Source organism: Pseudorasbora parva, chromosome 14, assembly GCF_024679245.1.
Source record: "Pseudorasbora parva isolate DD20220531a chromosome 14, ASM2467924v1, whole genome shotgun sequence".
Lineage (NCBI taxonomy): Eukaryota > Metazoa > Chordata > Actinopteri > Cypriniformes > Gobionidae > Pseudorasbora > Pseudorasbora parva.
This window is the reverse complement of record NC_090185.1, coordinates 2,811,080-2,930,963: the sequence shown is the minus strand read 5'-3', so window position 1 is coordinate 2,930,963 and position 119,884 is coordinate 2,811,080. Positions and strand designations below refer to the sequence as shown.

General features: G+C 39.6%; 3 protein-coding genes and 4 long non-coding RNA genes across 8 annotated transcripts; 2 read left to right on the top strand and 5 right to left on the bottom strand.

Annotated features, from left to right (window-relative positions):
- Positions 1 to 7,737: 7,737 nt before the first annotated feature.
- LOC137039610 (uncharacterized) lies at positions 7,738 to 9,687 on the bottom strand. Its single transcript, XR_010897725.1, has 3 exons — positions 9,331 to 9,687; positions 9,131 to 9,238; positions 7,738 to 7,836 (listed from the first exon to the last, which is right to left on the bottom strand). It is a non-coding gene; the product is annotated as an uncharacterized lncRNA (long non-coding RNA).
- Positions 9,688 to 12,220: 2,533 nt separating this feature from the next.
- LOC137040817 (uncharacterized) lies at positions 12,221 to 15,216 on the bottom strand. The gene is made up of 4 exons (XR_010897985.1): positions 15,032 to 15,216; positions 14,488 to 14,594; positions 12,440 to 12,510; positions 12,221 to 12,357 (listed from the first exon to the last, which is right to left on the bottom strand). It is a non-coding gene; the product is annotated as an uncharacterized lncRNA (long non-coding RNA).
- A 3,023-nt stretch (positions 15,217 to 18,239) lies between these two features.
- LOC137040795 (SLAM family member 5-like) lies at positions 18,240 to 37,194 on the bottom strand. Its single transcript, XM_067416566.1, has 7 exons — positions 37,095 to 37,194; positions 33,214 to 33,362; positions 23,125 to 23,190; positions 20,142 to 20,421; positions 19,592 to 19,888; positions 19,362 to 19,499; positions 18,240 to 18,388 (listed from the first exon to the last, which is right to left on the bottom strand). Exons 1-7 carry the CDS (start codon positions 37,192 to 37,194, stop codon positions 18,240 to 18,242), a joined length of 1,179 nt encoding a protein of 392 aa, XP_067272667.1.
- A 15,370-nt stretch (positions 37,195 to 52,564) lies between these two features.
- Positions 52,565 to 65,127, top strand: LOC137039915 (uncharacterized). Of its 2 annotated transcripts, none has more exons than XM_067415223.1 (6): positions 52,565 to 52,617; positions 58,577 to 58,778; positions 58,911 to 59,890; positions 60,044 to 60,116; positions 61,854 to 62,019; positions 64,734 to 65,127. In XM_067415223.1, the coding sequence occupies exons 2-6, from the start codon at positions 58,580 to 58,582 to the stop codon at positions 64,852 to 64,854; spliced, it is 1,539 nt and encodes a 512-aa protein (XP_067271324.1). In that variant the 5' UTR covers positions 52,565 to 52,617; positions 58,577 to 58,579; the 3' UTR covers positions 64,855 to 65,127. The 2 variants fall into 2 exon arrangements, with proteins under 2 accessions (XP_067271324.1, XP_067271322.1); XM_067415221.1 differs by lacking the exon at positions 52,565 to 52,617 and adding an exon at positions 53,036 to 53,165.
- Positions 65,128 to 68,840: 3,713 nt separating this feature from the next.
- On the bottom strand, positions 68,841 to 72,902 carry LOC137039917 (uncharacterized). The gene is made up of 3 exons (XR_010897780.1): positions 72,766 to 72,902; positions 71,362 to 71,459; positions 68,841 to 69,620 (listed from the first exon to the last, which is right to left on the bottom strand). It is a non-coding gene; the product is annotated as an uncharacterized lncRNA (long non-coding RNA).
- Positions 72,903 to 80,336: 7,434 nt separating this feature from the next.
- On the bottom strand, positions 80,337 to 115,000 carry LOC137040698 (SLAM family member 5-like). Its single transcript, XM_067416469.1, has 10 exons — positions 114,543 to 115,000; positions 113,099 to 113,210; positions 107,655 to 107,875; positions 107,286 to 107,479; positions 83,424 to 83,526; positions 83,194 to 83,331; positions 81,803 to 81,864; positions 81,550 to 81,746; positions 80,584 to 80,738; positions 80,337 to 80,470 (listed from the first exon to the last, which is right to left on the bottom strand). Exons 1-10 carry the CDS (start codon positions 114,586 to 114,588, stop codon positions 80,337 to 80,339), a joined length of 1,362 nt encoding a protein of 453 aa, XP_067272570.1. The 5' UTR covers positions 114,589 to 115,000.
- On the top strand, positions 104,985 to 105,385 carry LOC137040815 (uncharacterized). The gene is made up of 2 exons (XR_010897984.1): positions 104,985 to 105,082; positions 105,254 to 105,385. It is a non-coding gene; the product is annotated as an uncharacterized lncRNA (long non-coding RNA).
- Positions 115,001 to 119,884: the final 4,884 nt, after the last annotated feature.

Below are 119,884 nucleotides of genomic sequence, written 5' to 3'. Positions count from 1 at the left end.
GTGCTATGCCCCTGTAGATACTGTCAAAATAGAGTTTATTACTGAATACATTTGGACATTTATTTATACAATTATGGGTGCGTCTCAATCAGCTAACTAGTTTGGTAGGAAAGGCACTGATCAGGGAATTAGTCTGAGTCTTAAAACTTTCCCCCCTTTTTTTAATCAAAAGAAGGTGGAGATAATCATCCTAGCACTCGCTGTGGTGCAGTGATCACTCATCAGATTCAGCCAGGCAGAGAAAAAGCTTTTACATATTCAATCTCAATCTCATTTATTTATAAAGCACTTTAAAAATAACAAAGTTAGCCAAAGTGCTGTACATTGGCAATACACAGAATAATTTACATAACACACATTAAAACTATTCAAGGTAACCATATCAAAAATTAAATTTAATAACCAGATGTTTAACGCAATAAAAGGGAAGTCACAATAAAAGTCATCTCAAACTGCGTTAAAGGCCAAAGAAAAATAAAGTGTTTTAAGAAGAGATTTAAAAACTAGAAGTGAGTCAGCCCGCTTGATATGAAGTGGCAACTCATTCCATAATTTGGGGCCAGCGACTGAAAAAGCACGGTCACCTCTTCGCTTTCTCTTTGTCTTAGGGACAATGAGCATGGATTGATTTGCCGATCTAAGGGAGCGGGACGGGGCATGAGGCTGAAGAAGGTCAGACAGATACCGTGGAGCGAGACCATTCAGGCTCTTAAAAACAAGCAGAGCAAAACAGGGAGAAACATCTTCAACGGTTTCAGTCCACAAATATGAAGAGAGTAACTCTTCAAAACTGGTTCAGTAATAAAATGACAGACGTGCTGATGTGAAGCTGCTCTGTAGTAAAGTGAAGTGAAACGCTAGAATAAGTTAAAATAACTGCCTATTGATTCAGTGTTAGTGCATGTGACCTTCTAGCTCATTTAAGCTCTTAATTCACACTCTGAACATGGTCAGTTTCTCACTTTGAGCTCCAGTACGCCTCGACTTCCTGTCACTGGTGTAATTTTCAACAGTATAACGGACACATACAGGGCTGGATTTACCCCATATTGTGACATGGCTAAAATACATTTTGGCCCCAAGACACCCAGAAGCTTACTTACTAAACTATGCTTGTCCAAAACCGCTACTTTTCAGGAAATAGAAAAAACACTGCATTTTATAAATAATTTAACACTGTGTTGTCCAAGTGGATATTGTGGCTTTATATATGTAGTCATATATTTGCATAAGCCGTTTTATTATTAATGTACCAAAATCAAGCTCAAATGGATGAACAAATCTGAGACGTGTGTGTTTTAACCGAGACAGTGAGTGGATCGCATGACGTTTTCATCAACTGTGTGATCTCGTGTTATAAAAGATGAAGTGTTAACCACATGCTAAGACAGTATTAGCTGTGACTCGATGACTAAAGCTAGAATAAGGGCACGGTTGCACTGTCTGGTTGCTTTCGTGCATCGGTCTGAGATCTTGTGCAGGTGAAAAGCGTTTGGTTAATGATGAATATTGACCTTCTGTGCGTACCGTAGTGGCTCCTGCTGGTAGCAGGGGTGTGTTCTACAGTTCGTCTAAAAACGGCTGAATTACATATTGAGCAAAAAAGAACAGAAGGAGACCCGGCCGGGTTGCGTTGTGTTTTCGTTCACACACATCTACCGGACTGGCAGCGGCCTCCAGTTCAATTCACATTTATTTGTATGGCGCTTTTCACAGTGCATATCGTTTCAAAGCAGCGTCGCAGGAAATGTAGTTGATCTAAGAGTATTTTATGATCTATAATGTCGAACGCAGCACTAAGATCAAGTAAATCTAGTACTAGAGACATAGCCTTGGTCAGCAGCTGAGAGCAAGTCATTTATAGTTTTAACGAGCGCAGTTTCTGTGCGGTGATGAGGTCTGAAGTTTTTCACAGGTAGAATTGAGCAGACACAACTTTATCTAGTATTTTAGACAGAAATGGAAGATTTGAAATGGGTCTGTAATTTGCTAATTCATTTGGATCTAGTTGTGGTTTCTCAGTGAGAGGTTTAATAACCGCCAGCTTGAACGGCGTGATATGGCAAATATCATCAGTACACAGTGAGCAAGTAACAAGGCACTGATCAGTGACATCACTTTGCGGTATGATATCTATATCGGTAGGATTAGTTCCATGCGATATAATTAAATCTAGTGTATGATTCAAACAATGAGTGGTCTAGTGGCATTTTGCTTGAGGAGTTTAATAAATCTGTGAATGCGACCCCTAACGCATCGTTTGTATTATCGACGTGAATGTTAAAATCACAGACAATCAATACTTTATCAACAGTGACCAAAAGGTCTGAGAAAAAAATCAGCAAACTCTTTTAGGAAATCAACACAGGGCCCTGGAGGTCTATACACGCTGGCCAAAGCAAGAGATAGGAGATTTTTTCTTCTATCTGAGAGTGAAACATTTAGCACAAGCACTTCAAATAAATTAACTCTGTGTCCTGTTCTCTGAGTAACTAAGATTATCTCTATAGATATTTGCAACAGCGTCGTCATAACCATTCAGACCATGCTTGTGCTGAATTGTGGGATTTGTTCACTAATGGTTTGGTTTTCTGGCTTAATCACAGTAATCTTTTCTATTCCTATGATAGATTTATTGTTTGACCTCACTGATCAGGAAATAGAAACAGTCTCTCTAGAATGCACTACACTCGCATTACTATCAACTAACTATGTGGGTGGAACAAAGACATTTGTGCTTTGACTCACTAGTCATACAGTGTGTAGCGTCTTAGGCCCCGTCCACACGAAGCCAGAGCTTTCCCAATCGGATCTTGCGTCCACACGAGTGTCACAGACACGCCAGGCTCCCACGGCACAGATACACCCATATGGAAAAGTCTTGCTAAAAACATATGTGATTCTTATATGTTCCAACAGAAAACTATAAGGATCATATATGCTGCAAAAACCACATATACAAATTGTACAATATTCATGTATTTTCAGTCATATATGTCCTACACTGTAAAAAAAAATATATGCTGGATTGTGTTAAATACAACCCCTGCAAATCAGTGAGATTTTACTTTAGTAAATTAATTAGCAAGTAAAACGAATAAAAATGGGTAACCCTAACACAAAGAAAATATTTCCTTATATATGTGAATGATAAATATATTAAATTATTTAACTGCATATTAAAAATATACAGGATAAATATATTACAATATTTAATAATACATGAGGAATTGCTGCTTTCAATTAGAAAATTATGTGACAATATATTTACTTATATATCATAATGTATGTCATTTTATTTGATGTGCATGTGATGATATACCCAAAAATATATTGAACAAAATTATATATATTACAAGTTAAAAGGAACTGTAGTCCGTTACTGAGAAAGTGCTATTATATTACAGTTACTTATGAAAATGTTAACAATTACAAAGGGTTTTATATATATATATATATATACACACACACACATACAGTTAACAATAACACAAGTCAAGCACACTGGCATGTTCCTACATATTTAGCAAAGAGCTGTAACTGCTGAAAAGTGCACCGACATTATTGTTAATAAAAGTAACAGTTTTACAGTTTTTTAAATTGAGCAAAACACATGAAATAACAATTAATTTTAACATTTAACCTCCTTTAAATCAGAAGTAAAGCATGATGGGAAGTAGAAATTTGTTGTAACTCATTCTGTAAAAGTGTTTATGTGTGTACATGCATTCACATTAATATGGGAAATTCAATATACAGTAAGGCTACACAATAAAGGATACAACTTAATGGATATTACATGTAATACTATTTATATCTTAATTTCTAAATATTGTATGTGTTAAAATATAGCCATATTTTATAAATATAGTCAATATGCATACATTGCAGTAGCTATATTAAAAAAGGCTTTAGTTTCCTTTATTCCTTTATATTTCGTTTAATATAGGCTATTTTGCATATAATTGCAGTATATTCCCATATATTTGTTTCGTAATGTTCTACCCATACAAACTATTTGTTAATAGCAATATTAGCAATATTTAAAAAATAATAATTAAACACACACTCTAGGCTTAGACGATGTAAAGTGTTAGCGTTAGGCTTAGACGATGAAGATTTCTGTAACAAAAATAGCCTTAGTTCTGTCATCGCAAACTGCGCATGCGTCAACGCGCCGCGGCCAGGAGGAAATCAATCGCGGGTTCTTGTTGTCTCCGTGATATGATTGCCTCCCAGCGGGACCGCGAAGTGTCGAGCTCCAGGTAAGAATTGTGTTTGTCATGTCGTTCTCAATGCAAATGTTAACTTATTTAATGACAAGATTTGCTAAAAGATTTGTAAATTGTTCGTTTCTGTTATCATGTCGGTACCACAGCCTTATTGTTAAGTAACGTAGGCTACAGGTAACATTAAGCCTAATTATGCTGCGCGCACGTGCAAAAATTAAATTACAAGTATTTAATGTGCAAAAACAAGTGAAAAATGCTTATATTTGTATTAAAGTAAACTGTATGATTGGTCTCCTCATTTGTTAGTCCCTTTGAATAAAAGCGTCTGCTAAATGATCAAATGTAAATAAAACACTATTCTAGTTGTTTAACTATGTCATTTGGTAACTAAGTTAAACCCTAAAGCTCATGGTTTGCATAGATAACGTTATAAAACGATTGTGTGACACAGTGAAAGCTGTGTGACACTGACAAAAAGCAAAAGTTAGAATAAATGTAATGTGATTTGTTTACCGGTATGTTCCTTTTGTGATCATTAATAGTCTATTTTGTGCCAATTCACTTTAAAAGAGTTAATGTTTTAGTGAACTTGAGTTTGCAAATGGCTCTAATGTAGTTAAAATATAGCTAAAATATAAACTTCTACCATTTGCATTCATGTAACTGCAACATATGAATCTAAATGATGTACAATATTACAATTTTGTAATAGAAAGTAAGTTACTGTATAAGAATATTGTTATACTGAAAAAAACATTATATTGAAACGTGTTTCTAATATTCATGTATGGGGTGGTCAAGAAGATTTTCTTTTTCTTCCACACAGAAAGATCTTCATGAAAACATTTGAAGACCACGCAAGAAGAACAGGTTCAGCCACAGACTGTTTCATCCCATGAGGACTGGTTCAGTTCTGAAGGGGAAGTGTTAAAGAAGTTTATGTAATGTGAGTTGTAAGACTTGAACTAATGTTAACAAATGAGACTTTATTGTAATGTATTAACTAACATGAACTAACAATGAGCAATACATTATTACAGTATTTATTAAACTTTGTCAATTTTTAACGTTTAGTTCACCCAAAAATGTATGTTGTTAAAATGACCCTCATGTCGTTCCAAACCCATAAGACGTTCATTTATTTTCAGAACACAACAAATAAAGCTTTAATATGTGTACTATAATTACTAAATGTATATGTATGTGTATGTAAAATTTTAAAGTAAGTTAATATAGTAAAGTTAATATGTAAAATAAGTTAATATAGTAATTGATATAGATATTGATATAGATATCCATATTTATAACCTTATTGACTAAAATTACCAGCTCATGGCAGACGACTTGCGACCAGAGAGTGACCTGAGTGATGCGATGTAGGAGTAGCGTTAGCTTCAACGTCTCTCTGGGCAACAAAATCAATCGCTTCTCTTATATCGAATCCTCTTTAAATTCAAATTCGTGACCAGTGTTTTGTTTTCCTCTATTCTCTGCATATCCGCATTCATCAATACATCATGCTTCAGGTCAGAGGTCACTCTTTTGGTGTAAGTAGACACGCACGGTTGACTGCCGGAAGATAGATATTTTAGTCTAAAGTCAAAAATATGGATATTTTTCTAATAAAAAATGCATAGCTTCTCTTCAGAAGGCCTTTATTAAAAGATTTTTTAAAATGTCCTGATAATTTACTCACCCCCATGTCATCCAAGATGTTCATGTCTTTCTTTCTTCAGTCGAAAAGAAATTCAGTTTTTTGAAGAAAATATTCCAGGATTTTTCATCATATAATGGTTTTTAGTTGCAACCAAAATACTGAAGGTCCAAATCAATGCAGTTCCGCCTCCGTGTTTACAAAGCACTTATGTGAAGACTAATACAAATGCCCTCTAGCCAATAAAAAATATATAAAACAACGATATTGGATGATTTTGAAGTTGAAAATTGAGTGTTTTTGCTAAAGGGCGTTTATTAGTCTTCACATGAGCGCTTTGTAAACACGAGGGCGGGACTTCTGCCTTCGTCTATGTGACCATTTCCACGTGATTACGTCATCCTTGGCACCTCGCAGAGCTGAGTAAGTTGAACAATTAAGGTTGAAGAGTATATTCATTTTTTTAAATGACTGATCGTTTGACTAGATAAGACCCTATTCCTCATCTGGGATCACGCAGAGGCTATGAAGCCCTTTGAAACGGCGTTGATTTGGACCTTAAACATTTTGGTTGCAATTGAAAAGCATTATATGATGAACAATCCTGGAATGTTTTCTTCAAGAAACTTAATTTCTTTTCCACTGAAGAAATAGACATGAACATCTTGGATGAGATGGGGGTGAGTAAATGATCAGTCAATTTTAATTTTGGGATGAACTAATCCGTTAATTATCTTTGATTGATGGCCATGACACTGTTTTTTGGGTTTTGTTTTTTTCCTGAGCAAAGTTCAGTTTGCTATCAAGTTGGAATTGTAAATTCCTCATGTGGAGTATAATTTGATTATTTTATTTTGTGTTGAAATAAAAGTGTTTCCATCACAAATGTGTGTATGTCATTGATTGAAATCATATATGGTTAGTATATGCAGAGATGTGTAATATTGACTGAAATCATGTATGATTATTATATGTAGTTTATATGTATATTATATAAACTTGAAGAGCTAACACACCATTTCCCTATTAAAAACATATGAAATCTGTATAAAAAGCCTATAAACAAATGACAAAATATAAATAAATCCTATATGACTTTAATATGACTAGCATATGATTCAGTATAAGAACTTTATATGATTTGTATATGAATATCATGTATTTTCTACTAATACCATATACCATTGCATACATTTTACATGTAAAACTCATATAAGATTTTTGCAGGATTCATACATGACCCAAAAGTTTTCTGTGTGCTTTTTAGTATGAAATGGGCCATAAACGGTCTGATTTTGTGTATGACATATATGGGACTTACATTAAACATATAAGAATTCTGACTGATTTAAGTAAGGAAAATATATGGTCGCTATATATGAACCATATAGGTTTTTTTCATATGGGTAAGAACAGAAAACACAAAGTGCTGTTAGAAACTTAACTTAACACCGTTATCTTTGTGTCTCTGCGTCTGTCATCGGGACTTCTACTTGCCAACTAACGGTAAGTTACTTCAGCGAGCATTTGATTCAATGAGCGAGGCCGTGGCGTGAATCACAGAACGTAAACGGTCTTGTGGAGGGAATATCTATATCTTACCCAGATACAGCAAATCTATTTTACGATTGGCTGTTCGGTATCTGTATATATTTTATTAGATTAACTGGTGCGTGGCAGGGCCGTCAGAACTCTACGGGGAACTCGCTTGACTCCTCTAGTAGCGCGCAACTTAGTGTGTGTTACCCTGGCGATTTCTCTGCGTGAGAAATACATGGTGTGGCGTGTGTGAGCGTGTTGAAATGCGTGTGTCTCACGCCCAAAGCGTGAGACTTGAGAGCTCTGCATTTACCTCTATTGAGAATGAGATGTCGTCGTCCGGACACCGCGCCCCACCCCCTTCCGCCATTTTGGGAGGATGGTCCGCCAGGTATTGGATTCGGACAGAGACTGGAGAAGAGATATTCTGATGATTACCATGTACATCATTTTCCAAACTCAATGGAACATGAAGTTTTAATCCACCCCAGCCGATCTGAGAAAGCAGCTGCTGGTAAACATACGCCATTATTTCACCACAGGGTGTCAGTCATCGTCTTACTAGTGCCACGATGCTGGAGTGTGTTGACATCTGATGAACACCATCCTTTATTTATTTGTATTAAACATTTTGAAAACTATTCTGTCATTTTTCATTGTCAATTCTATGTAATTTACATGTTAATGCCAAAACGCTTCATATTCAAAGTAACTTAGGCCTATAGCTAGTTGACTGTCATTTTCCTCTAAGGTCACATGTACGTACTGAGCATTTAGTCTACTTAAGACTGGACTAAAAGCACCAGCGCACAAGCGTTCCTTTTTATTAGTTAAATTCATTTAGAAATGTAAACTTGTCATCAGGTATAAAATATGGTCAGTATGAGAAAAACACTGTTAATGAGAGGACGAGCACTAGACTGTTGCAGGATAGTGGGGAGATATATTTATTTATTATTCAGAATGCACAAAAATATATAGAAACATTTCAGGAACGTGTAAGGTAGTAAGTTAAAGCGTCTAACGTTAGTTCCATTCTGCGGCAGGCTGCTCGTATCGATTGACGTTTTTGATATCATCCAGCTCCTCTAAATACCTCTGCCTGGCGCTGGTAGCAGTTTCTCCCTGTAGTTAACCATTTATTTTTATTTTCCATGCTAAAATTTCTCAGTTTAAACGACGTGATAATTCCTCGAGCCGTCTTTCCTGCTCCGATCTCTCTATCGCTCTTACAGTGTTGCCCCTGGCAACCGATAGCAAGATCCCAAAATGGTGGACGGGCCCAAACACCGCCCAATTTGTCACGTGACAGCAAGCTACCATGACGTATATCCTTATTCTCAATACAATGAAGTCACATTTCTCCGGAAATCAGAAATAAACAACTACATTTTGCAAATAAAAAGAATGTTAATGTAATCTTGTAACTTACATGTTAAAATGACTTAATTATGCTTTCTGCCGATGCATTTTATAGTTGTTTTAAGACAGAAAAATCTCACCACATCACTTTTAAACAGATTCATCAAAGTCTTTACAAAGGGACCTTATATATTATGATCACCCAGTGCTGAAGTTGCAGATATCTAACATTAGCTGGTGTCGGTATCATGATAACTGTTATCACTGTTAGCTAGCAAATGCATAGCAGCCTAGGAAAACACTGAACAGTGAGCTATTTATGCAAAAAGCAACTAAACCTTACCAGTAACTTCTGTGGGCAGTATCTTCATCTCTTCGTGTCTGCTTCGATTAAATGTAGATTTGAAAAGCTTGGTTCTGATGGTCAGATTGAATGTAGTGTTAACGTAAGCTGAAAACAAAAGAGAAGTGCTGTTACAATTACATTTTGTGTTAGAAATACAACGGGCACAAAAAGTAATGTTAAGTAAATACAAATCTTACCTGGAGTCAAAAAAATAATGAGAGCTGTACGTTACTCTCCGATGAAAGACAACTTGCCTGAAGAAAACTTTCAAAAAGCTTGTTGCAAAAAACAACAACAACTAAAAAACATCGCCACAGTAATCCATATGAATCACATGGTTTCCTCCAAGTCCTCTGAAGAGACACGATCGTGTTTAAATTTAGATTTGTTTTATCGCATTCAAGCAACACGCACAAACGCACAGCATATCTGATCATCTCTGAGGAGAGCTCATTATTATGAGAACCAATCAGAGTCGTTCAACGGCTCTGGAACCAATCAGGTTTAATCATGTGTGGTTTGAATTTAAACACAAGAAAAAACGGGTTTTTATTAAAGATTTATAATTTATGATCACTGTCAGGCCCGGACAGTGATCATAATTTTTTTATTTTATTTTAAATAATTCTTATTTTATATTATTGCTTTTACTAAAGTAATAATTTTCGAATTTGGCATTCAATAAAATTATTATTAATAATAAAAACAAATAAATCACGAATCTGTTAGTCTGGTCTTGACCGACTTGCCTCAGCCAAACGCGCGGGCAGCACCCGATGATGGAGAAAGCGGCAGGTCAAGCAGAGAGGGAAAGGGCAAAGAAAAAGAAAAAGAAGGCACTCAAAGAAGAAGCAGCAAAACGTTGCAAACTTACTGACCTGTTCAGGGCTTCAAGTGAAGGTCAGTTTTATCTGTAAATACAGTTCTTTTTTTCTGTGTTAAATTAGTATTGAACTGCTAGCGAACGTTAGCGGTAGCACCCCTACCTACTATCGCTAAAAGAGATGAATATTATTTAGTGTAAAGTTACATTAGTAATTTAGCAGACACATATTCACATTATGTAATATTGATAGGTACTGTGAACAGGGAGGAGCAATAGTCCAGACAACAAAAGGACAATGCTTTTCCCATCACTTCGGAAAGGCATTTACTTTGAATAAAAATGAAGAAATGTTCCAAAAGCAATGTGTTCGCATATTGCATAAGTTTCCAGTCAACTCGCTCCTTGTCCAATAAAAACAACCCACATAATCCGTCTTCTTCATGAGTAATCTTCCTTTAATCTTGATTTGTTAATAAATTAAGCAAATATAATAAATATTATCTTAAATCCTAAATATTACGGATGCAGTAAAGAAAAGGTGCGACTCCACTCTCTTTCGCATGATTTACAGTCGCAATTCTTAAAGGGCCAGTCTACAATTTTAACATGCAACATATTTTAATGTAAAATTAGAGAATAATTATCTAAAAAGTACACACAAATAAATAAAGTGTACAACCTAAACACAAACACTTAAAGACTGAAATGCACCACATAATGTGCAATATTTGTCAGTGAAAATAATTAGGGATAGGTGTCCCATTAAGGCTGCATTCATTTAATAATTTGAATAAATATAATCATTTACACGTATTATTAGTGAATCATGTTACTGTATAACAATACTGAGGTGCAAATATGTTTCTGTCAAAAAGTATAAATTGCATGTTATTACCCAGCTAACACAGTTACGTTGTGAAGACGTAACCGGACCGGACCATATTCGTCGTAGCGACGTACCAAATAACGTTCCAGTGACGTAACTTTGTGATTCCCATAATCGTCGTGGCGACGTTATAGTGGGACGTTGCTGGAACGTGACGAGCACGTCCCAACGACCAAACTGGCACGTTGTGAGAACGTAACCTTAAAGGACCATATTCATCGTAGCGACGTACCTAATAACGTTCCAGTGACGTAACTTTGTGATTCCCATAATCGTCGTGACGACGTTATACTGGTACGTTGCTATAACGTGATGATCACGTCTCAACGACCAAACTGGCATGTTGTGAGGACATAACCTCAATGGACCATATTAGTCGCAGCGACATACGAGGTAACGTTCCAGCGACGTAACTTTGTGATTCCTGTATTCGTCGTGGCGACGTGATTATGATATGTCGCTGGAACGTGGCAGATACGTCCTAACGACCAAAATACCACGTCCACCTTTATTTGAATATTCTCACCTTTAGTCCGGGAAATGAAGATGTGCTTGGTCCATAACCTTGAAATCCACATAGAACTGATACACTCAAACATTTAATTCTCTGCTGTAAAACCTTATTAATACATTTGTTTTGTTTTTAGTTAACATATTTAGGGATTATGTACTTGTTGATAATAAAAAACGATACAAACCCCTATTAAATTGTAATAGAAAATGGCTCAAAACCACACTGCATTAATTTAATAATCAGCATTTATTCAGTGTTACTTTGTACAAATATTAAGTCAACATTTGAACAGTGTAAAGTGTTAACAAATTATGAGTACAGAAATGTAACACGTCCATTCATTAATCAAACAAACAACATAAGCAATGTAACCAATTATTAAAATATTTTATTGTCTTATTAGGGATGGGAGTAGTTAAGGATTTTCTCACTTATACTTATCAATACTCATATTGGTACTACTCTCAATAATTTAGCACAAAAAAGACAAGGAAAAAAAGATTTATCAGTTTCTTTATTATTACTTTTATTTGCAGAAATGTCCTGCATGTCCTGTGAGGCACCTGCTACAAATGTCTGGTGGTGATGTGCTTTATTGCTTCACTATCTGTAGCTAAACCTGAACAATGTGACAATTACAAAAGATATATAGTCCTTGAGCTATAGTAAAAAAAAGAGATATGTAAAAAACACTACATAGAGTCCTACCATCTTTTCTGTATTATTGGGCCAAAATATACATCAACAGGTTTTTTTTTTTTGTTCAAGAAAATGAGCATGATGACTTTCTCAGGAAGAATCTGAGACCGCTCATTCCTGACTGTGTCCCAGCTGTGGAAAAAGCTTCAGACAGTGTTGATGAGGCCGAGGGAGATGGAGAGCTGTGAGAGAAGAGGAAGAGGGTCTTTCTTACCCCACCAGCGGAGGGCAGGGTCTTCTGAGGATAGGATAGGAGGATGGGCTCTATATATTCACTTTGGATCTTTGTAAACTGGAAGCTGAAAAAAAGCCATACTATTGTAGGTGTATTGCTTTTTGTTAAAAAGGTATAATAATAGTTTTTTTTTTTTTTTTACTTACGTGTTCTTCCTCCTCTTCATCCTCTTCCTTATCCCGAGCTGCACTGTCACATCTTCATCATTTTCTGGCAGCTGAAACAGAGGAGAACCTTATTAATGTTGCTAATCTGTGTTTTTATGCTTTTGAAAGAGTCTCTTTTACTCAACAGTCACCAAGGCTGCATTTATTTGATCAAAAATACAGTACAAACTGTAATATATATTTAAAGTGATAATTCACCCAAAAATGTCAATTCTGTCATTAATTCCTCACCTTATGTTGTTCCAAACCTGTAAGACCTTTGCTCATCTTCAGACACAAATGAAAATATTTTTGATGAAATCCAAAAGCTTTCTGACCCCTCCATAGACTGCAACACAAGGCCCAGAAAGGTAGTAAAAACTTTGTTAAAATAGTCCATGTGACTCCAGTGGTTCAACCTTAATGTTACGAAGCAACAAGAATACTTTTTGTGTGCAAAAATAACTTAATTCCACAATTTTGATCTAGCCTGTGCCAGTCTCCTTAACGTTGTAATTATTGATGTCTTTACATCCTTTCTGGGCCTTGAAAGTGTTAATTAAATTGCTGTCTGAAGATGAATGAAGGTCTTACAGGTTTGTAACAACATGAGGGAGAGGAGTTGATGACAGGATTTAAAGGTTTGGTAGAACTAACCCTTTAAATTGAAAACAGCTATTTTACATTGTAAAATTATTATTATTCTTATTATTATTATTTTAATATTCCTGTCATTAAAGCTGAATTTTCAACATCAATACACCAGTCTTCAGTGTTACATGATCCTTCAGAAATCATTCTCATATGATGATTTGCTGCTCACAAAAACATTTATGATTATTAGCAGTGTTGACAACAGTTGTGCTGTTTCATATTTTTGTGTAAACCATGGTGCATTTTTCAGGATTCTTTGATGAATAAAATCCTCATATTAGAATGATTTCTGAAGGATCATGTGACACTGAAGACTGGAGTAATGATGCTGAAAATTAAGCTTTGATCACAAGAATAAACTACATTTTATAATATATTCAAATAGAACCCAATTATTAAGAATTTTAATATTTCAAAATATTAGATTTTACAGATTTTTTTTAATCAAGCAAATGCAATCTTGGTGAGCATTAGAGACCTTTTTCAAAGAACTGTACCAAAACCAAACTTTTGAACATTATTGTATGTTTGAGGTTTTACATACTAGTCACATGGTGATAATGCCAGGGTTAGTTCATCCCAAAATGAAAAATATCCCATGATTTACTCACCCCCAAGCCATCCCTAAGTTCTTCAGGCGAACACAATCAGAGTTATATTTTAAAATGTCCAGGCTAATCCAAGCTTTATAATGGCAGTGAATGCTTCATTTTTGAAGTCCATAAAAGTGCATCTATCCGTCATATAATTGCGCCACACAGCTCCGGGGGTTAATAAAGGCCATCTGAAGCAAAGTGGCATGTTTGTGTGAGAAAAATATCCATATTTAAAACTTTATAGACTAAAATAACTAGCTTCCAGTGGTCAGCAATGCGCGAGTCGATTTGCGCTAAAAAGAATAACCCTTGACGCATGCGTATTGACGAACGCAGAAGTACAGAAATTAGAGCAAAACAAAACATAGCATGGGGGGGGGTCACCCTTTTTAGCGCAAGTCGACTCGCGTAGCCTACCGCTTATCACCAAGCAAACCAAGCAATATTCACTGCCATTATAAAGCTTGGAAGAGCCAGGACATTTCTTTATATAACTCTGATTGTGTTCGTCTGAAAGAATAATGTCATATAACTTACACATAGGATGGCTTGCAGGTGAGTAAATCCTCACCATTTAAGAGATGTTGTCCGACAGGAGATCTGCTCCAACTCTGCTAACTTTACAGTGCAGGCTGCAGGGCATCAGCATGAAAGCATCAACAATTTATCAGAGCCAAATATATACATTATACAACGCCAGGTTTATTAAAAGGAAAGAAGCTACAGCAAAGGTTAAATGCAGAAAAGAGAAAGAATGGGTTAAAATATTGTTAAAAATGGACAAGGTTAATCAATCACCTTTTTCAGTTCACCTGTGTTTTCTACTTCTCTTTCAGCAGCTTCCTTCAGAAATGTTGGAAACTTGGGAGCTTCACCTCTGTTGTAGAGGGGTTATTTTGTCCCTTCTGAAAATCACAGAACATTTTATTATATGTTAACACGTTTTTTTCGCGCTCCGTGTTAATATTAAGTTAATGTAAGTGGCTTCGTCGATTAACAACAAACATAACGTTAACGTTAGTTCAATTAATTAGCCACCTTCAATGACCCATTCAATTCCCAGAAGAAAAAAAAACTTTATAAAACTATCAAAACCTCTCATTTACACGTGATTCAAAGCCTAAACAAGAGATTAACTTTATAGAGTTAACGTTAGCCTCGTTAACTTAACTTACTGTTCGGAAAACGGTTGATGTAGTTACGGACTTTTTTCCAAAGACTCTACATTTCTATGAAGTAAATATTCAACAGAACAGAAGCGTGTCAATGACACATAAGAAATGTCAGGAAAATGTCAGTAACAGTTGTGTGTATTATTTGTGTAACTTTAAAGACAACTCACCTGAACGTATAGTGAAAACAACAACGAGAGGGAGTTTTGCGGCTTGTCAGTTGTGTTGCTGCACCGTTTCCATGGCAACTCCGCGCCGCTCCATTGACACATCATCAACACACCACGTCAAAGTCACGCAGCTCAAAAATAATAAAAATTAAGAATAATAAATAATGAATTTAGAACTCATTTTGATGTTCTATGACCCGCTCCTGGCACCGCACGTGATAGTGGGACAATTGTTTTGTTTTTTTAGATTTTTTATTGTTTTTGCCAATACGATTTGCAAACATGGATTCATTTAAAAATATTTGATGAATGTAAATGTCCCATATAAATCAAAATGGCATACATTTGATAATACTTGTAAATTAATAATGCAATTTGGAAAGTTATGAAGACCAGTGGGCCACATCGCTACAACGTTCTCCCTGGGATAAACACGCGACGTCTTTTGAGGACGTGCCCATGACGTTTCTGGAACGTTAGCCAAGATTCTAAAACAATAGAACTTTACCACGACGTCCTTACAACATTCTCTGTGGGATAAACTAGCGACGTCTTTTGAGGACGTTCCCACAACGTTTCTGAAACGTTAGCCAAAATTTTTAAAAATGGAACTTTACCACAACGTCCTCACAACGTTGTCATAAAGTAATGTCACGCTGACCAAATGACGACTTACTGACGACGTTGTCACAACGTACTGTGTTTGCTGGGTCGTCATGTAAGGACGCACACTTAAAAGTAATCGGTCAGGTCGTTTACATGGTGAAAAAAAATTAATAACGAGTATGGAAGAGATTCAAGCTGTGCTGCTTTTGCTGGTTATGTATAGGTTTACTAAAGAGGTAATTAACAACGACAGAAAAGAGCACTAATATGCAGATTCAGCAGCATATTCAGAAAGCTTGTAAAGCTAGATTTAAAATGACAATGTATATTATTATCAGCTATTACGGACATTGAACGTGAGATGGCTGAGACGACCGCGCGCCATCAGACAGAGAGCAAGACTGATATTTACTGAACGGACTGAACCTCGCAAGACTTTTAAAAATGCCGCTTGATCTAAACCAATCAGCATGTTCAGCGCCCAAGTCCCGCCCTCGAAAGTTCCTGAACTTTGAAAAAGTACTACCTCGCGAGCAGGGCCGTTTGGAGGGGGAAATATTTACCCGGAACTTAGACCCTGGTTCCTGCGGTCTAAACACACGAAGTACCACCCAAAGTTCCTAGTTCCTGGGTAAAGTTCCTGCGGTGGAAACGGGGCTCTTGATAAATGCCGCGGCTGAAAACGATCGTCATTAGAATAACACGCCCCTATATATTCAAGTCTCCGCCTCCTCCACGCCCTCATTTCACGGCATGGACAAACAGAAGACGGCAAAGAAGCGAAACTTCTCCGACGTGGAGATCGGGCGCGCTCAATCATCTCACTAGTTCACTAGTCAGGGCACTGATTAGGACATAAGTCAATGGGCTGACTCCCTGATCAGTGCCCTGACTAGTGGACTAGTGAGATGATTGAGACGCCCATCGAGACCATCACCAGGGAAGTGGAAAAAAAAAACCCCGAAATTGATTTATTTGGGAGTTTAAAGAGTGGGAATAAAGGCACCTACAAAAACTGGACCCGAATTACGAGTAGCTACTCTTAATAGTGTGGAGGTTGAGAAGCGCACTCCAGCAGTTTAAATAGCTGTTTGGATGATAAATTACCATCACAATGCATTATTTTACAGCACGTTTTGAAACAATTAGCATTTAATTTCGTATCACGGCACATGTATTGGGGTGTACGACAGTGATGATGATGTGATGTGGAGTACCATTCATTCACATTAATAATTACATGACAATTTGTAAGATTCTTCTTATTATTATTATGATTATTATTCTTAATGACGCTTGTTATTTAGAAGAAGAATGTCGTTTTTATTATTTTGTCAGTCTGAATTATTTTAGTCCCAGTCCGTGCGCAGCTGCCGGGCCAGGCGGGCCTGAAGCGTCAGGTAAAGCTCACAGGCTCGTGACTGGAGGAATACATACGCCTACAAATCATAACGCTTTGGTAAAGTCACACAAATTAAACATTGACGTTCATGTTGCACAAAAGTAAACACTGAATGTTGTTGTTGTGGTTTTTAACAGTGGGTCATATAGCATATCTTGTCAGTGCGTTTTGTGGTGTTAGGAATTGTTTTTCTGCGCATTTTCCCACTAACTCAAACGTGCGTACACCACCTCTTGAGCTGGCGTAGGATTTGAGCGAGCCGTACGCCAACGTCCATATTGATACATCTCAAAGTCACCGTTGGTTTGGGTGTACGCACTTTTGATAAATGAGGGCCATTGTGAAGGTGAATGCATATACAAAAAAGCTCTCCGTTTTTGGATTCAATAAAATATAATCCAAGCCCCTTTGATGACGTGCATGATTACGTTACTGTTGATCATCTGTCCATCATCGTCTAAAGCCCGCCCTGATGATTTCATTGGTCTGAACAGTTTCTGTTCGGGGATAATTACTCCTCTATGGAGCAAGGCCAGACCGAAATGCTCGACCTAAAGATTTTGTGGGCGGGGCTAGGTTCGGCTGGCATCCAGGCTAAAACTCCCCCATTGTAAGTATCAAAAAATTACTGTTCAACTTCTGGCTGCTGTTTCAGATTACCAAGGATTTAAATTCTAGTTGTTATGGACCTCACTGCCGAGAGACATTCATCCTCATAGCCAAGCAACAGTAGATGTCCAGGATTCAACGCAGGTTTACATGTTACCACTGTCCAGAAGACACTACTAAGTGTCTTAAATCTGTATATCACTCAAGCTGATGGTTCCATGGGGGTTAATGCAAAGCTGAAGCGTAAAGGAATAAGCGTCAGAAGCGTATCATCTGGGCTTAAGACAAAAATAACTGCGGAGTGGTCCAAAGTTATGTTCTCTGATTAAATAGTAAAATCATCATCCCAGAGTCTGGAGGAAGAGAGGAGAGGCACACAATCCACTTTGCTTGAGGTCCAGTGTAAAGTTTTCACAGTCAGTGATGGTTTGGGGTGCCATGGCATCTGCTGGTGTTGGTCCATTGTGTGTTCTGATGCAGATTTCATTTTCCAACAGGACTTGGCACCTGCACACAGTGCCAAAGCAACCAGTACCTGGTTTGAGGAACATGGTATCCCTGTTCTTAATTGGCCAGCAAACTCGCCTGACCTTAATAAATCTCTGGGGTTGTGAAGAGGAAGATGAGATATGCCAGACCCAACAATGCAGAAGAGCTGAAGGCCACTGTCAGAGCAGCCTGGGCTCTCATAACACCTGAGCCGAGCCACAGACTGACCGACTCCACGCCACGCCGCATCGCTGCAGTAATTCAGGCAAAAGGAGACACAACTGAGTATTGAGTGCTCATACTTTTCATGTTCATACTTTTCAGTTGGGCAAATTTCTAAAAATTCTTTCTTTGTATTGGTCTTCAGTAATATTCTTATTTTCCTTAGTTGTCAGTTATAATAATCAAAATTAAACATTTGAAATATATCAGTCTGTGTGTAACGAATGAATATAATATACAAGTTTCATTTTTTGAATGGAATTAGTGAAATAAATCAACTTTTTGATGATATTCTAATTATATGACCTGCAACTTTACTGAGCAAATAACTCCTGATAACACGCCAGTTCAGGGAGAGCCACTAGGAGGAGCTGTTGCTCCGCAGATGAGACACAGAGACAAATCACACTAGAGATTTAAAGACTTTATCAATCGCCTGATGGAGGAAATGGAGCACCGATATGTTGAGTTTATGGATTTCACTGTGATCTCAAAGTATATTATAATGAGTCCCAAATCAGTATTTTCTCAGGTTAAAGATGGTGTTTGTCTATTATTGTAGATAGAAATACAACTAGAAAATGAATGAGCTAGTAATAATGTAAACATTTACAAATAATATTTTAAAAATCTGACACTGAAAGAGAGCAGAAGATTATTTATATAGCACATTTCATACACAATGCCAATTCAAAGTGCTTTACATAAGAAAAAAGAATACCATGTGTAAGAATTAAAAATAAAAGGATAGTTAAGACAGTTGTAAAGAGAATTTTAAAAAATAGAAATAAAATGGTGATAATATTTTACAGGAGCTCAAATAATCATCAGTATTTATGATGACAAAAACACACTTGAAGAATCTTTAAAGTTCAGCGTTCTGCTTTAGATTCAAGCACTTCCTGAAAAAGATGAACATATGAAGCCATAAATTAATCAATCTAAAACAATATTAATATATGCAAAATCAGTTTGTGAGAGATGACATCATCAATCATGTACCTGATGTGTGACTATGAGCTTGATCTCGTTCAGCTCTTCTGGATCTGATGTCATAAACCACAATCATGACAGTAGCCACGCCCACCAGAGCAGCGAGGACCAATCGGATCACAGCTTCAGTGGGACCACAACAGTGGACTGAGGAATAAAAACATCAAACTGAGATCAGCTCAGTCAATAAACGCTAATATCAGCGCTGACATCAACTAATATCAGCGTTGCTGCCGTACCTGAACATGTGTGACAGAGTTGAGTGATGTCCAGATGTTGAGTCTGGTGGCTGATGGGATTGTTCAGCACACAGCTGTAGGTGTTTTTATCCTGATATTCCACCTCCAGAGGTAGAGAGAGACTGATGCTGAGATCAGACACACTGATGCTGGACAATAAACTGTTTCCTTTGTACCAGGAGAGAGTCACATGACTCACATTCACCGCTGATGAACACACCAATGAACAATATGATGATGATGATGATGAAGAACACTGAGAAGAGTTACTGCTGATGACAGGAACAGGCAGACGAGCTGGAAAACATCAGAGAATAAAGAGAAATGAGGATGAATGAAGATATTCAAGAAGACGAGGAAGAAACATCGAGAGGAACCAAGATGATCAAAAGTAGAACATTTAAAACTATTTAACAGAAAGTTCAATATAAACCTGCTGTTAATGTAAAACAGTAAGAGAATTAGTCATTTAAACGAATTATTCATGATAAGATACTTCTGTAGATCTCACTGTAATAAATAAAACATGTGAAACTGATATTTAACTCACCGTAGACAGAGAGACTATAAGATGCCCAGTAATTGTTGATCCGTAGTTGATAATCTCCAGCATGTTTGATTGTGATGTTTGTGATGGTCAGAGATCCAGTTTGATTGTCCAGCTTCAGTCTGTCTCTGAATCTCCCATCAAGAACATCATCATATACAGTGAAGCTGTCGGCCCGTTTGTTGATTACAGCGATTACAGGGCCTTTATCTCCAAACCTCCACTGAATCCGATGACCATCCTTCACTTCAGTGAGATCACACTCTAGAGTGACTGAATCTCCTCTGTTCACTCTCATCACACGATACCCTCCTGAAGAAATGTTTTAATTTTAACCAGTCATTTATTACAGAAGCGACTGAAGCCATAAAACACATTAATTATTGTTATTATTAATATGAAAAGCAGTGAACAGCCAATCACACGCTCTGACATCAGCAGAGAACAGCCAATCACACGCTCTGTCATCAGCAGAGAACAGCCAATCACACGCTCTGACATCAGCAGAGAACAGCCAATCACACGCTCTGTCATCAGCAGTGAACAGCCAATCACACGCTCTGACATCAGCAGTGAACAGCCAATCACACGCTCTGACATCAGCAGTGAACAGCCAATCACACGCTCTGACATCAGCAGAGAACAGCCAATCACACGCTCTGACATCAGCAGTGTACAGCCAATCACACGCTCTGACATCAGCAGTGAACAGCCAATCACACGCTCTGTCATCAGCAGTGAACAGCCAATCACATGCTCTGACATCAGCAGTGAACAGCCAATCACACGCTCTGACATCAGCAGTGTACAGCCAATCACACGCTGCGGTTCAGTGATGCTTGTTCAGTTGCTCTCCACCGACTGCGCTGACAAAAAGCATGATGGGAAACGACTCGCTGACGACACAGCTTAATGCTCATTGGTTTAAACAACCGTGATGTAAGGTTGTTTTTTTAAATATTTGATTTTAAAACTCTGATCTGATGTTTTAATGTGTATAAATTATGTGTGAATATTCCAAAACTCTCGGACAGTGCGATCTTTCTGAGGGTTATGTGAGTGTTGTCATATTAATAAAAATATATAAAAACGTGTGTAATTAAAGTAAAAATGCTTGATAAACAGGCCTTTCGAATGGAAATAAATAACAAAACCTTTGACACACACACACACCTGATCTCTCACACACACACACACACACACACATACACGTCTATATTACCAAGAGGGGACCTGAGCAATGTCTACCTATCCAACAGGGGACCTCCATAGACTCTAATGGAGCTGTGTGTGTGTGTGTGTGTGTGTGTGTGTGTGTGTGTGTGTGTGTGTGTGTGTGTGTGTGTGTGTGTGTGTGTGTGACCGATGTCTACCTATCCAACAGGGGACCTCCATAGACTCTAATGGAGCTGTGTGTGTGTGTGTGTGTGTGTGTGACCGATGTCTACCTATCCAACAGGGGACCTCCATAGACTCTAATGGAGCTGTGTGTGTGTGTGTGTGTGTGTGTGTGTGTGTGTGTGTGTGTGTGTGTGTGTGTGTGTGTGACCGCTGTCTACCTATCCAACAGGGGACCTCCATAGACTCTAATGGAGCTGTGTGTGTGTGTGTGTGTGTGACCGATGTCTACCTATCCAACAGGGGACCTCCATAGACTCTAATGGAGCTGTGTGTGTGTGTGTGTGTGTGTGTGTGTGACCGATGTCTACCTATCCAACAGGGGACCTCCATAGACTCTAATGGAGCTGTGTGTGTGTGTGTGTGTGTGACCGATGTCTACCTATCCAACAGGGGACCTCCATAGACTCTAATGGAGCTGTGTGTGTGTGTGTGTGTGTGTGTGTGTGTGTGTGTGTGTGTGTGTGTGTGTGTGTGTGTGTGTGTGTGTGTGTGTGTGACCGATGTCTACCTATCCAACAGGGGACCTCCATAGACTCTAATGGAGCTGTGTGTGTGTGTGTGTGTGTGTGTGTGTGTGTGTGTGTGTGTGTGTGTGACCGATGTCTACCTATCCAACAGGGGACCTCCATAGACTCTAATGGAGCTGTGTGTGTGTGTGTGTGTGACCGCTGTCTACCTATCCAACAGGGGACCTCCATAGACTCTAATGGAGCTGTGTGTGTGTGTGTGTGTGTGTGTGTGTGTGTGACCGATGTCTACCTATCCAACAGGGGACCTCCATAGACTCTAATGGAGCTGTGTGTGTGTGTGTGTGTGTGTGTGTGTGTGTGTGTGTGTGTGTGTGTGTGTGACTGATGTCTACCTATCCAAGAGGGGACCTCCATAGACTCTAATGGAGCTGTGTGTGTGTGTGTGTGTGTGTGTGTGTGTGTGTGTGTGTGTGTGTGTGTGTGTGTGACCAATGTCTACCTATCCAACAGGGGACCTCCACAGACTCTAATGGAGCTGTGTGTGTGTGTGTGTGTGTGTGTGTGTGTGTGTGTGTGTGTGTGTGTGTGTGTGTGTGTGTGTGTGTGACCAATGTCTACCTATCCAACAGGGGACCTCCACAGACTCTAATGGAGCTGTGTGTGTGTGTGTGTGTGTGACCGATTGTTACGGTCTGCGAGTGTATTAGATGTATTGTCTGCCTTTTCTCTCTATGGTTGTGCTATCTTGCTCTTAGGTCTCTGCTGATTGGAGGAAGCGACTGTCACTCTTCATCAAGGTGCCGTCTCTGCAGCCAATCAAGTGCCGCCCTGGTGGATAAATTCTCCCAGCGTGTCCTGATTAGGCAGTGTGTGTGTGTCAGGTGTTTGAGTTGGAGTTTGTTATTGTGAATCCTTCGTTATCTTGTGTTAAACTTCACACTTGAGTTGTCCTGTGAGATGTTGAGAGTTGAGAGTTAAGAGTAATTCAGTAGCCTACTTTCTGGGGAAATAGAGAACAGGTAAGCAGGTCGCGCGATGTACATCTTGCCCGCAGTTATCAAATGTTAAACACACCAGGTAAGGGGTGAGCGCCCTCTTTGTATTTATTTGTTCTTATTTAGTGTAGGTTTAGTTATGGCGTCGGATACGCTGAAGATTTCGGTTTTACTTTCTACATTTTTCTTTGGTTAGAAGGTTAGTGGGTTTTGGGGAATTTAGTTTAGGAACTCTTTTTGTTTATTCCTTTCTTTAATTTGGCGCCACCACGTTCCTTTTCCCCATTAGTTTATTTGTATCTCTTTTTTATATTTCCTTAAATGCATTGTAATATAGCGCACTCACATATGAATTAGTGGCTTCGGCTTTTGGAATTAATAAACCAATTGGTACCATCAATTTTTGTGTCTGGTCTCTTCTGCTGCCCGCTCCACTAAATATATTTTAATATTTAAATGTTACGTGCTAACCCTAGACCTTTAAAAGTTCGTAACATTTAATGGGGGCTCGTCCGGGATAATATTTCCCGTGATATTAAATATATTGCTGGAGTGGGAAGTAGATTGACCATTGACTTTTGGAATTCACTTGTAGGGCGTGACTGGTTGATTAGGTGGTAGTGTTTGGTTCGGTGTGGCCATGGCTGATTTTGATATAGAGAGTTTTGTTGAAGCACCGTCTGTTGCGCAGCTTAACAAGTGTAGAAAAGATGATTTGTTGTGTGTCGCTGCTCATTATAAAATTTCGGTTACGAAACAACAGCTTAAGAGAGATATAAAGAGCATTATATTGCAAAGGTTAGTGGAACTAGGTGTTTTGGCTTTGCCTGCTGGAGCAGAGGAAGATTCACTTGGCGCCGATACTCCTTTAAGTATGTCTGGTGATGAGGAGCAGGGTGAAACAGCTGAGGTGGAGGATTCTGAGACCAAAGCTGTTCTGCCGCCCTTTGAACCTTTTTCCCCGATCTTTGTTAGGTCTGGAGGTGATGCCCAGTTGAAAGTTCGTTTGGCGCGTGTCCAAATGGAAGCGCACGACCGCGCAGAGAATCGTCGGGCTGAGATGAATTTACGCCTTGAAGTTCGCAGGTTAGAAATTGATGCGGAAAAGCAGGTTAAACTGCGTGAATTTGAATTGAATGCAGCTAAAAATGCACCTGTCCCAGTAGTTTCATCAGTAGCAACTGCTAGTGCTCCGTCGGGGGCTGGGTCAGCAGTAAACACCTTTGATATAAGTAAGCACATCGCTCTCGTACCGCAATTTCGCGAAGCAGAAGTTGATTCATATTTTGGTGTGTTTGAGCGTATTGCGACTGCATTAAATTGGTCTAAGGAAGTATGGCCCTTACTTCTGCAGTGTAAATTAACTGGTAAGGCTCAGGAGGTGTGTGCAACTCTATCCTTAGAAGACAGTTTAAATTATGACATGATGAAAGCTGGAATCCTGCGTGCTTATGAGCTAGTGCCTGAAGCTTATAGGCAGCGGTTTAGAGGCCACAAAAAGAACTTTAGTCAGTCGTTCGTTGAATTCGCCAGAGAGAAAGGTGTTCTATTTGACAAGTGGTGCGTGTCTAATAAAGTCACTGATTTTAAGACACTACGAGAACTTATTCTTTTAGAAGAATTTAAGAACTGTATTCCCGAACGTATTGTTGTGTATTTAAATGAGCAAAAGGTGACTTCTTTGCCTCAAGCTTCTGTCTTTGCAGATGAATTCGCGCTGACACATAAGAACGTATTTACCACTGTTCGTTCTGATAAAATCATGTCTGTTCCTCTGCCTAACCAGTCACGACCGAAAACAAGTGTTCCGATTTCGAAGTCAAAGGAAGATCGAGAATGTTTTTATTGCCATAAGCCTGGTCATTTAATTGCCGACTGTGCTGTACTTAAACGAAAGCATCAGGGATCTGCGACCAAGAGCGTTGGTTTTGTAAAGGCTATTGATGACAATGTTGAGTGTGATAAACCAGATTCTAGTTATGAACCGTTCCTGATGGAAGGGTTTATTTCCATTTCAGGTAGGCCTACAGAACAGGTGAGAATTAAAATGCTCCGTGACACTGGTACTACGCAATCCTTTGTGGTTGCAGGTGTACTGCCGTTTACTGAGCAGACCTTTTGCGGCAGTAATGTGTTGGTACAGGGTATAGAGATGGGTCTCGTCACAGTTCCGTTACATCATGTGTATTTGCAATCTGAGTTATGTACTGGGTTTGTGAAAGTAGGTGTTCGTGAATGTTTGCCTGTGAAAGGGGTAGAATTTATTCTCGGTAATGATCTGGCTGGTGGGAAGGTTTTTCCCGTGTTGGAGGTTTTCGATAACCCTGTGGTAGATCAAGCCGATGAGTTATCCGAGAAGTACCCTGAAATCTTTCCGGTTTGCGCTGTTACCCGAGCTCAGGCTCGTAAGAAAGATGTGTTTGATTTGTCGTCGTCTTTTATTGCACCTATATTTGCCGATGATGTTTTGCCGCCGGTGGAAAAGAAGGCTGTTGAGTCCTCTCCTGTCCGTTCGCACTGTTTGAAGTTGCCTGTGACGCGTGAGAGAATTATTTCGTCACAGACTGCAGATTTGACTTTGCAGAAATGTTTCTCTGCGGCTGTTTCCTTGGAGGAAGCACAACAGAGAAAATCTGCTTACTTCGTTGAAAATGGCTTACTGATGCGTAAGTGGTGTCCTGACATTAAGGATGATTCGGAATGGAGTGTGGTGTACCAAATTGTCATTCCTTCGTGTTACCGTCAGCAAGTTTTGTCATTAGCTCATGATTATGATCTATCTGGACATTTAGGAATTAAGAAAACATATCATCGGATTCTGAGGCATTTCTTTTGGCCTCGCCTGAAAACTGATGTTGCTCATTTTTGCCGCACCTGTCACACTTGTCAGATTATGGGCAAACCGAACCAGGTAATTCCTTCTGCGCCTCTCGTCCCTATTCCAGTGGTAGGAGAACCGTTTGAGCATGTAATCATTGATTGCGTGGGTCCTTTGCCTAAAACTAGAAACGGTAATCAATTTCTTTTAACGATCATGTGTAGTGCTACGCGTTTCCCTGAGGCAATTCCGCTGAGGAAGATTACATCACCGGTGGTTACTAAAGCACTTGTGAGATTTTTTTCAACATTTGGTTTACCGAAAATTGTGCAAACTGATCAGGGCACTAATTTTCTCTCTAAACTCTTTTCACAAGTTCTAACTACCTTGAATATTTCCCACAGAATTGCGAGCGCTTACCATCCAGAGAGTCAAGGTGCGCTCGAACGTTTCCATCAAACGTTGAAAGCGATGCTTAGAAAGTACTGCATGGATACAGGTAAAGACTGGGACGAGGGTGTACCGTTGGTTTTATTTGCAGCTAGAGAGGCTGTGCAGGAAAGCCTTGGCTTTAGTCCCGCTGAGCTTGTGTTCGGACATACCGTCCGAGGTCCTTTAAAAATGCTCAAAGAAAATATTCTGTCCTTCGATTCCAGTTCTAAAATGAATGTATTGGATTATGTCAGTAGATTCCGTGAGCGCTTACATAAAGCTTGTTCTCTGGCGAGAGATTCATTGACTATTGCTCAGAAAAATATGAAATGTCAGTTTGATCGTAAAGCTGTACAGCGCTATTTTCAAGAAGGAGATCAGGTGTTGGTGTTACTCCCGGTCGTTGGTTCTGCTTTATCTGCACGTTTTTCGGGCCCTTACGAGGTGTCGAGGAAGTTGAGTGACACCGATTATGTGGTTTGTACCCCTGACAGAAAAAGAAAGTCTCGTGTGTGCCATGTGAACATGTTAAAAGCATATCATCGCAGGGAATCTCCTCAGATGGAAGTTTCTGCTGCTGCTGATGTCCCAGCTCCTGTTCCATCTACCGTAGCTACAGCCTGTGGTGAAGTGACTGCTACTGGTGATGTTGATGCTGAGGATGATGGTATAGGGACCCGTCATGTCTATCAACAATGTGCTAGACTCAATAATTCTGAGGTATTAAGTGCATTACCATCTCACTTACAACATTTATGTGAAGAACAACGGGGTGATATTATGGATCTGATTAACGAGTTCCCTTTTCTGTTTAATGATGTTCCTTCTCGCACTTCAGTTCTGCAGCATGATATTAATGTGGGTGATGCTACTCCGTTAAAACAACATGCGTACCGTGTAAACGTCACGAAGAGAGCGGTCATGCGAGACGAGGTTGAGTATCTGCTGAAGCACGGACTTGCTAAGTTCAGTTGTAGTCCTTGGAGTTCACCATGCCTGTTAGTCCCGAAGAGTGATGGCACCGCTCGATTTTGTACTGACTATCGGAAGGTAAATGCAGTTACCATTCCGGACTGTTTTCCTCTGCCGCGCATGGAGGATTGCGTGGACAATCTTGGTTCTGCTCGTTATGTCAGTAAATTAGATCTACTAAAGGGATATTGGCAAGTGCCTCTTACCTCCCGTGCCTCTGATATCTCAGCTTTTGTGACTCCTGACAGGTTTTTACAATACTCCGTTATGGCCTTCGGAATGCGAAACGCTCCCGCTACTTTTCAGCGACTTATTAACATCGTGCTTTCTGGGGTACCAAACTGTAATGCTTATTTGGACGATTTAGTAGTGTATTCTACTGACTGGTCAGAACATGTATCTCTGTTACGGACTGTATTTGAGCGTCTTGCTAATGCTTCTCTGACCTTGAATTTGGTCAAATGTGAGTTTGCTCAAGCAACTATTACCTATCTCGGTAAAGAAGTGGGTCAAGGTCAAGTGCGCCCGTTAGAAGCGAAAGTGACAGCCATAGCTGAATTTCCGACTCCAACTACCCGGCGAGAACTTCGCAGATTTTTGGGTATGGCTGGCTATTATCGTAGCTTCTGTAAGAATTTTTCTATCATTGCGGAACCTTTAACATCGCTCTTGAGTCCATACTGTCAGTTTCAGTGGTCTGACGATTGTCAGCATGCGTTTACTTCGATCAAAACTCTTTTGTGTAGCGCTCCTGTCTTGATGGCTCCTAACCTTGCTTCTGAGTTTAAACTGGAGGTGGATGCCAGTGCGGTTGGTGCTGGAGCCGTGCTTTTGCAGGAGGATGCGGATGGGATCGACCATCCTGTCTGCTACTTTTCGCGTAAGTTCAACAAACATCAAATTAACTACTCGACGATTGAGAAGGAGACACTAGCACTGCTTATGGCCCTTCAATATTTTGATGTGTATGTTGGGTCTAACTGTCCAGTTATTGTATTTACAGATCACAACCCTCTGGTATTTTTGTCGCGTATGTACAATCAGAATCAACGCTTAATGCGTTGGTCCCTGATCGTACAGAGTTACCATTTGGTAATAAAGCACAAAAGAGGTGCGGAGAACGTGTTTGCTGATGCCCTCTCTAGGGCGTAATTGTGCTATGTTATTAAATGAAACAACATATATATGTAATTTCATATATAGTTTGTTTTTATGGGTGGGAGTGTTACGGTCTGCGAGTGTATTAGATGTATTGTCTGCCTTTTCTCTCTATGGTTGTGCTATCTTGCTCTTAGGTCTCTGCTGATTGGAGGAAGCGACTGTCACTCTTCATCAAGGTGCCGTCTCTGCAGCCAATCAAGTGCCGCCCTGGTGGATAAATTCTCCCAGCGTGTCCTGATTAGGCAGTGTGTGTGTGTCAGGTGTTTGAGTTGGAGTTTGTTATTGTGAATCCTTCGTTATCTTGTGTTAAACTTCACACTTGAGTTGTCCTGTGAGATGTTGAGAGTTGAGAGTTAAGAGTAATTCAGTAGCCTACTTTCTGGGGAAATAGAGAACAGGTAAGCAGGTCGCGCGATGTACATCTTGCCCGCAGTTATCAAATGTTAAACACACCAGGTAAGGGGTGAGCGCCCTCTTTGTATTTATTTGTTCTTATTTAGTGTAGGTTTAGTTATGGCGTCGGATACGCTGAAGATTTCGGTTTTACTTTCTACATTTTTCTTTGGTTAGAAGGTTAGTGGGTTTTGGGGAATTTAGTTTAGGAACTCTTTTTGTTTATTCCTTTCTTTAATTTGGCGCCACCACGTTCCTTTTCCCCATTAGTTTATTTGTATCTCTTTTTTATATTTCCTTAAATGCATTGTAATATAGCGCACTCACATATGAATTAGTGGCTTCGGCTTTTGGAATTAATAAACCAATTGGTACCATCAATTTTTGTGTCTGGTCTCTTCTGCTGCCCGCTCCACTAAATATATTTTAATATTTAAATGTTACGTGCTAACCCTAGACCTTTAAAAGTTCGTAACACCGATGTCTACCTATCCAACAGGGGACCTCCATAGACTCTAATGGAGCTGTGTGTGTGTGTGTGTGTGTGTGTGTGTGTGTGTGTGTGTGTGTGTGTGACCGATGTCTACCTATCCAACAGGGGACCTCCATAGACTCTAATGGAGCTGTGTGTGTGTGTGTGTGTGTGTGTGTGTGTGTGACCGCTGTCTACCTATCCAACAGGGGACCTCCATAGACTCTAATGGAGCTGTGTGTGTGTGTGTGTGTGTGACCGATGTCTACCTATCCAACAGGGGACCTCCATAGACTCTAATGGAGCTGTGTGTGTGTGTGTGTGTGTGTGTGTGTGTGTGTGTGTGTGTGTGTGTGTGTGACCAATGTCTACCTATCCAACAGGGGACCTCCACAGACTCTAATGGAGCTGTGTGTGTGTGTGTGTGTGTGTGTGTGTGACCGATGTCTACCTATCCAACAGGGGACCTCCATAGACTCTAATGGAGCTGTGTGTGTGTGTGTGTGTGTGTGTGTGTGTGTGTGACCGCTGTCTACCTATCCAACAGGGGACCTCCATAGACTCTAATGGAGCTGTGTGTGTGTGTGTGTGTGTGTGTGTGTGTGTGACCGATGTCTACCTATCCAACAGGGGACCTCCATAGACTCTAATGGAGCTGTGTGTGTGTGTGTGTGTGTGTGTGTGTGTGTGTGTGTGTGTGTGTGACCGATGTCTACCTATCCAACAGGGGACCTCCATAGACTCTAATGGAGCTGTGTGTGTGTGTGTGTGACCGATGTCTACCTATCCAACCGGGGACCTCCATAGACTCTAATGGAGCTGTGTGTGTGTGTGTGTGTGTGAGACCGATGTCTACCTATCCAACAGGGGACCTCCATAGACTCTAATGGAGCTGTGTGTGTGTGTGTGTGTGTGTGTGTGTGTGTGTGAGAGACCGATGTCTACCTATCCAACAGGGGACCTCCATAGACTCTAATGGAGCTGTGTGTGTGTGTGTGTGTGTGTGTGAGAGACCGATGTCTACCTATCCAACAGGGGACCTCCATAGACTCTAATGGAGCTGTGTGTGTGTGTGTGTGTGTGTGTGTGTGTGTGTGTGTGTGACCGATGTCTACCTATCCAACAGGGGACCTCCATAGACTCTTATTGTCAGGTACACCAGTGTATTTACATTTGTGCCCGATTGTATGAGCTGCCTATTCAAATATAGTTTCTGCTCTCTAAAATCCCCCCGAAATCCTTTGTTCTTGAGATTTTAAGAGTGAGATTTGATTTCTTGCACCAATTACAAAAATAAAATAAATCAAGGACTGGACAAGCAGAAATTGTTCTCTGGGCACACAAACTCGTGAAACTGTGGATCAACATTGCTTTAGCACAAATGCATTCAATGGCAACATCTTTCAATTTACCTGAAATCTTTTCTCACTTTGACACAAACACAATCAAAACTTTGTTCTACAGGCCAATCCGCACATCCTTACATGCTGTTTTCAAAAGTGTTAAACTTATGGACAAAACAATAACATAATACAAAACTGAATGAGACAGCAATTTACAACATGTGTACAGTAATACTGTAATGCAATTTATCCTGCTAAAAAAATCAAACACTATCAAAGCAACTTTGATGAAACTGAACACCAACACCAGTGTCAGACCATTACCATCCATTCAAAAGAGGAAACTGAGGAATAATGTTGTACTGGAATGTAAGCATGCAGTGAATTATGAGCAGCAGAGAGTGTCATTCTAGTTTTGTAAAGACATTTTAATTGTATAATGTTCCTGATGTTAGTGTTGGATGTAAACCAGTGCTGCCAGTGCTCTGGAAGAATGAGTTAACTTAAATTAACTGCTGTGAAGCTGAAAGTTGGTTAGCAAATGTATAAACTCCTCACTCAGTTCTCCTAAAGATTGGGAAATGTGTCCTAGCGATTGTAATTTCATTTCATCATGTAATTTAATTTAATTTGGTCTAGGACACAGGTAACAGTAGTGAGGTTCTGTGTCTCACCTGTGAGAGTCTTCATGCATTGAAATGTAAATTACTGCTGGGGGGTTGAGCGGCAAACTCAACACACACACTATTCTCTATTCCAATATCAAGAGCACATCTAAACCACCAGCCCAAACACATTACAGGTGAAAGCACAAATAAATACAAAAGATATGATCCAAATCAAATAAACAGTGCTTTTCAGGACGGTCTCTCAGTAGTTGTAATATATCACTGTATTGTCCTCACTGTAAAAAAATAAAAAATAAAAAAAGTATATATATATATATTATTTTTTATTAGTTAATCATTTTTAAAGTTACTTTTTCTTAAAGTGTATGTTAAAATAATTTTGTATTAATTTGTCCACTTAAGAGCAAAAAGTCCTGAAAGAGAGCTCAGTTTAGCATTCGTGGACTGTCAGAGATACAGCTTTTGGGGCGTGTGCTTCAGATGTTTGTAGCACGTGAGTAATGAAGAGCCTTCTGAAGCAAAGTGGCACGTTTGTGTAAGAACAATGTGCATATTTTAAACTTTATAGACTAAATTAACTATGTTTATTGAAATAAATTGTGTTTTGGTGTTATTATGAAAAGAGTAACCCCTGACGCTAAGTTTTGTTTAGCTCTATCTTCTCTCTTCTGTGTTTGTCAGTGCACATACGTCAAGGATTCATGGGTGAAGAAGGTTACTGAGTAGATCGTTCTGTGGGAGGCGTTTTCATGGAAATCAAGTGTAAAGAGTTTTATCTCTAAAAACAGATTTGAGTGACGAACGCTGTGCTAAGTGATGAACTGTGACTTTGGAATCTCATATGGTCTGTTGTTTCAGGAAGAAAACTGAAAAAATAAATAAATAAAAATGACCACGTAATTAGATTTAACAAACTTAATTCCTATCGACCAGCTCACTTAGCACAGCGTTCGTGGCTCGAGACATCGAGACTGTTTTCCAAGATGGCCGCCGTCTGTAAACGCGTAATGGACTGTCTTTATAAAGTATCTTCTTATTAAACTGTTTGTACTCTTACAAAGTTCTCAATGCTGCGGTTTGCATGTAGGGACCCTCATCATGCTGCCGTGTTAGTGTGAGGCTATTTTGAGCCTTGTTAGCGGTATAGCGATTTAATTTCACTTATTCCATGCCCCATAGACAAACATTATAAGCTAATCTGTGTTTAGAGATAAAACTCTTTACATTTGATTTTCATGAAACCGCATCCCAGAGAACGATCGACTCGCTGACCATCTGTTATTACCCCTAGGGTCATTTCTCACCAGAGTTGTCCTTTAAGCGCAATGTGATTCATGTAGCACTGAAAACCGAAAGCTAGTATTTTAGTCTATACATTTTTAAATATAGATATTTTTATTACACAAATGCACCGCTTCAGAAGGCCTTTATTAACCCCCTGGAGCTGTGTGGATCAGTTATATGATGGTTAGATGCACTTTTATGGACCGACAAGGCACTGGCATTATATAGCTGGGAAGAGCCAGGACTTTTTAAATATAACTTTAAATAATTCAGATTTTATTCATTTGAACAAAGAATATCATATACACTTGGGATGACTTGAGGGTGAGTAAATAATGGGCTAATTTTCATTTGTAGGTGAACTAACTGCTGTAAACTGGGCCCACAAACACAGATCCCCCCCCCCTCCACACACACACACACACACACACACACAATTTACATTTTAATAATAATAAATAAGGGAAGACTTGAAAACCCAGTTTGTGAACCAAAGGCCAACCTAGAGGAAAGGAAAATCAAACCTGAGATCTCCTTCTCAACTCACATCTTTCTCCTAGACAGAAATGAGATCAAGTGAACATCAAATTGAGACATAAGGCTAAGTCTCCTGCTTCTCACATGTTTATCCTGAGACAAAAAATGACATTCTCTCATGTTTATCTCCACTAAAGTTTCATAAGAGATCTCAACAACATCACATACTGTGCTCTGACTTGTCTCCTTGGCTAGAGAGACTGGATTGCTCATATGTGTCTCCTCTAAAGTTTCAGAAGGGATCTCAACAGTATCGCACGCTGAGCTCAGACTCTTCTCTTCAGCTCGATACTCTGGAGCTCTCACTTTTGTCAACTCTAAAAAGTTTCATAAAAGATCTCAATAACATCACACACTGTGCTCAGAATATTCTCCTTAGTTAAAGTCTCTGGCACTCTCAAATTTGTCAAACAAATGTTGGTCACTTATTCAAAACTCTTCACAGAGTGATCACAACTTCAGTCTGTGCAAGCTAAACTGAGGATCATTGGCACTTGATTTGAGACATGAATGAAGTGTTTTGTTAGTTTTTGTGGATGTTGAATGTGAAATAACTGCTGTGAGGCAGAAAGTTGGTTTGGAGAATAAGTTTTGAAAATGACCAAAGTATTGAGAAATGTGTCCTAGCGATTGTAAAAACTGTAATTTAGTTTAATTTGGCAGGGCAAATCCCAGCATCTTCTCTAGTTTATCTGAGAAGGGTTCTGCCACATTGGTAGTTTGAGCTCTATTGGCCTGTGGTTCACAAACTGGTTTTTCAAGTCTTCCCTTATTGAAATGTAAATTGTGAGTGGGGGGTTGAGGAGAGAAACACACAGGCGTCGTGATTTACTATCTAACAGGGGACCTGAGTCAGTGTGTGTGTAACGTAATCACTATTCAATAATGACCAGCGTTTAATACATTAGAGAGCTATTTCTGCTTGATTTAACCCTTTAAACTCAGGTATTTCTGTAAAAACTCTAAGGGCCCTATCTTGCACCCAGCGCAATTGACTTTGTACACCGCCGCATGTGTCATTCCTATTTCGCACCCACGCAAAGCGCGCTTTTCCCTCCACAGAAGCACGTCGCTAAACTAGTGAATGAACTAGCGCTCCCTGGGCGGTTCAGCGCAAAAAAGGAGGCGTGTTCCGGCGCAAACAATCCCTGGAGCTATTCTGCTCTTCCATTAAACAATTGCGCCACTGACCAGAAAAAACCCAGTCTAAAGTCAGCGGGGCGTTGTTCATTATGCTATTTTAAGGGCGCATACTTGACCATAATGTATAGCGTGCACAACGCGCATACACTTTGCTCATGTAATCTACAGATGCAACAGTTATTTTTGCAAATCATAAATTGTTACACTAAAAAAATATTAACACATGAGATGACGGAAATCATTGTGGTGTGCCACGAAGATGTGAAAAAATTATTCAGGCTAATTGTAGTAATTAAGGATCAGACCTGTTTGCCCAATAGTGGCAAGACATATCTGTATATAAGGACATCTGACAAACTGGTTTGTCCGTCAAGAACCAGGAGAAAAAAGAAAAAAAAAATCGACTGAAAAACTGAAAAAACTGTTTAACCGACGCTATTTTGGGTGTGTTTCTCCCGTCCCCATACAACACAACTCCTCTGTCTTTCACTGCTCTTACAAGAACATCCGTCTCCTCGGCTGTGAACCGCTCCTGGCGTGCGTCTGGTAAATACGCCATAATAATAGCAATCCATAAGGGAACTTGCGCAGCTGCTTTTAAAGGGAATGTTGGATGCCGCTCTGATTGGTTTATTCACGTTACGCCCAAACCACACCTATGAATAATGAAGCTACTTCAGACCAACCCATTTTAGATTTGCGCCGGGCGCAAGAGTCATTTATCCCGCCGGGAAAAGAGCAACAGCGCCGAGTCCCGTCCACAAAGTTACCTGCGCTTCACGCTTTGACACTTGCGTTTCAGATCGTTAAAATAGGGCCCTAAATCTTTGCAGTGTGTTTATTACAGCAAGAAATGTCACAGCAAACACACAGGCGTCGTGATTTACTATCTAACAGGGGACCTGAGTCAGTGTGTGTGTAACGTAATCACTATTCAATAATGACCTGCATTTAATACATTAGAGAGCTATTTCTGCTTGATTTAACCCTTTAAACTCAGGTATTGCTGTAAAAACTCTAAATCTTTGCAGTGTGTTTGTGATGATAAGAAATGTCACAGCAAACACACAGGCGTCGTGATTTACTATCTAACAGGGGACCCGCATCATTTTGTTAAACATAAATAAATCAAAAGTGGTTAGTTTAAAAAGCTCATAAATGTATAAGGTGGTAAGATGGGCCTTTTATATGGGCCAAAAGTCACACATTATTTTTACAAATACTTGGCTAAAATAAAATGTTTTTAATAATGTCTATGTTAACACTTGTTTAAAAGAACTTTAGATGCAAAGTTTGTCCCATTTACCGTACCTTTTCTGTTTGATAAATAAAATAATGCATTATTTTTCAATAAATATAGGCTACTGTCATTAAAATGTTATATATATAAATACAGAAACAAAAAAATATTTACAAAAGCATTGAATGAGATCCCTTAATAATTGAATAAAGTTTTACGGTCTGTCCACGGCCATGATGGATGGTATTTACTATATTTATTTGTAGAAACTGAACACACACACATTTTGATGGCAGATGTATTTCTAATTACATCCTGGTTGTTTAGATTTTTTTATCGTTTTTTCTTGGATCCTGTAGTATTTAATTTTAAAGTAATGCAAAGTTTGAAACTAGTCAGGGTATTTAGTAAAGAGATATAATCTATATGATGTTTGTTCCTTTAGTCAGCAGCCTGTTAAACAGCAGCTCTAGAGTCAGAGGACAGCAGGCCATTCAAACAATAGAGGAGTGTGTGTGTGTGTGTGTGTGTGTGTGAACGACGTGTGTTTAAGGGCCATTACAGTGTGTGTGTGTGTGTGTGTGAGAGATTACAGTTCTCTCTTCTCGTAGTGGATCAGACACCTGCAAGATCAGGTGTGTGTGTGTGTGTGTGTGTGTGTGAGTGAGATTACAGTTCTCTCTTCTCGTAGTGGATCAGACACCTGCAAGATCAGGTGTGTGTGTGTGTGTGTGTGAGTGAGATTACAGTTCTCACTCTCGTAGTGGATCAGACACCTGCAAGATCAGGTGTGTGTGTGTGTGTGTGTGTGTGTGTGTGTACTTGTCTAGCTATCTAACAGGGGACCTCTGAGCCAAGAGGGGACATTTTTCAAGTCCCCTGTTGGTCATGCATTAAATCATGTGAAAATGAAGTAAAACACTAAAGAAATGCTCTGGTGATTTTTTTTTTAAATGTTTGACCAAGTGACGACCTACAGGTGTGTGTGTTTAAATCATGTTAAAATCAAGAAAAAACCCTCTGGTGAATTTTTAAAAATTTTGACCAAGAGGGGACCTAAGAGTGTGTGAGTGTTTAAGGCCATGCTCAGCAGCTCCCCTGTAGGCTGGAGCAGGAACTGTAATAGCCCTTAAACACACGTCGTTCACACACACACACACACACACACACACACACACAGACACACACACACACACACACACACACACACCTGATCTCGCAGGTGTCTGATCCACTACGAGAAGAGAGAACTGTAATCTCACACACACACACACACACCTGATCTCGCAGGTGTCTGATCCACTACGAGAAGAGAGAACTGTAATCTCACACACACACATATCCGCACCTGATCTCGCATACACACACACCTGATCTCACACACACACACGTGATCTCGCAGGTGTCTGATCCACTACGAGAAGAGAGAACTGTAATCTCACACACACACACACACACACACACACACACACCTGATCTTGCAGGTGTCTGACCCACTACGAGAGGAGAGAACTGTAATCTCACACACACACACACACACACACACACACACACACACACACACACACACACACACACACACACACACACACACACACACACACACACACACACACACACACACACACACACACACACACACACACACACACACACACACACACACCTGAACTGTCCGGCTTGTCTGCACTCTTCACTCCTCCCCTCGCTGCAGCCTGTAGCACGATGACGTACTGGATCAGATCTAACGCGTTCTGGACGCGCATGCGCGGTGCTTTCATTCACAATTCGATGACGTCATATACGCATGCGCAGTCGAGCTTTGGGGACATCATTGAATGCACAGGAGAGTTTTGCTGGATAGATAAATAATCAAACCGCTCGCGCAAAAATAATGATTAATTATATCATTATTGTCATTTCAAATCAACTTCAAAATTACAACACACAATAATCCATGATGGAAAACCACAGCTAACTCGATAGTAAACTCCTTGCTCAGAAAAGTATACTTTTTATAATAATATGGATGGCTAATATAATTAGAGAAATGATCAGTTATTATGGAACAACCGTGATAGCCTTCCTTACCTTCTCATAAAGGAAATAAGACTGTGGGGGTAAGGAAGGGGCAACTCCCTCAAAGAAACACAACAGTCAGCTCCCCCCAATGGCAGGGAGAGAACATTACATCTTCCCTACACAAGCTATTATCATTTCAGGAAGGTTTATGGACTTTATCCAAAATACAAGCACTTTCCAAACCTTGAAAACACCACATTAAAAATCAAGCGTTTTCCAGGATTTCCAGCACCTGTACGAACCCTGTCTATCATTAGTTCATTAATCCCAGACCTGTTTCTGTTCTTCCCATGATCTCCCTGTTATTTAAACCTGAGTTCTGTTCAGTTCATCGTCCGGTATCGTCTACGTTACGTGGTTGTGTTTCTCCTCATGATTCTCCTGTGTGTTGTGTGGATTATTAGATTAAAGACGGTTCTTTGAGTTATTTCCTGAGTCGTGCGCTTCACTACAGCCACCGTTGCTGACACTAACCGTGAATGTTAATCTTCTTCAACTCATTTAACCAGTAATTTATCACATGATACAGAACAGAAGCAACTGAAGCCATAAAAACACATTTAAAACTCACCAACCAGACGCCACAAACAGAGCAAAAGTAATTTGAGGAACATTTTCTTCATCGGTGCACTGAAAAGCCCACGATAGCGACTCTTAAAATGGCTGCTAACCCTCAGATTGATCTGAAACACTGAACTGTGATATTTATCTGGTTGTGTGTGAATCCTCCCCTAACCTCAGTAAGTTTCCACTCACACATCCGTCTCCTTTAACATCACGGAAATCAACACGCTTTTAGTGATCTTACGTTTTCAAATGAATTCTGGCCCTGAATGAAAACTAGGGGCTCCGCTCCTGCCTTCATCTTCAGGCTGGATCTGCAAGCATCTTGTGAAAAGTGGCATAATACGTCCCCTTTAATATCATTTCAAAACTCAGTGTATTGTGGAGCCTCTGGGGATCCCCACCCCTATAAACTACTAGTATACGTATAAGTTCACTTGTAGTAAAGATTCAGGACAAATGAGAAACATGGTTGTGCACTTAAAGTTTGCTACTGTTACACTTATAGTACACTTAAACATATACTTTTATATACTAAAAGCGGGCCAATTTAGTCCCAAGCAGTACTGAAATAGTGCACTTACAAGTATACTACTAGTACATTAATATTAATATACTTACTACATGAAGTACACTTAAAATATACTGGAACATTACTTAAATACACTTAATAAAATTAAAGAAGTATACTTCTTTTTGCTAAAGGTTGTGTGGAGAGGAAGATATGAGCTTCTTATCAGAAAGATAAAATGAAGAGACGCTTCAGCCACAAACTACTGACGTGCACAGAGACGACAAACATCCAGCAGACGGTTAACCACCCGACAGATCAGACCAGACACACTGATGTTTGAACAGATAAAATTAAAGGAAAAAACATCACATGATTAATTTGACTCAAAAGCCAGTAAATCACATGTATAATAGTGTGTGCGTGGGTGTGTGTGTGTGTGTGTGTGTGTGTGTGGGGGGGGGTCACCCCCATTTTTTAGGAGCTTGGGGGTCCTTATAATATAGCCATCATAAAATGTGTACTCAGTTTGTTGCATATTGGTGACCATGCTGACCCCTGACCCCGCCAAAAGCACCAACAGTGGCACGTGAGCATCAGAACTGGACCACGGAGCAATGGAAGAATGTGGCCTGGTCTGATGAATCACGTTTTCTTTTACATCACGTTTATGGCAGGGTACGTATGCGTCGCTTACCTGGGGAACACATGGCCCCAGGATGCACTACAGGAAGAAGGCGAGCCGGTGGAGACAGTGTGATGCTTTGGGTAATGTTCTGCTGTGAAACCTTGCAAAGCAAAAACTGTTCAGGAATAGTTTTGAGGAGCACAATGAGTTTGAGGTGTTGACTTGGCCTCCAAATTCCCAAGATCTCAATCCAATCAAGCATCTGTGGGATGTGCTGAACAAACAAGTCCAATCCATGAAGTCCCCACCTCACAACTTACATGTATTAAAGGATCTGCTGCTAACATCTTGGTGCCAGATACCACAGCACACCTTCAGGGGTCTAGTGGAGTCCATGCCTTGACGGGATAGCAAGAGGTAGACGAACACAATATTAGAAAGGAGGTCATAATGTTATGCCTGGTCAGTGTAAACTATTCATTTAAACATATAAAACACACACACACACACACACACACACACACACACACACACACACACACACACACACACCTGCTGACCTCCTAAATGTCTCTCAAACCAGATTCAGGGATCCAGTCTTCCTGACTCTGCAACCTCACTGTCCTCACTCTATTGAAGTTAGAGCATTGAAGATAGGTCAAGGCTGGGTCTTCCAACATGACAATGACCCGAAGCACACAGCCAGGATAACCAAGGAGTGGCTCTATAAGAAGCATATCAAGGTTCTGGCGTGGCCTAGCCAGTCTCTTTGGAGAATCTTTGGAGGAGCTCAAACTCTGTGTTTCTCAGCGACAAGCCAGAAACCTGATGGATCTAGAGAAGATCTGTGTGGAGGAGTGGGCCAAAATCCCTCCTGCAGTGTGTGCAAACCCTGTCCTTTAAAATGTCCACCTCCACTCCATTTATTATCCTAAATTAGATGCACCTGTTTGAGGTTGTTGGCTGCATAAAGACACCTGTCCACCCCAAACAATAAGTAAGAATCCAACTAACATGACCAGACCAAAGGACCAAAGAGCTGTCCAAAGACACTAGAGACAAAATTATACACCTTCACAAGGCTGGAAAGGGCTACGGGGAAATTGCCAAGCAGCTTGGTGAAAAAGGTCCACTGTTGGAGCAATCATTAGAAAATAGTAGACCGGACCGCAGATGCAAATGAGCTATCTTATCTAACTCTGGCACAACATTTGTGTTGTGTCTGGTCCCTGTTAAATAAATAAATAAAATGGAAGAAGCTAAACATGACTGTCAATCTCCCTCGGACTGGGGCTCCATGCCAGATCTCACCTCGTGGGGTCTCAATGATCCTAAGAAAGGTCAGAAGTCAGCCCAGAACTACACGGGAGGAGCTGGTGAATGACCCGAAAAGAGCTGGGACCACCGTTTCCAAGGATACTGTTGGTAATACACTAAGACGTAATGGTTTGATATCATGCATGGCACGGAAGGTTCCCCTGCTTGGACCAGCACATTTCCAGGCCCGTCTTAAGTTTGCCAATGACCGTTTGGATGATCCAGAGGAGTCATGAGAGAAAGTCATGTGGTTAGATGAGACCAAAATAGAACTTTTTGGTCATAATTCCACTAAACATGTTTGGAGGAAGAAGAATGATGAGTACCATCCCAAGAACACCATCCCTACTGTAAAGCATGGAGGTGGTAGCATCATGCTTTGGGGGTGTTTTTCTGCACATGGGACAGGGTGACTGCACTGTATTAAGGAGAGGATGACCGGGGCCAAGTATTGCGAGATTTTGGGGAACAACCTCCTTTCCTCAGTTAGAGCATTGAAGATAGGTCGAGGCTGGGTCTTCCAACATGACAATGACCCGAAGCACACAGCCAGGACAACCAAGGAGAGGCTCTGTCAGAAGCATATCAAGGTTCTGGAATGGCCTATCCAGTCTCCAGACCTAAACCCAATAGAGAATCTTTGGAGGGAGCTCAAACTCTGTTTCTCAGCGACAGGCCAGAAACCTGACGGATCTAGAGAAGATCTGTGTGGAGGAGTGGGCCAAAATCCCTCCTGCAGTGTGTGCAAACCTGGTGAAAAACTACAGGAAACGTTTGACCTCTGTAATTGCAAACAAAGGCTACTGTACCAAATATTAACATTGATTTTCTCAGGTGTTCAAATACTTATTTTCAGCTGTATCTTACAAATAAATAGTTTTAAAAAATCATACATTGTGATTTCTGGATATTTTTTAGATTATGTCTCTCACAGTGCACCTATGATGACAATTTCAGACCCCTCCGTGATTTCTAAGTGGTAGAACTTGCAAAATAGCAGGGTGTTCAAATACTTATTTTCCTCACTGTATCTTTCCGCACTTAATTTAGATTTAGAAGGGTGATTGGCGATGCAACACATATTAAAAGGCATATGAATATGTCAGGAGGACATATTGTACAGATTCACTGACCACAATACTACTGGAAAAAGCCCTGAGGAGTTGCTTTCCATCAGGAAAATCATTGGGAAGCTGCCATATTTTACCACACCACACAATGACCAGAAGACAAGGAATCATGATGCTGATGAAAACTTTACATCGATCACAGCCGAAGGGTCTGAGATTCACAACTACAGCTGAAGGACCAAGATCTGGCAGGACACGAAAAGACCAACAACTCCGTTCAGCCAAGATACATAAACTACTGTGTCCAAAAAGAGAAATTCTGTGTTCACAATATAAAAGGAATACCAGGTTTGAGAAGAAATTCTTAAAGTCCCAGTGAACCGGAAGTAGCGAGTGAGTTTTCTTCAGTGCTGTGACGTATTTCCAAGTGAAACGGAATATACAGTCCCTGACAAAAGTCTTGTCGCTTGTGTAAAAATTGACCTAAAGTGCCGCTGAAAAAATATTTCTAATCAAGATATTTTTACAAGAAATGGCTCATTTTAATCCCACCAGCTTTTGTGATAATGTTTCAGTGAAAAACTAAACTTTCAAAAAGTATTCTAATATTCACAGCTTGGCACAAGAGGCTGAAGACCAGATCCACTGCTGATGTGGCAGACACCTTCAATGTGTCTCAGCGTCAAGTACAGAGGATAAAAAAAAGATTTGAAGAGACTGGAGACGTTTTTGACAAGCCCAGGTCAGACAGACCCCGCAAGACAACTGCTCGAGAGGATCGTTTGTTGGCTCGAAAATCCAAGGCCAGCCCATTTTCCACTGCAGCAGAGCTCCACGAGACCTGTTCACCTGAAGTCCCTGTGTCAACCAGAACAGTTTGTCGGATTCTGTCTCGAAATGGCCTCCAAGGTCGAATCAGTGCCCAGAAGCCAGCACTAAACAAAATACAATTGAAAAACCGTGTGGCATTTGCCAAGGCCCACAGCCTGCTAAAAGGATGGGCGCTGGAAAAGTGGCAGAAGGTGGATTTTCAGATGAATCTTCAGTTGAATTACACCACAGTCACCACAAATATTGCAGGAGACCTACTGGAGCCAAAATGGATCCGAGATTCACCCAGAAAACAGTGAAGTTTGGTGGCGGAAAAATCATGGTCTGGGGTTACATCCAGTATGGGGGTGTGCGAGATCTGCAGGATGGAAGGGAACATCAATAGTCTAAAATACCAAGAAATCTTAGCTACCTCTTATATTCCCAACCATAAAAGAGGCCAAATTCTGCAGCAGGATGGTGCTCCATCACATACTTCCATCTCCACATCAAAGTTCCTCAAGGCAAAGAAGATCAAGATGCTCCAGGATTGGCCAGCCCAGTCACCAGACATGAACATCATTGAGCATATGTGGGGTAGGATGAAAGAGGACGGATGGAAGACGAAATCAAAGAATATTGATGAACTCTGGGAGGCATGCAAGACTGCTTTCTTAGATGACTAACCTATTCCTGATGACTTCATCAATAAATTGTATGAATCCTTGCCAAACCGCATGGATGCAGTCCTTCAAGCTCATGGAAGTCATACAAGATATTAAATTTGGATCTCACAGTGCCACAACTTAATTTGCTGACATATTTTTGTATTTGCAGTAAATTTGTTCCATTTCTGTATAGGCGACAAAACTTTTGTCTTGCCAAAATTTGACCTTTCTGTCTTGATTAAATGATAAATATTTCTTCTGTGAAAATTATTTATTTCAGTGCATTAAACATCATTTGGGAGGGTTTTAGCTTTTCATATGAGCTATTTCTAACACCAATTAATTAATTAAAAGTCAGGTTAATATCAGGTATTTCTAGAAAATAGATAAGCGACAAGACTTTTGTCAGGGACTGTAGAATAGAGGGCAGGGTTTTTATCTCAGCGCTCCTCCTCTCCATCTCTCACTCATAGCAGACAAACGGCTGGAGGGGAGTGGTTACGCATTTTACAACGCAAGCCGTCAAACTGACATCAGCTGAGAAGGTACGCCGTTTCCAGACCGGAAGTAACTTTTCAGATTTTGATTGAAGATTACTACGGCAAAAAAAATTCTGTGTATTAACTTGCACAGATTAATTGTTCACCCTAAGACCTGTAGTATGCGCTAACAAAGTAAATAAGATTGATTTGATTTCATGAGGACTTTAAGTGAGAAAGCAAACGAGACAGAAGATACTGAGCAAATAACTCCTGATAACATGCCAATTCAGGGAGAGCCACTAGGAGGAGCTGTTGCTCCGCAGATGAGACACAGAGACAAATCACACTAGAGATTTAAAGACTTTATCAATCGCCTGATGGAGGAAATGGAGCACCGATATGTTGAGTTTATGCATTTCACTGTGATCTCAAAGTATACTATAATGAGTCCCAAATCAGTATTTTCTCAGGTTAAAGATGTTTTTTTTTAATTATATTTGTGGATAGAAAAACAAGAAGAAAATGAATAACCAAATAATAAAGATTTACAAATAAGATTTAAAAAATCTGACACTGAAAGAGAGCAGAAGCTCAAATAATCATCAGTATTTATGATGACAAAAACACACTTGAAGAATCTTTAAAGTTCAGCGTTCTGCTTTAGATTCAAGCACTTCCTGAAAAAGATGGAAATATGAAGCCATAAATTAATAAATCTAAACCAATATTAATAACCAGCCAAGATGGTGAATGACATTGTACAGCAGTTTTATTTAATTATTTATTTAATTTAGGCACATTTAATAAATGAGTAGCGGAAATGACGCAAATGGAAGCGTCTTGGATTTGCTCATGCGCAGTACGGGGATGTAAGCGTTTTCAGACATTTCAGTGTAGATTAAAAATTTTTGGAAAACGATTGAAAATGATAGTGTGCACGCGGAGTGTTTTTAGACGAAAACTCTGTTTTTAAATGTATGCGGATTATGTAGACGTAGCCTCAGTCAATAAACGCTAATATCAGCGCTGACATCAACTAATATCAGCGTTGCTGCCGTACCTGAACATGTGTGACAGAGTTGAGTGATGTCCAGATGTTGAGTCTGGTGGCTGATGGGATTGTTCAGCACACAGCTGTAGGTGTTTTTATCCTGATATTCCACCTCCAGAGGTAGAGAGAGACTGATGCTGAGATCAGACACACTGATGTTGGACAATAAACTGTTTCCTTTGTACCAGGAGAGAGTCACATGACTCACATTCACCGCTGATGAACACACCAATGAACAATATGATGATGATGATGAAGAAGAACACTGAGAAGAGTTACTGCTGATGACAGGAACAGGCAGACGAGCTGGAAAACATCAGAGAATTAAGAGAAATGAGGATGAATGAAGATATTCAAGAAGACGAGGAAGAAACATCGAGAGGAACCAAGATGATCAAAAGTAGAACATTTAAAACTATTTAACAGAAAGTTCAATATAAACCTGCTGTTAATGTAAAACAGTAAGAGAATGTCATTTAAACTAATTATTCATGATAAGACACTTCTGTAGATCTCACTGTAATAAATAAAACATGTGAAACTGATATTTAACTCACCGTAGACAGAGAGAGAAAATAAGAAGGCCAGTAATGCCTGGTCCATAGTTGATAATATCCAGCATGTTTGATTGTGATGTTTGTGATGGTCAGAGATCCAGTTTGATTGTCCAGCTTCAGTCTGTCTCTGAATCTCCCATCAAGAACATCATCATATACAGTGAAGCTGTCGGCCCGTTTACTGATTTCAGCGATTACATTGAATCCGAACCTCCACTGAATCTCATCATCCTTTATTTCAGTGAGACGAGTGTTAAGAGTGACTGAATCTCCCTCCGTCACTGACACTCTCTTCTCTTCATCACGATTCCCTCCTGAAGAACCTGAAGAGAGTTTATCACAGATTAAAGCTTTAAGATGAATCTTCACTAAAATACTTTTATTTATTTAAATGTGAAGTGAATCATATTCTGCGGTACAAAGACAAAAGATGATGAATGAAAAGAGAAATAGATTTATATATGGAACAATAACTAAATATAAAGACACTTTAATGTTTAATGTCACACTAAAACTAAAGCTGTCGAGTATCTGAGCTTCATATTTGAAGTATTACTGGACAGCAGCATAGGTGGTTAGGAACATCTTTAGGAACAGTTTTAAATATGGTTATTTTTCTTACATGCATCGATTTGTTTCAGAAGGCCTTTATTAACCCCCTGGAGCAGTGTGGAGCAGTTAGATGATGAATATATGCACTTTTATGAACTTCAAAAATTACACTGCCATCATAAAGCTTGGAAGAGTAAGGACATTTTTAATATAACTCCGATTTTATTCTTCTGTAAGAAGAATCTCATTTACACCTAGGATGGCTTGAGGGTGAGTAAATCATGGGCTAATTTTAATTTTTGGGTAAACTAACCCTTTAACCACACCCACTTTTGTAGCATTTTTCAATCTTTTTTCATTTTGCATCAGTGTTTTTAATCACTCAATGTTTCGATCAGTTACTTTGCTTGACCAATCCTCGTTGAGCTCATTAAATGTGTGACGAGTAAGAAGTGCTTCCCTCTTGTTTTTTTGTTTGAAATAACCATTGATTTTTGAGTAGAGATGAACATTGTTTAAATTTCACCTGCTGGTGAATTTTAGGACTGGAAACACACCTGAGGAACCAAAAAAGGGACTGGAAAAGCATGCTAGGTCAAAAGAGCTCAATACATGCATAGCGATGTGGATGGACAAAGAGCACAGTCTCTTTTTAAATACAGATCAACTTCAACAAAATCGATATTTTATACAGTCAAAGTTGAAGGAACCAGAGACATAACAGGGACTGAGAATATCAGCACTGTGATTCGATAAGACGAGGACACCTTTGAGGGTGAAGAACATCTTGTATCTGTCGCCACCACAGCTCACGGAGACGCTACAACCAGAACCGAAACGATAATCACAGAGCTCACAAAGACTGGCCTCGACACTGACAGAATTCAGCCAGGTGTGTGACAAACTCACAAATTCAGGTGGACAAAATCTCTTACAAGACAGATTGGGCCGAAACACACACACAATGTTTTTTAATCACTAACTACATCTAGTGGTTGTTTGGGTGTTATCAACAGAAAGTGAAATTCAAGACTTTTTCAGAGTTTGTGATCTACTTTACAGCCATTAAGTGTGTAAATTGCGCAGCTGATTGCTTTAAAAGGATTCAGAGGAATGAGCTTTTTGAGAATTATCAGCGAGTTGGTCCCAAATGAAACCAGACCAAACAAGACAATGCACAATGAGTCTCCTGAAAGCATTACTACTGAAACCTGAAGCATTACTCTGTTGAGGAAACTGTATTCAGGTTATCATACAGTATTTTATTATATATATATATATATATATATATATATATATATATATATATATATATATATATGCACACATATGTGTGTGTGTATCATGGGACACTGAAGACTGGAGGAATGATCCTGATAATTCAGCGTTGATCAGAGAAATAAATGATCATTTAAAGTAAAATAAACTGAAAACTAAATATTTTAAATTGTAATATATCACAATAATACCAATATATATGTGTGTGTGTGTGTGTGTCGGCTACTGGTCTGTCAGAGAGGGGAAGCTCATTTTTAATCATAAAATTGTCTGTTTATTTAAAAGTAAATTCTGCCCTACGTTCCTTTTCAAGAAAATGGTCTGTGACCCTGTCATACCAACTAGGAGTCTTTTCAAGTGACTTGACCAGTGTCCTCTCAATGGCCAGCAGAGCTAGGCTGCTTAAACTGCCTTGGCCCATTGTGTTTCGGGTGTAGGACTTGAGTCGCTTTAAACAGGAGAAGCTCCTTTCTACACCTGCAGATGTAGCTCCAATTGTTGCCACTAATGAGAACAGTTTGTAAAGCTGAGGCATTGCACTGTCCAACTCCATGTCTTTAAGGAACACCAAGTAATCACCAAGCTTTCCCCTGTTACCCTGCAAGTCCTGATCTGAATACAGGACTTGAAGTTCTGACCTCAGTCTTCCTGAATCAAAGTGATGGCCATAACTTTTCAGGACACTTTGGAAGGCCTCCTCTGGAAAAACCTGTCTCATGTCATCAAATTTTCCTCTTCTAAGAAGAGCATGCTTTCCAAATTTGAAAAACGTCGAGGAATCTGCTCCAAGATGTTATCAAGGATGGCCATTTACAGATTTCTGTATCACACTTGGGGATCCTGCAATTGGGTCAGACGGCACTCTCTCATGGGCTCATCTCGTGGGTCTGATGTGAGATCTGCTGTTTTGGCATAAATAATAATAATAATAATGCGTTCAATTTATATAGCGCTTTTCAAGGCACTCAAAGCGCTTTACATTGAAGGGGGGAATCTCCTCAACCACCACCAATGTGCAGCACCCACCTGATGATGCGACGGCAGCCATAATGCGCCAAAACGCTCACCACACACCAGCTGATTGGTGGAGAGGAGACCGAGTGATGAAGCCTATCAGGATATGGGGATTATTAGGAGGCCATGATGGACAGGGGCCAGTGGGCAAATTTGGCCAGGATGCCGGGGTTACACCCCTACTCTTTTTCCGAAGGACATCCTGGGATTTTTAATGACCACAGAGAGTCAGGACCTCGGTTTAACGTCTCATCCGAAAGACGGTGCTCTTTGTCAGGATAGTGTCCCCATCACTATACTGGGGCATTAGGACCCACACAGACCACAGGGTGAGCACCCCCTGCTGGCCTCACTAACACCTCTACCAGCAGCTCCTGGTTTTCCCAGTTGGTCTCCCATCCAGATACTGGCCAGGCTCAGCCCTGCTTAGCTTCAGTGGGAAACCAGTCTTAAGCCCCGTTCACACCGCCAGCGATTTTGTCACTGCATGTCGCCAGCGCCAGAGATTCATGTCGCTAGTGGGCGTTCCCACTACGGGTTGCATATAAACGTCATTAAATATATTTGTACTATAGTACCGTTTTTATTACTAGTGTTTTGCAGAACAGAGCAATTTATTATTAGAATACATACACACTGTACTGTAATAGGTAGACCATATTGCATGCAGTTTAGTCAAAACTTACTTTATATCCCCACAATCCCAGACACGTTTTTCCATGCATCATTTTTTTAAATGTGTCTCTGTATGTAGGCTACACAGAGACATATTATAAAGAACAGGGGGCTTGCTAAAAGCTAATATCAACAACTCCTCCGGACACCGCAGTAGCAGCAGTAAAGCAGACGGATCACGTGCACTCCACTGACTTCACTCCTATTGGATGTCGCTCGCGAAAATCGCTTCTCGTTTGCATAAAGTTGAAATTTCTGAACTTTTGTCGCGTGTCTCGTGTCGCTTGACACACCCACATTCTGTCGCCAACGGTCACTGTCGCTCGTGTCGCCGGAAGTCGCCAGCGCTCCATTCAAATGAATGAGATAATGTCGCTTTGTCGCTGCGTGTCGCTGGCGGTGTGAACGGGGCTTTAGGCTACAGGGTGATATGGCTGCTGGTGAGCTTGGCTTGGAAAGCCCCCTCTGACCTCTTCTCTTTGACAAATGCAAGAAGAGATTCAATTCTGTTCTTGCAGTAAAGAACATCCATCGCCCTCTGCTGGACAACATCAAAGACCACATCAGTCTCAGAGAAGATTTGTTCATATGTGTACAACATGAACACACACTCAAAATCCTCCAGTTTCCTCACAAAGCCTTTGGCACAATCCAGTGTATCATCATCCATTATTGTATCTGCAATGATGTTCGCCAATGTCTGCAGGAGGCCATCATAATCGTTTGCAACAGTGCTTACTATCCGTGATGTGAAACTCCATCGAGTAGGAGCGTTTCTGGGCAACCTTGAACAGCCTCCAGACTTCAGAAAAGATGTCCTCTTAGTGGATTTTGAAAAAAATGTGGCAAATCCAGAGTGATGCAAAAAAAAATCTGCACTCAGGCATGCATTTAGCCCCCTGTGACAGCACCAGATTCAGTCGGTGTGCATAGCAATGCACAAACAAAAAATCTAATAAAGCGCTCCTGAATTTTACCTGCACTATCCACATAGCGAACAATGACAGAGAGTTAGGCACGGCAGGATATATCAGTTGCTTCATCCACCTGCCATCCAAAAAAGGGAGCATCCTGAATTTCATCTCTGATCTGATCAGAAACGGTGGCTGTAGGAGCAGAGATCAAAGTTAGTTAGAGTCATATTTAGCTAATGTTTCTGTGAACTCCCTGTAATTCCCCTTGTTGGATGATTGACTACTCTCATCATGTCTCCTAAATGACAGCTCCTGCCGGCCAAGCAAGGATGTCACATCAATAAGGCGGTTTAGGAAGGCCCTGTTTTGTTTGACTATTTCATTATGTTTAGCCACTTGAATGCGAGCACCTTCATTTATTGCATGCTCAACCCTGATCCTGCCCATGCAACTTAATCTTGCACATGCACTCACATGTTCATTGCTCTTTTCATGTCTTTTATATGCCCTGTCAAAGTTAGACAGATCTCCAAACCCAACCTTTGACCAAACAACACATCCGTGAGATGGTTTCATCCAGAGGCATGGCCAGCAGTACTTTTTATTTGTCACAGCACTTCCAGTCAGCCAGCTAACTTTGTCATACCAGGAGAGCTGAAAAGACCTGTTATTTTTCCCTGTCTTTTGCACTAAATCAATCTTAGGTGTTGATCTGCCCTGCTGTTTAATTCTACGTTTTTCCTCGTAAGGAACACTTTCAAATGGCTTCGCCAAAATCAGGTCAACAATATTAGCACCGTCTGCCATCGTGCGCAGTTTCACCCACAACGCTAGCCTAGCCTACTAACGGTACATGAATGAAGGAATGTATGAAGGAATGAATGATCTAAAAAAATATATTAAACTCTGTAAAACTGAAACAAGGAATGTGGTGTATAATTGTGTGAAATGTATGATGAAAATCAAGCAATTTCACCAAGCAAATATCAAAGAAATAGGTTGCAGCAGTTTTTATTTCGACTTAGCTTGAGAAATCCGCCATTGGACTGAGCGCGAATAGCTTCAGTGATTCCTTATAATACAGAATCGCTGTCAGTCAAAAGGAGATGCAGACCCTCCAATCATCACGCAGAAGCTCAGAGTCCGGGCCAGCCCACTCCCCATTCACCCCCAGAGACGCTGAGCGTCCGTGGGCGGGACATAATCGCAGCGTTTATCCAATGACCGTCTAGTTTCGAATCGCTGAAAAAAAACTTTTAAAGCAGCCCCATTGAAGTCAATGGACGCTGGGCTTTAATAGGGAAATGCACTGACGCTACGGGAATGTATGAGAAGGAAATCGAGTCAGCCGACCTGCTATATGTAACTGATTCTGAACGAACTCGTCTTTGAGATGAACGTTTTCTAACGCATTTTTAGTCAACAAAATGTTAATACAATAGTACATATTTGACCATTAATTTTGTGACATTATAAGGGAAGCCGAGCTTCCCTTGCAGTCTTAAAGAAATCGCCACATATATATACAGTCTTGTTCAAAATAATATAAAGTGCATTATAAATGTGTGTGTGTATATATATATATATATATATATATATATATATATATATATATATATATATATATATATATATATATATATATATGTGGCGATTTCTTTAAGACTGCAAGGGAAGCTCGGCTTCCCTTATAATGTATATATATTCAATAATATATTATAATGTATATATATATACCTTATAATATATATATATATATATATATATATATATATATATATATATATATATATATATATATATATATATATATATATATATACACACACACACATTTATAATGCACTTTATATTTAATAAAATCTCAAAGTGCTACATAATTAAAAACAATCAACAACAATAAATAAATAAGTAAGTAAAGTAATAAAAGGGTGGGGGGAGAGAATACATTTTTTTTATAAAGCATAAAGAAACAGAACAGTAAACGAAATTCTAAGTCTGTGAAATAATCTATTGACTATTTGCATTAATTTGCGTCAAATATACTTTAAGTCTCGAAATTCTTCCCGTTAGTGAATAAATACACAGATCCACCGTTAACATTCGAATTCCTTAGTGGTCTGGTGGAAGAATTTTTCCCAAGATGTTCAAAGATTGTATATTAAGAGCAGGGACACGTTTGTGTGCATTTTGTTTTGTGGTTTCACGAGAAAGAATTGACGAATTCACTAGGAATAATAGAAATTTTTATAATGGTTACTGTTCTGAATAAGGGAGCTGACTCACTGCCTTCAGACAATAATTTGTAAGGCAGAGTTTGTGCATGAAGGCACCTCACGAAAACTCTTCTGAGGCCGTGTAATAGTTTAATGATCTACAGCAAAAAGTGAGCTTTGGCGAAAACTCAACAAATATTTCATTTCTACATTAATAATTTTACTGCTAGAAGTTTTAGCCGATAGTAAGAACTATTAAATATTTGATAAGCCAAGCCAGGTAGACATGCAATAGTGCTATAATTTTAACACTGACTGTTTTTACTCAAACTACACCACTTAACCAAAGTTATTTTAAGAAAATAACTCGCAACCGCACACTGTAAAAAAATTCCAGACTTTCACAATATTTAACTGTGTTTTTTTACAGTAAAATACTGTTTTGATTGTTTTACTGTAATATCACTGTAATGTGGATTCGCTCACTGACTATTAAATATCTGCAGTGATATGACCGCAAATTACTGTAAAAATAGGGTTTTCAGCTGAGAAGGAAGGCGCCATCTTCAGGCTATTTTATGTAACTGGCTACTTTACATGTAAGTAACTGCTCTCTCTTCAAAAAAAAAAGTATTGTAATCGTTGAGCCTATTTAAAATTATTTTATAACGTTACAACAGCGAAAAGTCGATACTTTAAGTCTAATATGCTCTCTTTGATCCATCTCTTCTCACAACAGCTCTCAGTTTGCAAGCGCTGACGACGCAGGAAGTACACTGACGATATCGGATGGAATTAAGGTAGGCTACGAGGTAAATATAATGTGCCTAGTTAAAACAAAATATGGCTTTCTAAGCAGTTATGGAATATCAATGTAACGTTAGGCTATGTGGTGTTAGAAAGCTGCATGGCTATAAAGTGTTTCATAGTGTTTGAAAATCCCTAAGCTGAAAGCAGCTGAAAAGGTTTAAACTATATTTTAAAGAAAGGTGCTTTTTCAGCCATTGGTATGAATTATGTTTTGTGACCAAGTTGTCCTACAGCTTGCAAATAGTTTTTTGAATGAATCTTTTTGTGCAATTCTTTTAAGTGAACGAAATCGAAATTTATGAAGTTTTTAGAAAGAGGGGAATAAATCTTGAAGTTTTTTTTTGGTGAACAAAATCAAAATCAAAATGATGGATGGTAATTCTCATCACTAGTTCAGGGCGGAATGAGCGGGATGTCTGATGAGTGTAGCTCGATCAGCATGCACCGTCATCCATTTTGCATTCCTGTGAACTGACTCATCACATCACACGTGGAAAATTGCACGAGAAAAATTGCTGAGATATTGTTTGCTTCAGAGGTAAAATTGAGTATTTCTGTCGTACATGCATTTTAAAAAATGTATGAAAAAATATTCTCCCCGCTGTTGAAGAAAAAAAACTCGTTCATCATCCATTTGATTAATTGTGAACTTCAATTCAAACGTTAACTTACACGTGCCACGAAAAGATAATTTCCGAGAGATCGACTGCAACGTAATTTGCACTTCATAGGTAAAAGACTTGTCTTTGTACTTTTATCATTTGAGTTTTAAAAATGTGTTTATTCTCCCCGTCGATCTTCTTCGTATAGCTAACGTTAACGTTACCTTATCTAGAAAAAAATTAGGGTTATCCATTTTGCTTCCCGTGAATTTCGATTTAAAGACGACGCACGCCACGATAAGATCGTTTCTGGGATACTATCTGTAATGTCACTTCAAATATAGGCTACTTTTACATTTACTATAGCCTCCTTTTTCTTTGGTATCTTTCTATTTATTTTATTCTGTTTTCCTCACCCTTTCAGTATGCTTTGTTTCATGAAATAATTTATAAAGTCTTAGGAGAGAGGTGAATAAATATTGAAAACATTTTTTGGTGAACGAAATACAAAATCTTTGATGAATCGTAATTCTCATCACTCAGGGCTATCGCGGAATGAGCGGGATGTCTGAGTATACCTCAGGCACCGTCATCCATTTTGCATTATTCCTGTGAACTGACTACGCAGCACACGAGAACAATTGCACGAGAAAACTTGCTGAGATATTTGCGTCAGAGGTAAAATTGAGTATTTCTGTCGTAGATTTGTTATATGCATTTAAAAAATGTATTAAAAGATATTCTCCCTGCCGTGGAACGGTGGAAGAAAAAAACACTCAGTTTTTCATCATCCATTAATTCCTGTGAACTTCTCAAAGACTACGCACGCCACTAAAAGATAATTTCCGAGAGATCGACTGTAACGTAACGTGCACTTCATAGGTAAAAGACTATTATTACGTCTTTTTACTTTTATTATTTGAATTTTTAAAATGTGTTTATTCTCCTCGTCGATCGTATAGCTAACGTTATCTGGAAAAAATCAGGGTCATCCATTAATTCCTGTGAATTTCGATTCAAAGACGACGCACGCCACGATAAGATAATTTCACCAGAGATATTATTCACCATTTTCTGTACTGTCACTTCAAATATAGCCTCCTTTTTCTTTGGTATCTTTTTATTTATTTAATTCTGTTTTCCTCACTCTTTCAGTTTGCTTTTTTCATGAAATATAAATTTATAAAGTCTTGAGAGAGGTGAATAAATATTAAAAACATTTTTTGGTGAACGAAATACAAAATCTTTGATGAATCGTAATTCTCATCAGTAGTTCAGGGCTATCGCGGAATGAGCGGGATGTCTTGAGTAAGTTAGCTTGACAGCATGCACCGTCATCCATTTTGCATTATTATTCCTGTGAACTGACTACGCAGCACACGAGAACAATTGCTGAGATATTGTTAACCTTGTTGACTAACTTTGCTTCAGAGGTAAAATTTAGTATTTCTGTTATTTGTGTTTAAAAATATATTAAAAAAAATATTCTCCCCGCCGACTTTCGTATTTGGAAGAAGAAAAAAACTCAGTTGTTCATCATTTTGATTCCGGTGAACTTCAATTCAAAGACTATGGCGCACGCCAGGAAAAGATAATTTATGAGATATTGACTAACTTGCACTTCATAGATAAAATGGACTATTCCGTCTGTGTACTTTTATTATTTGAGTTTTAAAAATGTGTTTATTCTCCCCGTCGATCGTATAGCTAACGTTATCTGGAAAAAAGCAGGGTCATCCATTAATTCCTGTGAATTTCGATTCAAAGACGACGCACGCCACGATAAGATCATTTCTGAGATATTCACCATTTTCTGTAATGTCACTTCAAATATAGGCTAACTTATTACATTTACTATAGCCTCCTTTTTCTTTGGTATCTTTCTTTTTTTATTCTGTTTTCCTCACCCTTTCAGTTTGCTTTTTTCATGAAATATACATTTATAAAGTACTAAGAGAGAGGTGAATAAATATTTGAAAAAAAATTGGTGAACGAAATAAGTTACAAAATCTTTGATTTATCGTAATTCTCATCACTATATCGCGGAATGAGCGGGATGGCTTGAGTGTAGCTCGTCAGCATGCACCGTCATCCATTTTGCATGATTCCTGTGAACTGACTACGCAGCACACGAGAAAATTTGCAGAGATATTGTTTACCTTGTTGACTAACTTTACTTAAGTTGCTTCAGAGGTAAAATTTGTTATTTCTGTCGTACATTAGTTATTTGCGTGTAAAAAATCTATATAAAAAATACTCTCCCCGCCGACTTTCTTATCTGGAAGAACAAAACATCAGTTCTGCATCCATTTTGAGTAATTCCTGTGAACTTCAATTCAAAGACTACTATAATTTGCTTGACTGTAACTTGCACCTCATAGATCAAATTAACTATTATTCAATTTTTTTACTTTTATTATTTGTGTTTTAAAAACAACAACCTTATCCCCATATAATATGTGATACAACTCAGTTGTTCAATATCCATTTTGATTAATTCTGTGAACATAATTTCTGAGATATTTTTTACCATTTTCTGTAACGCCTTTAACGCCTGCAACTTAATGTAAAGTTTTACTATACCCTTTTTCTTTGGTATCTTTCTATTTATTCTTTTTTTCCTCACCCTCTCAGTTTGCTATGTTTCACTGTAAATTCAGTCAGTGTGAGCATGTGTCTGAAACTGTTGTCCAGTTTATCCAGCACACAAAGCTCCACAGTAATACTCCAAATTACAGATATCAGTGTGGCATTTCTCAATGTACTCGCATGTACCATAAAGATAGCGTTCTGAAAGCACATATGTATAGAGATCATAGAGGATCGGGCCCATCTCTTAGCAAGCAATTTGACACTCCTTTCAAGTGTGTGGCTCAAGCTTGCGAAATTGTGTGTAACAGCTTAACTTCCCTCATTAAGCATTTAAAATCACACATAAGAGAAGGACTCGAAATTAAATGCCCATTCAGAGAGTGTAGTTCTAGCTTTACAGTCGAGTCTAGTTTAGCAGCTCATATTTCAAGGAAACACAAACATGTTGAAGATCTTGATTCTTTGGCAACTGTATCTGCTCCAACTGAGGAGTTATGCATTTCTAATCAATCTTGTTTAGAGACACCTGATGAAGAAATATTTGAATGTGAAGAGCCATTTGCTGTCAATGAAACATTGTTCCTGCAAAATATTACACTTCTGTACTTGAAATTGCAGGCAAAATTGTTGTTACCAGCAAGTACAATAACACAAATAATTGAGGACTTTCAGAATGCCCATGAAATTGGTCTGTCACATGCACTTAAGATCCTGAGTGAGAAACTGAAGGCACTCGAAATTTCAGAAGCTATTGTTAGCAACATCATTGAGGAAATGAATAGGGGTGATCTGCTGAGGCTTTATAACAGGGAGCTGTTGAATACAGACCATAAAAGAAAGTCTGTTTTTAAAAGTCATTTTGACTATGTTGAACCTGTGCCATTGTTTTTAGGCAATGATGAAAATGGCAAAGAGCGTTTTGCCCAGTATATACCTATAAAGGAAACATTGGCTGCACTGTTCAAAAGCACATCTATGCAAGAACAACATGCTTACACACGTTCTCAACCACCAACTAACTAAAAACGTTTTACGTGATGTTAAGGATGGTGAGGGATTTAAGAGTAATGTTTTAATGAACACAGCTTCTGATTCTCTTGGCCTCATTTTATATCAGGATGCCTTTGAGGTTGTAAACCCTCTTGGTTCAGGGAAGAAAAAACACAAGGTTTTAGCAGTCTACTGTACTCTGACTGATATTTTGCCACACAATAGATCCACTACAGATCACATGCAACTTGTGCTTCTTTGTAGGGAACTTGACTTCAAATACTTTGGTATAGACAAAGTTTTTGAGCCATTGATTAAGGATCTTAAATTTCTAGAGGAAACGGGTATTTCAATGCCCAATGGTAAAATTGTGAAAGGGACTCTTGTTGCCATTTCAGGAGATAATTTGGGATCCCATTGCATAGGGGGTTTTTTGGAAAACTTCAGTCGTGCAGATTATTTCTGCCGATATTGTGAGATAAACAGAACCACATTTGTGAATGAGCCAAACCTGTGTGGTACTGCAAGAACTGTGCAGTCATATAAAAGTCATGTGCAAGATCTAGACTGTGCTGCTGTTGGATCTGTATTTGGTATCAAAGGGGACTCTCCTTTTAACGAGCTTGCACATTTCCATGTTTGCCAGCCTGGGCTTCCACCATGTCTAGGGCACGATCTATTTGAGGGTGTTGTTTCTTATGACCTTGCTTTGTTTGTTGGTCGTTTAGTTGAGGAGAAGCATTTTACATACTTGCAATTGAATCGGTGCAAAAATCAGTTCAAATACAAAGGAAGTGATGCATATGACAAACCAGGAGACCTCTCCCCTGGAAGTGAGCGGCTAAGTGGAAATGCTGTTGAGAATTGGTGTTTTCTTAGGTTGCTACCTCTCTTGATTGGTGACAGGATTAAAGATCCATGTAGAAATGAGGTATGGCAACTGATTTTGCAACTGAGAGAGATAGTGGAGCTTGTCTGTGCACCAGCGGTAACAACAGGGCAGGTTGCATATCTCAAAGTTTTAATCGAAGAATACATTTGCACCAGGCAAAAGCTTTTCCTTGATAATCCCTTACGACCTAAGCATCATTACATGTGTCATTACCCTGACCTTATACACCACTTTGGGCCACTAATTCGCCTCTGGACTTTGAGATTCGAAAGCAAGCACAGCTATTTTAAAAAGTGTGCCAGAAAACTGCACAATTTTAAAAATCTTTGCAAAACTCTTGCAGAGAGACACCAACTTCTGCAAGCTTACCTAGGTGCAGGCAGCATGTTCCCTCCAGTTGTACAGATACAAAAGGGTGTAGAATTCTATGTTGATGATTACAGTGACAGGATTAGAGAGGCAGTAGCCAGTTACAATTTTGATTCACAGTCTACGGTGGCATGTAATGAAATCACAGTGAAAGGCACATTGTACAGAAAGGGGATGTTTGTTTTGCTTGAAAATCATGATGGTGAACTTTATGCTGGAAGGATTATTCTGGTGGTTGTTGTACATGAGTCTGTGTACTTTGTTATAGAGAAACATACCTTTGCTAAGTTGAGAGACATTGGCGTCTATTGTGAATTAGGAGTAGCTCAAGATGATTATCTTTGTGTTAACCAAGAACATTTGCTTGACTACTATCCTCTTCCAACTTATGAGAAGTTTGACTTGCTACTAATTGCTCTTCATCATGCTTTTCCAGAGGTTTATTGAGCAATATGTCACAGATTCATTTGAGCTAAACAGACAACTTTACCTTTTTTGTTTCAGAAAATGGATCAAGGCATTAAGGATTTAGTGATCTCAATTTTACCAAGCCTCTCAGATGAAACAGTGGCATGTCTGTTGGAAGTTCTGGAGGAGCTGGGAGTCGAAAACAAGGAAGACCTTAAGCTGGTCGAAGAAAAAGACATTGAAAAATACTTGCGTCCAATACAGACCAGAAAATTGTTGGCTGCCTTTAAAAATGAAGGTAAATCTACATGATCACAATGGAACAAACAAGCTGACTACAATGAGGGTTTAAAATGTAGTTATATGATTACTTTAGAATTTAATCTATGACAACTTTATGAAAGATGTAATTCTTGTCTTTTTCTTCCAGTAATTCAGTTAAACTTAGAGGCTGTCCCCACTCCCTCTTCATCTCATAACCCTTTGGGAAGCGCATGCAGTCCACCCTCACACTCCTCATGCACTGAAAGCTTTGTACCACATATTGGAAGGCCATGGCATGTGGACTTCAGAGTAAACTGGGAACAGATGCCTTCATCTGTTCAAAAATATTTGTCAAATCAGTCAAGGCCGCTCCCAGTAGACAGAAAAAACATAGTGCAAGCAGTGGTAGAACAGATCTTAGAACAAGATCCTAACCCTACTAGAGCAACATGCCACAGTATAGTTCGGGGCATCATTAGAGAGTTTCCTAAATGTTTTGCAGATATAGGCAAAACAGGAGACATTATTGGAGATGGCTGCCAGTCCCTTCTTCAACAAATTAAAACAAGGGTTGAGTACAAAAATAGAAACAACACTCTTGCACGACGACGGAGGGTGAGGAAGGCTTGCAGTGGAGGAGGGGCAACGGCAAGAGGCCCAGTGGATCAGTATGGATGCGTGAGATGGGCTCCTTCCGATCTACCCAGTGGCGAGACCGAGGCTACATTGGGTGAGATGAAAATGCACCTGCACAGCATGTTTTCACAGGATGGCTTTGAAGGGGCAGAAAGAGCTGAGCCATTAATGGAGAAGACTTATATACTGCAACGTAGGTACCTCAATCAGGTACCTGCGCCACCCATTGAGAAAGTCATAGAAGAATGGCCCTTCCTGTGTTCACGAAGATGCCTTTACGCACACTTTAAGCTGCTCACAGATGTCTCAATCATCAGCAAGCTTAGAGAGGCCATCCACAGTAAAGGCAGCACAATTGTTAAGTTCTGCCAGGGACTCAGCCGTTATCCAGGGATTGCTGAAGTCCTGGCTAGTTATGACGTTGAAGCTTCAGACAAGGCCATGTGTGTTCTCCAGCTCCTAAGGACATACTTTAAAGAATCACAAGATGCCATCATGCTTGAAGCTGATGTAAGTTCCGTTTTGCAAACACTTATTCAGCTATTGGCAAAGTTTTCTTTTAAAGTACATTCAGTAAAGTTCTTGTTGAATATAAGTCAAAGGCAGTTTACTTTGCACCCCATTGCATCTATACAACATTTTCTGTAAAAACTTACTTTACAGCCATCTGCCACAGCCGCCGACATCCAAAGGATGACCAAAGGATTGCCGAACACACCTCGCCTGATTGTCCAAGGTAAAGCCTAACTTAAAGCCTTATAAAATCTGTTTGATTTTTGCACAAATTTCATTTTTTCTGTTTTAATTTTCATGGATATAATTTTAATCATAACTGCAGCCTTTGCCAAATCGTGTGCGGTTTTAGTTTGGCAGGGTCGCCGCTAGCTTAGCTTAGCATAATGAATGGAATCCTATGTTGTCAGCTTGCATGTCCCGAGTAAAAGTGATAAAAAAACTTTTAAAAAAACCTAATTACATCTTGTGGCCTTGCATATTCACAACGAGTACAAATAGCGGTACAGATTAAGACTAGGCGATTTCCTAGGAAGATATTGATTTGGGACTATATTATGGGGATCCACAGACGAAGCACTGCTACTTGGACGCAGAGATATCACACCTCTCATCCTCCGGCTGTTGAGCGATCGCGATGTGTTGTGTGATATCTCTGCGCCCAAGTAGCAGTACTTTATCTGTGCATCCCCATAATATAGTCCCAAGTCAATATCTGCCTTGGAAATCGCCTATAATCTGCATCAATATTTGTACTCGTGAATACGAAGGCCTCAAGTAATTAGGTGTTTTTTTTTTATATCACTTTTACTCGAGACATGCTAGCTGACAACATAGGATTCCATTCATTATGCTAAGCTAAGCTAGCGGCGACCCTGCCAAACTAAAACAATGCATGCACTGAGACAAAAATGCATTTGCCCACATATCTAAATGTAGGAAAGAGGTTGAATAAGCTCTATTTCTAAAAACGGTGGACTGTTCCTTTAATACAGAGGTCTTCAACCCTGCTCCTGAGGTAGTGCAAAGTTTATTTCCAACCTGCTTTAGCACAGCGGGTCCCCAGGAGCAGGGTTGAAGACCTCTGCATTATATTGTCTAGGAATTCTATTGGCAGTGAGGTACGTCTTGTTAAAGGAATAGTTCACCCAAAAATCTAAATTTGCTCTAATTTACTCCTCCACAGGTCATCCAAAATTTCTGAGTTTCTTTTTTCATCAAATTTTTTTTAATTTCAGGCCTCCACCTTTAACATTTAAAGAGATTTTTGACGGTCCAAAATGCATTAAAATATTCCTTACGACTCCAGTCGACAAATAAAAGTCTGAACTCAAACGATTGATAATTTTTTTAAAACAAAACTATTCGTATATAATTTTAACTACAAATCTTAATTTTCATCCAGCTGTGCAGTGCTCGTTCATGAGAAGGTTTTGCACAACTTGCGGTGGCAAAAGTCACGCCTGACATCAAGTAGCTAAAATCACAATTAAAACAGGAGCACTGTACAGAAGTTGAATGTTCTTTGCTGTAGATTTATATTATTATTTTTCAAAATTACACCTTCATGTGTTTATCCTGGATGACTATGCCTATGTGATGACGTCACGCATAATTTTTTACCAAGTCTCCTTGTACAATATGTTGTGCAATACCTCTAACGAGTACCTCGCACGCTGGACAGAAGTGTAGATTTGCAGTTAATACGAATTTAAGTGTTGTTTTGTTTTTAAAAATGATCAATGGTTTCGGTTCAAAAGACTTCTTGATGACTGGAGTCTTGTATGGGCTGAGGGTAAGTTAATTATCAGCAAAGATTCATTTTCAGGTGAAAACTTTTTATTTTTTATAACAATGCATGTTTGTACAACATTAAAAGGCTTCACCATTTGTTCCTCTTGTTTTGTGAGTACAGGTATTACAGGTTCTACATAATGTTTGGTGCTTTTGTTTATTTCAGGTGATATGATTAAGCCTACTGCATGGATGCTGTCCATCGAAGGACAAGTTGTCATGGGGCCACACACAGACGTTATCACTGGTATTGCTTCGATGTTTTCCAGTTACTACTGTTTTAATCTTCAATATCCAGAAGAGTCTGCATGCACCCTTGAATTTATTCAAAGGTATTTATCTCATTTCATTGTTTCATTTGGGATTAAGACCTGTTTGATATGGTCTTCACTGAGGTCTGATCTCACCTTCTCAAAAAATTGAGAGACACTAACTGTGGCAAGATCTTTTATGGATGTAGTCTGTCTTAGTTGTTTCTATCTCCATGTAATCCGAGACATTTACATTTTACATTTACATTTAATCATTTAGCAGACGCTTTTATCCAAGGCGACTTACAAAAAAGGGTAGAGCAATAGAAGCAACGAAACAAACAAGGCCAACAACCTGTAAGAGCTGTGAGACTGACTCTAGGTGAGATGAGATCTCTGTGTGGATCATACAGTCTGTTGTTGCGCTTTTCCACTGTACTGGCTCAGTTTGCTGAGTTTCTTTTCTTCATCAGAACAGAATTTAAGATTTTTAGGATTTTATTTCAGGCCTCCAGGTAAAGTGAATGAAAGAGATTGTAGTCCATATTTTGACGGTCCAAAATATATATTTAGGCTGCATCAAAATAATCCACGCAACAAATAAAAGTCTTCTGAATTGAAACATTTACAATAACAAAGCAATACTTGTGTAGTTTTTAACTGCAAATGCTCACATCTGCCCTCGCTCTGTGATGTGCGCTTAGTCACGTGTAGGGTTGGGCATCGTTTTGATTTGAACGATTCTGATTCCGATTCTTACTTTCGATTCCGGTTCTTTTCGATTCTCGATTCCGATTCTTTGAGGGGTGGAGTCAAAACATGTCACATCGATATTCAATGCTATTTTCAATACCACAGGGGGGAAAAACGCTGCATATACCGTCAATTAGACATTTTTTATATAATTATTTTTTTGTCTGTCTTTTGAAAGTCTAGGCAATCAAAAAGTTCTTCTGAAGAGATCACTTTATATGATAAAGTATTTAAGCTTTTTCTCCTATATAAACATTGATCAATTACTATTAAAATTCTCTGACAAATATTTGTTAACTCTATGTATTTTTTACAACGGGGTAATTGTGTTGCAATAGCTTACACACAGCACAAGAAAGCTTGATTTCGAATGGTAAATTGAATTAAAAAAAGATGACTAAACAGTAATTAAATAAGAACAAAAAAATATATTACAAAAAATAAATAAAATATAAAATATATAAATGAAATAGACTGCTTTATTTTTTCAGGTAGGTCTAACATTCAGGTAAGAAACTGAATAAAAAAATGCAAAGTGGCTAATTAAATTTAAAATAACATTGGATAATGTTTTTTGCAAAAAATTAAATAGTTTCATATAAAACCATTAAAGTTACACACGTTGATCAGTCAAGAGCAGTGTGATCGTTTGTCTTTTTGTAGTTTGGCTTTGAATAACAAATGACCGCTGTCCCTTTAAGAACTGCCGCACTCATGGATCCTGAACACTGTTCCTGTTACTCATCCTTCATTTCTTCCTGAATTGTTTACGACTGTGTTTACATGAATACTCTTCAAAATGTGCACTGAGAATTTGGTTGATTGTATTTGACCAATAATAAGATGGAAAAAGAAGCAAATATTTGCACTTGTATGTCAGAGGGGGCTTTATTACGGTATGTGTGTGTGTGCGCTTCAGATGTGAGCTTGAAATCTGAGGGATTCGTAGAATTATGTGCAATCCCGCGCGAAATTCAGACCGATCACACACTAACACTTACACGCTGTCGTGAGGAAAAGTCCAGCAGAACGCGAGTCCGTCGTGTTCAGAGGGTTAACCGGGCTGAGTGAAAATATGCGGCTGCGCGTCAACTCGCTGTCGGTCAGAGAGGAGAGGAGGGCGCAGGGGATCGATACTGTAGAAACTGAGCAGGCTATCGTCTTTTCAGATATTTCGGTATCGATATTTTTGACAACACTAGTTGCACTGTGCCGACCCAGGCTTTTTAAAAGTGAAATAAATCCATACTTCAGAGCGCCGTTTACCGGGCTTCCATGGCTAAAAGAACAAGCAGGCGCACAAGCACCGTAAATCAGGTGGCCATGGTAACCAAAACTTGCGCATTTGGAACCGATGATCGGAACCGAAAACAAATTTTCTAAACGATTCCAATGGAATCGTTATTTTTTAAACGGTTCCAAGTTGGAACCGGTTCTCGATGCCCAACCCTAGTCACGTGTCATGTAATCAAGTTCCTGTTTACAAGAGGAGCGCTGTACAAAAGCGGAATTGTCTTTGGTGTCCAGGGTTCCCGCGGGGTCTTAAAAAGTCTTAAAAAGTCTAAAATTCAGAAAGTTAAATTTAAGGCCTTAAAAAGTCTTAAAAACGCCCAGATTTTCATCCTAGGTCTTAAATTTAATTTACCAAAGTCTTAAAACTTTTACTTCCGTTCAGAAACAAAACCTTTTAGTTTTCTTTACCCGACTGCTTCATGCATTTTTACTCCTTACACTTTTCCTTACACGTTAGGTTGTCTGTACTAGTTTTGTGTTGGGAATATGGATGCCAAGTTCTGTCATCTGTCATAAGTATTTTGATATCAGTTTTTGAGTTTATTTAATGTTTCTATAACTGAATCAATAAAAATAGAATGTTTGAGAGTTTTCTGATATCATTTATAATGCCTTTAGTAATGCGTTGTGTTGGTCTTAAATTTAACTTACTGAAACCTGCAAGAACCCTGGGTGTCTATTTGTATTAATTTTGCTCAAAATGGTCCCTACGTTTTCTCAGACTTTGAAAACTTTTTTTCTTGTTTTAGGTGCTTCCTGGGCATCAACCCTGATACAGGATCTAAATCCAAAAAGAAGCAGGGAGGCATCAATCAGCAAGTTTGTTCTCTGCTGCGAAAACTTGTTGATTTTGAATGGATGGCAACATAAGCAGATTTTGTGTTGTGTATGTACTCGCATGAAACCTGTGTGTTGAGGCTCGTGTTGCTACTAATTGTTTCTGTTCTGCCCTGCTGTTTTCGATTGGTTTTATTTTCTTCTTTTTTTTTCATTGTTGGCTCTCTCCATTTTCACCTGCCATATCGCCACTGAATATGTTGGACTGCCCTTCTGGTTGAGACCTTGACTTCTACCTGGCTATGGTTTTGGATTTTCCCTCTGGCTGTGTTTATTGGACTGATTTCTCATTGCCGGCTCCAGCCCACTGTCACACGTAAAGGGTTAGTTCACCGAAAAATAAAAATTCTGTCAGTAATTAGCCTCATGTGGTTGGACACCCGTTAGACCTCCGTTCATCTTCAGACACAGATGAGGATATTAGTGTTGATATCCGATGGCTCAGAAAGGCCTTCTTTGACACCAATGTCATTTCCTCTCTCAAGACCCATAAAGGCACTAAAGACGTCTTTACAAAGCCCATCTCACTACAGCGGCTCTACAATCATTGATGAAGAGACCAGAATAGTTTTTTGCGCCAAAAAAACGAAATAACAGTTCGAAACTTTGTTTTGAAATCGGCCCATCACTATATAAGTCGTTATTTAGTTTTTTGCGCATAAAAACTATTCTGGTCTCTTCATCAATGACTGTAGAGCCGCTGTAGTGAGATGGGCTTTGTAACGACGTCTTTAGTGCCTTTATGGGTCTTGAGAGAGGAAATTACATTGGTGTCAAAGAAGGCCTTTCTGAGCCATCAGATTTCAACACTAATATCATCTGTGTGTGAAGATGAACGGAGGTCTTACGGGTGTCAAAGAAGATTAGGGTAAGTAATTAATGACAATGAGATTTTTCATTTTTGGGTGAACTAACCCTTTAATCTGCCTCATCCTTCTGGGTTTGCCAGAATTTATAAATAATTTTTCCAAGCTTTCTGGCTTGTGGTTATGTAAATGAATAAACATTGTTGTTTCTTGGGTCCTTACCCATTACCTGACACCTGTGCACATTTATATAGTGCCAGTTAAGTTAGACTTTGGCATGAAGTCCTAACATTTTAATGCAACATGTTTGTTTGATATTGTTGTACCAATTGTAAAAATAAATAAACTGTGGAAAGTATTGTTTGATCTTTCTTTTTTTACTACTAGTCTGTCATATTGCATTACTGTATTTAATTGTAAGTTTACAGTTAATTACTGGCTACTAGCTGCATAAATTTTTACAGCTGAAAAATAAATGACTGTACAATTTACAGCTGATAACTGTATTTATACAGTTATCTACTGTGAAATAACAGTAATAATGTGATACCCTTAACTGTGGAATCACTGTATACAACTGTCATTTTACTGTAATTTACATTAAAAAAATTACTGTAAATTACTGTGAAAGTAATGCAATTAGTAGCCAGTAATTTACTGTAAAATCACAGCAGAATTTTTTACAGTGCAGGCTTGTAAATGTATAAAAAAACTGTCCAAATTGTTGGAAACATAATTGTGAACCAGATAATCAGAGAACATATCAGATAATACTTATTTTGACCTTTAGATATTCAAGTTTCTCAAACCTTGTTCCAACCCTTATGCGTTCCTTTCTTCTGTTAAAAATTAATTAAGATATTATGAAGATTGTTGGTAAGCAAACAGTTGACAGAAGCCATTGACTGCCATAGTAGGGGAAAAATTCTGTTGAACTCGATGGCTACCATAAACGGGTTACCAACATTTTTCAAAATATCCTGTGTGTTCAACAGACGAAAGAAACTCATGCAGGTTTGGAACAGAAGGGTGAGTAAGTTAAGGGAATTGTCATGTTCAGATGAACTCTCTCTTTGAGACTTTCCCTACTACAAAGACCAAATCTGATGACCTGCTTTCTATCCTTACTGTTCTTCAGCCTCATGAATGAAGATCAGGAATAAACACCAACCTCTTTGTTCTTCAGTGTGTGTGTGTTCTGGATCTCTTGTGTTCTCACTGTCCTTCAATAAACTCCGTCTTTGCATATTTCAGCTCTTCCTGATGGTCTGATGCTCGTCTTCACTTGTAGGCTGATGGGAATATTCCAGCATTTATTGGTGAATTGCAGTGGGAGGAGCAGATCTGACAAAATCAAGTAATTTGTTTAATTATTTTAATTAATACACAGTTTAATTATAACTAAATAAATTTATATGAATTCACAAATTCTACCTCTTTTTATTTCTAAGAATTTCATCCACACACTTTTTCCTGCAAATCTTACCTATAATTAATATATAGGCAAATATTTATAAGACAAGCACAATAATTAACATATACCAAATATAATGTAAGACTAAAAAAACAAGAAAATAACTTAAAAAATGACACATTTGCAAGAATGAAATGAAATAAATGCTGTTATGAAACTTAACTTTATCTTGTAGATAGCTGATCATGGCGCTTTCTTAAGGCTGTTGACACCAATAAAATGAGCTTAATGTGGCAATGTATAGATCTGAAGACATTGGCATCATGAATGAGGTGAAAACAGGATCTACTGACATAAAATAGAGGCTTTGCAGCTTCTCTGACAAAAATTATGACATATTCTATCAATACTCACAGAATTTCCTGCTAGAAACAGAATATAAGTGCTGTAATATTGCTATTATTATTTCACTCAAATGATACAGAAAAATAGCAGTAATATAAAGACAGACACTACTTAATCTGTCCATATGACTCTACAGTTATTTTCCTAATAACTACATAAAGTAATTAGATTGTTAACATCTTACCGTTTTGTATGAGAAGAAAAAAAAATCATACCACCACCTTTAAAAATAACAGTTTTAGTTAACAGCGGCAAACCCGATGAAAACCTTTCAGAAATGACTCCGCATTTAAGAAATGCGATAGTAAAGACGTCATCACCGCGGGGCGAAATAACCGGTAATTATCAAAAACACACCAAATACTGTATAAAACAGCAAAACATATCAGCATACACAAACAAAAATAAGGGTAAAACTGATGTAGACAGACATTTCATTCAAACTCAGTCGTGTGTGTGGTGAAATATATTTTATTAGGCATTTTATTTAAAAGCTTTATGGAGAAATTTAAAACACAGAAAGCCACAAAAGCAATCTTCATAATATTGCTTTTAGATTCAAGCTAAATTATAAATTTATTATTTATGCTAAGAGAATCAGCAAACAATAAAAATGGACAGCAAAAGTTTAATACTTGGTGAAGCAAATACACAAAGTAAAAGTGGATACAAACGACATCGATCTATTGACTAACAGGATAGCAAAGCATCTCAAGAAGGACAGTTGCAAAGCTACATGACAGACAATCTTATATCTGTTTTCTAAACACATTATAAGAATATCTAGTTGGTTTACAACAACAAAGAACAAGTTAAATCAGCCTCTTCTTCAGCTTCTTAGACGAGAACAGTTCGAATCCTTCTACTTTCCTTCATAAACGTGTCAACAAAGAATAATATACAAGAACTCAATCTTTGAGTTGATGTGAAACTCACATTTGAAACTGCTGGTCTTGAACTTTATTCACTGTGACAAATTTAGATGATGTTTCTTTGTCCTGTCGGTCATTGTGGCTGGTTAGGACAGATATAGGGGTTGTTTACATGATAGTGTTGGGCAATGTCTACCAAACTGGAATCAGACGATGTTTACAGTGAAATATTGCGATGGACGATGACATTGAGAGGTTGCGTTTGAGATTTAAGCTCCGCTAATGTGGCATGCGTCTGGAAAAAGAGAGAACGCGCACGGAGCTGAAAGGGCTTGAATAAAGTGCGTTTGGCTTTAGATAAAACTACTAGAGGATATAGCGCTGAAATATCATTACCACAAACGATCGTATGTGGTGTTATCCGCACCGCTGTTTTGACGCTTCCCTCACTTCAACTAGAAACTGGAAAATGGTGCTATCGTTGTGTCTCGTGGTCCGGATGGAAACATGTTGAGGAGTGTCTGCCATTTGAATATCATTGATTTCGTTCACATAAAACATCCAGTAGTCTATAATTTCTTTATAAAATCTTTAGTGTTTAAATTGTCTTCATTGAGGCCATGTCCACACTAATACGCTTTAATTTGAAAACGTATATTTTTCTCTCCGTCCACACTGAGACAGCGTTTTAAGTCAATGAAAACGTCTCGTTTTGAAAACGCTCTCCAAAGCGGATAAATTTGAAAACGCCGTCTTCGCGTCGTAGTGTGGACTCTGTGAAAACGGAGGCTTTTAAATACGATGACGCATTTTTAGCCATGTGATGCAGTCATATGACCAATTCAGCCAAGATGGTGAACGACATTGTACAGCAGTTGTTTTGTATGTTTTCTGTTTTGACAGCCTTGTTAAATAATAATGTCAGTTTGTACATACTGTTAAAAAAACTCTCGACATTGCCGCAAAATTTCAAAGAATAAATAAACGAGTAGCGGAAATGACGGAAGTCGAAGCGTCTTGGATTTGCTGATGCGCAGTACAGGGAATAAAGCGTTTTCAGACATTTCAGTGTAGATTAACATTTTTTGGAAAATGATTGAAAATGATAGTGTGGACGCGGAGCGTTTTTAGACGAAAACTCATCTTTAGATGTTTTTAAATTTATCCGGATTAGTGTAGACGTAGCCTGAATGTAATTTCTATTGTGATCGGGAACAAACTTAAACTTGGGGCAGGGCTCTCAAGTTCAGAGTGAGATTTCGGCCATGGCAGCAGCAACAGGGTTTGGCTGGGTACTGGGGTCTGAAATGAAAAATGACACAAATTCGTACAAATAAAAAAAAAATGCATTTAATTAGTGTGTGTGAGTGTGTGAGAGAGAGAGAGAGAGAGAGAGAGAGAGAGAGAGAGAGAGAGAGAGAGAGAGAGAGAGAGAGAGAGAGAGAGAGAGAGAGAGAGAGAGAGAGAGAGAGAGAGAGAGAGAGAGAATGGTTAGTGTTGTTTATTGGTGTTGGTAGCAGGTTTTTGAGGCCTTCAGCCCAGAGGTTGGTGGCACCTTAACATGAGCACGGTCGCGCTGAAGTGAGCTGTGGTTTACAACAGAGATTATTTTACTCTCAAATAATCTTAGACAAGCTGCCTATGATTATTGTTTGCTATATCAGTATGGTTGTATTTTTTCCTCTCTTTATGACAGCGGCAGGGCCGGCTCTAGCTCTTTGGTTGCCCTAGGCCAGATGGAGTTTTGCATTTTCAATTCCACAGTGAATTTTGAGACATTCATTGCGGGATATATAATCTTAAATGGGAGTTTAAATGCAATTTAGAAAAATAACATTTAAATGATCATTTTTCTACAATTTTAGCTTGAACATGTTAAACACATCTAATTATTTCTGTAATACATTTTAATTTTGCAACTTATATAAAGTATTACAATATACAATTTATGTTTAAATTATATGTTAAAACTAGTGTAGGCAAATGTAAATTATATTTTTCAATTTGAATTATCATTTTGTTCCAAATGTTGCACACATGGTATGGAAAATGTAAATTTAAATACTGAAATGCATTGCCATTTTACATATTGCATTGCAAATTTTATATCGCTACACTTCAGCTTCCATAAATAGGGGTGAGCGCGAATATATTCGATCTGTAATTAATATTCAAAAAATGAATATAATATTGAAATTTTACTATATTGCTTCGCTGGCCGTAAAAGCAGTGAATCCATTATAAATCCTCTAAATCTCGCAGTTATAACTAAATCCACTGGGTGGTGCTGTGGAGCGTGTTAATAACCCGACTGTATTTGATCACTAATGTCGTCTGCCTCGTGATGTTTGGAATTACTTAGATGAAAATGATCTTACAAAATGGAGTTACTTTTAATACATTAATTAATGAAAGTGAGTTAAACATAAAATCACACCCAAACACCAGTCGATGAGGACAGCTGTCCATCACCGCATTCACGAGTGCAGAAGAGCACAGATGTTCACTGAGTGAGAGCGCAATAACGTACATGACAGCAAAATACATTTCATGCAAATCATGATTGAGACAAATGCTTCCTTTAAGTTTTGTTGAGGGATTAAGAACAGAAAACACAAAGTGCTGTTAGAAACTTAACTTAACACCGTTATCTTTGTGTCTCTGCGTCTGTCATCGGGGCTTGTAGTTGCCAACTAACGGTAAGTTACTTCAGCGAGCATTTGATTCAATGAACGAGGCCGTGGCGTGAATCACAGAACGTAAACGGTCTTGTGGAGGGAATATCTATATCTTACCCAGATACAGCAAATCTATTTTACGATTGGCTGTTCGGTATCTGTATATATTTTATTAGATTAACTGGTGCGTGGCAGAGCCGTCAGAACTCTACGGGGAACTCGCTTGACTCCTCTAATAGCGCGCAACTTAGTGTGTGTTACCCTGGCGATTTCTCTGCGTGAGAAATACATGGTGTGGCGTGTGTGAGCGTGTTGAAATGCGTGTCTCACGCCCAAAGCGTGAGACTTGAGAGCTCTGCATTTACCTCTATTGAGAATGAGATGTCGTCGTCCGGACACCGCGCCCCGCCCCCTTCCGCCATTTTGGGAGGATGGTCCGCCAGGTATTGGATTCGGACAGAGACTGGAGAAGAGATATTCTGATGATTACCATGTACATCATTTTCCAAACTCAATGGAACATGAAGTTTTAATCCACCCCAGCCGATCTGAGAAAGCAGCTGCTGGTAAACATACGCCATTATTTCACCACAGGGTGTCAGTCATCGTCTTACTAGTGCCACGATGCTGGAGTGTGTTGACATCTGATGAACACTATCCTTTATTTATTTGTATTAAACATTTTGAAAACTATTCTGTCATTTTTCATTGTCAATAATTTTTTTCTATGTAATTTACATGTTAATGCCAAAACGCTTCATATTCAAAGTAACTTAGGCCTATAGCTAGTTGACTGTCATTTTCCTCTAAGGTCACATGTACGTACTGAGCATTTAGTCTACTTAAGACTGGACTAAAAGCACCAGCGCACAAGCGTTCCTTTTTATTAGTTAAATTCATTTAGAAATGTAAACTTGTCATCAGGTATAAAATATGGTCAGTATGAGAAAAACACTGTTAATGAGAGGACGAGCACTAGACTGTTGTAGGATAGTGGGGAGATATATTTATTTATTATTCAGAATGCACAAAAATATATAGAAACATTTCAGGAACGTGTAAGGTAGTAAGTTAAAGCGTCTAACGTTAGTTCCATTCTGCGGCAGGCTGCTCGTATCGATTGACGTTTTTGATATCATCCAGCTCCTCTAAATACCTCTGCCTGGCGCTGGTAGCAGTTTCTCCCTGTAGTTAACCATTTATTTTTATTTTCCATGCTAAAATTTCTCAGTTTAAACAACGTGATAATTCCTCGAGCCGTCTTTCCAGCTCCGATCTCTCTATCGCTCTTACAGTGTTGCCCCTGGCAACCGATAGCGTCAGATCCCAAAATGGTGGACGGGCCCAAGCACCGCCCAATTTGTCACGTGACAGCAAGCCGCACCATGACCTATATCCTTATTCTCAATACAATGAAGTCACATTTCTCCGGAAATCAGAAATAAACAACTACATTTTGCAAATAAAAAGAATGTTAATGTAATCTTGTAACTTACATGTTAAAATGACTTAATTATGCTTTCTGCCGATGCATTTTATAGTTGTTTTAAGACAGAAAAATGTCACCACATCACTTTTAAACAGATTCATCAAAGTCTTTACAAAGGGACCTTATATATTATGATCACCCAGTGCTGAAGTTGCAGATATCTAACATTAGCTGGTGTCGGTATCATGATAACTGTTATCACTGTTAGCTAGCAAATGCATAGCAGCCTAGGAAAACACTGAACAGTGAGCTATTTATGCAAAAAGCAACTAAACCTTACCAGTAACTTCTGTGGGCAGTATCTTCATCTCTTCGTGTCTGCTTCGATTAAATGTAGATTTGAAAAGCTTGGTTCTGATGGTCAGATTGAATGTAGTGTTAACGTAAGCTGAAAACAAAAGAGAAGTGCTGTTACAATTACATTCTGTGTTAGAAAATACAACTGGCACAAAAAGTAACGTTAAGTAAATACAAATCTTACCTGGAGTCAAAAAAAATAATGAGAGATGTACGTTACTCTCCGATGAAAGACAACTTGCCTGAAGAAAACTTTCAAAAAGCTTGTTGCAAAAAACAACAACAACTAAAAAACATCGCCACAGTAATCCATATGAATCACATGGTTTCCTCCAAGTCCTCTGAAGAGACACGATCGTGTTTAAATCATAGACTGTAAAAAAATATGGACGTAGTGTCCGTGACGTCACCCATAGGATTCTGATAAGCCGTTCTGAAGCTTAAAGTATGGCCGAGCTGGGCGTTGCCATCTTGTGAGCGAGTCATCGCGTGTCACTCCCGGATAACAGAAAATGGGCAAAAAGGCGGGATGTGCGCGGAGCTGAGGTGACGCAATAACTACAGACAGCGGATAAATGGCTATCCACTTGTAACCACGCCCTTAATTATGCAGAACCTTAAGGCTTTATATAACGTAAACGAATGAGTTATAAAAAAATTCACCCCCCTCAGAGTTGTCATGAAGATCAAAATTAGCCTTATAAGCCAAAACCACAATTTGGACCAGGCTGTAAACATGTTTTTTTCTTCCTTGAAGTTGAGAATTTTAACATGGGGCTCAATGAGATTCTGCTCCCTTCTGGAGCCTGTCCCTAGTGGCCAGTTGAGGAATTGCAGTTTACATTACTTCCGTATTGGCTTCAAGAGAGATCGCGGGAGGTTGCCGCTTGGTTTAAATTTAGATTTGTTTTATCGCATTCAAGCAACACGCACAAACGCACAGCATATCTGATCATCTCTGAGGAGAGCTCATTATTATGAGAACCAATCAGAGTCGTTCAACGGCTCTGGAACCAATCAGGTTTAATCATGTGTGGTTTGAATTTAAACACAAGTAAAAACGGGTTTTTATTAAAGATTTATAATTTATGATCACTGTCAGGCCCGGACTGGCCATTGGGAGCACCGCAACTAATTTGGCCTGCTGCCATGGCGAGCGTTTATCTTTATTTTATTTTTAATAATTCTTATTTTATATTATTGCTTTTACTAAAGTAATAATTTTCGATTTCGGCATTCAATAAAATTATTAATAATAATAAAAACAAATAAATCACGAATCTGTTAGTCTGGTCTTGACCGACTTGCCTCAGCCAAACGCGCGGGCAGCACCCGATGATGGAGAAAGCGGCAGGTCAAGCAGAGAGGGAAAGGGCAAAGAAAAAGAAAAAGAAGGCACTCAAAGAAGAAGCAGCAAAACGTTGCAAACTTACTGACCTGTTCAGGGCTTCAAGTGAAGGTCAGTTTTATCTGTAAATACAGTTCTTTTTTTCTGTGTTAAATTAGTATTGAACTGCTAGCGAACGTTAGCGGTAGCACCCCTACCTACTATCGCTAAAAGAGATGAATATTATTTAGTGTAAAGTTACATTAGTAATTTAGCAGACACATATTCACATTATGTAATATTGATAGGTACTGTGAACAGGGAGGAGCAATAGTCCAGACAACAAAAGGACAATGCTTTTCCCATCACTTCGGAAAGGCATTTACTTTGAATAAAAATGAAGAAATGTTCCAAAAGCAATGTGTTCGCATATTGCATAAGTTTCCAGTCAACTCGCTCCTTGTCCAATAAAAACAACCCACATAATCCGTCTTCTTCATGAGTAATCTTCCTTTCATCTTGATTTGTTAATAAATTAAGCAAATATAATAAATATTATCTTAAATCCTAAATATTACAGATGCAGTAAAGAAAAGGTGCGACTCCACTCTCTTTCGCATGATTTACAGTCGCAATTCTTAAAGGGCCAGTCTACAATTTTAACATGCAACATATTTTAATGTAAAATTAGAGAATAATTATCTAAAAAGTACACACAAATAAATAAAGTGTACAACCTAAACACAAACACTTAAAGACTGAAATGCACCACATAATGTGCAATATTTGTCAGTGAAAATAATTAGGGATAGGTGTCCCATTAAGGCTGCATTCATTTAATAATTTGAATAAATATAATCATTTACACGTATTATTAGTGAATCATGTTAATGTATAACAATACTGAGGTGCAAATATTATGTTTCTGTCAAAAAGTATAAATTGCATGTTATTACTATTTACACATATTGCAAAGAACTGCTCCTTTTATATGGTGTAAATCTAATCTATTTTCACTGAAGCTATTTCACTTTGTAAATAGTATCCACAGCTTTTTTGTTTTGGGAACATGGGGGCTCATCAGGACTGCAGTGCAGAGGGCCAGGAGATGGTGCATTGGCCTGGATCTTGTGCTATGCCCCTGTAGATACTGTCAAAATATAGTTTATTACTGAATACATTTGGACATTTATTTATACAATTATGGGTGCGTCTCAATCAGCTAACTAGTTTGGTAGGAAAGGCACTGATCAGGGAATTAGTCTGAGTCTTAAAACTTTCCCCCCTTTTTTTAATCAAAAGAAGGTGGAGATAATCATCCTAGCACTCGCTGTGGTGCAGTGATCACTCATCAGATTCAGCCAGGCAGAGAAAAAGCTTTTACATATTGTAGGAAATATAGTGTTGCTAAATTTGGGATATTTAATAAAACAATTTTAAACTTAAAAACATAAAAACAACATTTTGTCTTAAATATAATACTTTGATTTATACTAAACTAGATGGAGACAGAGATATTTAAGAAAATGAAGAAAAGGAAAGGGGAAGTGAGGGTACCGTTTGAGATCAAGCCTTTAATTATTTAGGTCTAAAAATAGGGTTGTCTGTGTTTCGACATTTTATTTTGGGGGCATATTGGCCTGGATGGGTGTAGGATTTCCCGGCCTGAAATTGTGTCCCAGTCCGGCCCTGATCACTGTTCTCTGTAGAGATCGGTGCTTATGATGCATTTCTAATAATATGATGTTAAAATCCTTGTGGGAATTTCAGTAGTAGCCTGTTAAACGTTTCATGTAATGGACAACAGCCTTTAAAGAAGTAAAAGTGAACAACATATTAATAAGTATGCATATTGAAATCATTAATAATAGTTGACAAATGCTTGTTCATCTATATAGAGTCAACTTTGAAAACATTCAAATGATAAATGCATACGCTACATATTTAATATATTGTATTATATAAGTATTATGAAGAAAACATTAAGAGAAATCCATGTTAAGTGGTCTCTTCATTTTTTCCAGAGCTGTATATTGTATAAATACACTAAAACTTCACTAAAAGTGTGCTTGTGTTTAGCATATTTCTTAAAAGTGCTAGCCGTCTAAAACACTATTTAGGTGAGTTTAAGTGGTTATACGCATCTCGTTGTCGTGTAAGGGAGCTGTTCATGTTAGACAGACGTTTTAATTGCATTTTGTGTCTGTTAAGAGGCACAAAGACACCCGTTACGTTTATGCCCCTAAAGCTGCCGTTTAGCTGAGGGGGCTCTGGGCGTTAACTGTAATAACTCCGTGTCGCAAACACCAATCCGGTTCACTTTTCTTTCTACACACAGAACTCACAAAGATATAACGATCAAGATAAACTTAAAAATCCACCGGAGTTGTCCTTTAAGCTCCAGCTCAACTTCCTGTAGATCCTGTTCGATGGTGTTCTTCTTAAAAGTATCCTGTGAAGTTGAGAAGTTAAAAATTTAACGTTAGTGAGTCTTAAACTAATATTTAAAGCTGGAAATCCTGTGAAACTCAAACCAGTGTATCATATTTCACTAGCATTGCGATACTATTATATTTTTATCAATGTTTTGAACCTGTTTTTATTTTTATATTTTATATTTTCAAGCTGACTCCATACAGCTCTGATGAAGAGGAATATAGAAAGACATTAAAAATCAGTCATCAAAAATCCTGTCCAGCTCTTCTGGATCTGATGTCATAAACCAGAACAACAACAGCCCCGCCCACCAGAGCAGAGACGACCAATCAGATCACAGCTTCTCCAAGCGCATCAGAATCAGAACTACAAACCAGTTTCGCCTACTGGGTCATTCCTACAGTATACAGTAACAATACCGCATATTTTACATGAAACCTTCCTCAAATTTCATGCATAGATTTACTACATTATCCAAAATGTATAATGATTATAACTAAAGAATAATATAAAATAATAATAATAATAGCACAATTATGTTTTATCAACTTCACTTAAAGCTTTTTTCTAAATGAGCAATTTTGTCCTAAATCACATGATTTCCTGGAAGTGGCATAATTTGCTGTGAGGGAAACTTCTCCAAGAACAAAGACTCTGACCCTGATTTGATTTGTTTTTTTATTCCGCATAATGTCTTTAAAAGAATCAATAGAAGAAACAATCAAAGAAAGTGGATGGTCTTAATTTTCTCAGTGTCTTCATCTGGATTTCAAGCACTCTTGGCTTGGAAACTGTGATTTGTTCATAATTTCTCTCCTCATAGAATGAAAGTGTGGAATAACTAATTGATTACAATTAGAGGCAAGAGTATCTTTTAGTAGAAAGGGTTGGATTATGGTTTAAATGACTTGAGTGATCTGCTTGATTCAACACACAACATTTATTCTTCTGATTCTTTTACGGCTAAGTAAAATTTTCCTGTAAAATATAAAGATTTTTTTACAGTAAGCTATCCCTTCTGGACTTGTTCATTTGATGAGCAGCCATCGGTCTTATTCTAAAGTAGATGCTAAAGACTAATTTCCTTATAAATGGTAAAAACATCTGATAAAAAACGCTCTAATTGATATTTGACAGGTCTTTCATTTAAAAAGAGAAAGTTTTATTGGAATTGCTTTCTGAAGGAAGTTCATTGGAGAAAGGCACGGCTGTTATTTCAGATGAGGAAAGAGAAATTCACTTAAAGATCTTACATAAAATATATCCAACTACTATCTTACTCTCTAAGTTTATGGATATTGGGATGAAATCTCTTTTTATAATAGTCCTGAAGAGTCTCACGCCATTTGTCTTTTTGATTGTCAAAGTGTCCAGACCTTTTGGAAAGCACTTTCTCTGCTGAAACTGGATTAATGATAACAGTGAATGTGAAAGGAATTAATAGGAACACGAAGATTAAAATATTGACAATTCTGTAATTTCATTATCCTCAATGGCAAATTCTTTGATGTAATTTCAGTGCTGAACTCCATTCATGAGAATGGCATATTTAATGTAAATGTGGAAATGTTCACCGCTGTTAAACTGACAGCTCGCTGATCTCGAATACGCTGTTAATGAATGTGCGGAGCCTGAAAGAGTGAATGTTGATCCTCTCTGACTAAATGAACCAGTCATTTATCACGTGTTACCAGAACAGAAACAACTGAAGCCATAAAAACACTTTTCAAACTCACCAACCAGACGCCACAAACACAAGCAGAGCAAAACAGGGAGAAACATCTTCAACGGTTTCAGTCCACAAATATGAAGAGAGTAACTCTTCAAAACTGGTTCAGTAATAAAATGACAGACGTGCTGATGTGAAGCTGCTCTGTAGTAAAGTGAAGTGAAACGCTAGAATAAGTTAAAATAACTGCCTATTGATTCAGTGTTAGTGCATGTGACCTTCTAGCTCATTTAAGCTCTTAATTCACACTCTGAACATGGTCAGTTTCTCACTTTGAGCTCCAGTACGCCTCGACTTCCTGTCACTGGTGTAATTTTCAACAGTATAACGGACACATACAGCGCTGGATTTACCCCATATTGTGACATGGCTAAAATACATTTTGGCCCCAAGACACCCAGAAGCTTACTTACTAAACTATGCTTGTCCAAAACCGCTACTTTTCAGGAAATAGAAAAAAACACTGCATTTTATAAATAATTTAACACTGTGTTGTCCAAGTGGATATTGTGGCTTTATATATGTAGTCATATATTTGCATAAGCCGTTTTATTATTAATGTACCAAAATCAAGCTCAAATGGATGAACAAATCTGAGACATGCGTGTGTTTTAACCGAGACAGTGAGTGGATCGCATGACGTTTTCATCAACTGTGTGATCTCGTGTTATAAAAGATGAAGTGTTAACCACATGCTAAGACAGTATTAGCTGTGACTCGATGACTAAAGCTAGAATAAGGGCACGGTTGCACTGTCTGGTTGCTTTCGTGCATCGGTCTGAGATCTTGTGCAGGTGAAAAGCGTTTGGTTAATGATGAATATTGACCTTCTGTGCGTACCGTAGTGGCTCCTGCTGGTAGCAGGGGTGTGTTCTACAGTTCGTCTAAAAACGGCTGAATTACATATCGAGCAAAAAAGAACAGAAGGAGACCCGGCCGGGTTGCGTTGTGTTTTCGTTCACACACATCTACCGGACTGGCAGCGGCCTCCAGTTCAATTCACATTTATTTGTATGGCGCTTTTCACAGTGCATATCGTTTCAAAGCAGCGTCGCAGGAAATGTAGTTGATCTAAGAGTATTTTATGATCTATAATGTCGAACGCAGCACTAAGATCAAGTAAATCTAGTACTAGAGACACAGCCTTGGTCAGCAGCTGAGAGCAAGTCATTTATAGTTTTAACGAGCGCAGTTTCTGTGCGGTGATGAGGTCTGAAGTTTTTCACAGGTAGAATTGAGCAGACACAACTTTATCTAGCATTTTAGACAGAAATGGAAGATTTGAAATGGGTCTGTAATTTGCTAATTCATTTGGATCTAGTTGTGGTTTCTCAGTGAGAGGTTTAATAACCGCCAGCTTGAACGGCGTGATATGGCAAATATCATCAGTACACAGTGAGCAAGTAACAAGGCACTGATCAGTGACATCACTTTGCGGTATGATATCTATATCGGTAGGATTAGTTCCATGCGATATAATTAAATCTAGTGTATGATTCAAACATTGAGTGGTCTAGTGGCATTTTGCTTGAGGAGTTTAATAAATCTGTGAATGCGACCCCTAACGCATCGTTTGTATTATCAACGTGAATGTTAAAATCACAGACAATCAATACTTTATCAACAGTGACCAAAAGGTCTGAGAAAAAAATCAGCAAACTCTTTTAGGAAATCAACACAGGGCCCTGGAGGTCTATACACGCTGGCCAAAGCAAGAGATAGGAGATTTTTTCTTCTATCTGAGAGTGAAACATTTAGCACAAGCACTTCAAATAAATGAACTCTGTGTCCTGTTCTCTGAGTAACATTAAGAATATCTCTATAGATATTTGCAACAGCGTCGTCATAACCATTCAGACCATGCTTGTGCTGAATTGTGGGACTTGTTAACTAATGGTTTGGTTTTCTGGCTTAATCACAGTAATCTTTTCTATTCCTATGACAGATTTATTGTTTGACCTCACTGATCGGGAAATAGAAACAGTCTCTCTAGAATGCACTACACTCACATTACTATCAACTAACTATGTGGGTGGAACAAAGACATTTGTGCTTTGACTCACTAGTCATACAGTGTGTAGCGTCTTAGGCCCCGTCCACACGAAGCCAGAGCTTTCCCAATCCGATCTTGCGTCCACACGAGTGTCACAGACACGCCAGGCTCCCACGTCACAGATACACAGCGCACACTTTCACCTGAGTATTAACCACGCACACCTGCAACCCACCACCACCACAATCACCAGGAGCACAAAAGGCACACACACCCACGCAGTCACTGTCCGGTCTCGTTAGAGAAAGGTACTAACCTCTTCGGCTGACCTTAAGGACTCCCTCGATGTTACTTACCCGTCTCCAGTGTCTTCTACCCAGTCTCCAGCGATCTCCAGTGTCCAGCGTGTGTGTGTTCTGTGTTCTCCAGCGTTCCTCTCCTGCGATACCTCCTACGATCTCCCAGTGCACCCTGAGCAACACAAACACGAACTATCATCAGCCCATCTTCACTCTGTCAAGTTTCAAACTCAACTGGTTGTTCAAATAAACCTGATACTCACCATCTTGTCTCCGTAGACTCTGTACCCGTAACAACGAGATCACTGAAACCGACTCAAAACGATGTAGTAAACATGCCAGGCCAGTGTGTGGCGCTGTAATTCTGCCACAGAAATACACTAATAACGGAGGAGAAGAGTTGTGGCTAGAAGGGGAATAGCGGTGGAAGGAGGTGAGGCAAAATCTCACGATAAAATAACAATAAATACATTTGCTACTTAACAGATGTGTTTTATTAACGCCTACACCTCCCCAACCCTAAACCTACCCTTACACTAATGCAGATATGGTCATTAAATGACGCATTATTAATGTGCGCATACCCAGTGCCCGTAGCTGTATCCCTTTAGTCTTTCACCGTGCCGGACGTAGCGTGATGACATCACCGTTTCACAAAATATACGGATTGGCTGTACACACGAAAACGCAAGATTGTCGTTTTCAGATTTATCGACTCTGGGACCCGGTTTCAGAAAATATCGGATTCATTCTTCCAAAACGCTGGATCCGTGTGGACGAAACACTGATACGGTACAAAATGTATACAGCTAAACATGTCTCCGTGTGGACGGAGGCTAAGAGGAGATATTTTCCAACAGAAGATCTGCTCGGATCCTGCTGGGGTGTAGGCCATCAGCACGGAAAAGCCTAGGCCACTCCCAGAAGAGATTGAGTTACACCATGACATCAACCATTCATTTAGAGCAAATAATCTACTGAACCTTTCAGTCCTCATCGATATGTGGGATGCGCTCCGGACATGATGACCCTCGTCGCGTGTGATGTTCTGCTTACCGTCTCCATCAGGCTCATGAAGTCCGTCTTCAGAACCTCCGTCTGCCATATCCTGATGCCGTTCACCTTCGCATTCAGCACAAATCGCTCCGACGCTCTCGTCCCCATTCAGGATCGGCGGAATCTGTGCAGAGACAACAAGAACACGAGCACCAGGAAAACAGTGACTGCACACCTTACCTGTCCTGAGGCAGCATGGACGTGCCGAACGATGGAACTGCCGATAATCACAGCATCGCATTCTGACTCACAAAGAAGGGAAGAAGCGGTTCTGGATGGAGATCTCAAAGACCGGGGCGGTGGAGTGGGAGAGCCTGAGGTCTGTGCAGACAAAAAAACCTGCCTGGAAAGTTTTCAGCGCTGTTCGCTATTCCCATAGCTCGGCCTGTTGTGTGTTTATTATTGTGGATTGATAAAACAAAAAGAAAATTTATGAGCTAATAATAATTTAAACATTTACAAAGAATGTTTTAAAATAGAGCTGTATTTGTGGCCACTGCTGAACTTTTTTAGATATATATGAATTATTCCTCCAGGAGGCGCTCGACAGTAAATAATAAAACATGGAGAGACTCTTGAACTTCAGAGTGAGAAAACTTTATTGAAAAGGCAAGAAAATACATTTGGCAAATGGACAGCATGTTAGATCGAGCCAAAATGTTGGTTCTGATGGCTCTCCAAATATCAGATTCAGCCCCGGCGCCGAATCCTTGCCAGAAGATATAAGTCTATCAGCCTGAGAATTTGACTGAGAAAGCAGGAGACGAAGTGATGATCATAACAGAGCAGAGTTTGTTGAATAATCTTAGTTGCATATGTTTCAATGCTCAGAGTCTGTCCAGAAGTTACACCACTCAATGCTCTGGCTTCATCTGACCAATACATTTACAACAAGTGTTATTATACCAAGAGAAAAACTATGGAGAATTACTACTTCACAACATCGTCCTGTGATGATAAAAGCCTTGAGACATTCTGTGATCTCCTACTCGTGAAGACAAACATCCCTTCAAACACACAATCATAAGATTAAACAACAAGAGCAAGCAAATGAGGACAATAAGTCATAGAACACACAAAGGGACAAAAATTAACAATAATGATAACATTATTAAATGATAAGTGAAGTAAATCAGATCATAATAATCTGAATACATGAATGACTAATGAAATTAATATAAAACAAAACAAAGAAAATAAACACCAATGTAAGGTTGCTTTCTTCAAATACAACACAGGTTGTTGTTGAAAACCTTTAGATCCGTCAGCAGTATTAAAGTGAGATCTGTGTGACTCTTTATTATTTTATATCATTGTTGTATCAGAGAGAAATATAAACTTACAAATAAGATTTTAAAAATCTGACACTGAAAGAGAGCAGAAGCTCAAATAATCATCAGTATTTATGATGACAAAAACACACTTGAAGAATCTTTAAAGTTCAGCGTTCTGCTTTAGATTCAAGCTCTTCCTGAAAAAGATGGAAATATGAAGCCATTAATTAATAAATCTAAACCAATATTAATATATGCAAAATCAGTTTGTGAGAGATGAGATCATCAATCATGTACCTGAGGTGTGAATATGAGCTTGATCTCGTTCAGCTCTTCTGGATCTGATGTCATAAACCACAATCATGACAGTAGCCACGCCCACCAGAGCAGCGAGGACCAATCGGATCACAGCTTCAGTGGGACCACAACAGTGGACTGAGGAAAAAAAACATCAAACTGAGATCAGCTCAGTCAATAAACGCTAATATCAGCGCTGACATCAACTAATATCAGCGTTGCTGCCGTACCTGAACATGTGTGACAGAGTTGAGTGATGTCCAGATGTTGAGTCTGGTGGCTGATGGGATTGTTCAGCACACAGCTGTAGGTGTTTTTATCCTGATATTCCACCTCCAGAGGTAGAGAGAGACTGATGCTGAGATCAGACACACTGATGTTGGACAATAAACTGTTTCCTTTGTACCAGGAGAGAGTCACATGACTCACATTCACCGCTGAATGTGAGTCACATGACTCACATTCTCCGCTGATGAACACACCAATGAACAATATGATGATGATGATGATGATGATGATGAAGAACACTGAGAAGAGTTACTGCTGATGACAGGAACAGGCAGACGAGCTGGAAAACATCAGAGAATAAAGAGAAATGAGGATGAATGAAGATATTCAAGAAGACGAGGAAGAAACATCAAGAGGAACCAAGATGATCAAAAGTAGAACATTTAAAACTATTTAACAGAAAGTTCAATATAAACCTGCTGTTAATGTAAAACAGTAAGAGAATTAGTCATTTAAACTAATTATTCATGATAAGACACTTCTGTAGATCTCACTGTAATAAATAAAACATGTGAAACTGAAATTTAACTCACCGTAGACAGAGAGAAAATAATAAGGCCAGTAATGCCTGTTGTCTAGTTGATAACGTCCAGCATAGTTGGTCTTTAGTTCATATTCTCCAGCATGTTTGATTGTGATGTTTGTGATGGTCAGAGATCCAGTTTGATTGTCCAGCTTCAGTCTGTCTCTGAATCTCCCATCAAGAACATCATCATATACAGTCAAGATGTCGGCCGCTACACTGATTTCAGCGATTAAAGTGCCTTCATCTCCAAACCTCCACCAAATCCAATCATCATCCTCCACTTCAGTGAGTAGATCAGTGAGACCAGACTCTAGAGTGACTGAATCTCCCTCCGTCACTGACACTGAATCATCAAACACACAGAACAAACAGAAACAGGGTTTGTCTCAGATCAACAGATTATAATGGTTTATTAAATTAAATAGTTCAACATTTGAAATAAACAATATCATAAAACAACAAAAAGAAACAAAATTTTGTATGAATCAATTTTAACTTTGTCATTAAAAAACAGGTGTAAATGTTTTTAACTCACCACTGACAGTGAGTAAGAAAGAAACCGTCGAAACGAAAGAAACCGGCCGATATATGTTGATCCATAGTTGATAAACTCCAGTATGTTTGATTGTGATGTTTGTGATGGTCAGAGATCCAGTTTGTTTGTCCAGCTTCAGTCTGTCTCTGAATCTCCCATCAAGAACATCATCATATACAGTGAAGCTGTCGGCCGTTACATTGATTTCAGCGATTAAAGTGCTTCTAAGCCACCACGTAATCTGATCACCATCCTCCACTTCAGTGAGATGAGAGTCTAGAGTGACTGAATCTCCTCTGTTCACGCTCTTCCTCACTTCAATCCCTCCTGAAGAAATGTTTTAATTTTAACCAGTCATTTATTACAGAAGCGACTGAAGCCATAAAACACATTAATTATTGTTATTATTAATATGAAAAGACAACAAAAGACTGATAAATTGCTTCAGAAATAATCCTGTTCGATGGTTTTCTTCTCAAAGTTACTTTAGTGAGTCTTAAACTAACATTTAAATCTTGAGCTCCTGTGAGACTCAAACCAGTGTATCATATTATTTTACTATCATTGAGATAATATTATATTTTGATCAATGTTTTGAGCCTGTTTTTATTCTGATATTGTCCATTTTCATTGTAGTTAAGGTTTTAGTAATTCTGTGTTTGTGTGATTGTTAATAGTTTTGGGGGTTTTATAGGCCCTGTGTAGTTTTTATTCATTTTATTTCAGCTTTAGATATTTTAGTACATCAAGTTAAACTTCATTGAGAAATGTTTCCTTGACAAATAGCTGAAATAAAATGTTTTTAACTTCAGTGAACATTTATATTATTGAACTAAAACTAAAATGTTTTTCCAGCTCTTCTGGATCTGGGGCCTGGACCATGATGGTAGTTTAACAAACTCAGGGTTACAGGATTAGTTTAGAGTTGACAAAACCAAACCAATCTATTCAGGCTTTGATCCTGAACAGCCAATCACACGCTCTGACATCAGCAGAGAACAGCCAATCACACGCTGTGACATCAGCAGAGAACAGCCAATCACACGCTCTGACATCAGCAGTGAACAGCCAATCACACGCTCTGACATCAGCAGAGAACAGCCAATCACACGCTCTGACATCAGCAGAGAACAGCCAATCACACGCTGTGACATCAGCAGAGAACAGCCAATCACACGCTCTGACATCAGCAGTGAACAGCCAATCACACGCTCTGACATCAGCAGAGAACAGCCAATCACACGCTCTGACATCAGCAGAGAACAGCCAATCACACGCTGTGACATCAGCAGAGAACAGCCAATCACACGCTCTGACATCAGCAGTGAACAGCCAATCACACGCTCTGACATCAGCAGTGAACAGCCAATCAAACGCTCTGACATCAGCAGTGAACAGTATATCAAGCCATTTTAGCATTTAAACCTTTGTCTGACTATCTATAAATATATTTAAAGATAGTAACAATTGTATTTTGACTAGTGATAATTATAATTTGACTAGTCAGAATGACAATTAGAGATATCTGCACTTATAATTGCACTAGGAAGAAATCGGATTCAAGATATCTCTAAACACAGTGGCCCTCATTTATCAATCTTGCGTAGAAACTGGTGTATATGTTGGCGTAAGATTATGCTTACACTCCTCTCACCGCCTGATTTATGAAGCTGTGCGCACCTCTGCAACCCAGGTGTACGCAATACCTGCCCTTGATAAATGCCGCGGCTGAAAACGATCGTCATTAGAATAACACGCCCCTATATATTCAAGTCTCCGCCTCCCCCACGCCCTCATTTTACGCCATGGACAAACAGAAGACGGCAAAGAAGCAAAACTTCTCCGACGCGGAGATCGGGCGCGCTCAATCATCTCACTAGTCCACTAGTCAGGGCACTGATTAGGACATAAGTCAATGGGCTGATCCCTGATCAGTGCTCTGACTACTGAACTAGTGAGATGATTGAGACGCGCCCATCGAGACAATTAGCCTACCAGGGAAGTGGAAAAAAGCAAAATTGTTTTAAGCAAAAAACTGTTTAAAGAGTGGGATTAAAGGCGCCCACAAAAACAAACGAATATGGACCCAAATTACGAGTACTGTTAATAATGTGGAGGTTGAGAAGCGCACTCCAGCAGTTTAAATCGCTTTTTGGATGATAAATTACCTCACAGTGCATTATTTTACAGCACATGTTTTGAAACAATTAGCATTTAATTTTGTATCACAGCACATGTATTGGGGTGTACGATAGTGATGATGATGTGATGTTGAGTAGCCTAGCATTCATTCACATTAATAATTGCATGACAATTTGTAAGATTCTTTTTATTATATTATTATGATTTTTTATTATTAATGACGCTTATTGTTATTTAGAAGGAGAATGTCGTTATTATTTATTTTATTAATATTAAAAAGAAGAAGAATGTAATTTGTATTATTTTGTCAGTCTGAATTATTCAGTCCCAGTCAGCTTTGGTATAGTCACACAAATTAAACATTGAAGTCTATGTTGCACAAAAATAAACACTGAAGTTTATAATTACTATGTTGTTGTTGTTTTTTACAGTGGGTCATATAGCATATCTTGTCAGTGCGTTTTGTGGTGTTAGGAATTGTTTTTCTGCGCATTTTCGCACTAACTCCAAACGTGCGTACACCACCTCCTGAGCTGGCGTAGGATTTGAGCGTGCCAATGTGATTGTGACTAGTCATAATATGGATTGAAGATATCTACAATGTTAATTTAACTAGTCATAATATACATTCAAGATATCTATATAATGCTCTTCTTCCATTGGAAAATATTTCCAGATATCTTCAAATGAGTTTTGACTAGTAGAAATTGTAATTAAGGATATCTATAATTGTTTTTATACTAGTCATAATTAAATTAGAGATATCTCTAACTGAATTACTACTAGTAAAAATTATAATTAGAGATATCTCTAACTGGTTTTTGACTAGTCATAATCACATTTAAGATATCTTTAATTCATCAATTTTAAAGATATCTAAAATACATTTGTAAAAGTAAAAGTGACATATAATATGCTAAGAAGATCAAGAAGGTTGTTGTCTTATTCTAGGCTATATATTAAAGTAATAAACAAGGTTGAGATGTGCATGCTGTGGATTAAATTGTGTTAGTTTTTATTCCCAAACGAACAGATTTAAAGCTAAGCATTTGGCCTTATTTCTGGTGCAACATTACATATGTTATAATTTTAAAATAACTTTTCAACGCACTGGCGCTCATCACTCAACACAGCAGAATATCACATGGCAGATCTTTTGCTATAACACAACACACCACTCCCACCTTGTGGATTATTACCTTTATGACACGAGTAAACACAACGAAATATACTAATCAATGTAATCATAGCTACATCATGTCAATGTTATTAAAACATTCTCTTTTTTTTTTGACTGGGTCTGCTGGGCATTTAATCATATGCATCCAAATGTTGTCACTCGTCGATTATTGGTGGAAAATGTCCTCACGTCACAACCCTACACAACAGCAGATTTGACTAGGAGCAGGTACAATTCAGATATCTTAAAATAGAGTTGTGACTAGTGGAAACTGAATTAGAGATATCTCTAATTACCTTTGCGTATGTGTGACGCGTCTATTGAAGATATCTCTGACGTCATTACAGATATCTTAAATAGATTTCTTACTAGTGCGATTATAAGTGCAGATATCTCTAATTGTCATTCTAACTAGTCAAAATACAATTGTTACTATCTTTAAATATATTTATAGATAGTCAGACAGAAGGTTTAAATGCTAAAATGGCTTGCGATAATGGTTTGGTTTTGTCAACTCTAAACTAATCCTGTAACCCTGAGTTTGTTAAACTACCATCATGGTCCAGGCCCCTGATATCATAAACCAGAACAACAACAACAGCCCCATTGGAGACAACCAATCACATCAATGGAGGAAGGAAGGAAGAATGCAGGATCTAAACACAAGCATTTTTAGTATTTATTTACAGACAACTCTGGAACCATACACACAACTTTAACAACCTAACTGAACACAATGTAGAACTGACACTGAACTGAAAGAAACACAGGGCTTAAATAGACAGAACAAACCAAAGAACCGTGAAACACCTGTGACCATTCAATCAAACCATTAGTGACCTTAGAAACAAACAGGCAGGAAATGGAGGAGAACTGAACCAATAACAAACTAACAGCAAAAACTAGAACACAACAGCAAAGCTAAATCAAAAAATACAAAACATGAACAGACGCAGACTCTGACAACATGATTTATAGGAATAGAGGCTGGTTACAGCTTTGTGTCAGCCAGCATATTTCAGCTTTAGGTGTTGGATTAGAGCTAACTAATGATTTGATGGTGCCTATGGAGTTTCTGGATGACGTGTGGATGAGATAAACCTGGGGTCCGTTCTTCATACCTCGCTTAATACATCTGAGATGATTTGACAGATCCCAGATCTTCTAATCGTGATAACTGAACTCTGGCTGATTTGGTTCTTCAAACGAATTTGCAGATTGGATTAAAATATCTGGATTAATTTATCTAAGATCACTACGCGTTCCTGCGTTCACTGAAGAGGGCAGATGATCGATACTCGAAACCACGATCAGCAATGCAGCGATTGGCTGGCGTCAAGACAACGTAATGACATCATATAATTAAAAAAGACACCTGCAAAAAACTTGACAAAAAAAAAAAAAACGATTTCTAAAAAAAAATCTGGACCTTTATAAGGAAACAGTCAAATCCAAACAGCCATATGTTAAATTAAATTAAAATTAAATCTGCACTGTTTTGATGAACATGATTCCCAATGATTTATATTCACTATTTTATAGTATTTGCACACCCTTTACATTTTTATTTCAACATTGTAATAAATTTTTTTATTAAATTTGAAGCAGATTTGAAGCAGGGGGGGACCAACGGGTACCTGTCGGGGGGAGAGTCCCTCGCACGCTTTGGGTTTTTCACTGAATGGGGGTTTCGGATCGCGCCGGAGCGCGACCCGAGGCATTTGTCTGGGTAGAGGCTACGCTCTGAGGCCCGGAGACCTGTAATGATCCTTCCGCAGGTTCACCTTGTTACGGAACCTTGTTACGGAACCCTTGTTACGACTTTTACTTCCTCTGGTCCGTAAGATGGGGGCGTGGCTGCAACCGTCCACCCGAGGATTGGTCCAATGGAAAGGCACGGAAATCGAAAATAGTAGGTAATCGGGCAAATAGTGGGTTGGCGGGACCCTGACCTCACCCTCGCTTACCGCTTCGTCAAACCGATAGTCGATCGGATGAATAACGGGCCGGCGGGCTGCAGTCAACGGTGGCCCATCCCTTAACAGGGGATCGGACGTTTAGCGGTCTTGATGGAGCGACTTACCCCTTTTACCTGTGTGAAGATGAGGAGTGAACGTTTAGTTGGTTCACGGACGGAGGGGGGGGTCACCTTTTAGCCCTTGGTCGCCCCCTATCTGCGTCCATACGGGCACTATCCGGGGGAATCAAAGGAGCGGTCATCGGGAGCTGGGTAAGTACGAAAGGTCATATTGCGTGGTAATTAACAGAGAGAAGTGATCCGAATGTGCCCTACGGTCCCTCTGGGTAATTATTCACCCTTTGGACAATTAAACGCATGGGTTTTTTTCCGCGAACCCACTATATGTACTTCCTCCGGATGGTCAAGTTTGATCGTCTTCTCGATGCTCCGCCAGGGCCCACGAGGAGCTCCGGTGGGGCCGATCCAAGGACCTCACTAAACCACCCAATCGGTAGTAGCGACGGGCGGTGTGTACAAAGGGCAGGGACTTAATCAACGCGAGCTTATGACCCGCGCTTACTGGGAATTCCTCGTTGATGGGAAATAGTTTCAATCCCCAGTCCCGATCATGAGCGGGGTTCAGCGGTTTACCCGCACCTCTCGGCGCAGGGTAGGCACACGCTGATCCGCCCATTGTGGCGCGCCATCGTGCGGTATCTGATCGTCTTCGAACCTCTGACTTTCTTTCTTGATTAATAAAAACATTCTTGGCAAATGCTTTCGCCCGTATTGCGCCGGTCCAAGAATTTCACCTCTAGCGGTGCAATGCGAATGCCCCCGGCCATCCCTCTCAATCATGGCCCCGGGTTCCAGAAAACCACAAAATAGAACCGGAGTCCAATTCCATTATTCCTAGCTGTGGTATTCAACGGCGACAGGCGGCCTGCTTTGAACACTCTAATTTTTTTAAAGTAAACGCTCCGGGCCCCTGGACCAGACACCCAGCTAAGGGCATTCGGGGGGCGCCGGGAGGCAGGGTCCGGGACAGGCGGTGGCTCGCCTCGCGGCGGACCGCCAGCCCACTCCCGAGATCCAACTACGAGCTTTTTAACTGCAGCAACTTTAGTATACGCTATTGGAGCTGGAATAACCGCGTCTGCTGGCACCAGACTTGCCCTCCAATGGGTCCTCGCCCATGGGTTTAGGATACGCTCATTCCAATTACAGGGCCTCGAAAGAGACCTGTATTGTTATTTTTTGTCACTATCTTTTGTCACGTGTTGGAAATGGGTAATTTGCGCGCCTGCTGCCTTCCTTGGATGTGGTAGCCGTTTCTCAGGCTCCCTCTCCGGAATCAAACCCTGATTCCCCGTTACCCGTGGTCACCATGGTAGGCACCGAATGTGCCATGTCGAATGTTGATAGGGCAGACATTCGAATGAGTCGTCGTCGCCGCCGCGCAATCGGCCCGAGGTTATCTAGAGTTACCAAAGCGGCCGGGGGACCGGACGGCCGAGACTGCCGTCGTCGACTTTTCGCTGAGTTCGGCTTTCGGACTCTGTCCATTTTTCTTTCACGGACCCGCTCGTGTCTCTCAGCAGGTTGTTCCAGGAAGTCTCTAGCCCAACCCCCGCAGCGCACCTCTTTTTACGGGCTTTCCGGCATGCCATTCCCTGGGTCCGGTACTCGGGTGCGTGTTTAGTCGTCCACTTTTGCCCCCTCCCTGACAAAAACCTGACGGATAATTTTGAGTCCGTCGTGGCGCGCCACCGACCCCCCCGGGGGGGGCACCGAACTGCCCGTGCCCAGGACGAGGTTCTGGTTCTCTGAGGCAGTCGCGTAGAGCCGGGTGGAGGGTCCTCCCCTGGAAGCCCGGAGGCCCGCCAAAACCGGAGGCCTGCCTAAAGTCGATTAATTTTAGGTGACCAGTTGCGTGGCTCTCTGGAGGCCCGGGTTGGGCTGGGTCATTGATGCCCGGGCTTAAGTGTGGGACCCCCAGGTCCGGCTGGTGAACAGGTGTGGGTCCTCCGGTGGAAGTGCCCAGAGTTGTGGATCTTCGAGTCGGGTAGAGATGGGTGGTATGGTGGGGGTCGCGCTTCAAAAAAAAAATTTCAAACGCCAAATAATCACAATGCTCACGTTTACAAGCCCGCGTCATTATAGTAGTCTATTGTTTACCGTTTTACAGAATCTATATGATACTTCAATTCAATGTTTGAGTGGTAGGTAATCACCATAACAAGCATGACAGCATCGGTCGGGCACACCTCCTTCAGCTCACGCCAACGAGCAAACGCTGGTCCAATGTTGATCCTCGTCCTGCCTTTAATCCCATCACCTTTTTGTTTCCTCATATTGCTTTCCTCCAACAAAACCTTTTCCTTCTTATTTGTCAGTACTGCTTCGGACATGACTATATTATCCGACAAACAAAGTTGGGCTCGCACGTCTGAATTTAAGGAAGTGTGGGTGTTGGTGGAAGTGACGTATATGCCGTAAAGCAGTCAAATTTTGTAGTTCTTTTTGTTCTCGGGTTACTACCATAAACCCGAAGTTTAAAAGTACGATTAAAAACGATACAGGCCCCATCAAGCTATGGCAGATGTGTCATTCAACCTATTGTAAGTCGATGTATCATCACAAGAGTCTTGAAAATGTATTATAAAGGTTGAAAAGTTAGTTGAAAAGTACCTAGTGCTGCTTTAAATATCACCTCAAGATGCGATCTAATCCTGTTTACATGAAATAAGCTCCCGAGCAGGTTTAAGCTAACGGACCTGTTGCTTTGACAGCAAGTCCAGGATGAGCTTCGAAGAACCAAACAATCCGAGATCAATCAAATCATCAACAATCAAATCCAGCTAACCGAGTTAGTGACGTACGAAGAACGGACCCCTGAGGATGGTAGAGGGAGATTCCTGTGGCTCCTCCACTGGCTGCTTCCACTGCACTGTGCTGAAAAAATCCCCAATGCAGAAGTCTTCCCATCAGATCTTCATTCTTCTTCCCTAAAGAATAACACCAAAAACAGGAGGAATGTGTTATCAACAAAGTGTTTATCAATTTGATTTCCAATTATTAGTAAGAAGCTGAAAATTATATTTGGCAATCATCCATTAGATCACTGTATGTGTTATTGTGTAGTCCTAATTATGCAATGCAGTCAAAAATATAAAGAACAGCATCTGGGGTTCAGACAGTTGAGACTGATGAATAAGAGGAGGGTTATGAAGAAGACAATGTTACATCTTGGTATTTCTTTATTTATTTTATAACTGTACCAGCTGCATATGAGTAGTTTTATTTAAATTATGTTATGTTCCTAATTTTAATTTTTAAATATGCTTTATATGAAGTTAAATACTAATTAAATAATATATTAAACATAAGCGTAGAAGCAGCCAATCTACATCAAGGATCCTAACTGTGAAGTTTAGGTGTAATTCTGTGTCTGTCCAGCTGGTGTCCTTCACGAGTCTCTTCCTACTTAAGATGCTCTTTTAAACGGATATAATAATCCATCATCATGTCACAGCTGGCTGTCAATCATGCACAACGAGGAAGATGACGATAAACTGTCTTTAGTAAATCCATATACAGGCAAATGAAGAAGCTCAACCATAGCCTACATAGACAAACAAACAGAGAATGAAACAGAAGAACATATATCTGGTGCTGGGGTGATGAGGTGATAGAAGAATGCCTGCAGGTGGTGGAGCAGGGAGGATTCTGGGTAATGTAGTGCTGAAGGTCACACTGCGTTCACTGTCTCTACATCTATTACTATACTCTATAACAGTTAAAGGTTTAGGGTTTGATATGGAAATGAACAAATCATGGACTGCAGAAACAAACAGAGGCAGGAAGAAACAGACACAAACTCTCTGTGTACGAGCGCAGAACAAAACCAATAAAGCTATCGTGTGTGGTGGAGCTCACGGAGACAGAACAGCAACTGCACAGTTCATGTGTGATTCCTAGTGTTCAGGCATGAGCTTTATCTGTTCATGAGCGGCTGAATAACTCCAGGTTCAGTTCATCAACATTCAGTGACATTTACTCTCTTCATTGGCTGTCGGCTAAATAAACTTATTTTACATCCCTCCCAAAAGCTGACTATCATTTGTAAGCTAGCTTAAACAAACTTAAAGTGTGATTAAAATTCCCCACGGCTTACCTTTTACGTGGCTCGAAAGCGTCGACTCCCTCATGGTGAAAAGATGAATGTCCTTTTTGCAGACTTTGGTCCTCGTTTCAACCATGATTTGTTTCTTATCTTTTTCCAAGCCAAAAATAAGACCTTCCGGCATGTTGTCTGTTCATCTGTAGCTTCACTCGTGCACAATCAGAGCGGCTCGAGCGGAAATAACTTTTTATGAAAAGGCCAAAAGCAATTAGGCCTTTCTGACTTATTTTATTTAAAAAGTGAACTTTTGTCAGATACAAATTATTAAAACAAGCTATTATAATTTCAGGAAGGTTTATGGACTTTATCCAAAATACAAGCACTTTCCAAACCTTGAAAACACCACATTAAAAATCAAGCGTTTTCCAGGATTTCCAGCACCTGTACGAACCCTGTCTATCATTAGTTCATTAATCCCAGACCTGTTTCTGTTCTTCCCATGATCTCCCTGTTATTTAAACCTGAGTTCTGTTCAGTTCATCGTCCGGTATCGTCTACGTCCCATACGGAAATGTAATATATGTCTATATATGAAATATCAATATATGCGATATGTGATATATAAAGTAAAAACATATATGAAACATATTAGAAATTGGAACAATTCCATATATTGACATATAAATGTATCCCATATATTATATATGTTAATGTATGTATAATGCATATTTTGACATATAGGTCTCATATATGAAATATCCTAATATGCTCATATAGAGTAAAAACATAAATGCACATATATGCACAGCATCAGAAATTCCATATATTGACATATATCTTTAGTCCACATATTATATATGTTTAAATTATATATGTGACAAATCATTATCACTGTCAAATGTCGTAGAGTCTTAAAATCTATACTATGTATAAAACAAATGACATTTAAAATATAAAATATTTATAATGTTACTTATTGTCAGGTGAGGCAAGAGATGAAGGACTCAAGGGTGCAGAGGTTAATGGGCTTTTTATTAGACTTCAAAAATAAACAATCGAAACAAACAAACCCCTTCATGCTTGTAACTGGCTCGCCTTAGTTTTTTATACAATAAAAAATCCTCAAAAAAACGGGAATTCACTTTTGCCAATAGTTTGTGTTCAAACTAACTGTAAGATTCTCAATGAGGGAGTAAAAATAAATTGTATCTATTTAACCACTGAATGAGATAACATAGTAACAATTAGCACATGGATTGAAATCCAAGACAGCATTGTGAATATCAAAGCTCAACACTATAAGTAAACAAATAAACAGTAAATAAATTACAAACCCAAAATACTAGTGATACACAAACAAAAAACAGTACCAAACAATTCAAAATGCCATAAAGGGAAAAGGATATACAGTCTGCAATGCAAGTCTCTTATATGAGTGTTGTAGAAGGCCCAGTCCCAGCAGGCAATGAAGATATACAATCCTAAATCCTAGATTAGGCACTGGCACAATCCAACACAGGTAAGAAGTAGGTATCAGTGCACTCAAGCCCCATAACAGAGTCCTCTGCGAGCTTCTCTGCAAACTTCCAAACACTATGAATTAATATTTTTATGGTACATAAAAATGTGCATTTGAACAAGATTGTAAAGCATTAGAATGTACAATTCACTTAACTCTCAAATACAATGTGATTCCAGGCATTTTCACCCATGCTCCATTCCCATGCCTCTCCTCTATGCTACTCATAACCTTAAAACCACTTCCTCCATTTGTTGCCCTCTAGAGGACAGGATGAAAAACGTCACCCATGTACCAGAGTAACCGCTACATGCTAGAACAAAACATGAAAGTACACGCCTTGGCTAATGATGAGCACAAGCCGCATGCTAAACAAATTAACACATGGACAAAAGAGTGAATACTGCCCAAGCAAAACTAGATGCTCACACGAGACCAAGCGAATGCTCAAATTGTACACTTACAACGGGGGGAGAAAAACACACATGGAGCTTTTAATGTCCGAAGCCTGAACCAAAACTAAATTAGAATGAAATGCCAAGATTCAAACACCACTATATTAATCCATATACAATCCTATACAAGCATACTGAATGTTTGCATATATTATGTTTAAATAAACTTACATGTATAAATTTGACATATATTGTTTACATATATGGCATTAACATACAGTACCATATAAAAAATCATCATATAAATAATTTTAATATATGTATATATAAGAATTATTCTATGGGTATTTCATACATGGTATAAACCTATATCTTCATATATCGTGAGATTGTATATATGCGCTAATAATGTATTGCCTTATATGAAACATATATGACATCAGTACTCGGATATAGGGACATATATGTACATATATTACATTTCTGTATGGGGTTACGTGGTTGTGTTTCTCCTCATGATTCTCCTGTGTGTTGTGTGGATTATTAGATTAAAGACGGTTCTTTGAGTTATTTCCTGAGTCGTGCGCTTCACTACAGCCACCGTTGCTGACACTAACAGTGAATGTTAATCTTCTTCAACTCATTTAACCAGTAATTTATCACATGATACAGAACAGAAGCAACTGAAGCCATAAAAACACATTTCAAACTCACCAACCAGACGCCACAAACAGAGCAAAAGTAATTTGAGGAACATTTTCTTCATCGGTGCACTGAAAAGCCCACGATAGCGACTCTTAAAATGGCTGCTAACCCTCAGATTGATCTGAAACACTGAACTGTGATATTTATCTGGTTGTGTGTGAATCCTCCCCTAACCTCAGTAAGTTTCCACTCACACATCCGTCTCCTTTAGCATCACGGAAATCAACACGCTTTTGCTGATCTTACGTTTTCAAATGAATTCTGGCCCTGAATGAAAACTAGGGGCTCCGCTCCTGCCTTCATCTTCAGGCTGGAACTGCAAGCATCCGCTACCCTCCGGATTTGGACTGTGGACGGGCCTACGCCAAATAACTGTATCATTTCATCTATGATACTCATTGTAAACAACTGTAATTAAATCTTATTCAAATGTTATTCTCGCCTCAGACACACTATTACTTAAATACAATTATTAAAATTAAAGAAGTATACTTCTTTTTGCTAAGGGTTGTGTGGAGAGGAAGATATGAGCTTCTTATCAGAAAGATAAAATGAAGAGACGCTTCAGCCACAAACTACTGACGTGCACAGAGACGACAAACATCCAGCAGACGGTTTATCTACCCAGCAGATCAAACCAGACACACTGATGTTTGAACCGATAAAATTAAAGGAAAAAACATCACATGACTAATTTGACTCAAAGCCAGTAAATAACATGTATAATAGTGTGGGGGTGGGGGTGGGGGGGGCAACACCCCCATGTTTTAGGAGCTTGGGGGTCCTTATAATATAGCCATCATAAAATGTGTACTCAGTTTGTTGCATATGGGGCAGCATAGCTGCTGACCAGTCAGGGTGCCCATGCTGACCCCTGACCCCGCCAAAAGCACCATCAGTGGCACGTGAGCATCAGACCTGGACCACGGAGCAATGGAAGAAGGTGGCCTGGTCTGATGAATCATGTTTTCTTTAACATCACGTTTATGGCAGGGTACGTATGCGACGCTTACCTGGGGAACACATGGCACTAGGATGCACTATAGGAAGAAGGCGAGCCGCTGGAGGCAGTGTGATGCTTTGGGTAATGTTCTGCTGTGAAACCAATCAAGCATCTGTGGGATGTGCTGAACAAACAAGTCCGATCCATGGAGGCCCCACCTCGCAACTTACATGACTTAAAGGATCTGCTGCTAACATCTTGGTGCCAGATACCACAGCACACCTTCAGGGGTCTAGTGGAGTCCATGCCTTGACGGGTTAGCAAAAGGTGGACGAACACAATATTAGAAAGGTGGTCATAATGTTATGCCTGGTCAGTGTATACTATTCATTTAAACATATAACACACACACACACCCACTTCAGCCTCTCATTTCATTTAACAGACATGTCAGGTGATACTAAAAATAAAACAATTTTATATATTCATATATAACACCATGTCATAGAGAGTTAAAATACATTTACAATAAACAAGGACTGGTATATCTTACCTAATGCAGAAGCAGTCTGGCTATTTCTGAGTTGTGTAGATGTCCACTATCCTCTTTTTTTGATAAATTTGCAGTCAAATCGTTCTTTATGTGCAGTAGGGAAAGATCTAAGAATCTGTCCTTAGCCATTGGGTGGCCAGTGAATGGTCCATAAAATTACTCTCCGCTCCAGAGTCCACGAAGACTTGACAACTGTGTGACCGGTCTGCCCATTGCACTCTTCCCGGTAGGAGAGTGGCGGACGAGGATTTCCTCAATGACGCTCCACCCGACAGTAGCCTCCTTTCTACTGTCGGGCTCGATCTTTTAACTGGCAGTCATTGAGGAAATGCCCCGTCGCGCCGCAATACATGCATCATCCCTTGGCTCTTCGGCATTCTCTTTCCTGCCAGGAAAGCCGAGCTCGACTCACCTGCATGGGCTCGGGATCGTTGAATGGGCTGACCGTGTCCCTCTCAGAGTAGTCGACGGACTCGAGAGATTCTTCACCGGTCCCGCATCTCCAGTCTGGAATCCGACCGAAGTGCCAGGTCCATCAGATCATTGAGACTCTTGGGAAGGTCTAAGGCGTAGATCTCTTTATGGACACGGTCAGCCAGCCCATGCAGGAATCAGTCCTACTGCGCCTCCTCGTTCCATTTGCTCTCAGCGGCCAAGGTCAGGAATTTAATGATGTACTCAGATACAGAATGCTTGCCTTGTTGAAAAGAGTTTGCGGGCCGGCTCGCGACCCGTGGCAGCACGGTCGAACACAAGTCTGAGTTCCGCTGAGAGCGCCTGGAACGAAGAGCAGCAACGATGATCATTCTACCACACCGCCGCTCCCCAGACCGCCGCACGGCCTGACAACAGGTTGATGACCAGCGCCACCCTTCGCCTTCTCCGTGGTGAACGTATGCGGCTGTAGTGAGAAGAAGAGAGTGCAACGTCCCTGCCACATCCGCCGGGAGTCGTTGAGTTGGAAATAAGACTCCACGCGATCCCTATAACGGAGCTTTGCGGCTTTAACAGTGTGTCGGAGAGCATAACAGGATGATTTATAATCACTCATATTCTCTGTTAGTAGACCGGTTTTGTATGCGGCAGTGCGGGCGTTCACTGCAGTGCGGATTGAACTGTCCACACACGGTTTCTGATTAGAGAAGGACGTTATAGTTATTGTTTGTGTCGTACATGTCCCAGTCAACGTCATCGAGAGCTGCCTGTAGCATGATCTCTGAATGAGGCGACCAGCGTGTAACTTCCCGCCTCACCGGGGGTTCCTGAACGAGCTTTTGTTTGTACTCAGGTGTAAGGAAAATGGCGGCATGGTCCGATTTACCAAAGGCTGGTAGTGAACGAGCCTTGTAGGCATTCTTAAACAGAGAATAGCAGTGATCCAGTGTGTTTGCTTCTTGTGTGGGACAGGAGACATGTTGGTGAAAGTTAGGCAATACTTTCTTAAGGTTGGCTTTGTTAAAATCACCCGCGACGACGAAAGCCGCATCGGGGTGGCTGTTTGTGAAGCCGCTGATGGCATCATTGAGGCCAGATAAAGCCAGTCCCGTGTCTGCCTGTGGTGGAATATAAACCACAGTGGCGACGACCGAAGAAAACTCCCTAGGCAGATAGAATGGGCGGCAAATGATTGATAAATGTTCCAGGTGAGGCGAGCAGGATCGCGAAAGGATTGAGATGTTTCTGGGATCGCACCGTTTCTTGTTGATCATGAAACACACTCCACCGCCTTTGGTTTATTAGCCCGGTTCTGTCAACACTTTTATCACTTTATAATCCTTCTCATTTATGCAATCTCAAAATAATGGTCAGTTGATAATACCTAGGATATCAATATGAATGACAGGCAGACGCATTTCCTATTTAGCACCTAAACTCTGGATTTTTTTTCTAGCCTTGTTCGGGAGGCAGACATACACTAAAAACACATCTCTGTAACCAGTCATACACATAATGACATACACATGATCAATTTCTATAATTCAAATCCATTAAAGTCCTCATGAAATCAAATCGATCTTATTTACTTTGTTAGCACATATTACAGGTCTTAGAGTGAACAATTAATCCGTGCAAGTTAATACACAGAAAAAAAATGTTTGCTGTGGTAATCTTTTGAAGGCGCTGTGGGCAGACACCCTTGCCTCTTCATCTAGCCTCTTCATCTAGACGCACCCTAGCGGCAACAAATCTAATCTGCCCGTGAGTGTCGTCTAGCAACTCTCAATACCCTTCTGAGCTGTAAACAGCAAACTCTTGCCAGGCCAATCACATCGTGTATAGAGTCAGTGGGCGAGGCCATAATGACAACGGCCAAGGTGCGTTTGTCTGCTTCTAGTAAACACAGAAACTGATGAACGGCGGTCTTTCGAATCAGCTTTGACCGCTGCTCTGGAAGACTTGGAGTTAAGCTTTTCTCTGAAGAAAAGAACGGCACTGAAGTCTGAAGAGAGGGGCACGGCCACAACAGCCTTGAATGTCAGCAGAGATCAGTAGATGAGGCCTAGAGACACACCGCCTGGGAAGACCTTGTTGACTAGAAAGCCATCAGCACAGATCCTCAGCAAAGACCACGAGAACCAGGCAAGTTCTCTGCACTAGGGATGGCTCAATACAATAAAAATTCCTCACATTAGCACGGAAGCTGCACATGAAGTGACATTTAGTTTATTTGCACTGCAATTACAATTGCATAAATCATGTTATGAGATTGTTTTAGATATAAAACTCTGAATATACAATGTAAAACTGTTAGACAAAATAAAAAAAAACAGGCCTACTTGTAGATGGGGAAACTAAAGCCGCCAGTATGGGGCAGAAAGTGCTGAAGATTGAGTCACTGGATGCTTCTCAATATTTCTCCTCGTTTCCTCGCTCCTCCGTCCTCCATCCTATGACCCGGAAACCGATGGAGCTCAGCAATCTTGTAGATCTCAATTCTCTAATTGCACCACGAGGAGGTGAGGATGGAGGAGTGAGGAGGCTTCCTGAGGAGTCATGAGCAAGGATACACTGGAGTATCCTTTGCGAAAGTATTTTATCGACTAAACGAGAATCCCGACTAAATCCAGCGGTGTCATCATTAATTGATGCCGCTTTGAAGTGACGTTAAAGGGAGCGAGGATATATCATTTTACTTGATTCATGCTCTCTTTGTTTATTTAGTATGCATCCCAGGCTGTACTTATCCGCTGTGGTTTGATGCCGAAAGGGCAGACTTGCTAGTAATCAGGTGTTTAAACTATGGATTAAATGTGTGAACATCCACAAAAGATCTGCTGTTCATATAATGTTCCCCTTGTTTTAGTTAAAGAGGCGCGCTTTAAATATGTCCGTGTGATCGTGGACAAACAGTCGGGACGGTGATCCGGCTTCCTCTTCCTTTTGATGTTTATTTTTCTTGAACAGTCTCCTGGTATTCCGCCGTGCTGCGACGTCACGTCTTGCCTTGCCTCGCCAATTGTGCCTGTACGTGGGCCTGCATCAGGTGAACTTGACTTTGGGAGCTTGGGAGCATTAACTCGTGACCATTCTGCCATACCCGCACTGTTTCAACTGGAGAATTGCATGTTCGTGGGGTCTGTGCGTTGTATTTAACCCTGGGTGAGTGAACCCACAGGCCAACGTGAGGTTTGTAGGTGTGTGTGTGTGTGTGTGTGTCTGTGTGTGTGTGCGCGCTAAATATTGGTTGGCTAGGAGGGAGTGATAACCTCTCTAAACTACTGGGTACCCTTTTCACTGAGTGGTTTGATACTATTTCTCTTGTCACCTAAATGCCCGTGTGTGTGTGGTGAAGTGAATATATTAGTGCACGCTTGAAGTGTGTTGTGAAGTGGAGTTTGGGGGTTTATTTCTCCCTGCCACCTTATATATTTTGTTGATTTAAATTGTTTTCTTTGTTTTTTTTTTTTGTTATTTGCTTTTCATTGTCCTGTATTTTATGTTGAAATTAGGCCCATTTCCACTGTGTTGAACCTGTGAGTGTGTGAAATAATATATATATATATTTTTTTATAAATAAAGAAATGTATAATTTTACAGTTCACGTCTCTACTGAATCCTTGTGAATGAACCTGTGCTTCCTATTGGACCATTAGTTCCCTGGGTAAAATTCCCAGGGTGGCGTAGACGGTGCTATGAGGAGTTTAAGTAATTGATCTCTCCATCCTTCAATATACTTGAGTTCAAAATAATACAACAAACCTTTGGTGCCACATTACAAACAGATTCATTCAAAATGGCTGATTCATTCAGAAACATAGCAAATTACTGTTTTAAGAACGTCTTAGTGATTTAGGTATTCACCTGATTTGTTCAAAAACACAGATTCAATCAGAAACTAATCAAATACAGCAATCATGCTCGTGTCTGGCAAATCTGGCTAGATTTCTTTTTTTCTTCAGGTAAATTCTTTTGGAGTGGGGGCTTTTGCGGAAGTTCCCTCCCCGAAGAAACAGCTGCTATTATGAGTGTGAGATATTCAAATCCAAAATACAGCTGATAAAGTCATTGGAGGAAGTTTAGTCGCCATGGTCTGACCCTTACCATCAGATCAGACTGTAGCCCACAGTTCATGTCAGCTCAAATACAACAGTTCTGTGAGGAAAAGGGCTTTCTACATCTGAAGACAACAGACAAACGATGGGGTGATGCATATTAAAAGGCATATGAATATGACAGGAGGAGGGGCTAGACTGGAAAGAGTCCATGTACAGATTCACTGACCACAATACTACTGGAAAAAGCCCTGATGAGTTGCTTTCCATCAGGAAAATGATTGGGAAGCTGCCATATTTTACCACACCAGACAATGACCAGAAGACAAGGAATCATGAAGCTGATGAAAACTTTACATCCATCACAGCCGAAGGGTCTGAGATTCACAACTAGAGCTGGCAGGACAAGAAAAGACCAACAACTCCATTCAGCCAAGATACATAAACTACTGTGTCCAAAAAGATAAATTCTGTGTTCACAATATATACCAGGTTTGAGAAGAAATTCTCAGTGTCCCAGTGAACCGGAAGTAGCGAGTGAGTTTTCTTCAGTGCTGTGACGTATTTCCAAGTGAAACGGAATATTGAATAGAGGGCAGGGTTTTTATCTCAGCGCTCCTCCTCTCCATCTCTCACTCATAGCAGACGAACGGCTGGAGGGAAGTGGTAACGCATTTTAAAACACAAGCCGTCAAACTGACATCAGCTGAGAAGGAACGCCGTTTCCAGACCGGAAGTAACTTTTCAGATTTTGATTAAAGATTACCACGGCAAACAATTTTTTTCTGTGTATTAACTTGCACGGATTAATGGTTCACCCTAAGACCTGTCATATGCGCTAACAAAGTAAATAACATCGATTTGATTTCATGAGGACTTTAAGTGAAAAAGCAAACGAGACAGAAGATACTGAGCAAATAACTCCTGATAACATGCCAATTCAGGGAGAGCCACTAGGAGGAGCTGTTGCTCCGCAGATGAGACACAGAGGCTGCGTTCGGAACCGCATACTCATTGAGTAGGTACTCAATTTCAATAAGTACTTACTTAACGAGCGCTGAAAGAGTAGGTACTATATATCCAGATCTCGTTAAGTATGAATGCGATCCGCACTTTATGCGCCATGTTGACGTTATCATGTGACCCATGACGATATCACAAGCGCAACAACTCGTGTGACAGGTTTAATTCATCTGTATATTGGTTTAAACGTGCTCATTTTTTGTGGTCTTTTTTAAGAAACAGCTGCCCATTTATTTTGTCATTGTACTATAAGAAATACATTTTAACCCTACTAATCTGACAATTTCATCCTTTTTTATCCTTGCAAAAACCCCAAATCGTGATCTCTTGAATATGTTGTTAATTTCTTTATTTTATATGCAAAAAAATGTCATCCACAAGCAAAAGTGGGCTAAATCTCCTTTATATTTCCCTCTTTTTCTTATTAAATTTAACTCCTGTTTGATCCCAGGCTTATGAAATAACTAAAACAAACAAATAAATAAAAATTATTGCATTATGATGATTTATTCAAGATATCTAACCTTGTTATAGTTTTTTCTCTGTATATAATGTACATAAACCCATTAGTTTTATCATTATGATTGTTCGTTGTTAAAAATACCACCATGCAATTATAAAACAATTAAAAAAAAAGATATGAGTGACAGGTGCAGTAAGATCTCAGCATCAGTAACTCCACAGCCCGACCGGTGCGGTTTCCCTCAGTGTTTGTACTGTCTGCTCAGAAAAATCTTTCAGCTGCTCGGAGATCTCGCCTTTGGAGGAAACTGTTGATTGTATACTCGAAAAAAGTAATACTATAAAAAAAATTTTTAGATTTCCCCCAGAATGAACTGCACTGCTAGCACACCCACAAACACTTACAATAATAATGACAAATGCTGACCAATACTTATTTATATTACCTTTTTATATATATATCGTTTTAGTAAAACATACAAAAGGCAACTTGTCATATGACATAGCGATGCATGCCATGAATACACATTAGACAAATGCAGCCAATGTGAATATGATGTGAATCATTTTATTTACTGACAACTAAGGAAACATGAATGAGTAAAAGAATTAATAAAAGTAAACATCACAAGAAATGAATAAAAGTCAACACATGAAACAAAGCTTTATTCAAATGTATTGTTCTAACGATCACAGAAGGTGAACGCCACATCTGCTGCCCGTCTCAACACAGGTGTGCCAGTTCTGCAGCTTTATATTCATGAAGCAGTTGACCAGCGTGAACACCTTCATCTGTCCTAGCCATCCATCATGTCCCTCATAGCGTTTGGACTTTTGTGGTGTAGTGGGCTTTCTGGTTTGATCTCCGTAACCGTCACCACCAGTGTGTCCTTGAGCAAGGCTCTTAGCTCCAGGGGGTTCGTCCCTGTAATAAGTGCACTGTTAGACGCTTTTGGTCTTTTTCTAGAAGTCTCACTGGCTCTGGGTTTACTGAGGATGAAGAGACCACAGCAATATCTGGCCCAGATGATGCACTAAGGTGAAGTGATGAAGGGTCCAGGATCCTCAGTGCTCACACCCGTCTGCTGACATCTCAGATCCTACAAAAATGCACAAACATAATACAAAAGCACTCATTTAAACAGCACAATGTCATTTGATTTCTGTATTAGAAGTAACTAAATGATATTACTTTATATTTTTGTTTCAGGTTTTCCCCACACATGACACCCGTGTCTTGCAGGCCCTGCTCCACAAAAGCTCTGCAGCAAATACAGAGCCATCAAGAATCAGAAAAGTGCTAAAATAACTGTTTGAAATAAAATACAACTTAAGATTTAAATAGATGTTTTATTCATTTCTGTAGTATACTGAATCAAAGCCTTTGATGACGGCATTCCTTTATCAGCCGCTCTCCACCAGATAAACACACACACACACACACACACACACACACACACACACACACACACACACACACACACACACACACACGCTCTTCTGTCCCTGTAACATCAGACAAGATTACCGTTACCTATGTGATTTATGTTCAATACTACATTTAAATGTAGTTGCTGATGTGTTAATGTTCCTCAGTTTATCAACAGTACTAATGGACAAATTAAATTGATAACTTATGTTTAGTTACTTTATGTAGATTTGTTTATTTACATTGCTCAGGTTCATGTAAAGTAAGCAGAGTTGACAACAGTGAACTCTTCATTATAGCACACACACACACACCATTCTGATCTATTCAGATGTATCAGACGTCTATTTTATGGTGTGATGTGCTCATCTGCAATACTTATCAAAAATTCCTGTCAGATGTTAAATAAACATTTAGTAAGTATCTTTATCTTTAACATGCATATGTAATCCACTTTGGAGACGTATGTGTGTTACTGGAGCTCCCCTGTTAGCTACAGCCTACACAATAAAACGTGTTTTTACAGCACAATCACAACTATTTAGACAACTTTACACCTTCAACAATTCAAAAGTTTACTCTACAGAAGCTCAACAAACGTGGTTTGAACACAAGAGAACCGTGATTTTCGTTTGTAATACTCACGTTTGAAAACACCCGCATCACTTTCCTCCACCTGACGTATCCTTTCCTGTGGCCTTATGGGAAGGCAGGGATAGAAAAGTATCCGACGATGAGCGCTTCACAATCTGGGCGGAGCGCAGTAGGCCATCCGGGGATTTCTCGCCTACTCTTTTATGATTACTGAGGTTTCGAACATACTACTCCTTTCACATACTGTTTTCGCCTACTATATAGTAGGTTAGTAGGCATATTCGAACGCAACTTGAGTACACGTACGTCCGAATCTCGCGAGAAATAGTCCAAACACCTGGTAGTTCTCGCCTACTCTTTTATGAATACTAAGGATTCGGACATACTTTTCGCTCGCCTACTGCTTTTTCCATACTATATAGTAGGGAAGTATGCGGTTCCGAACGCAGCCAGAGACAAATCACACTAGAGATTTAAAGACTTTATCAATCGCCTGATGGAGGAAATGCAGCACCGATATGTTGTGTTTATGGATTTCACTATGATCTCAAAGTATATTATAATGAGTCCCAAATCAGTATTTTCTCAGGTTAAAGATGCTTTTTTATTATTATTGTGGATAGAAAAACAAGAAAATGAATGACCGAATAATAATGTAAAGATTTACAATTACGATTTTAAAAATCTGACACTGAAAGAGAGCAGAAGCTCAAATAATCATCAGTATTTATGATGAAAAAAAAACACACTTGAAGAATCTTTAAAGTTCAGCGTTCTGCTTTAGATTCAAGCACTTCCTGAAAAAGATGGAAATATTAAGCCATTAATTAAAAAATCTCACAAATATTAATATATGCAAAATCAGTTTGTGAGAGATGACCTCATCAATCATGTACCTGATGTGTGAATATGAGCTTGATCTCGTTCAGCTCTTCTGGATCTGATGTCATAAACCACAATCATGACAGTAGCCACGCCCACCAGAGCAGCGAGGACCAATCGGATCACAGCTTCAGTGGGACCACAACAGTGGACTGAGGAATAAAAACATCAAACTGAGATCAGCTCAGTCAATAAACGCTAATATCAGCGCTGACATCAACTAATATCAGCGTTGCTGCCGTACCTGAACATGTGTGACAGAGTTGAGTTGAGATGTCTGGTGGCTGATGGGATTGTTCAGCACACAGCTGTAGGTGTTTTTATCCTGATATTCCACCTCCAGAGGTAGAGAGAGACTGATGCTGAGATCAGACACACTGATGTTGGACAATAAACTGTTTCCTTTGTACCAGGAGAGAGTCACATGACTCACATTCACCGCTGATGAACACACCAATGAACAATATGATGATGATGATGATGAAGAACACTGAGAAGAGTTACTGCTGATGACAGGAACAGGCAGACGAGCTGGAAAACATCAGAGAATAAAGAGAAATGAGGATGTTATTTAATGTACGAGTTAATTTAACCTGCTGTTAATTTAAAAAAGGGAATTAATCATTTAAACTAATTATTCATGATAAGATACATCTTTATATCTCACTGTAATAAATAAAACATGTGAAACTGATATTTAACTCACCGTAGACAGAGAGACTGATATAAGAAGACGCCCAGTATTTTTTTATCTGTAGTTGATAAAGTCCAGCATGTTTGGTTGTGATGTTTGTGATGGTCAGAGATCCAGTTTGATTGTCCAGCTTCAGTCTGTCTCTGAATCTCCCATCACGAACATCATCATATACAGTGAAGCTGTCGGCCGGTTTATTGATTTCAGCGATTACAGTGTCTTTATCTCCAAATCTCCACCAAATCTGATCACCATCCTTCATTTCAGTGAAATCAGAGCCTAGAGTGACTAAATCTCCCTCCGTCACTGACACTGAATCATCAAACACACAGAACAAACATAAATGTCTCAGTTACGTATGTAACCCTCGTTCCCTAAAGGAGGGAATGGAGATGTATGTCAGAACTGACAGACGAATTGGGGATCGTTTTCAGAGAACAATGTACTCTAAGTGTTTAAAAACGAGCCAATGAATTTTGGCATGCGGTTCATGCATTCCACGCTCCGACCCGCAGGTCGGGTATAAATAAGGAAGTGGAAGCACTGCATCTATGCTTTTCCACTGAGGAGCCAAACTAGTGAGTCGGGCATTCAGCAGAGGCACAGCACCTGTTGACGGGATGTACATTTCCATTCCCTCCTTCAGGGAACAAGGGTTGCATACGTAACCGAGACGTTCCCTTTCAGTCAGTCACATTCAAAGTACATCGAAACTGACCGACGAATTGGGGATCCTAACAACACGCCACAGGCACTGGCCCTTTCAGCGCTCTGCTTGAGCTCCCTGGATGGCCCAATATTGGAGTGGGAAGTCAGGGCTCTAAGCAGAGAAGGTCAGTCACTGCTGTTCTGCAAGACCCACTCAGTGTGACTATTGGATAACTGTGGGAAAGCGTGTCTCGAGAGATGGAACGCTGCGGAGCCACATCCGTCTTAGGAAGGAGAGTTGGCAGTTACACATAAGGACTAACCAAACAGGATCGTGTAACATATGGCAGTCTCTAAAGGTGGTTTCAACCTAGTTCTAGGGGGAAAGAACACCATCAGAGAGGGAAAGACATGGGGCTAGCCATTTACGGTAGCTGATACAGTGGAGGAATACACATATGGGGTTGCTGTAGGAACTGCTACATATGGATACCCAGCTTACACACGCGTTCCAGATGCATACAGGTGTAAGTCTGCCGTCAAACAGCCTCTGTTGTCGAGGGGTGAAGGAGAAGCTTGACAGGGTAAGCCATTTATGGGGAACACAACTGGAGAAAATAACGCACGTATCCGGCCCAGGAGGCAGGAGTGGCATTGCAAGCCAACACTAAAATGGGTCCTTCGCGCTTCACAGAGGCTATAAAATCTAGTAAACATGTTAGGTGTCGCTCAGCCTGCAGCTCTACAAATGTCTGTCAACGCGTCGCCTTGAGCCAGCAGCCAAGAGGAACACACCTCTAGTTGAGTGTGCTCGCAGTCTGAATGGACAAGGCACGTCTTGGAATTGGTACGCCAAGATCTACTATCCAGTGGGCCAACCTCTACTTAGAGACAGCCTTTCCCTTCTGCTGGCCTCCGTAACAGACAAAAGACAGAACAGAAGAGCTGTTCTTAGGTCCTGAAACTTTGCGTTCTATCCATGTAGATACAAACAGGACAGAGCAAAGACAGGGCTGGGTCTGCCAACCTCCAAAGGAAGTTGCAGGTTCAGCAATTGGTCCCTGAAGGGAGTAGTGGGAATCATGGGCACATATCCTGGCTGGGGTCTCAAGATAAGGTGAGAGTTGGCCGGCCCGAATTCTAGGCACGATCCGCTGAAAGTGCCTGCAGGTCCCCTACCCTCTTGATGGAAGTCAATGCAGTTAAGAGTACTGTCTTCAAGGACTAGATGTTTTAACTCTACAGACTGAAAAGTCTCGAAAAGAGGGCTCTGAAGTGCCCTGAGCACCAGAGCTAAGTCCCAAGAGGGTAACGAGTTTGGGAACAGACATGGAGTTTGAAGAGGTCTGGACACGGGTGCCACCGAGTTTGAAGAGGTCTAGACACGGGTGCCTCAGAGTGCCCCGTCTCTGAAAAAGTAGATCCTTCCTCAGAGGAATAGGACAGGAAGGGGCTGTCACAAGGAGAGTTGGTTAGGGAAACCAGGTCCAGTTGGGCCAATAGGGTGTATAGTGACCTCAGATGCATCTGACTCCAAAGGAGAAGATGGCTGGCGAGTTGCAGCAAGTTGCAAGAGCGTAGACCACCCTGACGGTTGATATACGCAACGGTTGCAGTGCTGTCCGTACGGACCAGAACATGCTTGCCATGTAGCAGCATTTTGAGGCGGCCCAGCGCAAGACATATGTTACACTATCCTGTTTATTAGTTAGTCCCTATGTGCAACTGCCAACTCTCCATCCTCAGAAGGATGTGGCTCCGCAGCGTTCCATCTCTCGATACAGGCACACTTTTCTAGCATTATCCAATAGTCACACTGAGTGGGTCTTGCAGAACAAGGCATCCGTGAAGACCACAGCATGCCTGGACACTTGTTCTAGGAGCATCTTTTCCCGTCCGTAGAAATAAAGGGTTCAACCACAGGCTGAAATTTGCAGACAGTACAGGGTAACTGGCACCCGGTACTTGCTGCTTTGCCACGACCATCTCTGGAATCGGCCGTGAATCCAAGCGACGTTACTGTGGCTCGAGGTTCAGGCTTATTTTCTTAATTAATGGCGTCATCATCGACTAGTCGATGTCACCTCGACTTTCATCAGATAAATGTCGACTTTAAAAAAAAGCCGTTCAACCCCTTATCCAAAGGCAGACTCATTGTAACACTCTTCGTAGGAAACAACACTGGAAACTACAGCAATTGTTCGGCTCTGAAGCAGAAAAGCAAAGACGCAGAGCTTCCACTTCCTTGCTTATACCCGCGCTGTGGGGCGAAGTGTGAAATGCGTGAACAGCATGCCAGTATTCATTGGCTCGTTTATAAACACTCGAAATAGATTGGTCTCTGAAAACGATCCCCAATTTGTCGTCAGTTCCAACGAATGTCAAACGTGACCGACTGAAAAGGAACAGGGTTTGACACAGATCAACAGATTATAATGGTTGATTAAATTTAATAGTTTAACATTTGAATTAAACAATATCATGAAATGACAAATAGAAACAAAATGGTGTGTCGATTAGGGGTTGCACCGACTAGTCGACTAATGCTCTGCCATAGCGCTTTAAGCTTGACGTCGACTAGTCGCTGGCCTATAGAGGGCGCAATTTCCGGACACGCAGGCTTTGTTTCCAACAGTTAAAAATTACAAATAAATACATACTCAGAGAGCTCTCCACAAGACATGTTTGATTATACCATCTGGGGGCTCAAAATTGATCGGGAGAATGCACGCTTATTGTACACGTAAGTAAATCACCGTTCTAAACGAATGTGATGCTGCATTGTAACACACATATATAGCTTGCATATCATGCAGAGATCGCGCGCGCCGTACACAGAAACATTCAGTAGCGCAGAAATATATTGTCAACACTGTTCTGTGATTTAACAATAAAACAGCTTAGAAACTGAAAAGTTATAGCATATATTTCTTAGTAACTAAAACTCACAGCTTCAATATTAGTAGAGAGACGCTGGCAGGTAGAATTAATTCACACTCAATCTCTCTCTCACTAATGCATTCATTTACATGTCACCTTTATTTTGCTACTTTATCTATAGCTGATCCAGAACAAGCAGAAATCTGTGAGAAATATAACGAACCAAAGACAAAAGAAAGAATACAAAAGCTGTTATGTAGGACTCAGAGCAATATCCATATGGGCATCGCTGTGTCATATGTAAATCAATCATTCAATCAATCAATCAACTTTATTTTTTATAGCGCTTTTACAATCGCGATTGTGTCAAAGCAGCTTCACAGTGTCAAACAGGACAATATTAAAGCAGAATTAGATTTGGCTGTACAGTCGTTCTGGAGAAAACAGTGATGTTATCAGCTTATTTTAATTTATCATATAGAGACAATGTTGGCAGATCAGTATTTTAGTTTATAGAATTAAATAAAACCTAATTCATAAATGTTATTTGTATATTTAGTTGAATAACTTAATTTAGTTGATCATATTTTTAGTGTCCCCAACTGAGCAAGCCAAGCCAAAGGCGACTAAAGGAACGGAAACTCCACCAGGGCATGATGGAGAAAAATAAACCTTGGGAGAAACCAGACTCAGTCGGGGTGCCAGTTCTCCTCTGGCCTATTAACACACCGTGTATGATTATTATTATGGCAACCTTACAGGTCAGAAATCATATTAGATCGGAATATTCAAAATTTCAGGGTATCACAGAAGAGACAGGTTTATTTAGGATGGGGCGTCGATTACACAAGAGTATGAATACTTGAAAGATCGGAGTTATTGCGCCGAAGTCGGGTTTTTGAGCATGACGTGCCGGTGAGGCAAATTCAGAGGAGACACCATTTGACACGGCTCAGCAGACACTCCAGGACGCTTTGGTCATGTCCAGGCAGGTCCACCATCCGATCCGGACACGGCCCAGATCCGGAATAAACCTCGGGATAAACAGAGAGACTAACATTAGTGTAGATGTCACTCTTTTTATGATGTAACGAGTACATCAGGTGTTATGGGAAGTGTTCCCGGTTCCGGCTGACCTAGTTAATGCAGCCTAACAATCAGTCAATTGATTTGAATAATGAAAGTTAAAAATGTTCTATGTGTATGCCATAGTAAAGAGATGTGTTTTTAGTCTAGATTTAAACTGACAGAGTGTGTCTGCTTCCCGAACAATGCTTGGAAGACTGTTCCAGAGTTTAGGAGCTAAATAGGAAAAGGATCGACCGCCTGCAGTTGATTTAGATATTCTAGGTATAATCAACTGGCCAGAGTTTTGAGACCGCAGTAGACGTGATGGAGTATAATGTGTTAAGAGCTCGCTTAAGTACTGGGGAGCTAAACCATTTAGTGCTTTGTAAGTAATAAGCAAGATTTTAAAATGTATGCAATGAAATATATGTGTCATAATGTATGTCATAACTGAGCACAAGAAAACTCGTGTTCGTGTCTCAGCTCGAGGTTCAGGCTTATTTGATTATTAAAGACGTCATCAGCGAGTAGTCGATGTCGACTTTCATCACATAAATGTCGACTTTAAAAAATCAGAGGTTGTTCAACAGCTAGTTTGAATTAATTTTCAATTTGTCATTAAAAAAGAGGTGTAAATATTGTTGAACACACCTTTGACAGTGAGAATGAAATGAACCTTCTCATAGTTGATCTCTAGTTGATAAAGTCCAGCATGTTTGATTGTGATGTTTGTGATGGTCAGAGATCCAGTTTGATTGTCCAGCTTCAGTCTGTCTCTGAATCTCCCATCAAGAACATCATCATATACAGTGAAGCTGTCGGCCCGTTTACTGATTTCAGCGATTACATTGAATCCGAACCTCCACAGAATCTCATCATCCTTTATTTCAGTGAGACGAGTGTTAAGAGTGACTGAATCTCCCTCCGTCACTGACACTCTCTTCTCTTCATCACGAGTCCCTCCTGAAGAACCTGAAGAGTTTTTCACAGATTAAAGCTTTAAAATCTCGATGTTGGTTTGATGAAGCTTCACTAAAATACTTTTATTCATTTAAATGTGAAGTGAAAAATATTCTGCGGTACAAAGACAAAAGATGATGAATGAAAAGAGAAATAGATTTATATATGGAACAATAACTAAATAAAAAGGAACTGTAATGTTTAATGTCACACTAAAACTAAAGCTGTTGAGTATCTGAGCTTCATATGAACTTTATTTTATTGATTCTATCCATAATAACTGAATATAGACCTGAACTCAAACTTGATCTGACAGTAATATCACAGATTCATTATTTCTTTATGAGAATAACCATGAATGTTAAATCTCTGTGATTCATTATTATTAATATGAAAAGACGAACTCAAAACTGGTTCAGTGATAAAATGACAGACGTGCTGATGTGAGGGCAGGTTTTTAGTAAAGTAAAGTGAAACTAGCGTCAGCTACAATAACAGTACTGGTGTGTGTGACCATAACGTTTGTCATAATCTGTTTGATTCAACACAAAACATTTATTCTGATTCTTTTACGGCTAAGTAAAGATTTTTTTTACAGTAAGCTATCCCTTCTGGACTTGTTCATTTGATGAGCAGCCATCGGTCTTATTATAAAGTAGATAATAAAGACTAATTTCCTTATAAATGGTAAAAATATATTTGATTTAAAAAATGCACTAACAAGGATATTAGACAGGTCTTTCATTAAAATTAAATTAAAAGAGAAAGTTTTATTGGAATTCCTTTCTGAAGGAAGTTCATTGGAGAAAGGCACGGCTGTTATTTCAGATGAGGAAAGAGAAATAGACTTAAAGATCTTACATAAAATATATCCAACTACTATCTTACTCTCTAAGTTTATGGATATTGGGATGAAATCTCTTTTTATAATAGTCCTGAAGAGTCTCACGCCATTTGTCTTTTTGATTGTCAAAGTGTCCAGACCTTTTGGAAAGCACTTTCTCTGCTGAAACTGGATTAATGATAACAGTGAATGTGAAAGGAATTAATAGGAACACGAAGATTAAAATATTGACAATTCTGTAATTTCATTATCCTCAATGGCAAATTCTTTGATGTAATTTTAGTGCTGAACTCCATTCATGAGAATGGCATATTTAATGTAAATGTGGAAATGTTCACCGCTGTTAAACTGACAGCTCGCTGATCTCGAATACGCTGTTAATGAATGTGCGGAGCCTGAACCAGTGAATGTTGATCCTCTCTGACTAAATGAACCAGTCATTTATCACGTGTTACCAGAACAGAAACAACTGAAGCCATAAAAACACTTTTCAAACTCACCAACCAGACGCCACAAACACAAGCAGAGCAAAACAGGCAGAAACATCTTCAACGGTTTCAGTCCACAAATATGAAGAGAGTAACTCTTCAAAACTGGTTCAGTAATAAAATGACAGACGTGCTGATGTGAAGCTGCTCTGTAGTAAAGTGAAGTGAAACGCTAGAATAAGTTAAAATAACTGCCTATTGATTCAGTGTTAGTGCATGTGACCTTCGAGCTCATTTAAGCTCTTAATTCACACTCTGAACATGGTCAGTTTCTCACTTTGAGCTCCAGTACGCCTCGACTTCCTGTCACTGGTGTAATTTTCAACAGTATAACGGACACATACAGGGCTGGATTTACCCCATATTGTGACATGGCTAAAATACATTTTGGCCCCAAGACACCCAGAAGCTTACTTACTAAACTATGCTTGTCCAAAACCGCTACTTTTCAGGAAATAGAAAAAAACACTGCATTTTATAAATAATTTAACACTGTGTTGTCCAAGTGGATATTGTGGCTTTATATATGTAGTCATATATTTGCATAAGCCATTTTATTATTAATGTACCAAAATCAAGCTCAAATGGATGAACAAATCTGAGACATGCGTGTGTTTTAACAGAGACAGTGAGTGGATCGCATGACGTTTTCATCAACTGTGTGATCTCGTGTTATAAAAGATGAAGTGTTAACCACATGCTAAGACAGTATTAGCTGTGACTCGATGACTAAAGCTAGAATAAGGGCACGGTTGCACTGTCTGGTTGCTTTCGTGCATCGGTCTGAGATCTTGTGCAGGTGAAAAGCGTTTGGTTAATGATGAATATTGACCTTCTGTGCGTACCGTAGTGGCTCCTGCTGGTAGCAGGGGTGTGTTCTACAGTTCGTCTAAAAACGGCTGAATTACATATCGAGCAAAAAAGAACAGAAGGAGACCTGGCCGGGTTGCGTTGTGTTTTCGTTCACACACATCTACCGGACTGGCAGCGGCCTCCAGTTCAATTCACATTTATTTGTATGGCGCTGTTCACAGTGCATATCGTTTCAAAGCAGCGTCGGAGGAAATGTAGTTGATCTAAGAGTATTTTATGATCTATAATGTCGAACGCAGCACTAAGATCAAGTAAATCTAGTACTAGAGACACAGCCTTGGTCAGCAGCTGAGAGCAAGTCATTTATAGTTTTAACGAGCGCAGTTTCTGTGCGGTGATGAGGTCTGAAGTTTTTCACAGGTAGAATTGAGCAGACACAACTTTATCTAGTATTTTAGACAGAAATGGAAGATTTGAAATGGGTCTGTAATTTGCTAATTCATTTGGATCTAGTTGTGGTTTCTCAGTGAGAGGTTTAATAACCGCCAGCTTGAACGGCGTGATATGGCAAATATCATCAGTACACAGTGAGCAAGTAACAAGGCACTGATCAGTGACATCACTTTGCGGTATGATATCTATATCGGTAGGATTAGTTCCATGCGATATAATTAAATCTAGTCTATGATTCAAACAATGAGTGGTCTAGTGGCATTTTGCTTGAGGAGTTTAATAAATCCGTGAATGCGACCCCTAACGCATCGTTTGTATTATCGACGTGAATGTTAAAATCACAGACAATCAATACTTTATCAACAGTGACCAAAAGGTCTGAGAAAAAAATCAGCAAACTCTTTTAGGAAATCAACACAGGGCCCTGGAGGTCTATACACGCTGGCCAAAGCAAGAGATAGGAGATTTTTTTCTTATATCTGAGAGTGAAACATTTAGCACAAGCACTTCAAATAAATGAACTCTGTGTCCTGTTCTCTGAGTAACATTAAGAATATCTCTATAGATATTTGCAACAGCGTCCTCATAACCATTCAGACCATGCTTGTGCTGAATTGTGGGATTTGTTCACTAATGGTTTGGTTTTCTGGCTTAATCACAGTAATGTTTTCTATTCCTATGATAGATTTATTGTTTGACCTCACTGATCGGGAAATAGAAACAGTCTCTCTAGAATGCACTACACTCGCATTACTATCAACTAACTATGTGGGTGGAACAAAGACATTTGTGCTTTGACTCACTAGTCATACAGTGTGTAGCGTCTTAGGCCCCGTCCACACGAAGCCAGAGCTTTCCCAATCCGATCTTGCGTCCACACGAGTGTCACAGACACGCCAGGCTCCCACGGCACAGATACACAGCGCACACTTTCACCTGAGTATTAACCACGCACACCTGCAACCCATCACCACCACAATCACCAGGAGCACAAAAGGCACACACACCCACGCAGTCACTGTCCGGTCTCGTTAGAGTTGCACCCTGAGCAACACAAACCCGAACTATCATCAGCCCATCTTCACTCCCTCAAGTTTCAAACTCAACTGGTTGTTCAAATAAACCTGATACTCCCCATCTTGTCTCCGTAGACTCTGTACCCGTAACAACGAGATCACTGAAACCGACTCAAAACGATGTAGTAAACATGCCAGGCCAGTGTGTGGCGCTGTAATTCTGCCACAGAAATACACTAATAATGGAGAAGAAGAGTTGTGGCTAGAAGGGGTATAGCGGTGGAAGGAGGTGAGGCAAAATCTCACGATAAAATAACAATAAATACATTTGCTACTTAACAGATGTGTTTTATTAACGCCTACACCTACCCAACCCTAAACCTACCCTTACACTAATGCAGATATGGTCATTAAATGACGCGTTATTAATGTGCCCATGCCCAGTGCCTGTAGCTGTATCCCTTTAGTCTTTCACCGTGCCGGACGTAGCGTGATGACATCACCGTTTCACAAAATATACGGATTGGCTGTACACAAGAAAAAAACAAGATTACCGTTTTCAGATGTATCCACTCTGGGACCCGGTTTCAGAAAATATCGGATTCATTCTTCCAAAACGCCGGATCCGTGTGGACGAAACACTGATACGGTACAAAATGTATACGTAGCTAAACACGTCTCCATGTGGACGGAGCCTAAGAGGAGATATTTTCCAACAGAAGATCCGCTCGGATCCTGCTGGGGTGTAGGCCATCAGCACGGAAAAGCCTAGGCCACTCCCAGAAAAGATTGAGTTACACCATGACATTAACCATTCATTTAGAGCAGATAATCTACTGAACCTTTCAGTCCTCATCGATATGTGGGATGCGCTCCGGACTCGATGACCCCCATCGCGTGTGATGTTCTGCTTACCGTCTCCATCAGGCTCATGAAGTCCGTCTTCAGAACCTCCGTCTGCCATATCCTGATGCCGTTCACCTTCGCATTCAGCACAAATCGCTCCGACGCTCTCGTCACCATTCAGGATCGCCGGAATCTGTGCAGACACAACAAGAACACGAGCACCAGGAAAACAGTGACTGCACACCTTACCTGTCCTGAGGCAGCATGGACGTGCCGAACGATGGAACTGCCGATAATCACAGCATCGCATTCTGACTCACAAAGAAGGGAAGAAGCGGTTCTGGATGGAGATCTCAAAGACCGGGGTGGTGGAGTGGGAGAGCCTGAGGTCTGTGCAGACAAAAAAACCTGCCTGGAAAGTTTTCAGCGCTGTTCGCTATTCCCATAGCTCGGCCTGTTGGTTGTTTATTATTGTGGATTGATAAAACAACAAGAAAATTTAATGAAAGAGAAATTAATGGAAGAAGAAGAAATAAAACATGGAGAGACTCTTGAACCTCAGAGCGAGAAAACTTTATTGAAAAGGCAAGAAAATACATTTGGCAAATGGACAGCATGTTAGATCGAGCCAAAATGTTGGTTCTGATGGCTCTCCAAATATCAGATTCAGCCCCGGCGCCGAATCCTTGCCAGAAGATATAAGTCTATCAGCCTGAGAGTTTGACTGAGAAAGCAGGAGACGAAGTGATGATCATAACAGAGCAGAGTTTGTTGAATAATCTTAGTTGCATATGTTTCAATGCTCAGAGTCTGTCCAGAAGTTACACCACTCAATGCTCTGGCTTCATCTGACCAATACATTTACAACAAGTGTTATTATACCAAGAGAAAAACTATGGAGAATTACTACTTCACAACATCGTCCTGTGATGATAAAAGCCTTGAGACATTCTGTGATCTCCTACTCGTGAAGACAAACATCCCTTCAAACACACAATCATAAGATTAAACAACAAGAGCAAGCAAATGAGGACAATAAGTCATAGAACACACAAAGTGACAAAAATTAACAATAATTTTAACATTATTAAATGATAAGTGAAGTAAATCAGATCATAATAATCTGAATACATGAATGACTAATGAAATTAATATAAAACAAAACAAAGAAAATAAAAAAACACCAATGTAAGGTTGCTTTCTTCAAATACAACACAGGTTGTTGTTGAAAACCTTTAGATCCGTCAGCTGTATTAAAGTGAGATCTGTGTGACTCTTTATTATTTTATATCATTGTTGTATCAGAGAGAAATATAAACTTACAAATAAGATTTTAAAAATCTGACACTGAAAGAGAGCAGAAGCTCAAATAATCATCAGTATTTATGATGACAAAAACACACTTGAAGAATCTTTAAAGTTCAGCGTTCTGCTTTAGATTCAAGCACTTCCTGAAAAAGATGAACATATGAAGCCATAAATTAATAAATCTAAACCAATATTAATATATGCAAAATCAGTTTGTGAGAGATGACATCATCAATCATGTACCTGATGTGTGAATATGAGCTTGATCTCGTTCAGCTCTTCTGGATCTGATGTCATAAACCACAATCATGACAGTAGCCACGCCCACCAGAGCAGCGAGGACCAATCGGATCACAGCTTCAGTGGGACCACAACAGTGGACTGAGGAATAAAAACATCAAACTGAGATCAGCTCAGTCAATAAACGCTAATATCAGCGCTGACATCAACTAATATCAGCGTTGCTGCCGTACCTGAACATGTGTGACAGAGTTGAGTGATGTCCAGATGTTGAGTCTGGTGGCTGATGGGATTGTTCAGCACACAGCTGTAGGTGTTTTTATCCTGATATTCCACCTCCAGAGGTAGAGAGAGACTGATGCTGAGATCAGACACACTGATGTTGGACAATAAACTGTTTCCTTTGTACCAGGAGAGAGTCACATGACTCACATTCACCGCTGATGAACACACCAATGAACAATATGATGATGATGATGATGAATATGAAGAACACTGAGAAGAGTTACTGCTGATGACAGGAACAGGCAGACGAGCTGGAAAACATCAGAGAATAAAGAGAAATGAGGATGAATGAAGATATTCAAGAAGACGAGGAAGAAACATCGAGAGGAACCAAGATGATCAAAAGTAGAACATTTAAAACTATTTAACAGAAAGCTCAATATAAACCTGCTG

Coding starts and splice junctions, on each gene's coding strand:
- LOC137039915 (XM_067415223.1), top strand. CDS start 58,580: ATGGATCAAGGCATTAAGGATTTAGTGATCTCAATTTTACCAAGCCTC. Junction 58,779..58,910: donor GGCTGCCTTTAAAAATGAAG/GTAAATCTACAT, acceptor TTTTTCTTCCAG/TAATTCAGTTAAACTTAGAG. Junction 60,117..61,853: donor ACCTCGCCTGATTGTCCAAG/GTAAAGCCTAAC, acceptor TGTTTATTTCAG/GTGATATGATTAAGCCTACT.
- LOC137040795 (XM_067416566.1), bottom strand. CDS start 37,194: ATGCGCGTCCAGAACGCGTTAGATCTGATCCAGTACGTCATCGTGCTA. Junction 20,422..23,124: donor TAACTAAACCTACACTAAAT/AAGAACAAATAA, acceptor AGAGTGAACAGA/GGAGATTCAGTCACTCTAGA. Junction 19,500..19,591: donor ACTCTGTCACACATGTTCAG/GTACGGCAGCAA, acceptor TTTATTCCTCAG/TCCACTGTTGTGGTCCCACT.
- LOC137040698 (XM_067416469.1), bottom strand. CDS start 114,588: ATGTTTCTGCCTGTTTTGCTCTGCTTGTGTTTGTGGCGTCTGGTTG. Junction 107,876..113,098: donor GATGATGAGATTCTGTGGAG/GTTCGGATTCAA, acceptor GATTTGGTGGAG/ATTTGGAGATAAAGACACTG. Junction 81,747..81,802: donor TCCATGCTGCCTCAGGACAG/GTAAGGTGTGCA, acceptor GTCTCTGCACAG/ATTCCGCCGATCCTGAATGG.